This window comes from Panthera tigris, chromosome A1, assembly GCF_018350195.1.
Source record: "Panthera tigris isolate Pti1 chromosome A1, P.tigris_Pti1_mat1.1, whole genome shotgun sequence".
NCBI lineage: Eukaryota > Metazoa > Chordata > Mammalia > Carnivora > Felidae > Panthera > Panthera tigris.
Genome location: NC_056660.1, coordinates 2,922,434 through 3,066,612, shown reverse-complemented (window position 1 = coordinate 3,066,612; position 144,179 = coordinate 2,922,434). Strand labels below are relative to the sequence as shown.

At 43.0% G+C, this 144,179-nt stretch overlaps 2 long non-coding RNA genes across 2 annotated transcripts; both read right to left on the bottom strand.

The window, feature by feature from the left end:
* Nucleotides 1–32,030: 32,030 nt before the first annotated feature.
* Nucleotides 32,031–38,956, bottom strand: LOC122230764. Its single transcript, XR_006207838.1, has 4 exons — nucleotides 38,894–38,956; nucleotides 38,224–38,350; nucleotides 35,590–35,698; nucleotides 32,031–32,127 (listed from the first exon to the last, which is right to left on the bottom strand). It is a non-coding gene; the product is annotated as an uncharacterized LOC122230764 (long non-coding RNA).
* A 13,211-nt stretch (nucleotides 38,957–52,167) lies between these two features.
* LOC122230765 lies at nucleotides 52,168–85,630 on the bottom strand. The gene is made up of 3 exons (XR_006207839.1): nucleotides 85,496–85,630; nucleotides 84,753–84,857; nucleotides 52,168–52,236 (listed from the first exon to the last, which is right to left on the bottom strand). It is a non-coding gene; the product is annotated as an uncharacterized LOC122230765 (long non-coding RNA).
* Between the last annotated feature and the right edge of the window lie 58,549 nt (nucleotides 85,631–144,179).

The window sequence follows — 144,179 nt, the reverse complement described above, 5'->3', positions numbered from 1 at the left end:
CCATCATTACAAAGACTTCCTTTGTGCCGGTTTGCAGTCAATTCCCATTTCCGTCTAGGTTCCAAGCAACTTTGGATCTGTTCTCTGTCTCCGTACATGCGCGTTTACGGACATACATGCGTTTTTGCATATACGTACATTTCTTATGACTAGAACCATACAGTATGTTGTCTTTTTTTCTGGCTTCTTTCACTTAGCGTAATATTTCTGATAATTACCTGTATTGTTGCAGGTACCAATCGTGTATCCTTCTTTATTGCTGAGTAGTATTCCATTATATGGAAATATCAGTTTCTTCCCATCCACAAGTTGATGGATATTTGGATTATTCTGTCTTTGGCTCTTACGAAAAGTACTGTTATAAACTTTTGCATACAACTCTTTGTCTAGGCATAAGCCTTTGTTTCTTTCGGGTAGACTCTTGGAATGAAATTTGTGAACTATATGGAAAATAATATTTGTTTTAAAATCTGCCAAACTGTGTTCCATAGTTCTTATACCATTGTATTTTCCCATCGGCAATTTAGGAGGGTTCCAATTTCTCCACATCTCCACTTGCTATTGTCATATTTTTGGATAAACTGGTGTGTATGTATGGAATTTTGGGTACAATCCGCATTTCACTAATGACAATGTTAACCATCTTTGCATTTTCGTATTAGTTATTCAGAAATAAATTTTATTAGCTATTCATATTCCTTGGTAAAACGTCTATTCAAATCTTTGGTTGATTTTTTAACTGGGTTTTTTTTTTCTTGTTAATGAGCTGCAGGAGTTTTTTATATGCCTGTACACAAGTTCTTGATAAGATAATATTTCCAACTATTTTCTCATGGGTGATTTGTCTTTTCATTTTGTTAATGGCGTCTTTAGAGGAAAAAAAAAGTTTTAAATATTCATGAAGTTCAATGTGTTATTTGTAATGTGTTATGCTTTTAGTGTCATGTCTAAAAAATCTTAAGCCAATATTACAAAGATTTTCTCCAATGTTTACTTCTAGATGTGTTGTAGCTTTAGCACTTAAATATAGAAAAATGACACAATTTAATGAAATTTTAGCTTATGGCTTGAAGGGTCTAATTCATATTTCTGCACATAGAATATCCAAATTTCAGCAGCATTTATTGAAGAGTATCTTTTTTCCATTGAATTGAAGTTGACACTTTTTAAAAATCAATTGCCCATAAAATTAAGAGTTTATTTCTCAACCCCCTAATCTGTTAAACACACACACACACACACACACACACACACACAAACTGTTATATTTAAAAGTTTTGTGATTCAAAAGACATCATCAAGAAAGTGGAAAGACAATCACAGAATTGGAGAAAATACTTGCAAACTATATAACTGATAAAAGACTTGAGTCCAGAATACAAATATATAAAGAACACTCCCAACTCAATAATAAAAGACAACTTATTTAAAATATGGGGGAAGGGTTTGAATAAATTTTTCTCCAAATGAGATATACAAATGGCCAATAAGTTATAAGATGTTCATCATCATTAACCACTAGAGAAACACAAATCAAAACCACTTCATACCTAGTAGGATAAACAACGTAAAAAGACAGGAATGAACAAGGGTTGATGAGTATATGGAGAAATTGGAACCTTAATAAATTGCTAGTGAGGATTTAAAGTGGCAGCCGTGTGGTGCCTGGGTGACTAAGCTGGTTAAGCATCGGACTCTTAGTTTTTAGCTCAGGTCATGATCTCATGGTTTCAGGAGTTCGAGCCCTGCATAGGGTTCCACGCTGACAGTGCGGAGCCTGCTTGGGATTCTCTGTCTCCCTCTCTCTGTGCTCCTCCCCCACTCTCACTGTTTCTGTCTCTCATAAGAAATAAATAAATAAAACGTAAAATAAAATAAAATAATAAAATAAAATAAGATGGTAGCCACATTGGAAAACAGTAGGATTGGTCCTCAAAATGTTCAACATAGAGTTTCAACATAGAGTTTCCATAAGACCCAGAAATTCCACTCCTAGGTAAATAGCCAAGAAAAAATAAAAAATGTGTGAAAAATATACGTCCACATTAAAATTTGCACGTGAATATTCATAGCGACATTTTTCATAGTAGCCCCAAAGTAGAAACAACCCAAATTTCCATCGACAGAGTCACTGAAGGATATGTTTTACAACTCCATTGTATTAAGTATCCAGAATAAGGCAATTTATAGAAACAAGAAGATTAATGGTTGCTAGAGTTGGGAGTTTGGGGAGGAATGGAAGTAGCTGTTAATGAACATAGGTTTTACTTATTTCTGATGAATTCATTTGTATTTTCTCCCTTTTTATCCTAAGAAATTTGTCTGTCAGCTTGTTAATTTCAGTTTCATTGATTTCTTTTGTAGTTGCTCCGTTTTCTATTTGCTTTCACTCTGATCTATTTTATTTTCCTTCTTCTACATCACTTAGGATTACTGTGTTTTACTTTTTTCTACTTTTTTAAGGTCACTTAGTAGAAACTTGAGTCATTTGGTAGAGAAATTTCTCCTTCTGAAAACTTAAGTTTTCAGTACTATGAATTTCTAAGTTCTTCCTTAATATCATTCCACAAAATTCTATACTTCATGCTTTCATTTTCATTCATTTCATTTCATTTCTTTCTAGTTTTCCCTTTTGAGATCTCCTTTGAACCATTGGTTACGTATCAGTTAGTGATTTAGGGTCAAAATATTTGTGAATTTTCCAGACACCTTATTGAGTTCTAATCAATTCCATTGCCAGAGAATGTGTTTTCTATGAGTTGAGGCCTTTCAGATTTATTCAGACTTATGTTTTGAGTGAGAATACAGTCCATCAGGTAAATATTTCATGTTCACTTGAAAGGAACATGTATTCTGTTTGTTAGGGGGCATGTTTTATAAATGTGAATTAGGTCAAATGTGTTTAGAATGTATTTATGGTCTTCCATGTCTTTGCTAAGTTCTGTCAATTATTATACCCATATTCGGGAGACAGCCATTGACATTTTCACCTGCGGTTGTGGACTTTTTTGCTTCTCTCTTCAGTTCTATCAGATTTAGCTTCATGTATTTGAGCCTGTTTTTACATACATCCATTTTGCAATTGTTATGTCCTTTTGATCAGTTGACCCTATTGCTATTATGAAATAGTGTTCTTTATCCGTGGTGATATTCTCAGGTATTTGCTCAGAAAACTAATCTGAGAAATTAGAGTAAATTAAAACAAGTAAAAGTAAACTTAAACAAGTAATAACAGAGCACGGATTAATAGGAAACAGACATAGAGTAGAGAACATCAACACAGCTAGAAGTTAGTGCTGTGAAAGGGCAGTAACACTGATAAACCCTATTATACTGACCAAATGAAAAAGAGAGAAAACACAAATTACCAAGATCAGGAATGAAAAAATAAGAGACATCCTTATTATAATAAGAGTAGCCTCCAGATAGTAGAAGGATAATGTAACTTTATGTCAAATATATTTGAAACTTTGGATGAAATGGAAATGTTCCTTAAAAACCTCAATTTACTAACACTAACACAAAAAATATAAAATGTTAATAACTCTACATCTAGTAGAGAAATTAAATTGGTAATTCAAATCTTTTTCATCCGTACAACAGCAGGCCCTGGTGACTTCACTGAGAGATTCTTTCGAAAATGTAATAGAAAAAGCATCTCAGTGTTCCACAAAATCTTTCACAACTCCAAGAGCGAGCAACATTTATCAACTCATTGTAATAGGTTAGGATAGCCTCGATTCCAAAACTTAGAAAGAGACTTAGAAGAAAGGAAATTTACAGGGCAACATCTTTAATAAACATACATACAAAAATATTAACACATTATTAGCAAACATAACCTAGTAGTATGTGAGTTAATATATCATAGGGGTGCCTGGCTGGCTCAGTCGGTTCAGTGTCTGACTCTTGGTTTCAGCTCAAGTCATGATCTCACGGTTTGTGAGTTCAAGCCCCACATTGGGCTCCATGCTGTCAGTAGGGATCCTGCTTGGGATTCTCTCTCTCTCCCTCTCTCTGCCCTTCTCATGTTCTCTCTCTCTCTCTCAAAATAAGTAAATTAAACTTTAAAAACATTATTTAAAAAAACAGTTAATATATCATAAATTGGATAGATATTTGCAGAGCACGAGATTCTTTTAATGTTAGAAAAGTCATGGATCTCTGTGTCTTTGCACCTATTCTGAGCTGTGACACTTCATGCCTTTTTTGTAGATTACATTTTCAAAGATTTCTATGTAGCAAACTGTCTTATAAGCTCAATCATGTGTCTATGCACAGTGAATGGCAGATATCATGACTTCCTACTATAAAACCCTGGGGTTCTTCTGAACACAGCCCATTGCATGTGTAGACATCATGTGGTTCTCTTTGCACTGCCCTGTGAGAACTGGGTCTAAGAGACCTGATAAGGAAGCTGCTACTCTAGCTCCTGCTATTGCTGGGAGCAATAAAAATCCCTTTTCTCTGATCCAGCAATTTCGTGTCTTTGGCCAGGATCCGGGAAACGGGGTGGGGGGGGGGCTAATTTGTTAATGTGTAAATAACATAAAATCTGAATCTTCGTTGTTTTGAGTTTGTGGTGATACTGACAGAAATACAGCTTTTTGTAAGAGGAAGCATGGGGGCCTAGAGGATCTACTAACAAAATTTGGGAGAAGTTCATAGGAATAGGTAGCAAAAATGTTGACCAAATTGTATGGTTGCAATGGTTAATTTTATGCATCAACTAGGCTAGGCTATAGTGCCTATAAGTTAAGCTGTAGTAGGTTTCGTCAAACACCAGCCTAGATGTCGCTGTGAAATATAGTTTTTAGGTATAATTAACATTTACAACCAGTAGACTTTAAGCAGATTATCCTCCATAATGTGTATGGACTTCATCCAATCTTTTGAAGGCCTTGAGAGCAGACTCAGGTTCCCAGGGAAGGAGAATTCTGTTTCCAGACTGCATATCTCAGTCTTCCGTGTGTATTTCAGACTTCCTAGCGTCAGCTCCTATAATCAAATCAATCAAACCTTTCACTTTCTCATACATACATACATATGTACATACTTATGTATATACACACACACATCTCATATACATATATATATGGGGGAGAGGGAGAGAGAAATGATACGGAGATATGGGTAGATGATAGATAGGTAGATAGATAGATAGATCTACTGGTTCAATTTCTCTGGAGAACTCTGACTGATATAGTGGTTAACTGGGCAGTACGTAGCCTATACATTATTGTCCGTAGGGGGGATCAGAGTGGTGATTGCAGGCTAAACACCAGGAATTAGGTGAAAAGACAGCTGTCTGAATGGTGCCCTTTTGCTACTAATTTTCCTCGCTGTAGAGGAAATTCACCACCAATGGGGCAGGCAGGCTCAGATCCACGCCAATATAATAGCTATAACTAAGATTTGCACTTAGGGGAAAAGAGCTTAAGGCTTTGCCCCATTTCAAACAATAGTTACAGAGATGCAAAGAGTGAAAGAGGGAAATTCACAAATACTGTGTGCATAGAACAGGCAAGACATTAGAATTTGGGCTGGTTCACTTGGACTGAGGTGTTTGTTAAAGACTGTAAACACGCAGGCCATCTTCCAGCTCGGTCTCTTCTGCTATCTATCACGCCAAACTTAGATTCACTAGGAGATGGGGACATCTCTGGGTCCTGACCGCTATTCAGGGCTTTGGCCCCAAAGCAGACAAACTACCGTGGAAAACAATAAATAAGGCACTGCCTGGGACTTTCCTGCCGTGGGTTTACGATGCTGATGAACGTGACCCCCTAGAGAATGAGAAAATGACCCCCCAAATTCTAGCTAAAGTCTTGTGGTCAGCCCACCATCTTGGAAAACTCCCCTGGCCTTATGTGGAAGCTGGGTGATGGTGTTCGGGCATGGTTGGGGAAGGGACGATACAATAACCTTGTGTGTGGGACGCTTGGGGCAAATATAACAAGCGATTGCTTCGATTTCTGTTGCTGAATGTGTAATTAGTATTGACATTCTTCGTGCCTCTACTGTGAGTGTTTGCCAGTGCTAGGGGTAATTCTTCTGACTGGAGGGTCCTCATTTAGAAACGTGCTAGTACCTTTGGGGTTGCACGGCCCTAATGAGTACTTGGAGCCACAAGTCTACGTGGCTGCTGATATCGTCAATTGGTACCTGTGGCCAATTGGCAGGCACCTTTTGGGGTTTGGGGCTCAACACCCTCCTGATGTGGCTCTCAGGTACACTCCTTTGGAAAAATAAATATTTGCTTGCTACCAGACCTTTGTTGAAACTGAGCACCTGCCCATGGAGGCCATGTAACCCTCCAGTCTGAGATCACCATTTTGGGTCAAGCCCATTCAGATTCGTTGACTAACAAAGTGGAAAGAGCCCGACAAGCCTTGCTTGATAAGCAGAAATGGTATTGTTAAGAACACAGCTAGCCTGATCCCAGCAGCACCTTGGCTTTACATGATAAAAGCAGCAGTTCGCCCGTTTTTCCTTCCTCCCTTTCTTCCTTCTTTCCCTCCTTCTTTCCTTCCTTCCTTCCTTTGTTCCTTCCCTCCTTCCTTCCCTCCTTCCTTCCTTCTTCCCTTCCTTCCTTCTCTCCTTCCTTCCTTCCCTCCTTCCTTCCTTCCCTCCTCCTTCCTTCTTTCCCTCCATCCCTCCCTCCCTCCTTCCTTCTTTACTTCCCTTTAGGTAAATATTTCATTCCTCTCTCTGCCTTGTGAGGCAAAGCTGCTGGTGCAGCAGGGCCATCGATTTTGACTCGGTTTCCCCTAAATGCCTGGGACCCTGCACCGAATGCTTGTCTATACTGAAACTTGGTGGTGTCCACAGCGCTGCCTTGGCTTTTCCATGTTAGCATCAGCTACGCTTCGTGTCAACCAAGCTCTTCAGGGTCAGTCTAGAGCAGTCTTTATTTCAGGGGTTTTTTTTAGTCTCACTTCTAAGGTATTCCCTTTCTGTGGTCTCATCCTAATACTTTGGGTATTCAGGGCAGCGTCTCCTCTAGCTGGCGAGGATACACATCGTCTGCCCTGGGAGAGCTCCAAGGCTTGCTCACCGTGTTGCTTCCTGGCAGTTCTTTCTGTGGAAGTGGTTTTTTGGTCTGGCTTATGACTTTTCACCCTATGCAAACAATGGTTGATATTCAAAGACTAATGATGACCTTGTAGAGATTTCTCAACTGCTTTTTCTTTAGAACTCTTCTGTCAGCTATTCTCCTCACATACTCTACCTTCCTTGGCCTCCCCTTACTCCTATCTCTGTCTTCTCAGCTCAGCAAGATCCTGGGCATGGTCTGGGGATGCTTCTTCTAGACTGTAGTCTGGAAATTGCTCGCCTTGGTTGATACGCTTCTCAGGGATTACAGGTGCACGCTACCTCTTGGCTGATGTCTCAAAATAGTTTCTTCCTATATTTTGTGCAATTTTCTAGATTTTTAAAATTTGTCTTATAGCAAGAGATTAATTACAGATGTCTGTTACTCCTTGATGGCCTGAAGTGAAAGTCTACAGTTATTTTCAAATATGAATAATTATCAATGTACCATATAGTGAACGACCTCCTTTTCCCCTACGGATTCGTGATGTCAGTTCTGCCATACGTTAAATTTCCTTCTACAACTGTGTCTTTTTCCAGGTTCTCTGTTGTGGTTGGATTAATCTTTACGTCTTTCTTGGGACATTACCATATTATACTAATTGTTATGGTTTCATAAGAAGTCCTCATAAACATAAGCCTCCCCCACCAAAATTCTTCAGTTTTATTTTTGGCCATTTAATTCTCCAGGAATCGATTGTCAAGTTCCATAAAAATTCCACTGGTGTTTAGAACAGAATTACATTAAATTCATGAATTATTGTGGGGATAATTAAAATCTTTAAGATACTGATCCTCTCATCCATGAGTATGGCATATCACTTATTTATTTCCAGATGATTTTCTCTTTCCTTACTTAAGGGATTGCAAATTTCCCCATGGAGTTCTCATTCACATTTTGTTACATCTTTCTGTAATGGTCTTACATATTTTTTGAATGGTATGCTTTTTTAAAATTTCATTCTAATTATTATTAATGTATAGAAAGACATTTAATCATTTTCATATCGCAACTTTTCCTCTCTTTTTACCTTAATTTTGTACAGATTCTTTTCGATTTCCTGACATTTCCAGTGACATCCGTGGCTTCATATTCCTCCTTTCTTTTGTAATTCTTGTATCTTTTTTTTTCCTTTTCTTACTGCATTGAATAAAATATTGAGTATAATGTTGAATAGATGCCCTGATAAAAAGCTGGTTATATCCTTCCTGAGTTTTACAATATTGCTTCTAAAGTTTTATAATAATGTAAAAGGCTCAGTATGGGTTTTTAGTATAAGTCAAAGAAATTTTAAACTCCCTTCTTTTTCTAGTTTGCTACATTTTCAGAAAAAATTCTTGATGTGCTCCTGAATTGCATCACATAATTTATTTTGTATTGTTGTATTATGCATACCTTATCTTTTTTAACATTTATGTATTTATGTATTTATGTATGTATGTACATGTATGTACACCCAAGTGCTGCTATCTTTTGGTCTTTTAATGGGGTATATTATCATAACAAATTTTCTGATTTTACCTTTTTAGAATAAACCCTGCACGACCAAAGTTTATTGATTGTTTAGTCCCGCAATGAGTTTATTACACTAAGAAGTTTATTTGGAATTTTGCATTTAAGTTTAGAAGTGATATTGGTCTACGCATTACTTTTCTGCACTTTTTCTCCATTGTTTTTTTTTTTTAATTTTTTCCGGGATCCAGAATAGAAAGAGTTTGAACATAGTGTAAGTTGATTTCTCTCACTGGTAGTCTAAGCCTATGCCACCAGGACTAATATGGTTGCTCCATGCTGCAGGGGACTGAGGTGTGTGTTTCGTTTCTTGGACCTCTTTATCAAGTACCCTCCATTTCAAGGTCTAAGTACTTTTCCCAGGTCCAGTTTCAGGTCGACATTCCAGACATTGGCAAATGGAAGAGGAAAAGGAGGGGGGAAGACATCCTTTCCTTGCAAGGCACAACCTTTCACTCCGTGCATCACTCCTGTTCATCTATTAATGGTCAGAAGTAGTGACATGGCCTGCCCAGATGTCAGAAAAATAAGAAAGGCAACCTTATCTGGGAGCTTGTGAGTTCAACTAGCTAAAACCTGTTTGGACATAGAAAACAAGAAATTCTGTGGATCAACTGTCGGTCTTTCCAGATTCCATAATTCTGGACATGCAAATATCCATATGCATCCTTCTTTCTATCCCTAGAATACACTCAACTGACCTCAGGGGAGTCAACCGCAGCCTCTCATTCACATGCTGCATTGAACCCAGATGTCAGGATCTCTTGGGAACACTCAATCTTCTTCAACAGACACAGATGTAGTTCTTCATATAGCTCCTGTGATGTAAAAGACAAATGATCTGCCCTTCTAATAGTCAGAATACAATGGTAGAGTAAATAGTAAGCACAATAAGACACCCCAATGGGCAGAGGAAAGGATGGGAAACGCACAGATCTACAGTGATCATCATATCACTCTGGGAAGGAATTGAGAAAAATATCCACTACAAAATGGGATACACTCCTTGTAACATATTGCAGAATTTCCATTCTTCTTAAGAAATGAATAATATCCCATTGTAAGTGTGTACCACTTTTTGCTTATCCATTCATCCATCGATGGACACTTGGGTTACTTCCATGTTTTAGCCATTACGAATAACGCTGCTACAAACATGGACGTACAAATATCATCTGGGGACTCTACTTTCAGTTCTTTTGGGTATATACCCTGAATTTGGTTTGCCAGTATTTTGTTAAGGAATTTTGCATCAGTGTTTATAAAAGACATCAGTCTGTTGTTTTATTTTCTTGTGTCTCTTTCTGGTTTTGGTATCAGTGCGATGCTGACTTCATAGAATGAATTAGAATGTGCTCCTTCCTCTTTGTTCTTTTAGAAAAGATTGAGAATAATTGGTATTAATTCATCTTTCAATATTTGGTATAATTTACCAAAACACCTGCTTCAGGGTTGTTCTTTGTCAGGAGATTTTTGATTAATGATTCAATCAATGTCTCTACTAGTAATAGGTCTATGCAAATATTCTATGTCTTTGTGATTTAGTAGGTTTTGTGTCTCTATGAATTTGTATATTTTATTTAGGTTGCCCAATTTGTTGATGTATAATCATTCATAGTACTCGTAATATTTTTCATTTCTACAGAATCAGTAGTAATGTTCACACTGTTATTTCTGATTTTGGTGATTTCAGTATTTACTCTTTTTTTTTTTCTTTTTTTGTAGTTTATCTAGTGGGCCTTCCTTTAGTCCTGTCTCTTCTGGAGGGAGCATGAAGGGCTCAGGCTCACCCATGCATCAACACAGGGCTCACAGTGCTCTGACAGCCTCAGGGTGAGGAAGAAAGCAGACCACAGCCGAAGCCTCACTAAGTACGTCACACTTGAATTCCCTTCCTTATTTTCCTATGCCACCCAGTTCACGAAGATCATTTTCCATGTATTAAATGAGGCTAGGTCTTTTTAGATAATACATTTTCTTTTTATATATTTTGGATCCCTCTTTTCTACATGTGTTGGAGTGGAAGGGTAGTTTCAAAAGTATGTACATTTACCTATGCACCTTCAAATTCCATTCCTTTATTTGATTTTAGAAATCAACCCAAAATGGAACAGCTCCAGACTGCCCCTTTTGTAGGGGCATAGCTTGGTTTTATTGATTTCACATCTCATGTTTTCACTCCTGACTTTTTCCAGTTGCCCTTGGTGCATAGACACAGAGTGTAGCTTCTATGAATTTGCAATACATATCCTTCCAGATAAATATATAGATATAGCTGATGTTGATGATGATGACGATAGATAGATAGATAGGTAGATACATAGATATACTTTTCTTGTTGGTCTGTACTTCTAGTATGCCAAGATTCCGTTCATGCTTCGCTTTCTTCAGACATCTTCCCTGACCTTCAAGGCTGATGAAAACGTTCTCATCATACTTCTTCAAAACTATTGATCACAATATGAGCTATAAAGTTTGGTGTACGTCCCAATCTAGACAACGAATTTCCTAAAGGCAAGGATCACGTCTTATGTTCTTTAGTTTCTCCAACGCTTAGTCTGGTTTCAAGAATATAATAAAAATAAAATGTGTCCGAATGAACTAACAAATGAAGTTAATTCCTCACTAAAGTGCAATCTCAGATGTAGCAGTTGGACTTCCGAGTCCCTCATCACTTTACTTCATGACCTTGGGTAAATAAAGTATACTTACAGAGATAAAGTATTTGTTTCGTTATGTTCTGTTTCTAATGTATAAACATGAGGAAGTCATATTCTGTATGCTGCTAATGCTACTGTCAGATCTAAAACTGTACGTAAAATTTTAACAAACTGCTTTTAGCATCATCTCATATACAATGTAAAAACTGCCTTAGCAAGTGGAATATTTGTGTCTGAACACACTTGTCGTTAATTTTAATATTGTCAAAGTATAGCGTTTTTAAAAGTGAAAAATATGACTTACGTGAGTATAAAGCAAGGACATGTCAAAAAGCTATGTAACTCCTTATCACCGAGGGAATCAACCACCAGTCGGCTAAAGCTGGTTGAATGAAAAACTAGAGAAACTAAATATCTATTGTCACTGAAAGAAAAGTATGTTGGGACAAAATTGCTAAATTAGATACAAAACTGGTAAGTAATGTACAGGACAATAAAATTGTACCATTTAGCTTTATATTTCTTGTACTAGACAGAAATTATTTACATCTTTATTGAAAACAATTTACAAGGTGCCATGTACCTTTACAGAGTCCAGGACTTAATCAATAGTAAATGGTAATTTAATCAAAGGCACATTCTCCTAAAGAATTAAATAATCTTTGGGTAAGATGTTAGACATAAATTCAAGACACGTTCCCAATCTTTCGCCTTAAATTCAAGTTTTCTGTATTTTTAACACAATTTTCCTCAGATCTTTAAAGGGGAAACGCCACCATTGCCTATGAATGAATGTCTATCTCACTTCCCTAGTTATTGAATAACAAATCATTGATCCAACAGCTGTCTTGATCCTTAGAGGTAATATAATTCCTAGTCTTTGGTACATGAGATTTTCAAATCACATCACAGTATTGCTATGGAGCAAACTTATAATTTGTCACTGTATATAGGTTTCATTTCAACTGTTATAATATTTTAACATATTTATTTACCATGTTTATTATAATATTTAACATAATATTTATATATTTAATATAATATTTAATAATATTAAATATTTAATGGATGCTGGTTTCTTTGGCAGTGTATATAACATATTTCACCTTGGATTAAAACTAGACAACTCTGAACCCCAATTGAGATACTTTGCTTAAGTGATACAAATCTCTGAATATTTGAAAGACCTTGCAACTAAATAAAATTTAAGCACTTATTCTAGGATGTTTTTCATAACCACTTTGATTCATGTAGTGACTGGTTCATTATTTGAAAAATACATTATTTATTTTTTTTTCAATATATGAAATTTATTGTCAAATTGGTTTCCATACAACACCCAGTGCTCATCCCAAAAGGTGCCCTCAATACCCATCACCCACCCTCCCCTCCCTCCCACCCCCATCAGCCCTCAGTTTGTTCTCAGTTTTTAAGAGTCTCTTATGCTTTGGCTCTCTCCCACTCTAACCTCCTTTTTTTTTTCTTCCCCTTCCCCATGGGTGTCTGTTAAGTTTCTCAGAATCCACATAAGAGTGAAAACATACGGTATCTGTCTTTCTCTGTATGGCTTATTTCACTTAGCATAACACTCTCCAGTTCCATCCACATTGCTACAAAGGGCCAGATTTCATTCTTTCTCATTGCCACGTAGTACTCCATTGTGTATATAAACCACAATTTCTTTATCCATTCATCAGTTGATGGACATTTAGGCTCTTTCCATAATTTGGCTATTGTTGAGAGTGCTGCTATAAACATTGGGGTACAAGTGCCCTGATGCATCAGCACTCCTGTATCCCTTGAGTAAATTCCTAGCAGTGCTATTGCTGGGTCATAGGGTAGGTCTATTTTTAATTTTTTGAAAAATGCATTATTTATAAAAAAACCTAAAATCTGCATTCTTACTATATATTTTTTGAAATATTCTCACAGAAATAGGTCTTCAGTGGTGGCATTTAATTCCCCAAGCTATTCTGTTTAGGAAAGGTCAATAGACATAATGTGTTATATTAGGATGTCATCACTCTTCTCAAGATTTATGGTTTTTGTTCTGGCCAGCATGATAAAAACTGTCATTTGGGAAAATTGATTTTTTTTTTTTTTTGGATGGGGAACAATTGGCTTAAAGGTAATATAGTTAAAACTTAGAATGAATCAATAGAGTTGAAAAAATAGTCACATATTAACATTTCTGTGACAGGTACATATATTCACTATATTTGTATATTTAGGAATAAAAGACACTGAGTGAGTACTCTCCATAAATTTAAACGAATGGAAGAAAATCCTTTTTTTCCAAGGAGAGTACAAAAATAGCATATGTTGCAGGAAAGAATGCTAAGGACAGCTTAATTTAATAGGTGATCAGAAACAGTGTCCATAGGGAAGGACACCAAAAAGAGGCTAGAGGGCCAGGAAAGGAAATGAGATGGGGGCTCAGACTCAGAAACCACACCAGATTTTAAGGAGGGGTTCTTCAATATGGTAAAAAGCTTCCTATGCATCTGACAGTATGAGAACTGATAGGAGACCGCTGGGGACTTTTAATAAAGCAGTGAAGGAAACCAGGGCTTGTGGTGAAGAGGCAAATGTATGTGAAGAGCGGCCCAGTGAATATATGATTTCAAGAAGCATAACAGCAAATTGAAGCAAAAGAAATACATGTGTGGCTTAAAGGAGAAACATGAGAGAGAGGTCATTTTTTGAAGTTTTGTTTCTCAGTAGAAATTGTGTTCACTGATGAAAAGACAATGAGGAGAGAGAAGGCATAGAGCCAAGAAATGAATGATGCTTGAGAGAAGGCCCTGGAAGGTACAGGAATGAGAATTATCTTTTCAGTGTCTGTTATTGGCCAGCACATTTTATCCCCATATCTATCCCAGATGGAGAAACAAAGACTCCGATAGATGAAGCAAGTGTTCCAACAGAAGGCAACTAGTAAATAACCGTAGAGTTCAAGGGGAAAATAAGATGGGTCCATGCCCAAGCTCTTCCATGACCAAAATTATAGAGGAGGGATTCCCTATAAAAAGAAATGGTGCTACGGTTTCATTCTGAGAAGCAGGAGGTAAATAGATGAAGCGTGAATAATAGAGATATGCATGAAATGCTAACTGAAAGGGTAAGAATTGAGAGAGCTTTCACCTAACGGCCTCTAGCTTCAGGCTCCAGTTGAAGGCAAAATAATGTTTGGAGAGTGTATTGGGACAAATGGCGGTATGATGAGGTGAAGAACTTCAGGGAGCAATACGAGCCTGGAATAGCGTTGGGAACTATTCGATTCATCCGCAGTTCTGGAAGGAAACCTATAAGAACATAGTTTACCATTCCGTTGGTTTTCATTGTACCGCAGGTGAAATAATATGTCCCAAATATGGGCAGTTTCTAGGAATTGTGTTCAGCCATGAATTTTACAAAGGGTTCACACTACGTAAGGAAAAAAAATATGAAATATATAGGGCAGGTCTATCTCTCAAGCCTTAGATTGAGGGATCAAAATAACCTACACTATAGGATTTCATTTTCCAGGGGAGAAAATTTTTTATTTCTGAAGGTCTTGCTAACATAACAAGGGACATAGTTTAATTCATAGAAAACACAATTTTATTGCATTCACCTTTCTAGAAAAAAAAGTACTGTTGGAAGGGTGTTTCAATTATTCACTGAATATCTGTTAATCCGGTAAAGGTAGAAACTGTGTCACCAACTGGCTTCCGGTTTGGTCTGGAAAAAGCCTTAGTGAATAGCTTGAGTCTCTGGGGACCATTTACTAAACACCAGATAAAGTAGAGGGAAGGTCAAGCTGGCCTGATCTTTAATGAAGGTGTCAGAAGAAAAGCCACCTTTCCTCGGCATGCAGGACTTCGCGTGAGCAGATGTAGTGACTTAGAACCCAGGAGTCTAGAGCTCTCCTCTCCCTGTGTGTTGGGCTGGCAGAGGCATGGCTTGTCTCGGGTTTCCCAAGTGGGCCACGCCCACGAGAGACCAAGGAGTCAGGTGCATCTGAAGACTTTTGGCAATTCTCATCTCCAGCCGGCAAAAAGGGGTATGGGAAAAGCTAAAACAAAAATATTAAAGCAGAATTAAAAAAAAAATGACATAGAAATGAGAATATTCAAGCCAGAAAATGATAGTATGGAAATTATGGCATGTTGGTAGGGGAACAAATTCTAAAAATGTTCCCAGGCCCTTGTGCCCTCAAATGGAAAGCAAATGATGGAAAAAGTAAAGCACCTCCAGAACAGCTGGCCTTGAAAGTGTACCCCTTTTAGCCCCGAAGCAGTAGCAGATGGCGGAATCTGCTTGTTGTTGCTGGTATAAAACAATATTGTTTTCATGCGTTAATAATTAAATGCTGACAGCATACTTGGACCTGCTTTGAATATAGAAAACAGAGCTGCTTGGATCCCTTGGGCTTATCACCTAAATAAGACAAAGACTTAAAAACGTCAAGGGAAAGGAGACAAATATCACAGATCAAAAATTTACTGCCTAATCTGATTGCAGTTTTCCTTCACATTTTCTTTCATTTCTCCAGACTGATTGCCTTCAGTCCGGGGGGCAAGCCATCTTAACTGGATGGCCTGCTGAAGAAAGCCGCTCTCCCGAAATCACTGGGGAAACGAAAGAAGGTTACCTTTGTGGATTAATGAGAAGAGTAACTTCAGAGCAAAACAGAAAAATCAGAAAGAGTAGAGGAGTGGAAACTGAGGCTTGACCAATCACTGCCGAGCAATCAGGATTGTCCACAAGGAGGAGGCAGTGAAGAGCCCCCATGGCGTGGAAGGAGATCTCTCAGGAAATGAAGTCAAGATACAAGCAGAAGGATGTTTTTATTAATGTGACTAAAATCACCACTGGATTGAAACAGTATTTGTGATGCTCTGGATAGACAGTAGGAGACACTGGGTTATCAAGGTAAGGCAGGGATTATGCCGAAGGGGCTATAGACATGGAACTGAAACAAAGACTGTATATCATACCATGAGACAAATAAACCACGATATAATCATTTTTTAAGGTAGTCTTCATGCACACCGTGGAGCCCAACACAGGGCTTGAACTCATGACCCTGAGATCAAGAGCCAGATGCTTAACCAACTGAGCCACCCAGGTGCCCCAAACATTTCTTAATCTAACCATCAAAGTCACAGTGAGACATGAATTATCCTTATGTCATAATTCTATATGGAATAATAGAACAACAAAGAGGTTAGTTCATTCACACCTGACTCTGGCTGGCTCGAAGTCTGACTCTGGCTCAGACTGAGTGATCAGTCTTGGTTCAGCCACTCACCTTTTTAGAACTTCAGACTTTTTCAGCTGCAAACAAGGTATTATTACTTCAAAAGAGTAACCATTTACTCGGGACACAGTGTTAGACAACTGTGCTAAACATGTATTATCTTTTTTATTCTTTCTAAAGTCCCCACAAGGTAGATAATACTGTTCTCCCATTTATAAGTAAGGTAGATTGGGACCCCCCCCCCAAAAGAAAGGCAACTTGTATAGGCAAATAGAGTCTAGACCTTTTTTCAAGAGGCAATAAAGAATCACTGAAACCGAGAAATTTTTGTAGGTCAGGGAATAAGGCATTAGTGTGCTGGACATATTAAGGAAGAAATACGACAGCAGAAAGATCAGCTAGAATATCATCATACTCCAGGCTTTAAATAGTAATAAGAGAGAAAAAAAGTACTATTTGATAACTACTGAGGTGAGGAGGAGAAGAAGTTGCTTCAACTTCTCCACATTCTGCTGGTGAGGATGGGGAGAAGCTGGAGCCCTCGTACATGGCGTGTGGGAATGTAAAATGTTGTAGCTGCTCTGAAAAGCAGTTTTTCCTCAAAGTGCGAAACAGAATGTCATATGACCCAGCAATTCCACTCCTAAGTGTACGCCCAAAGGGACTGAAAGCAAGGGTTGAAGGGACGCTTGTCCACCGATGTTCCTTGCAGCATTATTCATGGTAGCCAAAAAGTGGAACGACCCACTTGCACTCAATGGATGGACAGATCAACACAATGTGTTAGTCCTATATACATAAGATGGAATATTCAGCCATAAAAGGAACGAAAGTCCGACACATGTTGCAACATGCACAAATCTTGAAAACATTACACTAAGTGAAACAAGTCAGACAAACAAGAACAAATACTGTCTTATTGTATTTGTATGAGGTACCTAGAGTAGGAAAATTTGTAGAGACAGAAAGTAGGTTGCAGTTGACCAGGGTCTAGGAAGACAGAAGAATGGGAGTGTCATCGCTCAATGGTCTCATAGCTTCTGTGTGAGATTTTGAAAATGTTTATAACTTGTTTTATTTTTTATTTTTTAAAATGTACATCCAAGTTAGTTAGCATATGGCGCAACAATGATTTCAGGAGGAGATTCCATAGTGCCCCTTACCCAGTTAGCCCATCCCCCCTCCCACAAGCCCTCCAGTAACCCTCAGAAAATGTTTTGGGAATAAATAGTGGCGACGGTCGCACAACATCACAAATGTAATTAACATCACGTAGTTACACACTTAAAAATGGTTAAAATGGGAAATTTTATGCTATATCTATCTTGGCACAATTTTGAAAATTGATGAGGTAATATATCAAAAGATATGGAATGGTACGCTTTCAATGGGAGAACTGTATGGTAGGTGAATTGTATCTCAGTAAAGCTACTTAAAGAGAGAGACAGAAAGAAAGAGAGAGAGATGCAGAGTAGGAGCCATGGAAATACAAAAAAGATTCAAAATACTTTTCCAGACCAGGAGTTGATGACTAATAAGAATTTAGATAATGAAGGGACTTTACAGATGTTTCCGCTCCATATTTCTAGGAATGGAACAGTGAAGAGAAGACACTGGTATGTCTGCGGAGGCAAAGGGGACAGTTTGGGACCCACTGCATTGAGCAGGAGGCCAAGCCTAAGGAAAGGGGAAGTGAGTTAAAACACAAGGGAAGGGTGAGATGGAGAGGAAGGACTGAGGTCATGCGCAGGAAGGTCTTCGCTAAAGGGGCGTGGATGAAACAGTGGACAGAGGCGCATAAACACGGCACACTGGATAGTTAAGATCGTTCACAATCTTAACTGAAAAGATGAAAAAGGAAGAAGACCCAAGATGAGGAAAAACAGATTCAGAGGCGGAGGGAGGAAAAAAATAGGAGAGAACTGGAAACACACCTCAAAGGGAATGGTTAAGTGTTCAGTGTAACAAAGAGGTTCTTGGTGATGTTTGTCGGAATGGTTTCGATTGCGTTGTAAGGCAGAGGTAAAAAAAAAAAAATACTGAAACAATTTGAGCAAATAAGGGTCAATCTCTTTGAAAATTTTAGAAGTTCATTGAAAAGACAAGATGTAATATTTAAGAGAAAAGTTGCACAAACAGCAACTTTCTATTTTATGCCCTTCTTTTGTTTGATTTCATTGAAGGAGGAGGTTTTGTTTTAGAATTTGGAAAACTTAGACAAACTTACGGCAAAAATCATCCAAAAGGAAGGAAGGAAGGAAGGAAGTCCCGAGCGTGAAGATTACTGAAAGGGCCATTCTCTGAAAGATATTGGAAACATTGGGATAAATTTCCAGATGGGAGGTAGGCATGACAAAGAGAATGGGTGCTTCTTCTCTAGAAGCAGGACATAGGGAGAGGTGAGAGGTGTTGTTTCCAGAAGTGGAGAAGTGGGCTAATAAAGAGCTCCTATAGGTGTGTGATCAAACTGGAGGAGAAGTTTGAGAGTAGAATATGTTCATGGTCATGGAAGCTTCCACAGGGATCAAAGAGAAATAGGTAAACATATCAGCAAACAACCCAACCGTAGCTAGATTGCATGTTGGTGTGGGATTCCCACCAAGGTAGAGTATATATCCACAGTAAAGAGATGTGTGGTTGTCGTACTCTGATCCCAAGGGCAAAGCTGAGCCGCTTGTTAAAAATCGACTTATTCAAGCTTATTTCCTGTCATTGCCCAGCATGAAGGTTGTACCTCGGCCACGCCATCATCCTCATTTTCCTCAGAATACCATATCCCTTTGATCACGCTATTCCTTAGGGCTGCTGTGTTCGTCATTCTATCCATACACAAGATGCAGTTTCAGGAAACACTTTCCATACGAAAGACCTTTACTCAAGCTATTCCCTCCTTTCCTCTCACTTCTTTCCTACATATTTTGTCTCGTCCTATCATTTTCTCTCTGAAAAATCCCCTTGTCTCCTCAATAGTACTCGCCACGTTTCTGAAAACAAGAACTCTATCTTGTCCTTGGTCCAGGTCGAATGTCAGGAGAAAGTACTTCTGCTCAGACAATGACACAGATGTCCCGGGGTTCTGATCCCCTGGAGCCTCTGGCAGGATACAACTCATACTGTAGATGCCCAGTAACCTTCCTCATGCCTGAATCAAACCGTCTTCTTCCACACTTCCTGGTTTCCTTTGCTGACAGGAGCGTTAAAATCTTGTAGTGTTGTTTGAGAGAAGTTTCATCCAGGGTGCCTTGAGAGCTTCTCAAATCCACGGCTTCTCAATCGCCTCTCCCTAGCTCGCATATGACCTATCTCTAAGTGAAAAGCAGAGGAGAAGCAGAACATGGAAGAAAAGTGGAAAGAAGGAATGAGGGAAGGAAGGGAGGGAGGGAGGGGTGGGGGGAGGGGGGAAGGAGGGAGGAAGGGGTGGAGGGAGGGGGGAAGGAGGGAGGGAAGAAGGGATGGAGGGAGGGGGGAAGGAGGGAAGAAGGGGTGGAGGGAGGGGGGAAGGAGGGAGGGAGGAAGGGATGGAGAGTGGGGGGAGGGAGGGTGGGGGGGAAGGAAGGAGGGGGAAGGAGGGAGGGGGAAGGAGGGAGGGGGAAGGAGGGAGGGGGAGGGAGGGAGGGAGACATGGAGGGAGGGGGAAGGAGGGAGTGAAGAAGGGCTGGAGGGACAGGGGAAGGAGGGAGGGGGAAAGGAGAGGGGGAGGAAGGGATGGAAGGAGGGGGGAAGGGATGGAGGGAGGGGGGAAGGAGGAAGGAAGAGGTGGAGGGAGGGAGGAAGGGATGGAGAGTGGGGGGGAAGGAGGGAGGGGGAAGGAGGGAGGGAGGGAGACATGGAGGGAGGGGGGAAGGAGGGAGTGAAGAAGGGCTGGAGGGGCAGGGGAGAGAAGGAGGGAGGGGTGAAGAAGGGAAGGAGGGGGGAAGGAGGGAGGGGGGAAGGAGGGAGGGAGGAAGGGATGAGGGGAAGGAAGGAAGGAGGAAGGTATGGAGGGAGGGGGGAAGGGATGGAGGGAGGGGAGAAGGAGGGAAGGGGGGAGGGCTGGAGAGTGGGGGGAAGGAGGGAGGGGAAGGAGGGAGGGGGAAGGAGGGAGTGAAGAAGGGCTGGAGGGGCAGGGGAAGGAGGGAGGGAGGGAAGGAGAAGAAAAAGACGTGGCAGCATTCGCCTACTCGGATACAAGGCCCGCGGTCCGAGGCGGCCCTGCAGCAGCCCGGGAAACCTCAGTTCCTGGGGAAACCAAGGCCAGAGAGCGAAGTGGGGGGACCGGCCACACCCACCGGCCGGGGGCGCTCGAGCAGGCCTCGCGCACGCGCGCAACGGCGGCCTGCGGTCCACACCGCAGGGCGGCGCCCTCCGTTGGGAGCTGACGTCGGGCTCGGGTCTTCCCGCCAAGAAGGCGGGCGAGCGGGGGGGGGGGGGGGGGGGGGGGCAAGCCTCTCCGGCAGGCGCGGGGTCCGCAGGGTGGACGGGCCTGCAGAGTCGGCTGCCTGTTCGCCGGCCACCGCCCACGTTCTCAGGACCGGGAGGCGTCGCGGCCAGAGCGCAGGCCCCGAGGGGGCGAAGTCTGTTGCGCCATGGAGCGACAGGGCCGCGGGGCGCCCCGGAACCGTCCCGCAGGCCTCGTCCCCCCCCCCCCCCGGGACGCCGTCGACGCCGTGCCCGGCTCCCCTGGCCACCTGCCCCCGGGTTCTGTACCGGTCCCACCAGTGCTAAAGGATCCCAAGCGAGAAATCTGGCAATTTCTCCGAAAATCTGTCGGGACAGCAGGACGCCCTTTGCCTTTCCGTCCGCCGGGCGGTCCTCTAGCCTCAGTCCTCCGTCTTTACTGCTGCGGGAAAGACACGGTTTCCAGTGCATCGAACACCGGGTCCGAGTACCTACCCGTGACCCGTGATGTGCCAGAGGTTTGCGGGCCTGCCTCTTTGCTCCTCCGCCCCTCTGGAATCTCTCTAGAAGTCAACGCGAGACGTCCTAGAGTCTGCAAATACGGTGCCTTTCATTTCCCCACGTCCTAGTGTCTCAGCACCGCCCTAACCCACCGCCACGAACTTGGTGGCTTCAGAGGACACAAATGCATTCTTACACAGGGCTGGAGCCGAGTCCTAAATCAAGGTGTTGGCGGGGCTCCGCTTTCCCTGAAGGGTCCGGATGTAGATCCTTCCCTGCCTCTTCCAGCTTTTGCTGGCTCCAGGCTTTGCTCGGCAGACGTCCCGCAAAACCCTGCCTCTCTCTGCACGTGGCCTTTCCTCCGCGCACCTGTCTCTTCTTTTCTCTCTCTTTTCAGGACATTCGTCATGGGTTTTAGGGCCCACCTTACTCCAAGATGGCCTCATCCCGAGATATTTACCTTAATTACCTCTGCAAAAGAACTTTCTCCAAACAAACTCCCATTTTGATGTTCTGGATGGACATACGTTTTAGGGACACCAAACTACCAGAACCCCTTATTGCCTGTGACCCCAGATAAATCATGAGATGACAAAGAAACAGAGCACTTTTAGCTAGGAATGTAAGTATTTGAAACACGTATTTCAAATATCAAGAAAATATTGTATCACACACTTGTATGCCCACCATCCCAGGTAAAGAAATGTAGCTTTGGCCGTCTTCATGTATTCTATTTTCTTTTGAATGAGATGACATAAAAATAGCAATTCTCCACCTCGTGCCCTGTCTACCCTCTCCATTATTTCTGAAGTATGTTGGCGTTCATTGAGAGTTATGTGTCAGCTACTTGTTATTGGAATTCTATATGATGATACAAGTGAGGCTGGTTTACTTATTTTTCGTTGTTGTGTCAGAGATTTTAGAATTGCAGTGGACTCCTCTGAGCCTCGGGGATCTTCCTAATCATCCTTGCCCTCGCCACGTCACAGCATTGTGAGAACCGAATGAGCCAACTGTGTGAACGGTCCACACAGAGTACATACTCTACCTGACCATCAGGTAGGACGTCTCTCCTTTTCCTCGAACGTTCCCACCCCTTTAGTACTCTGCGGGAATTCCACATGCCTATTGTTATTGTTTCAAAATGACTGAAATTTTGTTTCAATAAATCATTATCACTCCTTCTTTGACAGCAGACCTTATATAAATCAGCCGTCATGAAAAGCTTTTGTAATAATATCGACAGGTCTAATTTTAGCTTGACATGCTACAGAAAGTCAAGTCAGCCATTCTACCATCATGCCCCACTAGCAATAATTAATCAATTAATCTTAAAAAGCGTGTAATCTCTGAGTGGTTTTACTGGACTGGAGATGGTCGCGCAGGATGATGGCTTTTGTCATGCTCCGGTAACTGTAAGTGTCATTTCCACAAAGCCCTTTTATCCAATCCCATGATACAACAGAACTGAGGAAAAATAGCTAAGCCCTTTAAAAATGGCTTCACTGTTGAGGAGTTTCAGTCTGTAGCGCCCAGATATTCTAGTTTCCATTTGACATTGAGGTCATTTAAGGCCAGAAATTCTTGAGGTATTTTACCATGATCTTTAAGGCTTTAAATAACGTCCTAGACTTCTGGTTGATAAATAATAAAGGTGCTGTGCCACGGCACCACCATTTATTATATATAGCCCTGTCTATATTTAGGTCACTAAGCATAAATGTTTAAAACTAAATAAAACCACATGAACCAAGGTAAAATAATAAAAGCCAAGAAAGTGAGTGGAGGCGGGGAGGACATGTGAAAAGTGGAGTAGAGAGAATTGCACGAGAAATGCTAGGTTAGAGAAAATCACTGCAGGTGATCTCCAAAATTGTTTCTAAGCTTTCTGGCAGCAAAAGTAATGGAGGAAGTTCAACGCACAACGTAGCTGAGTTATCCAATAAATCATACCCACTAGTTCCAGAAAAGACACACTTGTCTTGGCACAATAAGTGCTCGATAAACATCACCTGAAGTAGGAAGCAATCTATTGCATAAGTTTAGAATAAACTCTGGCATCAACTACAACAAATTCTCCGTGTTCATTTCTTATACTGACCTTCAATAAGAAGCAAATAGATGTTGAACACTAGTTCTGTAAAGGTTTTTCTAGCAACACCCAAGGTAATAAACTCCAGGCAAGTGACTTTCTGATACTCTAACGTGATACAGACATAGAGACCCGGGATTCTAAAAGAACGAATAGTTAATATGGCCCATACTTTTCCCTTTGAATGTCCGTTTTCGTAGTTGGGTTTTTGGCAAAGGATGAAAAGGGAAAAGGTGACTTTAGTAGGAGTGTTTTGGATTATCAAAACAATGGACAAAGCTTGAGATGCCAGAGTTGTGGGTGGCAACCTAATGTAAATCAAGGACACTTGTCTATATTCTGACCACACTTTAAAGATTGTAAGGATTTGGGCAGCCAGAGCACCAAAAGGTAAAATATACAGTTCCCCAAAATAACAATTTTAGTTCTGCTCAATTGCATCCGCAGGCCACCTCCCTGTGCTAGAGAAGTGGAAGGAAAGTCAAGGTCAGGGAAGCTTTGAGGAGTTCCTAATAGTTCATTTCTACTGACATTAACTTTGGCTTTTGGAAAGAACTGCTTGCAGACAAATGCACTGGGATGACTAAACTTCACATTCCATCACCCCCACATAACTGGATGATTGGGTTTGTTGAAAACATTGTTTAGTATTACCCACTTCAGTAATACTGAAAAGTCTCTGCCAACTGCCGTGGTTTGACCAGTAATTTGTTTTTAACTCTTCCTGATGACAGGAATTGGTTAATATGTTCAATTATTCTTTATAATTAGGCCTGAAATGTGATGCTAAGATCAAGTCGTCAGCAGAGGGGAGCATTATATGTTTATTTTTATTAATTTTGAAGTGTACTTATTCACTTATTCAACAAAGATTTATTACATGTATGGTATGTGTCAAAAACCACGCTCAGCCCTGAGGTTACAAAGATGGGAAAGATACAGTGCCTTCTCTTAGGAAGGTTTCAGATGATTGAAATAGAGTGTCAGAACTGCTAAGAAAAAGATAATGCACCAGCCTGAAGTCATCTTAACCAATCTGAGACTAGGGCTGGTAGGTCAGAAAAAGCATTCCCAAGATGATTCCCTAGACTTGGAAAAGAGAAAGCAGAATTTATGCAAAATCAATGTGATAAGAGAGGGCATGGTTAATTAGGAAAACTGTAAGTAATATCCATTAATATTTACATTCAAAAGGTAGCCATATCTGTGTTTGGGGATAGAACACATGGTTTCTGTGTTCCAAAAACTCAAGGAGAATATTTACTTGTAGATCGTCCCAGGTTGGTGATGTTCCCAGCTAAATGACAGAAAACACTGTACAAAACCCAGACCTAAAATAATTTTCACAGATAAAGTTTCAAGAATCACACACTGATAATATTTTTCTAAATCACAAAACAAATTAGGAAAAAAAATCTGGTATGAGTGAGAGCCAGCAAAAACAATATAAAATTGAATTAGACTAACATAGACTGCCAATATCCAAATTATGAGATATACATAAAAAGTATATTTAAGGATATACGAGAGAGACCAGGAAAACTGACCAAGGAGTTAGATAATATTAACATAATTACACCTGAAACAAATACAGCTTGCAGAAAAAAAAATTCACAATTGAAATGAAAAATTCAAATGTATCATGTCTTATCAACAGATTAGACAAGAGCTGAAGAAATAGTGAACTGAAAACTAGTTCTGAAAACACTTCCCAGAATGTGATACCAGAAGATGTAAAAAATAATAGAAAAGTGTATAGATATGGAAGACAAAGTGACCTCGTCAGAATTCCAGAAGAATTAATAGAAAACAGGAAATGAATTATTTAAGAGTCATTACCCGAGAATGTTCCAGAGCATAAACAATAAAAACAAACAACATGATGAAAGAAAAAAGGAAGGAAGGAAGGAAGGAAGGAAAGAAGGAAGGAAGGAAGGAAGGAAGGTAGGAAGGAAGGAAGGACAGACTTACTTCACTATAAGAAAACAACACCATAATGAAGCATTGTAACACCATAGAAAAAGGAAACACCTCAAAAGCACCAGAAAGACGTACACCCTACAAATGGATGATCATTGGACTAGCAGCAAATTCCCTAAAAGCAAAAATGTAAATCAAGGACAGCAAGATATCTTTAATATACTTAGAGAAAATAATGTCCAGCATCAAATGGCCAGCAATTTTATGATTGGTAAAACTATATTTTAAGAAAAGAAGATAGAATGTAAATTTCTAGGGAGAAAAAATTGTTGTACCAATGAATCATCACCACAAAAACCTTAAGGATATATTTCAGGAAGGAAGAAAATAAGCTTCAAATCATAGTCTGAAATTTAAAAAACAAGTCACAAAATGTTAAACATATCAGTTAACATATAACTCAATATTGGGTTATATAATTAAATCTTTGTCCAATTTGGGTATTTTATTTTCTAATAATGAAATCTTAAGTTGTAGACAAAAATAGTATATGACTCTAAAGTGATATAATTTAATTTAAGGCATTGTTAAGTATTTTATTACCTGATATGAACTATAGCATTTACCTTCAGTTTTGTTAACTATGCATGGTGAGATTGCTAACATTTAAAACTTATAAAAAATAAAAATAGAAAGGATATGATGGAATGAGTATAAAAACCTTTTCAATCAATTCAAATTAAGACAAGAGAAAAAATACAGAAAAACATATTAAATTGAAAGCAAAATATTAAGTTAATAAAAATTAATCCAAATATAATAGTAACCATAAAAATATAAAAAGACTAAATTCTTTAAGGGAGAGATAAATATAGACAAAATGGACATAAAATGCATCATTATATGCTGGAGAGAGTTAAAATCTAGGTATGCAGAAAGTTTGAAAGTTAAAGAGTGGATAAATATATGCCAGCAAATACTAATCTAAAGAAAAGTTGTATAACTGTATTGAAATTAGGCAAATAGCTTTTTAAATTAAAAAAAAAATAATCCAAGATGAAAAAGATCACTTTATTATGATAAAAGTTTTTATCCAGCCAGAAGACCTATAGTTTTAAACCTGAAGACACCAAATACATTAGCTTAAAAATATATAAAGCAGATATTTCCTATTTCCAGTCCAACATAGAAGAAGCTAAGACATTTTCACTCCAGCCTAATAACAGGTAAGAAACTGAGTAAATTGGAAACTCAACAATGCTTATTAGATCTGTAAGATAAGTCACAGGGCAAACCACTGTTCCAAAAAGAGAAGAGGACACAAGTAGATACAGAAAAGCACAACTCACGCAAGCATAAATTCAGAGAAGAAAATCCTGCGGGAACAAGTATCAGGGTGGGAAAAATTAAACTGTAATTGCTGACATTCTAGAGGCTCAGTGTGAACAACCTAGAAAAATAAAATCTATGACCCAGCAATATAGCACTGCTAGTAATTTACCCAAGGGATACAGGAGTGCTGATGCATCAGGGCACTTGTACCCCAATGTTTATAGCAGCACTCTCAACAATAGCCGAATTATGGAAAGAGCCTAAATGTCCATCAACTGATGAATGGATAAAGAAGATGTGGTTTATATACACAATGGAATACTATGCAGCAATGAGAAAGAATGAAATATGGCCTTTTGTAGCAACGTGGTTGGAAGTGGAGAGTCTTATGCTAAAGTGAAATAAGTCATACAGAGAAAGACAGATACCATATGTTTTCACTCTTATGTGGATCCTGAGAAACTTAACAGAAGACCATGGGGGAGGGGAAGAAAAAAAAAAGAGGTTAGAGAGGGAGGGAGCCAAAACATAAGAGACTCTTAAAAACTGAGAATAAACTGAGGGTTGATGGGGGGTGAGAGGGAGGAGAGGGTGGGTGATGGGCACTGAGGAGGGCATCTGTTAGAATGAGCACTGGGTGTTGTATGGAAACCAATTTGACAATAAATTTCATAGAAAGAAAGAAAAAGAAAGAAAGAAAGAGAGAGAGAGAGAGAGGGAGGGAGGGAGGGAGAAAAATCAAATCTCCAGGGGAACCCCCACATTTTTGTTAGTTTTTACTTCTAGGAGCTCTATGAGATCTACACAGTGAGTAACTGGGAAAAATCCCCTCTTTTTGCAGCAGGAAGAGAGAAAAAGGAATGATTTTGAAATGCACAGAGCATTCAGTTCTTCTTAATGAAGTATTTCCCACAGGAGAAACCACTTTACTAGAGCTTAAAAAAACTGGGGTTGTACCAGAATCTAGCCTACATAGACAAAATAAAATACCCAACTCTGGCCCACTCTAATCTTCAATATGGGGTAAGGGAAACACCCAACTCCAGCTTCTTGTAACTATCCTGTCTCATCCAAGAGGGAGAAAACACAGAAAATTATGCATGAAGTTCACAGTCAAGGGGCTGTGGAGTTATAATCATAGGACTATAGAAGACTTCCTCTCCCCCCACACTTCATCCCCACGTTCCCAAGGGCCTGTTAACTTCAATTCATTCTAACAAGTGGATAATGTCCACTTCTACACAAAAATCACAAGACATACTAAAAGGCAAAACAAAAGAAAAGTACCTAGGCACAAAACTCATATCCTTCACAAAAATAAACTCAAAATAAGTCACAGACATAAACATAAAACACAAAAGTATAAAATCCCTAGAACATAATATAGGACAACCTTAATGACCTGAGTTACAGTTATGACTTTTTAGATACAACAACAAAGGCACAATCTACAAAAGACATAATTAATAGGCTGGATTTCATTAAAACTAAAAACTTCTGTACTGTGGAAGACAATATGAAGAGAATGAGAACACCAGCCACACACTCAGAGAATATACTTGCCAAAAATATATCTGGTAAAGGACTGTTATCTAAAATATAAAAAGAACTCTTGGGGCACCTGCGTGGCTCAGTCGGTCAAGCATTCAACTCTTGAAATCAACTTAGGTCATGATCTCACGCTTGTGAGATTCAGCCCCACATGGGGCTCCATGCTGGGTATGGAGCGTGTTTGGGATTCTCTGTCTCTCTCTCTCTCTCTCTCTCTCTCTCTCTCAAAAAAAGCATTATATATATATATGTATGTATATATGTATATATACGTATATACATATATGTATATACGTATATATATATATATATACACACACATATGTAAATATATACATATAAATACACACATACACACACACACACACACACACACACACACACAAAGAACTCTTAAAATTCAAAAATAATAAAAGCAACGTGGGGGCACCTGGCTGACTCAGTCAGCAGAGCATGCAATTCTTGATCTCCAGGTTGTGAGTTTGAGTGCCCATGTTGGCTGCAGAGATTACTTAAAAATAAAAAATAAAAAAATAAATCTTTAGAGAAAAAAAAAAACTTGATTTAAGAATGGGCCAATAAAGACCTTAACAGACACCTCACAAAAAAAGATCCATAGATGGTGCATGAGCATATGAGAAGATGATCCCCGTCATATGTCATCAGAGAAATGCAAATCAAAACAACAAAATACTACTACATATTATTATTAGAAGTGCCAAAATCTGGAATACTGATAACACCAAATACCAGCAAGGATGTGGAACCCCAGGAATGCCTGAATGCAAGTATTACAGATTCTTTGGAAGATAGTTTGGCAGTTTCTTTCTTTCTTTTTTTAAATGTTTATTTTTTTTGAGAGAGAGAGACAGAGTGTGAGCAGGGGAGGGGCAGAGAGAGAGGGACACAGAATCCGAAGCAGGCTCCAGGCTCCGAGCTGTCGGCACAGAGCCCGACGCGGGGCTCGAACACACAAACAGCGAGATCATGACCTGAGCCGAAGTCAGACGCTCAACCGACTGAGCCATCCAGGCGCCCCATGGCAGTTTCTTCCAACACTAATCACACTCTCCTCACATGATCCAGCAATTGTGCTTCTTGGTATTTACCCAAATGAATTGAAAACTTACGTCCATACAAAAACCTGCTCGTGGATGTTTCAGAGCAGCTGTCCTCATATTTTCAAAACTTAGAAGGGACCAAGATGTCCTTCAGTAGGTGAGTAGATAAAGAAACTGTGGTCTATCCATACAATGGAATATTATTCAGCACTAAAAGAAATGAGCTATCCAGCCTTGAAGTGACATAGAAGATTCTTAAATGCATATCACCCAGTAAAAGAAACAAACAATCTGGAAAGACTACCCACTGTATGATTCCAACTCTATGGCATTCTACTGGAAAAGGGAAACTATGGAGACAGTATAAAGATTACTACTTTCCACGGGTTAAGAGGGAAGGAGGATGGCTAGGTAAAACACAGGAGATTTGGGAGGCCGTGGACCTATTCTGTATAATTATTATAATGGTGAATACATGTCATTACACATTGAAACCCATAGAATGTACAACACCAAGGGTAAATCCTAATGTAAACTATAGACTCTGGGTGATTAAGATATGTCAATACAGGTTAATTGTAACAAAGTGCCACTCTTTTTGTAACAAAGTGCCACAGGTGCTGGCTGTTGATAGTGGGGGAGGTGGTTCCTGGGTGAGCAGGCAGATAGGTGGAGTTCTTAATATTTCCTAGTCAATTTTTCTGCCAACCTAAAACTTCCCTAAAAAAAAATAAAGTTTACTAATTTAAAAAATATCCATGAGCAAAAACGGAATCGAACATGCATTTCAGGTAACAAGGAAACAGACTTCAAAATGAGAGTATGGGGCACCTGAGTGGCTCAGTCGGTTGAGCAACCGACTTCGGCTCAGGTCATGATCTCACAGTTTGTGAGTTCAAGCCTCGCGTCGGGCTCTGTGCTGACAGCTCGGAGCCTGGAGCCTGCCTCTGATTCTGTGTCTCTGTCTCTCTCTGCTCTTCCTCTGCTCATTCTCTCTCTCTCTCTCTCTCTCTCTCTCTCTCTCTCAAAAATAATTAAACATTTAAATTTTGTTTTGAAAAATGAGAATATGGACCAGAGCTGAACATCTCATATCAAAATAATTCTGCATTGAATCACGTGGGATAAATATTGGTACAAAACATATGTCACTCATCATTCTTAAAGAGGATAATTTCAAAATGAAAAATAATTCCGTTGAAATGTTTCACCTAAAATTATAGATTTTAAATGACAAAAGATATTGCATTAAAATAGATAACGGCAGCAAAAGGGTGTTCATTTAGTTTTCTTTATTGACTGACAATACACAAGTTATTGAGAAAACTCTTGAAAAATCTACAGATGACTACTAGGAAAAATAAAAGCCAATCATGGACTTTGTACATGGAGATATAAGGAAACAAACTGTTTTCTACATATACAAAGACAGAAATTAAAGTTAAGAGAAAGCTAAGAAAGTAGCAACTATCTAATAACGTGCAAAATCTTTACAATATCTTTTACATAAAAAGTGAGATATAAAACAATACAGATAGCATGAATGCAAGTTTATAAGATATATGTATATAAAATGCATTATTATGTGACTAGAAAATGGTGAATAAGATATTTGTAAAAGTTCACAGCTGTTATCTCTGGATAATGGCTAATTCTAATTTTCTCCTATAATTCATTTCTGTGTTTTCTCAATTTTCCGTAATGTTCATATGTAATATAAATAAATGCAAAATATTCGTGTAAAAGCCTCAATTCAAGTATGAAATTCTATGGAGACTGTTTTTAATATGGGTGATGATACGCAATGTCTTCAGCAAGAAGAGAAAATAAGGAGACTGATAAAAATCTGAAATCACTATCTCAGCCGCACCTTCACAGAGCAGGAAGTGTTGGATTAATGGGAACCAGGAAGCCATCATGCCAAGGTAAAATACTAAAAATTTATTGAAGGCGTTTCTGCTCAGTTGGAAGCCATAAACACAATTCCAGTAACTGAACTTGATTCTTAGAAAGCGTTATTCTTCCCTCAATGATGAGTATAGAGCATCGCTTTCAAATCACCCAGAGCTTCGTGGAATGTCATCTCTCACGTAAAAAGATTCAGGAATTTGATGTTTCACACGACGCTGTAGGAAACCACAGCTAGCGTGGTAATTCGCTCTTCTCCCTTGATTTCTCTAACGGATTTCCGCAAAGAAGACCACAGCAGAGATGCCTTGAAAAGCTGGCAGCTGATGAATAGATGAGGTTCCCGGCATTTTTTCCCAGGTGGGCAGGTGGGCTTGAGGTGAACCTATGGCCATACCCAAGCCTTTTGTCTATAAATCACCATGGATGTGCAGAGAGTTAGGTATTTAAGCCTACGCATTAACTGAATTCACTTAAACATCTTACTACTAATTTTTTTTTTATGGTTAAAACCAGGTGTACTGTAAATGCAATGTAAGTTTTATGTTTAAATGGAAAGTCATCATTGATTAAGGAAAATCTAATGACAATCAGTAGCATTTAACTGTTATGTTCAGAAAACTCATCCAGTTTCTTCCTTTCTTTCTTTCTTGCTTTCTTGCTTTCTCTCTATTTTTTTCTTTCTTTCTTTCTTTCTTTCTTTCTTTCTTTCTTTCTTTCTTTCTTTCTTTCTTAATCCCCTTTCTTTTTCTTTCTCTCAGCTTCAGAAAGCATCTTGTTCGCAACATAGACCAAAAGGACTACGGAAGCCCAGCCCTCTGATTTGCCACAGTCAAAGATGGATTAAGATCATTTTAAGAACACGTTTTCCTCTGCAAAAAAAAAAACAAAAACAAAAACACAAACTTATTTGGTTCCCAAATAGTCACAAAAATAGAGGCAAAAATTATGTGGAAAAATAATGGCTAACTCAAATCACCCAGAATGTAACTGTATTTTGGATGATAGTTTTCAAAAAAAAAAATGCCTGATACGTGAGATATCAGGATAAGTCAGCTTATAATTATAATAAATATATTTTTTATTTTTTTTGAAGTCGAATTCATATAACATAATATTAGCCATCTTAAAGCGAACAATTTGGTGACAGTTAGTACATTCACAGTGTTGCTCAACCACCACCTCTATCTAGTTTGAAAGAATTTTCATTGTTCCAGAATAAAACCCTGTGCCGATTAAGCAATTACTTCTCTTTCCCCTAACTCCTAGCTCCCGGCAACCACCAATCTGCTTACGGTTTCTGTGAATTTACCTATTCTGGATATTTCATATAAATAGAATCGTACAGGGGACCCTGGGTGGCTCAATCAGTTGAGCACCCAAGTCTTGATTTCAGCTCAGGTCATGATTTCATGGATTGTGAGTGTGGGCCGGCATCGGACTCTGTGCCGACAGTGTGAAGTCTGCTTGTGATTCTTTGTCTCTCCCCCTCTCTCTGCCCCTCCCCTGCTAGTGCTGCCTCTTTCTCAAAATAAATAAGTAAACATTTAAATAAATAAATAAATAAATAAATAGAATCATACAATCTATACGCTTTTGTCTATGGTTTTTCACTTAGCATAATATTTTTGAACTCCATCATCCCATCATCATTGTAGCGTGTATCGATATTTAATTCCTCTGTAGGGCTGAGGAAATATCCCATTATTTGGATACTACACTACACGACACTTTGTACTACACTACAATTTGTTTATACACTCAACTACTCATGGACATTTGGGCTGTTTCCACCTTTTGGCTATTGTGAACAGTGCCGACACGAACATTCACGTACAAGTGTCTGTTTACGCTTTCAATTCTTTGGGGTCTCTTCGTAGAAATGAAATTGCTGAGTTCTATGGCAATTTCATGCTGCCACCTCTTTTAACATTATGTTTTTTAATGTTTATGTATTTTGAGAGACAGAGAACACACCCACACAAGAGTGAAGGGGGAAAGGGAGAGAGAGAATCCCAAGTAGACTCCACACTGTCAGTGCAGAGTCCGACGCGGGGCTTGAGCCCATAGACTGGGAGATAAACTGAGCTAAAATCAAGACTCAAAAGATTAACTGACTCAGGCAGCCCTGTGTTGAACTTTTTAAGAACCACCGCATGTTTCTCCACAGTGGCTTAATCATTTTATATTCCAAAGAGCAACATACAGTGGATCCATGTTTCCTACATCGTCTTCAACACTTGCTATTATTCTTTCTTTTTTTTTCCCCTAGCCATCCTCATGGCAAAAAGTGGTATCTCACTGAGTTTTTCATTTGCATTTCCTGGATGACTAATGCTGTTGAAGATCTTTTCAAGTGCTCGTTCTCTATAAACAAGTCTGTTGTATGTCTTCTGTGGAAAACCGTCTATTGTTGTTCTTTGCCCGTTTCTTAATTAGGTTGTTTATTTTGTTATTGAGTTGCAAGGGTCCCTTATATATTTTGGACACTAGACCCTTTTTAGATATATGATTTGAATATATTTTCTCCAATTCTATAAGTGGTCTTTCCACATTCCTCATAATGTCCTATAATGTACAAAACTTTGGAGGGCAAGTATGTTTCAACATAAGAAAAAAATCAGTCAATGTAATAAATAACATTAATAGAATGAAGGAAAATATCACATGATCATCTCATTCGACAGAAATGAAGAAAAAACATTTCACAAAATCAAACATGCTTCCATAATAGACACTCAGATAACCATGATAAAAGCATTCCTGATAAACCCGCAGCTAACATCGTACTCGATGGTGAAAGACTGGCAACTTTCCCCTAATGACAGGATCAAGACAAGAATCCCTGTTTTCATCATTGTTATTCAACATTGCAGCACAAGTTCTAGCGAAATAAATTAAGCAAGAAAATAATAATAAAAGGTACCCAAATGGGAAAGGAAGAAGTAAAATTACCTTTATTGCTGATGGTACGATCCCATATATAGAAAATCCCCAAGCCACACAAAATCTAGAATTAACAGATAATTCAGCAAAGAGCAGGGTATAGGATTCAACCACACAAATATCAGTGTTTGTATGCACCAGTGATAATCATCCACAAAGGAAATGAACAATTCCACTTACAATAACATTCAAAGGAAAAAGTGCCTCAAAATAAATTTAATTAAATAGATGAAAAATTGGGTACACTGAAAACTAAAAAAATTGCTGAAAGAAATTAAAGAAGATGTAAGTAAATGAAAAACATCCAATGTTCATAGAGTAGAACACTCAATATTGTTTGGATGGCAATACTGTCCAAAGTTACCTACAGATTTAATGCAAGACCCGTTGAAATTCCAGTGTTTGTTTGTTTGTTTAAGAAATGGTAAATCAGGGGCACCTGGGTGACTCAGTCAGTTAGGTGGCCGACTCTTGATTTCAGCTCAGGTCATGATCTCACAGTCACAAATTCAAGCCCCACATTGGGCTTTGTACTCACAGCAAGGAGCCTGCTTTGGATCCTCTGTCTCCCTCTCTCTGCCCCTTCCTGATCTCTCTCTCTCTCTCTCTCTCTCTCTAATGAGCATCTTCCTTCACTTAAAAAGAAATAAATAAATAAACTTGAGCAGACACTGTCAGAGCCCTGTGTGCATCCCTTGGCCAGTCAGTGTGGCTGTGGATTTTTAACCACCTCTGTCTACCTCTTTGTTCCAGGAGACATTTAGTTCCCGAACCATGGAAAGCCACTCTGGTCACAGCAACACAGGTGGGAAGTGAGGGGAACGAACGCCCCAGGGAGTAGCCCTTAATCAACTTCCACAACTTATTTAATTCCACCAGCTCTGCTGCATTTGGCGTGGGAAGGCTCGAAGGTGTATGTTTTGCAATATATCCCTGAGTTTCTCCGTGGGATTAAGTTCCAGTTGCCCACGCTTTCAGTAGACTGAATAATGCGCACTTTTATTGGCTGTCTTCCCTTCCCATGTCACTTCCCTGCTCCTCTTATCAACACCCGGCCCACCACCCCACCTCAAAAAGCAAAACAAAACAAACAAACAAACAAACAAACAAACAAACACAGCTACATGCATTCAAATCTCTGTCTCAGGGTCAAATTCTTGGCGAAGCTACTCTAAGTCAGACTGAACAACGGCAACCACGTCTTTTTATTGAGTTCTATCTAATACCAGGTTTCATCTTCAACATTAGGAATTCAGTAATGAGCGAAACACTCCCCTTGCTCTTGAGATCACAACATGTTTTATTATTATAGTTGTCAACCTCATTAAAACACTACAATTTTAGAGATCATTCTATAAAATATACATGCAAGAGTGTTAATAGCTTACCTCAAACAGCTAAATGTACAGGAAACCTATAGCAGCATCAACACCTAGAATTTGGAGGACGAGGTAAGTCTTAGTAACAGCTGCTCTCCTGTTCTAGACTCATGACAGCCTAAAACAAACAAACAGACGCAGAAACATACAAATTAGACACAAAGCCTTATGTTATTGGATCTTGAGTGCCGCTGTCACATGACTTGAACAAAAATAAACAAGGGTTTTATGCTTTTAAGTCATCCCCCATCAAACTAGGTCACATGCCCCCAAAGTAGCAACATAAACAGAGTTATAGATGTGTAAGAAGAGGTAGTCGTTTGACAGAATTAAATCCTGAACACAACGCTTGACCTTATAGGTACACTCCCACCTGCACCTTCAAGAGCCCAGGGTCAACCACAGATGCACGGTACCTGAGCCAGGGCCACACCAGCTCAAAAACAGTTCTCAGAGCCCCCCGCAGCTTCCCTCTTTCCAATCATGCGAAGATGCAGAAGATGGGAGCCCCAGGGAGTCACAGAACACTGTGGAAATCTCCAGGAGCCTCCATATGACCAGTCTGAAGACCCAGGTTCCTGTCCGGGGCCCAGTGCCCTTACGCTTTGACAATGCCCTTTCTCTTAGGAAGAACTCAGCAAATAAATAGCCTTTTTTTGTTGTTTTAGGCAAGAATTTGGCCAACAAAGAAAACTCTATAAAACAGAAAAAGATGTGATTTACCCAAATGGTAAGGAGCTGTCAAAGGCAGGGGAGGAAGTCGGACATTCTCTTCAAAACCATCCTTCTTGTTTTATTTCTTCATAGAAGCAGTTTCACAAGGAACAAGCTCTTTCTTGACCTCTCCCTCTCCCCAACAAAACCCGTATTTTTCTTCCCCTTAGAAAAGTACGCTCGCTTACGCAGACGAAATCACCATAAAGAGATAATAAAATGCTTACATATTTCTTTGGTTTCAAGCTCTGAAGAAACTACTCACAGAAAGTTTATATAATATTCTTCATGTGAATTCTCAGAGTATAAGAAAGCCCTGGGCCCAGGCCAAAATAAGAAGGGTTGAGCTACCCAAAAGTGACTTGGCTAGTCGGGAAGGTAAGAAAGTCTGGGATGAAAGCAGTTTTCATAAAGTGTTCATTGGCTCCCTTCGAATAGTTGCCTTCCTGTTGGCAGCATAACATAAGGAAGCCAAAATGTGAAGGCCCTGCTGTTTCTCCCACCAATAACTGTTTTCCTTCGATTCATTTATTATGTAAGAACAGCAGAAGTCTCCAGATGGGAGCAAGGGACAGAGTCTAGACATCATTTATTGGCCACTGACTGTGGAAACAAGTGTGCAGCATCTACACGTTCCTCCTCTTAGGCTCCCTCCACCCCCCGCCATTTACCACTTGTTCCACATCGTGCACTCTGAAATGTCAAATGAGTCTGACACTTGGAATTGCTCGAACACTGAAAAGAGATTCCCAACTGTGTCAGGGATGGCTGCTCCCTTTTCCTGAGAGTGTAACTCTGGCCATTTGCTCCACCAGAAAGGCCTGCAATTACTATCATTTCTGTGATGTGTTTTCCCGGCAGCCGCAGAAAGTTGCTTGCTAGCAAGTAGTAAATGAACTCGTTCATCACGAGACACCCGAGAGCAGCTATCCCCCCTGCCCCCACCCCGGCAATGTCCTGAAAGGTTCTTCTGGTCTTCAACCTCTTTGACTTCATCCATTTCACAACACTGCGCCCAATTTTTACTAAGTGCCCAGTGATACGGTAAAGCCATAGAAATATCGAGTCAAAATAAATTGACATTCGGGTTAGTAGGCCAGGAAATAGATCAATGATTTCAGGTCGCCTCTGTGTGAACTGGCCACCGCTTACTTCTCTGTCCTCAGTTCTCATCAATCCCCCCCCCACACTCTCTGCTCAACCATATGGGGCTTTTCTCAATCCTCCCTCCCCCCCTCCCCCAAATGCTCCGGAGCGTCCTGCTTCCAGCTCTGGGCACACACCGTTCTCCATGCTCGGTGGGATCTTCTGTAGATCTTCCTCTGGCGAATGTCTAGGCAAGATCCTACAGACCTTGGCTTAGATTCCCAGACCCCTAAGACTGAGTTAAGGGCTCCTTCAAACTACTCCTATGGAGCAAGGTGCTACTCACACCGTCATCTTATGTGCTCAGGCTTTAAGAGCAAACATTGTGACTGCCATGCCAATCATTGCGTTTCTGGAGCATTACATCATTACCATACGCAGTAAGCACTCAAGAAATGCTTGTTGAATGAGCGAATGGATAGGTAAGAGTTAGGAAGGAATTATCTATCATCCAATACCTTTCCTCTCAAGTCTTACATTGGTAACTCTGAAATAGCATCGAGTTCCTTTTGCATTAAAAAAATTCTCTAATTATCAAGGTTTACATGAAATTTCCAAAACGTGAGATGGTAATATGTTTCAAAAAAAAAAGCTTCTGTGGTTAAATACATTTATGAAACTCTTCAAGTGACACCGATTTCTTTATTTGAGAAAGTCTCAGAACCTTCAAAACACTAATATTCAGTGTGAATCTCCAAAAGGTTTCCGCGTGAAGAATTGTCCAAGTTTGACTGGGCTGAAGTATCCCTTCATCACATACACACTCGTTCAACAACTACTTACCGGCTGCCTATCTTGTCCCAGGCTTATGCATGGTCCTGAGGAGAATCAGTGAGTAGACGGGGTCCTTGTCTTCAAAAAACTGGCCGTCCAGCCAGGGTGACAGACGATTAACAGCAAAACACATAATCTAAGCAACAGATGAGTAAGAGAGGTTTAGAAGATATTCCATTAGTGTTATCCAAAGAATAAAATGTTTAATGAAATGATAGGAAGCCAATGGTTTGCTCAGAAAGAGTGACCAGGAAAAGTTCACTCAACAGATCCACAAAAATGAAAAAGAGTCTTCAACACAGAAATCTAAAGACAAAAGGTCCCAGGAATAGGAAAGAGCAGGTGTGCTACCAGGAATGTAGACAAAACTTAATACGTTCAAGGCCCCAAAGGGAGTTGAAGGGGCTGGAGCCTGAGGAACAGAGAGAAGGTGTGGTCAGAGGTGAGGCGAGAGGAAGGCAGGGCCATGTGCTTCCAACTTAATGCTAATTAAAATAGGAAGCATTAAAGGATCTTAAGCGGAGGACGTATAATCCGAATGGTGTTTTTTACAGATCCTTCTGGTACCTTCGTTTGTCATCTTTAAATTTATTATTAAAGAACTGAGAGAAATTCAGAAAAATTAACGAAATGAAAGCCAAAAGTGACACAAATTGGCAATGAAATCAACAGAAATTACCATGACGTTGAGAAGCAAGTTGTAGCAACAGCAATTCAGATCCTGCAAAAAGCTGTAGTTCACTGAAAGGATGAGAGATTTGAAAAATGAACCGATGAGTAGCTTTTTGAAAGGCGGTAGGATAATCTCACCTAATACAAGAGAGTAAATCCTATGAACATTTGGGAAGATTTCAATTTCTTGCTGACGTTGACAAATATGGTGAAAACTTCTAATATCCCACTTCCGTGGGTGTACAACTTGCACCCTGACGGCTCTGGCGGGAAAGAAAGTCCATAGCAGGTTACTCAAATTTGACAATAATCCAAAAAGTTTACGTGTGACCAGTGATGTGTTGGGAAACTAGAAATAACTATTCTAATTTATTTCAGTCAACCATGCTAGAAAAAAAGACTGAATTGCGTCTTTGTTTTCCTGTTTTCTCAATAGAACCTGTTTTTTCAAATTAGTTGCCACGTGACAAGTCAAAGAACAAGAAGTCAGAAAATTAGGAGGGAAATAAAATGGCATAAAGGTGTGTTTGGCAATTAATCAATCCTATTTCTCTGGTGTTTATGATGTTTGTAAAATTTTTGTCGGCTTTTTTAAATGTATATTTTAGGGTGCGATTTCTATCTTAACAAATATCTGCTTTTGTACTGACTCTCTATCTTTGTGTTCTTTTCCCTAAAGAGGGCACATTGCAACCTGGGTCTACCCCAGTACGGAGGTGTGAGACAGTCTTGTAGGGTCAAGGAAGCTGAAGAATTGCTTGTGGATGGGGGATGGAGAGATACGGGGGAACAGTGGATACAAAAGGAAACAGGATAAACAACAAATCACAACTCTTAAAATTTAAAAATATCCTTTTCATGGTTTAAAAGTTACATCTAAATTTGGGGAACAGGTCAAAGGAGAAAACAGAGCATCTGAGGGCTTAACAGGTTATTTGAAACCCACTTTTCCCTGATAATTGGGTGAAAACTTCAACAAATGTTTTAGGCATTGTGATATTAACTTTCCGTTGTAGATTTCACATACTGTATCATGAGAATAGTAGCGATCTTATTCATTAGAAGAATATATTGCATTCCAATGACATTTGGAAGAAATCACAGAAGAAAATAGCATATCAATCATAATTTTGAAAGAGCTAGTTTTGCCCTTAGAAATTCCATAACCAGAGGTGAAACACAGTGCAAGTGATACAGGGACAAGTTTTGAGATTTTGTGGGATTATACCATGAAAAGCAATTATATAAAAACTAACATGGTGCAAAATGTTTACAAACATACTTACCTAAGATTCACAGAGCAAGAGGACGAGGATGAGAATACGGAGCAGGAAGATGTGGGATTTACATTGACTTTGATTTTTTCAACCTGACAAACCCATTGGTGAGAGATGATATTTCTGATTAAGGACAAGGTGACACACAATTGCTCCCTTTGCTTTACTGCAAACTGATAAACTATGTGTTGCTCATTGTAAATATCACATGTGTGTATAACTCAGCTAAGGCAAAGCCAGAATCATTGTAAAATTTAATTTAGTAAAACGAAATGTAATGAAGTGCTGTGGAAAGTCATTGTTGGAGTGTTTCAGTGCTTGTGTCCTTTCCCCGGGGGTGGGGGCGGTGGAGGGGTAGGATGAGAGCAAACAGTATCTACAAGAAGCCTAATGAATTAAAAGTTTTTAATACAAAAAAAAAGTAGATTTAAAGGATTATTATGTAGAGACGATCATCATATTTCAAAGTTAAATTTACCTATTTTGGAATAAGTAACATATCTGTATGGTTTGTAAATCCAAAGAAACAGAGCTTTTTACAATAACAGGGACTTTCTCCTGTCCCTGTCTGCTAGTTTCCAGTCCCTTCCCCAGAGGAAGCCACGTTACCAGTTTGTTTGTTTGTTTGTTTTTCCAATCATTCCGGGGATACCCTATTCATTCTAAATATGTGTCTACACTTTATGCCTGCTTTTGCACAACTGCGCAAAACTTTCTGTGCCTTGTTTATTTCACTGGACATACAAGACATAATTTTACATCGTTACTTAAAAAAAACCCAAGGTGGTTTTTATGGATGAAGAGTAGTAGATGGCATAAAGAAAGCAAGTCTCCTATTGATGGAAATCTAGACAGGACCAGGTTTACCTAATTTTAAAATACGTTATTGGATCTAGAATGATTAAAAGTGGCACAAGTATTATTAAAGAAATCAATGAAACAGGCTAATGAAGTCCAGAAATAAAATCTTGCTGCTTTTAGCACATGTCTTATTAAATATACTGTAAGATGGTTTCTCTTTTGCAATGATATCATATATTTGGGCTTCTTTTCCTATATAGATTCTGTGTATATTCTATATATTAGTTCCAAATGCCCCTACTATTGTTCTAAAGTTTTTCAGTCAATTCTGTAGGATTTGTCTAGATATGGTATCATGCAATCTGCCAGTAAACAAAATTGTGCCTCCCCCTTTTCCAATTTTAATTTCTTTAACTTCATTCTCTTACCAGGCTGCATCAGCTTATATCTCTAGAAAAATGTTAAGTCACAGCAAACATTTTGATCCTGTTATTTTTTTATTGATATGTAATTGACATATAACATTGTACTTATTAGTTTCAGGCAAGCAACGTAATGATTTGATACTTGTACACATTGTGAAATGATAACCACAATAAATTCAGGTAACATCCATCACGCTTAGGTATAATTTTTTTCTTATGGAGAACTTTTAAGATTTACTCCCTCAGCAACTTTCAAACATACACTACAATATTATTATTTTTTTATTTAAAAAAAATTTTTTTTAATGTTTATTATTTTTGAGAGAGAGAGAGAGACAGACACCAAGCAGGGAAGGGGCAGAGAGAGAGGGAGACACAGAACCCGAAGCAGGCGCCAGGCTCCGAGCTGTCAGCACAGAGCCCGCCGCGGTGCTCGAACTCACAGACCCGAGATCTTGACCTGAGCCGCAGTCGGCCGCCCAATCGACTGAGCCACCCAGGTGCCCCTACACTACCATATTATTAACTGTAGTCATCATTGTACATGATATCCTCATGTCTTATTTTATAACTGGAATTTGTGCCTTTTGACTACCTTCGCCACTCACCCCCCACCCCCGCCAGTCCCTACCTCTAGATTATCACCAATCTGCCCTCTGTATCTGTGAGCTTGATTTTTGTTTCTATAGTTTGGTTTTTAAATTCCATATACTGATGACACCCTACTGTATTTGTCTTTCTCCGTCTGACTCATTTCATTTAGCATGATGTCCTCAAGGCCCATCCATGTTGTGGCAAAAGGCGAGATTTCACTCTTTTTTATGGCTGAATAAAATTTCATTGTATATGTGTGGCACATTTTCCTTGTCCATTCATCCATGCATAGACACTTAAGCTGCCCCCATGCCTTAGGTACTGCAATGAACATGGGGGTACATATATCTTTTTGAGTTAGTGTTTTCTTTTCAGGTAAATGCCCAGAAATAGAATTGCTGGAATGTATCTAATCGCTCAATCTGCTCAATTTAGTCTGTTCCAATAACTTACATACTTTTTAAACTAAACCCTCAGTGTTCAGTATATCTTCTTGCTCCTCTCCTAGACAACATCTGGGTATTTTGGGGGCAGACTTTCCATATTCTTGCTGTGGCATGAGCGGCCAGAGAGCAAGGCTGTACAAAACTATAACCTTTTCAAGTCTCTGCTCTGGGTAAGCGATCTGGTCTCGTCCCTCAGCCCACAGTCACTGTGATGTTATTGGTTCCATGACACTGGGCACTGTGATGGCTCTCCTTACTGAGACCGATGGTCGCAGCCACCTGTCGCACATCCTCCTTTGGTCTCAAGCCCAGGATCATTCCTTCCTTCACCACTTTCTAAAGGGATTTTAAAAATCTCTAGCACACCATACACAGGCAATGGGAACCAGAAGACTGTTTTGCCTCAGTGCTTCTGCTAAGAGTGCATTTTGCTGGATGCAAAAATGAGCATAGCTTCTCCTGGAGTCAAGCAGCCTCCCAGCTACAGCCACCACTTCCAGAAGGTTCCTAGATATTTGCCCTACCTCCGTCTGCCTCTCCCCACTGGGGTTCCCATTCAAGAATGGAAAAGAGAACACCCCTTTTGAACCTTTTGCTGTAACGCGTTCTCTTTTCCTTTTCTCATCAGCTGCTTGGTCAGAGAGAGAGGGGACTCTTTTTCCTGTGTTAGGGAGGTTATTTTCAATTTCATACTCCCTTTCTTCTTCAAGTGGAATTCATTCTTTGGGACTCTAATGGCACTCTGACTTTAATGGTAAGGCATAAGAGCCCAATCATTAAAGAGCACAAATCAAAAGAGATTTCCATGCCAGACAGTACATCATGGGAAATATAGTCAATAATATTGCATCAACTTTATATGGTGACCAGTGGTAACTAGACGTATTAGGGTGATCATTTTGCAATGCCTATAAACTTCAAATCACGATGCTGTATACCTGAAACTAATATGATATTGTATTGCAACTATACTTCAATGAAGAAAAGAAGAGATTTCCAAAGTCATGTGCCTGTTACACATAGATGTTCTTACTGGCTTGAGTTATTCTGTCTCTCCATTGGAAGCACTTTCTTCACCCACAACTGTGCACTACAGCCCATTATCAGTCAAAATCTTCAGCTTACATAATATCATTTGGGATGTGTGAGGTGCATGTATGCATTTCAACTCGGAAAGTAGTGAGAATAAAATTAGCAACGTTGGGTTTAATAATAATACATATCGCGTTGCCATTTTCCTGCCATAAGGATACTGGAGGCATGTTCAAACATTTATCACTATTTAGTACCCCGGTTTCATAAAGTATTTTACTGTCATCCCTAATTAATTCTACCTTTCAACAAGAAATTTAGGATTGGCTGCTATTGTTATCCCACTCTTACATGTCAGAGAACTGAAGCAGAGAGGTTAATTAAATGACTTACCCAGATACCCGTAGGCTATGTTGGCAAACGGTGTCTGAACAGGGCTTCTGGCACAGATGCCCCCAAAGATGCAAATTTAAGCAGCCCTATTCCAGCAGGGGGCACCAGCTACATTACAAATTTGGGTACACTCTAGCTTTCTGCTCATGGAAATCTTACAAGATGGTATACCCAAGAAGAAAATCGACTTCAAGTGTCATGGATATGGCAGCCTTTCCTTACATCTCTGACACAAAGTATAGTTCTTGGGTTTTAAACAGACTGTACAATTCAATCAACACCTTCCTAGGATGTTTTAAAAGAGTTCAAGACAAGGGTCCTTACCCCCAAAGCCCGATCCATTATGATGCCTAGAACCTCACAGTTTTGGGTTTTAAGACTTTGGGGACTTCATTTTTAAAAGGCTATAATAAAAATCTCTAACGAAGGCAACTCCCTTCGTTGATATGCTACTGTCATTGCTCAGGGAAGTCTCCAATAAGAATGAAACACAAGAAAGAAGAACATGGGGTTACAGGATGGGAAAGAGAGGGCACAAGAAGGTGATGTACGGGCACCATAAACCAACACCCTGCTCCACACTCTTGCTTAGCGGTATATCTTCCAGGTTTTGTGAATTCCAAACTCATGCCTCTTTATGTGCCTTAAGTAATATGAATTAATGAGAAGATCTTAGACCTGAGTTCAAATTTTAGGTCCATCGAGAGGCTGTAGGAAGTGCTCAATAATATTTGGGTTTTCTTTCCTTCCATTCAAAGGAAGACTCATTCAAACAGCCTCGGAAGATTCTCCTTAATTTATCACAAGTGGGCGAAATGACACGATGAGCTCACCCAGTGTCAAAAGAGAATGTCAGACAGAGCACTTCTTCAATTTTAACATGAGTACAAATCACTTGCGGAGTTTGTTAAAATGCAGATTCTGGTTTTGTAGGTTTGACGATGGGCCTAAGATTCTGCATTTTTGAACCACTCCCAGGTGTGACCCATATTGACGGTCCCTGTAGAACATGTACTGAGCAGCAAGATGGTCCATTATCCTAGGGTTTCAGAGACATGTGTTGTTTGAAAGCATTCTAAGAAGTCACCCGATAACCTCTCCCTTGTCCCATCCGAAAGCCATTTTCAAAAAGGGCTCTCATAGAAGCAAAGCGCATAAATGATCTAAGGTTTCAACTCCAACTGAAAGATGATGTCTGATGCATGAGTTAGTCCTGTTTATTCTACAAAATGAGAGTAAGACAAAAGTCCCCAGTTCCTGCCTTTTAAACCGTTTTATATTCTTTACAGTAATATCATGATGCCAAAAGTTGAGACCTCTACTTATATAGGACTGTTTTTAATCTAGAAAATCACTAAAGCAGATGTTCAGCCTTCATTTTCTTTTAAAGATATACTAATAGAAATATCCCTTAAAATTGCATTATAGCAAGCTGATTTAACATTGGGAAGTTTATTCTGGACTAACTCCTCATGTCAGTAGTATTGATATAGTGTGCTAGCTGTAGAGAAGGGGGGAAGAGGGGAGAAGAATATTCTAGATGGAGAAAGACGAAGAAGACATAGTTGTTGAGCAATACCTACTATGTGTTAGACACTGCATTAAATTTGGTCCTCCTAATATATCTATGAGGTAGAGAATATTAGCTCCATTTTACAGATAAGGAAACTGAGGCTCAGGGAACTTAAGCAAATTGCTCGAGTTTGCACACCTACTATAACCCACGAAGCTGGCTCAAGCCAAGCTCTTCAGATTCTAATTCCTGTGCTTTTCTCACTCTCCCAAAAGTACTTCTTTGGGGACCAACAGTCACAAACTCTCAAGGTGTTCCCATATATCAAGACTAGAAAAATCATAGGATACTGGTAATCTCAAGAGTTCTTCTAATGTTTGCTATGTATCTCCACACATTTCCAATTAAAACTGTCCTTTTTAGTATGGCTTTTTTGCTAAATGGAGTTTAAGAATGCATGTACACATACCTCTACAAAGGCCAAATTCGTTAAATACAATTAAGAGCTTATTTCAGCTCGGTACTATGTTGGGTCCACATAACAAGAAGCAGATGAGGAATGTTAAGTCTGATCATCATTCTGTATGGGGCAGAAGTTGATTCCCCATGGCCTGCGATGATGTCAAAGGAAATGGGTAACTTAGTTTTGATCCACCCCGAAATACGTGTTCTCTTCCTCCCCCATTTGACGTTACAGCCCAGGGATAAGCAAGAGGTTCACACTCTAGGAGCACCAGCTCAGTTAAGAAGCAGATTCCTAACACCAACAACATATTCCTGTACCAGCAGTCCTCAAACTTCAAGATACATCAGTATGCCCCCCGCCCACTTTTACAACATAAATTTCCAGGCCCACCCCTAGTTTCTGATTGAATGGTTCTGGGGTGGGACCCAAAAATATGCCTTCCTAACAAGCTCCCAAGTGATGCTGATGCTTCTAGACTGGGAACCAGACTGAGAACTACAGACCCAATCTAGGTTCTGGTTCTGTGGAGGAGATCCAGGTTTATAAATCCTGGTGAGCCAATTTTTCAGGTACGTGTACATACGTTTTTCTAGGAAGAGGGTCCATATAGTTGATCGGAATTTCAAAGAGCCTTTCACCCTCAGGAGTTAACAACTAATCCAGTTAGCAGAATAATGTCAAAACCTGGAACCGAAAGTGAGTGATCCAGGAAGAACCCGTCATTATCCATCACACATGCTATTGCATTTGAAAAAAAATTTTAAATGTGTTTCAATTAATCGCAAGTAAAGAAAAAGGCGGACAATTCTCTTTGGCACCATTTTCTCTATCTTTGTTATTGTGAAAGAAAGCCAAAACTATATGATACATACACACACACACACCCGTGTGCACACACATACAAAACCTATCTTTGCCAAAGAAGCGCACATGTATTTGGTAGAGGCTGGTAGTTTTAATTTTGCACGTGCAAAACAGGGTGTGTTCTCCTTCTCCAGTTTGATCTTTAACCACCAACCACTTTCTAATTGTTCTTGCAGGGTGTAAAAATAACCTGGAGAATTTTTTTATAAAAGGCATAATTTAAACCAGAAGATTCTCTTCTCCACATTGTTAATGAGCTCCCAGTGGTGATGAAAACTCCGTTCTTATATTTCTGAGGCATATTTCAGAATTTGGAATCAGTCTGTCTGACAAGCTGATGGTCAGATCTCTACAACGGGGCCACAGTCTGTGTGTGTGTGCGCGCGCGCGTGTGCGTGTGTTCCAGCTGCCATAATAGCAGAAGCCAAAACATATGAATGGACTGTTGCCGAGTCAGTCGGATTCCTTTGTTAAGAGGGCTGGAAGAACCAAGCCATAGCACCATCCAATGCTATGATTTATGCTTTGAAAACACTCCAAGTGGATCAACCACAGGGCAATTCGAGAGATGATCCAGGAGTTGCCTCTGTGAGAAAAAGAAGAAGAGAAAACAGCAACACGTATGCGTGGAGTAGTGATAGGCATGCTCTATAAAGAGTGTCCTGTGGCTTAATAATCATTTCTATCTCGGCTAGACCCTATCTAGTCATTATCTTTCTAACATGTGATGATTTCTCCCTAGCAACAAGCAATATGTTTCCACACCAAAGGCTCCTTGATGATAGAAACCATTTATTATATACTTTCATCTCTCCCCACTTTCCAAACGGACTCTGATGCCCTTAACAGGCTGCAGAGACAGTATAGAAGTAAAACACATCCATGGAAGGCACCAACCACTCCTCACTCCTTCAACCCCTCTCAACCAGTGTCTCCTACTGTTCTTCTGTCCCTGCTCGTGATCTCTTTGCTAGAATCTGGTTTTAACTATTTACTCAGAATCTTTGGATTTGGACCGTGTGTTTGAGTCTTGACTCTGCTTTTGTGACTAGGCATTATCTTTGGTTCTCTGTTCATTCTTTGCCGAATTCTACGGCCAGGTCTGCCCACCGGGGTCCACGCGAGGCCCCCGGAAGCCTGGTACTGGTCTCACCACAGGCACCCTGCTGACCCAGTTGGAAGAGTGGGTGAGGAAGAATATGAGCCCTCATATAGCTCCTAATAAATATGTGCCCAGTAACAGCTTCGGACGGATGAAGGAAGAAAGGAAGGAAGGAAGGAAAGGGAGAATCAAAGATGCTATGAAGGAGAGACAGCCGTACCCTGGCACACCTGGGCATATTGCCTGCAAACGTTTCTAGAAAGTCTAGAAACACGTGCGGCCACCAGGCACCAGATCTGATGTTCACGTGTTTCCTTTATTCCCTTCCTGCCTCTGCTACTGAACCATGGTTTCTGTGCAAATATTTACTTTAATAAACTTTAAAAAGTGTAGTAGGAAGATGTTTGTGCTTCCGTGCTCCCCAATATGCCTCTCGTTCAATTCCAGCTCAAGAGTCATTATATTTTCATCTGTTTTACTCAGATAGAGCCTAATGAAAATCAGTACCTTTCTTAACAGAAGAGATTGCTGAAAGCTTCTTTCTCTTCCACCTCCATGCTCAGTGGAAACAGAAATGTCAGAGATGCGCCCAAGCATCCCACCTGCTCTTTCCGGCGACTGTGCTACAGCGTTGATCAGAGTTCCTCTTGTCATTTGTCAATCACAGGAGCGTCACTGAAAGGCTAGACTGCCACCGGCCGCCTCCTATGAATTATAGAGAAGCTCCCTCCGCAAAAAAAAAATAAAAAATGGACAATTTTGATTCATCATCTCGTCTGCAGGAAACGGCACAAGGGAAATGTGTGCGTGTGTCCATTAACCAAGGTATGGAATCCACAACCCCATTCTCAACACCCAAATCTGTCGATCCCTGTCAACTGTATGGAAAAAGATGGGATCATTGGAAATGCTACAAAGGGTTTTGGAAATAAAATTTTAACGGAGGCTTTGACACTTACCACACATGTACTTTGAAAAACCTGCATGGCAGGATGTTATAATTAAAAGGCAAACATCAAAACATGTTGTCACATGCAAATATAAAACAATGGGTCACGTCTTACAGCATCTGCTCCAAGTTAACTGCAGATGTGAAATGTGGATAGAAATTATTATCATGGGTGGGTGTTTGGTACTTTACATTATATCACAATTTACTTAATTGGTTCAGACATATTTTAATAAATTTGATCTTAATCCAATGAGGCAGAAATGTTCTGAAAAATTTACGTAGCTGTTATTACAATACCCGAATACTTGCAAGTAAATTGCTTTCAACGGTGTCTTTCTGTATGTAGGAATTTGGGATTTGGACTTCAGAGTATCTGTGAAAAATGTCATTGATGTTACAGTATCAGGTTCTGATTCCACTAGGAGAAAATTTCCCCTCTTGAGTGTAAAATCTCAAAAAGAAGCTTGGGACAAGACAAAACAAGAGGGGCAGAATGGTCCCTTTCGTAACTTATTTTCCACTGAGTTGCGGGTACGAGTTCCACTGACTGTGCACCTAGAGCTTGCCCACATCTGGTTGTGAAGGACACAAGTCATAGCTGCCACACCCCAGCTGCCAGGGGCATAGTGCTCAGAGAACCTTGGTGTTTCATGCGGAAGTTCCAAGAAAAGTCATCTGCAGTTCGCGCTGATGTCAAAACTCACTTCCTACAAGGCTCAGGACCCAATTCGAGTTCAGCAATAAATACAAATTATAAAAAATAAAAGAGTATCTGTGCTGAGGAACACTGCACAGTGCCTGGGACATAATAAGCCCTCAAGATGATGAAAATAAAATAACATAAATATTAAATAAAATAAAATAAATAATAAAATAAAATAAAATAATAAAATAAAAAATAAAATAAAATAAAATAAAATAAAAAATAGAATAGAATAGAATAGAATAGAATAGAATAGAATAAATGCAAAGGGAACGTAATAAATTTTATACTGAGAGGAACAATATATTTAAAATAAGCACATATTATCACTCGATTACCTAGACTGCACAATCCAATACAGTAGCCTCGTGCGACTATTTACATTTTAACTAAAATGTAGTGAGATGGAAAACGTCATTCTGGAGCTGCACCCGTCACGAGTGGTGACAAGAAGCTGCACATGACTAGTGGCCACAGTACCAGGCGGCACAGATGCGGACTATTTTTATCACCCAGAAAGTTCCGTGTGATAGCCCTGTTCTGAGCAATTGCCTGGAAGGTATCTCAAGAAACGAAACACAGAACTGAACAGTTTTTGTGCGGGGGTTGGGGGGTGGGGGGAAACAGACACAAAACGTACAGAGCAAAAGTCACTGTGTGGAAAAGCTAGTTAACGTTGGGGGCCAAAATGAGGAAAAAAGAATACATTTTTATGGAGACATTCAGGATGTCTGGAGATTCATTCTGGGGATCAAATCTTAGGGAAAACCCACTCAATCATTTAAACCCATCTGCTTATATCTTGTATCGTGAGGTACAAAGAGGGAAAGAGCATCTTTTGGAATCCTAGGTTGACAGGACACTGCTTGACTGTCGCCATCTTTGGGTGTTAAATACAGACTTACAGTCAACACGTCTCAGAGTGAATGAAATGATCTCCTGTGATACTTGGTGACAGGCAAAAGTACATAGACATAAAAATTTATGGTAGACGGTATTATTTGAAATTGGGTTTTTTGTATTTTTCTTTCAGGGAGAAGATAGCAAGTCTCATCACTCCCAGCTTTTTCACATGACTTACGATGACAACCCACCTCTGTGGTTCGATGCACCATTAAATTTTATCTCCAGTCTATTCCCCACATGAAACCTAAATCTCTATTAAGCCCCAGCAATATAATGCAGTAAATTTCTCCGGAGTAGGGATAACCATTACATCTCTGTAGAAGACATCATTTTTTCCACACATGAAAATGATTAAACTAAAAATTTAATGACTGAATCTAGAAAAGCTCCTTTAGGCCACAGAAAATGAGTTTAATCTGTGAATGTGATTTATGTCTGTCAGGAAACCAAACTTCATCATGCAGCCATAGCTCACAATAAAATGTGCCATGATACTTGCCCTTGTTAATGATGCCTGTCTTTGTCCTCTGGGTGGTACTTAGTACCTCGGTGATTCTCCCTGAGCTACGAGAATATCTCTATCCACTCCGCTAGATGAGGCAAATGTAACACCAGCTATCAAAATCATTGAACTGTGACTGAAAAATTGCGCACAAGTACTGTTTTTCTGCCCTTAGAATTAGAACATTCTATTTCATCCTGGAGGTAATTTAAAACATAGAGAGGGAGGTGAAAGTATTAAGGTAATGAATTAAACAAGACAGCTACTTAAATTAAGTCACATACAGACACAATTAGCTCGTGTACTGGGAACGGCAGCCATTCGCCATGTTGTGTGTAAAATTGTGACATAAATATTAATCAGAAGAGCCAATGGTGTGCGTTTCTCAAGGAATCGGGGGCATCTGTGTTGCACAGGAAATGTTAATACGCGGTAAGGTCAAGGGACATTGCTTTGATTTTTTTAGAGCTACGTACTGGTAATTGAGGTTTAATCTAATCACATATTCTAATTACTCTATGCTTCATCAAAATGCACATCATTTCTTGATGGTTTACATATGCAATTCCAATTCCCATATAGGTAAATATACCAGGGTTGAAAAAGCATATTTAAGAAAAATCTCATCAGCACATCCAATATGCCCAAAAAAGTTGAAATATACTTGAATACACTTATGTTAACACACCTGTATTGTCACTAAGAATGTCCCTCATCAAGAGTCACAAATTTCAAGGGCTCCAATTTAGAAACGCTAGCATAAAATGTTGGTCGTTTTCTTATTCCCTGTATTAGTTATTCACTACCGGGTAATAAATTAATAGCCCAAACAACAGACATTTCTCACCTCACGGCCACTGTCACCTCAGGGTTCAGCTGAGGCAGAATCAGTTTCAAAGCCGTCTCGGTGACTGTAGGCAGAATTCCCGCCCTTGCAGGCTGGTGGCCTGATGTCACCCTCAGTTCTACACCGGGGTTTTTCTTCACTAGAACAAGCAGACCCTCGATATCAGTTGCCGTCTTCTTTCAATCATGGCCCCAAGAGATCTCCCCGATCTGTTCCCCTTTTGCTGCCGCCGTCTCGTTTCCAATCCCAATTTCTACTTTGGACTTCTGACAGCCTTCTAAGTACAATTCCCACCATATTTTCCCCCCATACAATGGCAGGATAGTGCAGCAGTTAAGAGCAAAGCTCTAGAATCTGACTGCTTGGGTTCTAATCCTGGGATAATCACTTACCAGAGAGAGGATTGAGGCAATTAAAAAAAAAAAAAAAAAAAAACCCTCTCTGTGACTCAGTTTCTTCTACAAATACTGTCTTGTTGGTCAGCTGTGTGATGCTCATCATTATATTCTCTTTACCTCCCACAGTACCTGAAGGGAGAGATTACACTGATTAAATGACAGTAAAATTGACGGAACTGTTTCCACTTTCTCTTTACCCATGCGTTTCCTAATAGATTATTCTGGTTCAGGAACTAGGAAAAAACAGATTCACAAAACTTTATGAGAACTCTAATGGGAAGAAAGTTTTATGTATCAGAGTATTGGTCATCTCATCTTTCCTGAGTTAGCTTTTGCTATTTCAACAAATAGCGCATGCTGACTATATTCCAGAACCGTGCTATGTATTTCGGACACAAGTTCTTTGCTCAGAGTCTAGTGGGAGACACAAAACGACAAGCAGGTTTAAAGAAATAATAATACAGTGTTATGAAAGCAGTAATAGAAGCATCTTATGCACAGATACCGAAGTCATATAGACGGCAGTTCCGCGTCTCAGAAGACTTCACAGTGCAACTGACTAGTGAGTGAGTTGTTGAATAAGTCTGTTTGCAAAGCATAATAAATAATAGTAGTGATGATAATGGACTTATATCCAAAGGGAAAAAAAAAACGTATGCAATATTATGAAACATCACACGAACAGGGAACACTTAGTAACTTTATGTTCCTGGACAGTGTGTGCTATGGATTGTGGAGAAGAAGCTATAAAACTAGATAGGACCTTGTGTTGGCTAAAAATGTGGGGCGTTATCTTGTGTGCTAATGGTAGAGAACAGAACTTTATTAAGACGGGCAATGACGTTATCACGCTACGGTTTAGAAGGATCATTACTAGCTAATCAGAGAATGGTTACGTGTCATGGGACAACGTGGAGAACCCAAAGAAGCGGAAACCCAAAAGGAAGTTTATGTTCTAAGCGATGACTGCCTAATCTTGGGTCACATCATGTGAATGAATACTGGAAACTCATTGGAACTTGAATGTGAATATTTAAGATCGGATGACGCCAAAAGTTCAGGGGAATGCCTGAACAATGTGTCAAGCAAGTTACACAAGAAATAAAAAAGGGCATAGAGGGACGCCTGGGTGGCTCAGTCGGTTAAGCGTCCGACTTCGGCTCAGGTCATGATCTTGCTGTCTGTGAGTTCGAGCCCCGCGTCGGGCTCTGTGCTGACAGCTCAGAGCCCGGAGCCCGTTTCAGATTCTGTGTCTCCCTCTCTCTTGGACCCTCCTCCGTTCATACTCTGTCTCTGTCTCAAAAATAAATAAATCTTTAAAAAAAATTAAAAAACAAGGGCATAGATATGGAGGAGGAAGAGATCGTGAATTCGATTCTGTTTAGCTTGGAGTCCCAATGGGACATCCAGATGGGGAATATTCAGCGGCAGCCTGCTACAGGGTGTTTGACGGTTCCAGTTCACCACAGAGATATGAACGCCATTAGCATGTAAGAAGCAGATTTGGAAATATGGGCAGAGAGAGAAAATATGAAGCCAAAGAACAAGAAGAGAATACCAAACAACTCCGACGTGCACAGTCTAGGCAAAGAAAGATCCAGACAAGGAACTTAGAATGAACAGGCTCAGGTATTCACTCATCATCGTTATCACCGGCATCATCATCACAGAAATCATCGTCATCATGAAATGACAAAACCAGGAGCCGAGGAAAACCAGCAAACAAAACAAAAAAATAGGAGGGACAAGGGAGAAAAAGCATCTGTTCAATTTCGTCAAAGTGCCGCGAACAGTTAAAGACAAGGCGTTAAATACGCCCATTTGATTTGGTAACTAGGCAGTCATTGGAGACTATCAAAGGAGTGCATTTTCATTTGCTTGATGGGGCGGAAGTCGTATTGGAATCGGTCTGGAAGGTAAAGGGGAGCTGACGCAGCGATGAAATCACATCCAGGCTGCACTTCAAAAGTTTAGTCGAGACATGATGTGTTTTTTCTTCCGTCAGTTTGGCAAATTTTTGTAAAGTCGTTGTACAAATAGGGTACTATTGCACAGTTATGACAGAAATAATAAGCTGAAATATTCTTTCTGGAGAGCAACAGATATCGACAACCTCTCATAACCCCCTAAATTTCACCTTTAGGAACGTATCCTAAAGAAACAAGCAGGGTTAAATACAAAACATCACAGGTAAACATGATGTTAACCTTGGTCAACGTAAAAACATCTAAAAGGCCTAAGCATTGAGGATATTTCAGATAAATTGAGAGACGTCTCATGTGGAGGTTACGGTAAAAGGTTTCTATTGCCATTATAAACTCTGAAATATCAGCGGCTTAACAAAATACATTTCTTCCCCCATCCAGTTATGAAGGGATCCAGGCTGAGAGAGGCTTTTACTCTTTTTGAAATGTTAAACCCAAAGTCATCTTAAAGAGCCTGGAGCCCGCTTCGGATTCTGTGTCTCCCTCTCTCTCTGCCCCTCCCCCACTCATGCTCTGTCTCTCTCTGTCTCAGAAAAAAATAAATAAACATTAAAAGAAAGAAAGAAAGAAGGAAAGAAAGAAAGAAGGAAAGAAAGAAAGAAAGAAAGAAAGAAAGAAAGAAAGAGCCTAACCCCTCATTCACCAAGTAGAAGTAAAACACATCCCTTCCCTTCCTGCAGCTGGATTCCTTCCCAGCCACGGTTTTGTTTTATGAAAAGGGACGCTGGTTGGGTGGCTTGTCATCTGCTGAACCCACAAAATGGACATTGAAAAATTATAGGAGTTCAGACAAAATACTCTTGCTCGTAGGCAAAAATGAAAGGGGAATTTTTTGCCCTGGGGGGCAATTAGTCATCTCTGCCACGGCCCATCTTTCTGGACACACATCAGTGGGCATCTCTGTTCTTACATGTACAATCTGTTCTCCCCACCGTGGTGACCGTATGTTAAAGGTGACAGGTGGTAGATACTCCGACAGGTCTTGCTTTTCCAAATCACCTGATGGAACAAAATCTTCCTTTTCCAACGTGTAGGACTGCAGGCATCTAGACTATTTCCATCCCCTTTCGCTTTTGCCTACAAACAAGAGATATGTCGAAGCACAAACCTCTGGTACCTGTGCACGTGACTTTATTTGCGGCCAGGGTGTTGGCAGAGGTAGCTGGGTTCAGACGAAGAGAATACTGGATGACGGTGGCCCTATGTCCGACGACTGGAATGTTCATGAAGAGTGGTTCGGAGACACAGACACATGCACATGGGGAAGACGGCCATGTGGAGAAGCAGACAGAAAGTGGAGTGACACAGCTAGAAATCAAAGAAGGTGAAGGAGTGTTGACAAACACCAGAAGCCGGGAAGAGGCATAGAAGATTCTCTCCTAGAGCCTTGGAGGGAACATGGCCCTGGGAACACCTTGATTTTGGACTGCCAAGTTTAACCGCAAAAGAATACATTTCTGCTTTTTTAAGCGCTCAGTCTCTGGCAGCCCTAGGAAGCTAACACAATCTGAATTCAACCCACGTATCTCACCGATATTCTAGTTTTTAACCTCTTCTCTTAGAGCTACAGGCAAACTGATTGTCCTTAAACATTCTTGCAAACAATGTAACAAATGGCTCGTCACACATAACTTGGATCTCCATCTTCCCAACCATCAGTGTTAGGTTTTTTTTACTATCCCCTGCCTCGCCTTTAAAGGAATGTCACATATTGTCAGATTTTCATTACGGCAGCCTCGACTTCAAGGTACTAGTTTCTGTACCACAGTAATACTCATTAGCATAAGAGATAAACCCCATATCGCACTGGCTTACTCCTGTAAAACTGTATTTCTCATTATGTGAAATTTAGCGGCCAGTAGGAGGAGGTAGGAGGTGATCTACTCTGCGTGGTTATTTATGGCCCTAGTTTGGTAGAGGTTCTGGCAATCTGCAATGCGTAGCTTCGAAAGCGACTTTGGTCATTGATGTCCAGCCAACAAATGAGGGAGGTCATAGAGCTTGGAGAAGAAACAGCATCTTTACATGGCCCAGAAATAACACATACCATTGTTAATAAGAGCTAGCCACATGGTTCTCCCTTAACGAAGGCGGACTATGAAACATAATCTTGGCTGCACATCCCAGACTAACTTTACAGAATGGAATAAGGGTATGAATCTTTGGTCATCGGCTAGTTATCCAGGTCACGTGGGACACTGCGTCACAATCACAAATTGGGCGTTCAAAGACCATTGCATTACTTCCTCTGGGGGCGCCTGGGGGGGCTCAGTCGGTTGAGCATCTGACTTGGGCTCAGGTCATGATCTCGCGGTTTGTGAGTTCAAGCCCCGCGCCGGGCTCTGTGCGGACAGCTCAGAGCCTGGAGCCTGCTTCGGATTCTGTGTCTCCCTCTCTCTCTCTGCCCCTCCCCAGCTTGCACTCTGTCTCTCCCTCTCTCAAAAATAAACAAACATTAAAAAAAAAAATTTTAAAAAACACAAAGACTATTGCAGATCATGAAGAAAAAAATCCCATTATAGAAAGCTTTTATCAAAGGGCAGTATCTACAAATCTAAATCACACTCCATATTATTCTATTTCTATATCTGAAGTACATCGTTATCAATCTGCAGCTATATATAAATGGTTGGCTATATACGAAGTATTAGTGTTCCATGTTCAGTCTGTGAGTGGGATTACTTGTGATTTTGATTTTATTCTTTATTCATTTCTGTATTTCCCTAACTTAAAACATATGTGCTTTTTTTTAATCTGAAAAAGCTTATTTTTATTAGAGATTTAAAAAGCTTAGCATGGCACCTAGCACCTAATAGATGCTTAATAACTTCTGCTGAATAAATGAATGGCCCTGGATGAGAAAGAAAAGGAAGGAGGCAGTAATTAGAGTATGATTCAAGCCCAAGGAAGAGTTTCTCTAAGAATAGGCTGTTTGACCATATGCTTAGTTTGAGGGAAAAAAATTAGTGAAGAGGGCATAAATTTCAGGTATGCAATAATGAAACAAAAGAATTGGGGACAAAGGGCCCTGAGGAAAGATTGGTTTGGAGAAGAAACGTAGAGACTGAGAAGGTTTGCTGAGCAGTCAGAGTTGTAAGAAGGAAGGAAGGAAGTTGAATTGTTTCACTTTTTTTGTGTATAACTTCATCTCAGTAATCTAGGGAGGGTTATCTGCAGAATCAAGGAGTGAAGCCTAGGTAGAATGTTCTAATGGAGTTATGGGGGTAGAGCCTAATATTAGTAGTGACATTAGGTTTAAATTGGAAAGAGGGGCCCCTGGGTGCCTCCGCAGGTCAGGCGTCAGACTTCTGCTCAGGTGGTGATCTCGTCGTGATTTGTGGGTTAGAGCCCCGCATTGGACTCTGTGCTTGGAGCCTGCTTAGAATTCTGTGTCTCTGTCTCTCTCTCTCTCTCTGCCTCTCCCCCACTCCCGATCTGTCTGTCTGTCTCTCAAAAATAAATAAATATTAAAAATATTAGAAAGAAGGGAAAGATTTAATACAGTTACTAAAGGTTGCATAACAGCATTTTCAATACTTTGCCTCACGTTTTATGCTACTTTTTGTCATTGTCATGATCTACTGTTATTTTTTCTGACTGTAATCTGGATGTAGTCAGGGTGTCAACATCTTGGCTCTATGATAAATAAAATTTGTTCAGGTTTCGTGGTTAGCTGTATTCTCCCCGGAGAACTATCATCATTTAGGTCAGCTCCCAAGGACAGATTGATCCTCACATGTTTTTCCCTTAGCCTCCGGTGGATAAAGTGAAAAAACTAGTAGATTACTGGCACAAGGAGTGAAAAAAAATGTGTGAGAAATTGCAGCCCAGGCATTTAGGTTAAAGAAAAATTTGCTTCGATAGAAAACCTATCTTTATCTTCCTCATAAATTCAAATAAACCCCATACCATTTTGTATGCCCCCAAACGAATCTCGGTCTCAAGTATGCATACGTGATTGCTGATTGCTGCGGTCTGAATGTTTATGACTCCCCTCAATCTCAAATTCATCCAAAGATGATGGTGTTAGGAGTTGGAGCCTCTAGGAGGTGCTTAGGTCATAAGAGTGGAGTCCTCATGAAACGGTATCCGTGCTCTAGAGGGATCCCCTGCCCCTTCCGCCATGTGAAGGCATGGAGAGAAGGTGCTAGGTATGAACCAGGAAGGAAGGTCTCACAAGAATACGGCCATAATTGGGGCACCTGGGTGGCTCAATCGGTTAAGAGTCCGACTTCAACTCGGGTCATGATCTCGTGGTTCTGAGTTCGAGCCCCACGATGAACTCCGCATTGACAGCTCAGAGCCTGGAGCCTGCTTCCGATTCTGTGTCTCCCTCTCACTCTACCCCTCCCCTGCTCACTCTCTCTCTCTCTTAAAAATAAATAAACATAAAAAAGTAATTAAAAATAAAAGAACGTGACCATAACGGTGTCTCGATCTTGGACTTAGCCTCCAGAACTGCAGGAAATACTTTTGTGTTGTTTATAAGCTACCCAGTCTGTGGACTTTTATTATAGCACCTGGAACAGACCAAGTCAATGCCTTACCTACTTCTCTTCTGCGATTAGTCAGGAATCCCTGTGTTGGATGTACTCAAATTCACTAGTTTCCAGGCTAAGAGCCCCCCACACACATTTTTCTCTGAGGAGAAAGGACCACTACTCCTTGTACTTTCCTTTGAATACACAGCACCTGTCAATGCACCTGGCACACAAAGGAAGCACTCAGTAAGTATTGATACCAGGAATCCAAAATCCGCTTCCTAATCCCCTCTCGTGTCTAGAGCTTCCCTTCAGGTACCATTTAAGGTTAAGAAAGGCCTCAAGCCAATCAAGGCCTCCAACAAAATTTCTTTTGTTAAAGACATTAGAGAAACAGCTAACCCACTATTCCCGAGTAAATGTTCTTCTGGCTCTCAATCCAGGTCCTGGCCTGGTACGTAGAGTGAGCAAATTGGACAAATTCTCCAGGTAATCTGGTGCTATCGAAATTTGTGCTTGCAGAGTTAGTTATCAAGACCATAAGAAGGAAGAAGTCCAAGCTGTGCCACGGCTACTTTGAAGAGAATTATGATGGAAGCATTTATTAAGATGCCTGATAAATAAAATGTCATGCATGGCATGGATTATTGTGAATTTGAGCTGTTTCAGGCCAATTTTCTTTATAACCCCACTTAACGCTCGCCAGCTAACCCATGTTTTAATCTCATCTGCTGGACATTACTGAGATAGAAAGAACATTCTCCCGGGAAGGGAGTGGGGCTATAAATTGGTTTTCTCAAAGTATTGTCAGTATGTGTGAAATTTACTGTAACCAGGGGATTGTCAGATATATATTATTAGATAACTATTGACGAACTTTATTTTTATAATTAAGTACGCATGGGACGAAAAGGACTAGTGTATGCGTGATTACAACCGGGGGGAAAAACAGTAAAAATTATCTGTAAATACATTACTTATAATTAAATTTACAGAAAATAGAGCAATAAACTCTACAATTTTAGAACTATAGGGACTATATAAATCAGAGTCTAGATCATATAGGTAGGGTTACATCAACTAGGTCCAACTGATGACAATTGAGATTAATATGGAGGCCTGTTAAACAATAATGTCTTCTTTTTTTATTTTGCTGACTCATGTGCTGACATATTTTTATGTAAAAACAAAAGAGCCAGATCAATTCTGCAGGTAATCTAGACCCTATTCATATCCACCCGAGTTTTTCTCGTGCAATATTTAGGTAAAGATAAAGTCATGGACTTGAATTTTACAGATAAAAAAAATCAATGCTTTACTTCATTCTGCCTGGATGAACACAGACACTATACTAATGAAAAAATAGACATAATGTCCTGCTATTCATCTAAAGATAATTCAGACCTCATAGCGAAAGCAACTTTTTTTTTCTTACGCAATCATTTAACGAGCTAAATACTTCTTGAAACACATTATTGACTTCTTGTAATTGCCATAGGTTTTATTCTTTTCCTTATTTGAGTTGCGTGTATCAGTTTGGGTGCGACTCCATCCCGAACGCCTGTTTATGAGCAAAACCAGAGTTGAAGCGCTCCTTCACGTGCCATGGCTCTGAGCGGCCTATTAAAGGCAGCAGGCCTTGAAACCCAATAGGACCCGACTTACAAAGATAAGAAAACTCATACAGACAACGGCCACGAGCATCGATGCACCGTTTCTAGGTCAACAGCTGCTAGTCTGCTAGTCTCTCAGATTAAAGCATGGGAACACGATGACACATTCGTGAATGTATCGTGCACCGATCTGAACACCATCACTACTTTCAATGCCGCAGCTTGATTTTTAAAGGAAGAAACTCCTACCTTATTATTTGTTTGTCAGAGGATCCAGAAAGTTGTTTAATTTCACTGATAAAGCCCCACCTCAAAATGGCAATAAGACCAAGGCTGTACGATAAACAACCCGTTTGAATCGCTTATGAGACGTCTTTTCTCAGACTCCTTCCGTTGGCTACGGCAAAGGGTAAGGAGCAGCATACTTTGTAACAATCAAGGAAAGCACCATGATGAGTGACGCTTCATAAGAGAAGCCTCTGACGGAATCACAATATAGCATCACCAACGAAGTAATATTTCACTGCATTCGTTTGGCAAAGGTTCATTCATTCCTTTGGCAGCTGACAGTTTGTGCTGACTTCTTAATATGAGAAATGTATTAAGCTCATACTCACTGAAGGCACTGGCAGATTACTTGAGACACTGCTATTTTACTTGACAAATCCAAAGAATGTGTCGGTAAGTTGGGGGCCGTTATTCGTAAAAAATACCCTACTTTCAAATCAAACACGACACGTTAGTGACACCTCCCTTTGAAACTGGACCTCTTTAAAATGTGTGCACTTACACATGACTAGATGACTCTGTGTTTTAACAGCTACATAATTCACATCCCACCACACAATTAATCTTCTTAGGTGCTAGAATCACTCGATTATTTCTTTAAAAGCAGCATGGCTCAACTTGGAATTTTCTGTGACTGTTTGTTACTGACAGACAAGGTATCCTGTGTGTTTTTAATATCTCGCAGCCTAGATCCCATTCACTCCACTCAATATCTGCTTTCTTCACCGCCCATAGACACAGCTGTAAGCAAGTCTAACCACAGAAGGAAATTTTAATTTTTAAGCAGCTGATGAGATGGCAATCTGTCTTGGTTACTGCCATAATCTTCCATTTAGAGCTGACATGTTTATTCTTGGGCATTTAAACTGTGGCCCAGAAAGCCATGAAGGGAGGCCAGTTATAAATGTTAGATTTGATTGGAAATGACATTCCAAAATAAACATGCCAAAGCGCACTGGAGCATTGAATGCATCTACAGTGCATCTCAGTCAGCCCGAACCCACAGGCACGCAAACACACCGGCACACGCACAGAATTCTCGGCAACCACACTACACTCGGACACACAAACGCAGACAGACACACGCACAATTTCTATCTGACTCGGTGAGAGGAAAGAAAATGAAGCGAGCATTGGTCAAAACAAATGCCACTTTACTCGGCAGCCAAATGTGTAAGGAAGGCATTAAGCCCCATCTTCTAACATCATGAGAGAACATTTTTAAAGACACAGAAGGAAATATTCCCCTTAAGGATCAGCTGGGAGGTCCCTTTTACACATCACTCAAGTCTCTGATGAGAAAATAAATGGATGAGAATAATAATTCTAAAGGGAGGAATTGTTTTGAAAAGAATATAGACACAAAAAGAAATATAACCCAGACTGGGCTCACTGCCCAGAAAATCAGGCAAACAAAGACAAAAACTGGGGGGAAAAAGAAAAAAGAAAGAAAGAAGATATTTAAAAGGCATATTAAAAAAAATATATAAGCAAATATGGACAAAAAGAAAGCAACAGCAGCATGGACAAGAGTGTTTAGAAAATAAGGTGGCCAGGAGAAAGGCAGGTCAGAGGGAGAAGCAGTCAGAACACGAAAATACTAAAATATTAAAATACTATATCAAAACCCTGTCGAAGCAGGAGGAAACTGAGGGAGAGAACTTGAAACTGAAAATCATTAAACCGTACGCCCATTCTCGTCACTACTTTGTCTGGGTTGCTGGAAGGCCACACAGCTTGGGTTTAAGTTACTAGAAGACAGGTTTTCCTTTGAACCTTTGAGTGTGCATGCGTGCGTGTGTGTGTGCATGTGTGTGTGTGTGTTGCGCGATCACTAGAAGGCACGACAGTGAAACAGGAGTATTTGTTGCTAATTTACTAATAGAAACCAATTCTTCCAAAACCTTATTCCAGGCTGTCATTAGCTTCTCTCTGCTGTTCATGTTCTGCCTCTTTTCAGACAACAAACCCTCTGCCACTTTCAAGTCTCCCGCTGTTTGTCATTCTCTACAAAATATCCGCTAACCTTGCATCACGGTTCACTGACCGGCTATGTCGTCATGTCTTACCATTGTCATTGTGTCTGGTAATTAATATTAAATGTAATGTATGGAGACCCTAACTTAGGAGAGCCCAGTTACGGTTGTGTCACACACAGGTGAGGAATCCATCAACTTTTTCTAGAAAGTTCAGGTTTGGGAGGCAAAATAAAAATGTGTATAAAATAACAACAGTCATTGCCTTCGTTGTGTATAAAGTAATAACTTTCAAAGGAATGTGTTCCATTTTGATTTCACCTCATCTTTAAAAGCCATTTCCTGGATCTTCTCTCAAAAAGAAAGCTACTTATTTTCATACATTCTCCATTTATTTTTATTTTCACTCTTTGGCTTGACCAAAACAGCACATATCAACGTGTATCGACTAAAATTTTCTCCAAGGTAGTTAGATGGAGATAGCATTATAAAATAACAAGTCAATTGATGAATTGGGTCTATGTTTGGGCTGTAGGAATGGAATGATGGACTGGTAAAATGTTAAACTAGTATAATTAGAGAGAATTTCCAGTAATGTTACACAGGAAGAATCAGAAAGTTAAAAAAAAGAAAGGAAGAAAGAAAGAAAGAAAGAAAGAAAGAAAGAAAGAAAGAAAGTTCACGCTTCTAACTGATAAAAATAATTCTTTTCTGCCTGGACTCAATTTTAAACTTACTCTTCCTGAATAAAAATCAGAATTTCAATCCCCATCACCTAACTGTGTTTTAGCTCCCAGAAAACTCAGATTAGCAGGCAGGAATGGATCTGCGTCCCTGTCAAAACTAAAGGGTCTGGGATTTTACCACACCTCCCTGCAGTCTAGCAAGCTAGTTAGCCAGCCAGTTTCACTGATGCTCCGGAAGACACACAATTCCTGGGTCAGAGAAAAACAGTGTTACTACTCACAGCAAAGGCAGCAGCCAAAGCGTCAGCATAGCTGCATCAATTACCCGAGCCCAAGTCCCATAAGAACATGGAGAAACAAATGATACCGAGGCATTATAGGAAAGAAATCCTAACTCTGGGAAAGTCACTGTTTTTACAGCTAGCAGGAACAAGCATGCCCCCTTTTTAAGGAGAGATGGTATCTAATCCCTCAAGGTTGTTCTCAGTGCAAACAAAACCCTGAGAAATGGCCCAGGTAAAGAGCAGTCAAGGACTTGCATTCTTGGGATACACAGCAAGACATGTATGAGCATGAGAAACCCATGGAGGAGTGTCTCCCAACAGCATCATCGAAAGAGAGAAGCCATTTTTAGGATAATTAATCATTGGTGACAGATACTTTGAAGAAATCAAAGCCACTTTAGAAAGGCAGTCCGTGGTAAAGATTATGCTTCAAGTTTGAACTTGAAGTAATTGCCAATTGAATTAGTAAGGGTGTTCTGCAGTTTTTACTAAACTCTCTGAAACGGGAAAGTGACCATAACTGCCTTAGTTCAAATCCCAGCTATGCCACTTACTAACTGAGGAAGTGATTTCATCTCCCTGTTCATTCATTTCTTATCTGTATTAAGGGGATAATCATAGGAACTAACTATTGTTTTCTGTGATTAAAATTACTTAATTTATGTAGAAAGAACTATTGCCACTACTATCATCGGAATCATTGTTATTTATTACTAGCGTCTAGAGGGCAGGAATAATATGGAACACACATTTAATAGAGCCAGGACCATGAAAGAAGATAAAATTGAAATAAGAATACAGACGGTTTTCTTAAGAATTTCACCAACTTCTTGTGAGATTGAAGCACTAGTTAATATTAGAATCTAGTGTTTATCATATTTAGTACGATGCATATAAATATACTTCAGTTTCTACATAACACATGAAATATTTCTGATACCATGATATGTGATTCTTTTATTCTGATTACATACATGTTGCTGTCACAATAAAGTAAGTTAAATGCCCACTCATAGTCCCAGTACAGAGTGATATTCTGACCACATAGACCCTCTCCAGTTGTTGCATCAGGGTCTGAAGCCAATCACTGAGACACGCAGGACACATAGAATCTTGTCCTACCAATGTTGCCTTATCTGGTAGGTGTCTCATGTGTCACACCAATGCAGAATTGACTATTCATCAAAGAACTGTCCCCAGTGATTAAAAATCAAGCAGCCACTGGGCTGCCTGGGTGGCTCAGTCGGTTAAGCGTCCGACTTCAGCTCAGGTCACGATCTCGCGGTCCGTGAGTTCGAGCCCCGCGTCGGGCTCTGGGCTGATGGCTCAGAGCTTGGAGTCCGCTTCCGATTCTGTGTCTCCCTCTCTCTCTGCTCCTCCCCCGTTCATGCTTTGTCTCTCTCTGTCCCAAAAATAAATAAACATTAAAATAAATAAATAAATAAATAAATAAATAAATAAATAAATAAAAATAAAAATCAACCAGCCAGACTTCTACTTCTAGACAGATAAATAGTGATATTTCTCCTTGCTCTTCCTACTAAGTTCAATGAAAAACCTGGATATTCTATATAAAATAAATTTAAGAAGGCTATGAAAGGTGGTGAAGTCACACTGACCAGGGACTCTAGAACCAGAGGAATAGTATGTTAGTGAGTTTTTAGAATTTGGTTTTGGCGTGGTTTGTTTTTTTCTTTATATATCTGAAGCTAGAGCTAGAGAAGCTGGCAACCCCAAAATGCTAATGGGTACAGACAAAAATAAGACCCAAGGAAAGCCCTCTTTCTAGCCAAAGAACCAGTAAAGGAGCAGCTTAGCAAGACAGAAAACTTTTAGACAATAACTGCTTTACTCCAGCTAAAATAGAAACCATGGCCCTACCCTTACCCATGTCTGAAAAAAATGGGGTGCAGAACCTAGACTCCACTTAATCCAGGCTAAAATGAGGCACATTGATCCTCTCTATTGTTATGATACAAAGAAGGCTGAGTAGGAGGCTGGGACCTTCACAACTGCCAAATGGTAATAAGACCCTACTGCAGTGTCAGTGGAGATCTTGTGGTGAACGTGGACTTCCACTCTGACCCAGTATGAATGAGGAACTCCTTAGCTCCCAGCTGTGATGATGTCACAGGAAGCCTCATGAGAGTCAGGTCTTTCATGATTACTCAGTGATGATTAAGGCCACCTCCCTGATGGGGAGCACTAATGAGGCACTCTCATCTCTCCTTTCCAGGGAAGTATAAATTTGGGAACCAGAACTCCTATCATTTTCCAGCAGTAACAAGGAGCTCTCACCACCTTGGGTATCAATGGAGGCCAAGGGAATGGACTTCTATTTATACCTGATAATAATGAGATAATCCACCCCTCATTTTTCTGACAGAGATATCAGAAGAAGCCACCTAAAACAGGTTTAAATAAGATTCTGAGTCTCATAACATAATACCTAAATGTCCTGGTTTCGATAAAAAATTACTCATCCTACCAAGAACAAGGAAAATCTCAGCTGGTATAAAAAAGACAATCAAAAGTACTAACACAAAAATGACAAACATGTTACAATTGTAAAGAAGTCATCATAAAGGTGCTTCAATGAACTATTATGAATACATCTGAAAAGGTTTGAAAAAAATCTCATCAAATTAATAGAAGATATAAAGAACCAAATGGAAATTGTAGAACTGAAAAATACAATAACAGAAATAAAAACTCATTGGGTGAGCTCAATAACAGAATGAAGAAGGTAGAGGGAAAAAACTCAATGAACTGGAAGACAGAACAACATAAATTACCCAATCCTAAGAATAGAGACAAAACAGACTGAAGAAATTGAACAGAGCCTCAAGGACCTTTGGGACTATAACAAAATACTTAGTATCCTTGTTATTGGAAACTCAGAAGGAAGGGGGAAAGAAGGTGCAATTTAAAAACTACTCAATGAAATAATGGCTGCAGCTTCCCAAATTTGACAAAAGCCTATAGAAACCTATAGATTCAAGAATCTGAAAGAATCTGAACAGAATAAAGTCAGAGAATCCACCCCAAAACACAGTATAGTCAAAGTTCTGAAAATTGAAGGAAAATAAATCTTTAAAAAAGCAAAGGAGAGATAATTCATTACCTACAGGAAAAAATAATTTGGGGGACAGTAGATTTCTCATGAGAAATCATGGAGTCTAGAAGGAAGTAACACATTTTTTAAATGCTAAAAAGGGAGAAGAACTGCAAATTCTATATCCAGTGAAGATCTTTCAGGAATGAATGGGAAATCAAGACATTCTTAGATGAAGGAATATTAATAGAATTACCACCAGCAGATCTACTTTTAAGAAATGCCTAAAGGAAGTTCTCTAAAGAGAAAAGATATAATAAAAGGAGAAAAACCTTGGAACATCAGGGGGAAGGAAAAACAAAACAAGAGAAAGAATAAAAACATAAGCAAATACATTTTGTTACTCTTGGGTTTGTAAATTATGTTTGAACATTGAGGAAAAACTATAGCACTTCAGATTTGGTTCTAAACATAAGCAGAGAAAATATTTATGATAATTGCAGAGTAATACTAGAAAAGCTATACAAAGAGAAATACTCAAAAACTCTAAAGGCAACTCAAAATGAAATTCTAAAAAGTGTTCAGGTAACCCACAGAAAGAAGGCATGAAGAAGAAAACAGAGAAGCTAAAAACAGAGGGAACAAACAGATAACAAAAATAAAATAGCAGACTTAAGCCCTAATGTACCAATAATTACATTAAATGTAAATGATTCAGATGTACCAATTCAATGACAGAGATCGGCAGACTGAACTTGAAAACAGGACTACATTTTGTCTATGAGGAACTCAACTCAATACAATGATATGGGTAGGCTGAAAGTAAAATGATGAGAAAAATATGTTTGGCAACCGTTAATCAAAAGAAAGCAGGAGTCATGGGGCGCCTGGGTGGCTCAGTTGGTTAAGCATCCGACTTCAGCTCAGGTCATGATCTTACAGTTTGTGAGTTCAAGCCCCGTGTCAGGCTCTGTGCTGACAGCTCGGGGCCTGAAGCCTGGTTCAGATTCTCTATCTCTCTGCCCCTCCCCTACTCACTGTCTCTCTCTCTCTCAAATATAAAAAATAAAACATTATATATATATATATATATATATATATATATATATATATATATAAAAAGAAAGAAAGAAAGCAAGAGTCACATTTACCAGAGACAGAGAGGGACATTACATAATGAAAAAAGGGTTAATCCATCAAGTCACAACAATCCTAAATTTGTGTGTCCTAAACAACAGCAAAATAAATGAAGCAAACACTGATTGAACTAAAAGGAGAAATAGACAAACTCACAATTAGGGTTGGAGATTTCATCATCCTTCTCTCAACAACTGATAGAACAACTGGAGAGAAAATCAGCAAGGATCTATAAAAACTCAGCAACACATCAACCAATAGGATCTGATCAACATTTACAGAAAACTCTATGCAGACACATTCTTTGCATAGAACATACCTCAAAATAGACCATATCCTGGGCCATTAAACAAGCCTCAAAAAAATGTTAAAACCTGAAATCATACAGTGTGTTTTATGACCACAAGAAATCAAACCAAAAATCAGTAACAGAAAGATAACGGAAAAACCTCCAAATATTTAGGAATTAAACAACAAATTTCTAGTAATCTATGGATCACAGAGGAAGTCTCATGTGAAATTAAAAAATGCACTGAACTAAATGAAAATAAAAATTTGCGGAGCATAGCTAAAGCAGTGCTGAGAGGAAACTTTATAATATTAAATGTTTATATTAGTAAGAAGAGAAAGTTTCAAATAAATAATTAAGCCCCAATTTCAAGAACCTAGAAAATGAAGAGCAAAGTAAACCCAAAGAAAGCTGAAAATAATAAAGAACAGAAATCAGTGAAACTGAATATGGAAAACCAATCAAGATGAAATGTTGGGTAATACAGCTCCTAGAGTTGATGTGGATTCAGTAATCATAAGTAACGTGTCCAATCATGACCTTCCTTCTTCAGCTATATGAATGCTAAAGAGAGGCAAAAGAGAAGGATACGGTGTGCATTTCTAAATACTGTCTTCATGTGATCTGGAATTCTTATTTTTCACATAACTAGGAGAAGTTTCTGTCTCCTCCCATAAGAAAAAATGTGGGGGGCCTGGGTGGCTCAGTCAGTTAAGTGTCCAACTTCAGCTCAGGTCATGATCTCATGGTTCATGGGTTTGAGCCCCACATCAGGCTCCACACTGACAGTGTTGCTCCTGCTTGGGATTCTCTCTCTATCTCTCTGCCCCTCCCCCACTCATGCTTTTTCTCTCTCTCTCAAATAATAAATAAATTAAAAAAAAACCTGTAACACAGATTATTCATTCATTCATTCATTCATTCATTCTTTCCTTTAATTGATATTTGAATTATATTCACCCTTCCTCAGAGTATTCATGGATTGAGCTATCATGAAATTAATTGTAATAGTAATAATAATAATAATTATAAATAAACAGAAAAGAATGCTGAAAATTAATATACACCTTCACTCATGGAAGTAGGCTGTGGTGTCATGTGGCAAAATAGAAATCTGACTCCCTTCCCTAAAGCTTATCGGAAATTCTTAGTGCTTTAATGCTTTGGTTTGGTACTATAAGATTGGATATTAGAAAGAAAGAAGAGAATTCCAAGAAAAATGAAGCATGTGTGGCAGCAATTCCATTTTGTAAATTTTGTAAATTTTGCAGCATGAGGCGTGCCCCCTGTGGCTGTCAACCTTGCCATTCTACCTTGGTTGCCACGCCCTCTTTTATTAACATGTTCCTTTGAATGATGACATCAAAGAGAATAACAGAGAGACTTTTGGTTTTGGTTTTGGTAATGCTGTGTCAGCATTACTTAAATATTAGTTTCCCTATTTAGCTGTAATATCACATTCTCCAAAATGTTCCAAAACTAATAATCCTAAAGATAGCATCACTTATGCAGCTGTATGTCTGAGTAGATCAGTGTTTACACATCTCAGTAATAACATAAAGTTTTCCAAATCTAATCTGATATCAGCTAATGGGATGATTTAGACATGCCAAATTGTGATACCACCTAAAATTATGTCATTTAATTAAAGCTAAACTTATTAGACACACGAGAAGTACACGCAAATAAAGTTGTAATCTAAAATGAGGAAGTGACAAGTTGTAATCTAAAATAAGGAAGTGAAATCAACTTTCATTTGTGGATGTCACGGTGGTTGAGGTTGGAAGTTGTTAAGATTTATATGATATATAACTACATACATCATACAAATATAATGACTATTGTTAAAATATGTCCAACACAGAGTAAAAAGAATACTGGCTTGGAGTCTACAGATCTGGGGTGAATCTCAGCTCTGCTGCTAAACTTGCCTGTGGTATTTGGAAAGTTACATAAACTATCTAAATCAGGGTTTTTCCTATTTGTTAAAAAAAAAATAACACAGTGCTACGTAAATTAACTCAATTTTCTCATAACTACCCTCTGACTAAGTCATCAACGTTGTCCTCATTAGAAAACAAAACAAAAACAAAAACAAAAACAAAACAAAACAAAATAACACCACATAACAAAAAACCACAGACTTGGATTTAGGCAACTTGCGTATGGTCATGTGGGGAACTAGCGGATGCAGGATTTGAGCCGAGGAGGTCCGATCCCAGTCGTTTTAATGAGCCTCAGTGCTTTATTGTTTTCCTGACACATAGTTTTATTTCTAGGATCAAATGTGATACACCCATAAAACACCGTATAGGTATCTGGCACATAAGAAGCACTCACAATTAGTTTACTTCTTATTACTATTAGTATTAACATTATTAGTATGTGTAATGTCCCCAAAACTCCTGAAATAAGCTCATGCTTACACTTATTGTGAAATAAAAAGTTTCTGTAGCCCTTATCTAATATAGCTTTGCCATCATGACATACACATAAATCACAACTCACCTTGACATATTTTATACTCATTTTATTGCTAGTCGTAACCTTTGTTTTTATGTCTTCTTTTTCTCTACCTTGGTTTAGTCCTTATCATACTCCAGTTAGAGAGAGGACTTTCTCTCCATTAGACATTAAGGTCCTTAAAGGCAGCATTACTTTATTTATCCTTATTTCCTCAAAGCTGTGCACAACACTGCCCCAAAGTTAACATAAAATGAATATATAAAGAATGAAAGATGACTATTTCCTCATAATTTCCACTTTTTCATTTTGAGGCGATAAAAAAAAAAGTCTAATAAAAACACTAGCATTTGGGAAAATCAAGAATTCCTACCACATTTGATCTGCTTTAAAGGTAAAGATAGAGCTTGAGAAATATATGAAGGTAAGAAGGCAGTTATGTGCCTGGGATTCTTTTGACTTATTCATAGTCTTGGAGCAGCATAGAAGAATCAACACTTACCATAAGAAAGAAAGTGAAGGGGAGGCTGGGTGACTCAGTCGGTTAAGTGTCTGACTTCGGTTCAAGTCATGATCTCACAGTTCATGCGTTTGAGCCCCGCATCGGGCTCTGTGCTGACAGCTCGGAGCCTGGAGCCTGCTTTGGAATCTGTGTCTTCATCTCTCTGCCCCTCCCCTGCCCATGCCCTCTCTCTCTCTCTCTCAAAAATAAACATTAGGAAAAAAACACTTTAAAAAAATAAAAGAAAATGAAATGGTCTAAAAATGCCTGCTTGCTTCCACATGGAGAGTGATAAAATGATTCTAAAATCTTCCCAGGTGGCAAATCATGTCTACATGAAAGCGATGGGAATAAAAGCACCTACTCAACCTTGTGATCAGAGAAGTTCAAGTCTCTGAATCTTTAGCCTTAATTCATGGTATAAAAGACCAAGGCCAATAATCCTGACTGAAAGTGATGACTAGAATGGCCCATGGAACAATCCCACAGCTGCCCATGTCTTTAAGTGTTTTCAAGACATTGAAACCCATGTTAATTACATTACATATTTACGGATGTATATTATTTAGCAAGCCTAAGGCTATAATTCAAAGGTTAGAAGCTAATATAGGAAATAAAGTTCAAGTGTCATTTATAAGATTGTTTGCTTTATGTGAGTGGGACTTAGATTTCAACTTCACAGTAAATTTTTAATTCAGAAGTTAGTGATGTTCTGTGATTATAGGTTCTAGTATGACATAATGAAAGAAATGAAATTCCGAGACCATAAAGATCTTTGGTTACATTTTTTTGGCATATACTATAGGGAGCATTGTAAAGATCAGGGATAGAGATTAAGAATTCTGCACATATGACATAAGCCATAGAGAATAAAATGTGCCCTTCATTTCTACTTTGTAAGGTACAAGAAAGAGCTACAGTAATGTAAACAATTGTGCAGATTCAAACCAATGCATTCTAGCCACAGATCTCAGATTGGGTCAGCTCCATCCCAGGTTGTTAATGAGTCAAAAGGAATATACATGCCGTCACAAAATTAGTTGCAAACTACAAAATCAGTACATAAAAATCTGTGGTTTCTATACACCAACATCAAACTAAAAGAAAAAAAATGCTTGAATCTCATTTATAATTGCATCAAAAAAATAAAATACATATGAACAGATTTAACCAAGGAGGTGAAAACTATAAGACATTAATGAAAGAAATTGAAGAAAACATAAATAAATGGAAAAATATTCTGTACTTATGATTGGGTGAATCAGTATCATTAAAATCAATACCCAAAGCAATCTACAGATTCAATGTAATACCTATAAATATTTCAAAGGCATTTTTCAAAGAAATACAACAAATAATCCTAACATTAGTATGGAACCATACACACACACGCACACACACACACACACACACACACAAACAATGGAGTAGCCAAAGCTATCTTGGGAAAGAAAAATCCAGAAGCATCATGCTCCTTGATTTCAAACTATATTACAGAGCTACAGTGATTAAGTATTGGCATAAAAAACAGATACATAGATCAATGGAACAGAATAGAGTCCAGAAATAAAACCACATACATATGGTCAACTAATTTATCATAAAGGAGCCAAGGGTATGCAATGAGATAAGGATAGTCTTTTCAATAAGTGGTGTTAGAAAAACTGGACAACCACATGCAAAAAAATAAAACTTGACCATTATTTTACACCATAAACAAAAATTAACTCAAAATGGACTAAAGACTTGAACATAAGACTGGAACCATAGAACTCCTAAAACAAAACAAAACAAGACAAAAAAAAAAAAAAAAAAAACCTTGGCAGTAAGCTCTTTGACATAGGTCATGGAATTATTTTTCTTAATCTAACTTCAAAAGCAAGAGCAACAAAACCAAAAATAAATAAATGGAATTACACCATACTAAAAAAGCCTCTGCACAGCAAAGGAAACCCTCAACAAAATGAAAAAGCAACATACTGGATGGGAGAAAATATTTGCAAATTGTGTATCCAACAAGGCACTAATATCCAAAATACATAAAAAACTCGCAACTCAATAGCAAAAAAAAAAGGGGGGGGGCAAATAATTTGATTCCAACATTGGCAGAAGATCTGAATAGATAATTGTCCAAAGAAGACATGCAGATGGCCCATAGGTACATGAGAAGATGTTTGACATCATTAATCATTAGGAAAATGTAAATCAAAACCACACCGAGGCGCCCCCTACACTTATCGGAATGGCAATCACCAAAAAGATAGGAAATAATAACTGTAGGTGTGGAGGTAGAGAAAAGGGAACCCTTGTGCACTGTTGGTGGGGATGGAAACCAGTGCAGCCACTGTGGAAAACATAATGGGGATTCCTCAAAAAATTTAAAAAAAAATTACCATATTGTCTAGCAACTCCACTTCTGAGTATTTATCTGAAGGAAATGACAACACTCTTGAAAAGATATATGCACCTCATGTTCATTAGAGCGCGATTTACAATAGCCAGACGTGAAAACAACATAAAGGTCCAGCGATGAGTCATTGGAGAAAGAGGAAATGGTATATACACACAATGGAATATTAGTCAGCCGTATAAAAGAATGAAATCTACCATTTGTGACAACGTGAATGGACCTTGAGAGCATTATGCTGAGTGTAATAAGTCAGAGAAAACAAATACTGTGTGATCTCTTACATGTTCCATCTTAAAAACAAAACAACACAGAACCAAAACGAACAACAAACTCATCGATACAGAGAACAGATTGGTGGTTGCCACAGGCAGAGGAGGGAGTGGGGGGAGGTTGGAGAAATGGGTAAAGGAAGCCAGAAGATAAAAATAATGAATAAATAAGCAAATACTGTGCACTACTGAGCATCACCAGAAAAAAAAATTGTGACAGAAATGAAAAAAAAAACTCTTTCAAAGAAGAAAAACAACCTCAAATTATATACAAATTGCAGATACATTGAAAGTAAACAGTGGCAACATGGCCATAGTTCAAACACTCGGGTTTATCTGCTAGATAATATACAGTTTATACCTAGATGAAATACTCCACAATTAAACAAATATTTTTTAAAAAACATTTTATTCAGGAGTGTCTGGGTGGCTCAGTCAGTTAAGCATCCAACTTCAGCTCAGGTCATGATCTCATGGTTCGTGAGTTTGAGTCCCGAGTCAGGCTCTGTGCTGACAGCTCAGAGCCTGGAGTCTGCTTCCGATTCTGAGTCTCCCTCTCACTCTGCCCCTCCCCTGCTGGCATTGTCTCTCTCTCTCTCTCTGTCTCTGTCTCTCTCTCTCTCTCTCTCTCTCAAAAATAAATAAACATTAAAAAAAAACAACCGGGCACCTGGGTGGCTCAGTCGGTTGATCATCCGACTTCGGCTTGGGTCATGATCTGGCAGTTTGTTTGTTCGGGACCCACGTCGGGCTCTGTGCTGACAGCTCAGAGCCTGGAGCCTGCTTCGGATTCTGTGTCTCCCTCTGTCTCTGCCCTTCCCCCGTTCATGCTCTGTCTCTCTCTCTCTCAAAAATAAATAAACGTTAAAAAAAATTTTTTTTAATAAAAAACAACCTTTTATTCAAATCAATTACCACATGGCTAATACAACCAAAATGAAAAGACTTAGTGATGGACAAATATCTTTACAAGCAAACGGACATAAAGCTCAAAGATCTCCCAGTGACTGACGGCCTGAACAGCACAGTTCCTCCATTTCTCTTATTCAGTTTGCTCCATGGTAACCCCCCTCACCTTCCCTATACCCCCGATTGTTCGGGGAGTGAGTGTTCATGACAGTAGGACCTTGTATTTCCACAGCACTGGATGGTTTTCAAGTTGCTTTCTTCGGGACTATCTCATTTGACGCCTCCCCCTCCTCCAATATCCACTGAAGTGTTAAGGGCAATTATTCTTATTTTTGTTTTAATGAAAAAAAGAACATGGAGGTTCAAGGAGAGTAAAAGGCTTGATCTGGCGCTATTGGTAGGACTGAGAGTAGACTCAGACCTTCCCTTCCTCAGCTCTGCCCTCTTCTCCCCTCAAAGGCAATCTACTGACCCACGGGGCGACACGTCTCTGAAAGGATCTTTGGAAACCAAGAGCGCTAACATGTAGGAGGGGAAGGGGAATAAAAGATGGAAGAACGTGGCTAACAAAACCCCTCCATTACGGAGAGAGCCACGAGAGTACAAGGTAAGTGAGAAGTGGTACAGATTTTACAAACAGTCCCGCAATGTATTTATTGAATGGCTGGTTATTAACATCCATTTTGTCTACTCTGAATTTCTTGAAATAAACACCAAAACCAAGGATAGAATAGCCTTAAATCAAGCAAAACTGGAGGCACTGACTTAGAGAGAAATTTCCTGTTTTTAAAAAAATAAATGTTAATGTTTATTTATTTTGAGAGAGACAGACAGAGCATAAGTGGGGGAGGGGCAGAGAGAAAAGGAGACACAGAATCGGAACCAGGCTCGGGGCTCTGAGCTGTCAGCACAGAATCCAACACAGGGCTTGAACCCATGAACTGTGAGATCATGACCTGAGCTGAAGTCAGACGCTTAACCGACTGAGCCACCCAGGCACTCCTGATTTTGCATATTTTAAGCAACCATTTACCTTCGGCAAAGAATTGTTCAGATGTACTGCTCGGGTGAGAAACTGATACCGTTGCCTGAGTCAGGTGTTTTGTGAGGGAGAGCCAAGCCCCATTTCTTAAATAATGCTCTCAGGCAAGGTGAGAGCTCCCTCCATAGCAGGCGATTTCTTCATCCTTCTTGAAGGAACAATGATTAAACCCAAAGAGCATTAAGCTAGAAAACACAGAGGCAACATTCCAGAGCATGCCCCAGTATTCTGGAAGAAAGACTTTAAACACAAAGGCTTGCCAATAGTTGGCCCAGTTCAGTATAAAATCTGGCTGTTAACAGTGCAACTCAAACAGGTAGCTCCACAGTATGGAGCCCAGATACGTTGTATCCAGTGTCAAAGAGTCCACAGAGGTTGGTGGGAGGAAAATATAAAACCAACTAAATTTTATATATTAACCCAATTTTTTACATTAGCAAAAATGTCCACTATTATTTGTTGGCAAATATCACCAAGAAGAGCCATTCTTAACAGTTATATGTTATGTACCAAAAAACTAAATTTAGTGCATGACTTTGAGCTAGGTGGTATATTAGGAAAAAAATATTATTAAAAGACACTATCAGGACAACTGATGACATTACAATATGAGCCGCAGATTAGGTTAACAATATTATATCAATCTTAAATGTCCTAAATTTGGTAATATCCTTGCCCTCGTTCTTAGAAAGAAAAGGAACACGGATGTATTAAGGGGTCAAGAGGCATAATATATTGTGCAGGACCCAGGGACAGTGACGGTGGGAAGCACTATCACCTAGGTCTGTGAGGTCTGGACTGTCATAAGACAGCAGCTCTGGGAAGAGGACTGCCCCACAGGAGAAGGGGAAGCAGAGGGGACTGGAGTTTACGGGATGGATAAGAACTGTCGGATGGAAGAAGGAGAGCCTAGGTACCCGAAAGAAAAAGGGTCCTCCACATGTAAACACAAGAAAGTCTTTGAGGGCATGGCAGAGGGGGACCAAGAGGATGAAGGTAAGGCAGGCAGGCGTCGTGTGTGTCCTACAATGGACAGAGTACCCAAAACAGCCAGTGAGGCGGGGAATTGTCCCCCACATATATTGTCCCCATGTGTCATCCCCGTATGGGTCATTGGCCTTCCTCCTCAGATAGGTCTTAACAAAATGTTACTACCTGACAGTGAAATCCAGAAAAGTCGTAGCAGTGTCTGAACTTAAAGATCTGCCCCACGCATTTGTTGGTACCAAGAGAGAGAATTTTGAGGATCTGAGGCTGACTTTTTAACAACATCACCATTATTTGACTCAACAGCTATTTACAAAAGAGGATGGTGTATTATCTAGGTAGGTAGGTAGGTAGGTACGAAGGTGATAGACATATAGATAGATGCTTGCAGATATATATTCACTAACCCCTGTGTTTATTTTTCAAATGGCAGGGCTCTAAATACAGCATAATAAAATTATCAGTGAATTCTCATTTTAAGTGTTCAAACGTTTATGAGGAAACCATCTTTTTTCAGTTTCACAGTGTGACCTCTGAACTTAGAATTGCTCTATAAGAAGAGATCCTAGCTCCTCACCATACACACCTATTGATCGGAATCCCTGGAACATGGTCCCCAGCCCTGCATTTTGGAGAATCTGTTCCGAAGCCTTGAAATCCTTTGAGAAGGCACTGAGAGGGTGAGCCACCCTGAGGGTCCTCAATAAGGCACAGCACATGTTGTGCTGGCCGCATCCACTCACTCCCTCGCTGGGGGCTCCTACTTCTGCTGGGAATAGAATGAACTACAGATGGGGGGGGGGGGTGGCATGGCTTGGGCTCTGAGCTGGCAGGAAGGCCCACAAGGTAGCCTTCCAGATTTCCTCTAACCTGAAGGCATTAAGTCTTTCTTTGATTGTTTGAAAATATTTCAAAGCTTTGGCCCCCAGGCAGGGGCAGATAATGGAGGGCCACAGAAGTATAAGGAAATTGAAATCACAGATGTATCAAACCAGAAGAGCCTGTACTCGCGCCCCCCCCCCCCTCATTTTTTCTTGAGCTCTTGTCTCAGAAACAGAGAAAACCCGAAATCACCATTTTGCTTTCTGAAACGTATCAAGTTTCTCGTATTCAAAGATAAAAGCAACCGGGCCTACCTCAGCTATCACGATCCGAGATCAGTGCTCATTAAAACTCTAGTAGATTAAGGCTAAATCATTTGCCAACCCAATTTTTTTTTTTTTTATACACATTCAAATGCCTAAATTGGAGATCTTGCCATGAAGCCGACTCCCGGTGCAGAGAATGTGCCTTCTAGAAAAAAGCAGAGAAAGGTGTCCAGACTATGTTAAGAGCCGAAGAATGAGGAAGAACAGCAAATGAAAAACAGAGCAACCTACTGCTCAAGGCCGTCTGACCAGGAACAGGGGCCGCCCTGAGGAGCCCGGGCTGGGAACAGGGGCCGCCCTGAGGAGCCCGGGCTGGGGGCATGGTGTCCGTGGGGAGGTCAGGCAGGCCCTAGCCGGCCTCACCTGGTTGCTTCTCTCAGCTAGGCCTCTCCGGGCCCCTTTGTCCCCGCTGAGGGCACTCACTTGGACACGACAGAGGGCCCACCTGGGAGACAATGTGGGCAAGGAAGGAAATGGAAGGTGTAAATGAAGGAGTGTTGGGAGGCATGGGGTGGTGGGGGGGACCAGCCTTCGGAAAGTTAGAAATTCCTGCAGCAGCTTTCAAATCCTCCCTTTAAAAACTGTTGAACAACTTCACACAGAAACATAGCCTCAGGGGAAAACAATGTTAGAGCTGAAGGTGTAAGAATAAGACAGAGCTGCCTAATTAAGCAGATCACAATCTATCCTTTCTGCCCAGCCTCCCTCGCCTGGGGTCACCAGTAGGCCACTTAAGACCTTCCTTTGAAAGGAGGCCGGGGAGCTGTGGAGGGGGAGGGAAGGCAGGAACTCAAAACTTTAAATACCCCACGTCCGCTCTACTTCTCAATTAACACATTAATTAGGAAACTACTGGAATTGTAGGCTCCCCGGTCTCCTCGTACTTAAACGTCTCTCCAGGTCGGCACCCTAACACGGAAGGCCTCTCAGCCCGGCTGGCCGCCCGAGGGTTCCAACGGGGGGCCGCCGTCCAGCGCCCAAGATTTATATAAATGAGGGCATTGTGTGTTCAAAAGGAGATTGGTATGTTTGATGTCAGCCACTCTTGATTTACCTTTTCCACGTGATAACATTCATCAAGTCAGATAAGTGAATGTTGATGTGTCCGTTCTCTTTCAGTCCGCGACAGGCGAACCTCCCCCCATTACCAATGGGCTGAGACAAAAACCATTTTCCTACCACACCATTACCTGAGATGACCTATGACGCCCGAGGCACAAAAACGCTTTGAGTTTCGCTGACTCTGTTTGCGTGTGTGGATTCGGGTGGGTCGTAGTTCAGAGAGCCTAAAGTAAGCCAGGAAGTAAGCTATTCAGTGACAATTTCTCGAGACGTTTAATGCTCGACTCTGCCATCTGATTAAAAATCCACACTTGACCCCCAGCCAGGTTGCCAACCCTCACCCCTTTAAAGCCCCGGGCCTGCAGACCCTCAATAAGTTGTAAAACCAGTAACTTTACAACGACTCCACACATAAAGTAAATTTCTTTGCGACCGAAGGGTTTTGCTGATTCAGTCAGTGGAATCTCCATCCAGTATTTTATTGTATTTTTTAATTAAGCTAAGATGCTTTAATGAGTCATTGCCATTTTCCATTGAGGACACAACCAAGGAGTCATTGCGGGAGTTAAATCAGAGCCACTGTCTCTTGAAGCAGTCATAGGACGTGCCTACAAATCACCGAGTGGACCCGATGTTCAGGGGGATATGGTCCACAGTCTGACTACGCTATCCGGAAGAGGGATACGATGACAAAGCATCCCTACAGAGCCTCGCGCTTTTGCTTTCGTAGAGACCTTCATTTTCGGGAACGTGACTCATTCTGGAGACGAGAAAACTCCTAAGCAGTTGGTTCATGATGACCCACATTAGTCTTTTTAAAGGGCCTCCGGTCACTCTCTGCGTGGAGTCGCCCGCCTGTGGGTTCCCATGTCTTGGAACTTTCCTCTGTCATTACACTTGCCCACAGCATGTCGTTATGAACCCTTGATCAGTCCCCCCAGAAGAACGTGCGCTCCTAAAGATCAGGGGCCTTGGGTTACTCATCTCGAAAGCTCCAGCACTTAAAATAGTACCTGATACCAATATTTGCTGATATCAACACGGGGCTGGACCAAAAAGCAGGTCTTCTGATAATGATGAGACCTACAGACAATGGTCCTTGGAATAGAAATAATACAAATGGGGGCGCCTGGGGGGGCTCAGTCAGTTGAGCATCCGACTCTTGATTTTGGCTCCGGTCACGATCTCACGGTTCATGGGTTGGAGCCTCGCACTGGGCTCTGCAGTGACAGTGCGGGGATTCCCCCTCCCTCCCTCTTTCTCTGCCCCTCCCCCGCTCACTCTCTGGGCCTCTCAAAATAAATAAATAAACTTAAAAAAATTTTTTTAATAAAATAAAATGATATAAATGCCCCCAGGGTTCCACTTCCATGGAGATATATACAGACCATAAGTTAACCTGATCCCGTAAAGCAAGCCAACGTCACCCACCTTTCCTGAAGAGGATAGGATTCAAAGGGGGAAGAGTGTGATGTGAAGGTATGAGAGTAGGCAGAGCAGAACAAGTAGACCACAGCTTTGTTTATTCCACTAATCCCTGCGGGTTGTAATTTGCAATCTGGAAATACATGTGTCCTTTTTAGACCTTAGACTCTGTAAGATGAGCCAAAGAAGGATTTAGGGAAGGGACCTGAACTGCAAGCTTTTACATGAAGTTCTGCCACAGATTGCTGTGTGACTTCAGGAAAATCATTCCTTAAAGCTTCTGTCAACGTATAAGGAAGAGTTTGGATGACGTCGTAAGGAGGAGTTTGGCTTAGGTCATTTAGCACGCACCTGCCGAGAGCCAGGCGTTTTTGCACATGCTGGGGTACAGCAGTGAGCCAAACACACATCCTGCCCTCAGGAGCTCAGCTTCTAAGGAAAACACACAATAACAAGTCAATACTTAGGAGTTAAGAGGTGTTGAAGGCTCTGAAGACAAATACAGGAGAGCCTAGACACCATTAAGAATACAGCAAACTCCCTGGGTTGAGCCAGGAATGAAATGTTCCTGTACGATAACATATCGTGAATACAATCACCAAAAAATAGAATCGTAAAGTGTCTTATTGATCATCTGGTTCCACACTGAATTTTACAACCAGGCGCGATGAGGTAGGTAGGTGAGTAGGAAGATGATAGATAGACAGACAGATAGATAGATAGACAGACAGATGGAGTTCAAGTTACACTATGTGTGCAGGTCGATGACCTATTTTGGCCTCTCTGCAAGGACATGTGAGAATTTTCCTGGCGTTCTCAGATGGTCCATGGTGAAGCCAGTACCTGGCCCAAGAGTTGATCATTAGTTCTCCTTCCCGACCGGACAATCAGCAGACTAGTAACTTCATGTTCATAGCTTCAAACCAGCCGTGGTGGAGTATTTCCACCATGGAAACTGGGTAAATACTACACATCGGGGCCTTTTCACTTCTTTGCATCTGAGGGGGAAAGCCAGTTGTTTAACCTTGACCAGCTGATCTTCCGGCACGTCCCAGCCCTGTATTGCTGGCATGTGACATCATTTGATCCTACTTAGTGGGTTACCTTCTCTGCGGACTCTCACCATGATAGTAACTAGAGAAGCAACCACGAAAATGGAGGCCAGCTCTCACCCCAAAAGGTATGCCCACAAAGGCTGCTTCTGTTAGTCTCGGGCCAAAGTGAGGGTTTGTTCACGTCAACAAAAGCCTCCTTTGGTCTCTGGAGCTTGTCTGGTAGTTTGAGTGTGAGAATCCTTTTTTAGTTTTATTTAATTGCCTCCAGCTGTAGGAATCCCTTTTGCCTCCAATCTATTGAAACCAGCCTGTTGGTTAACCTCCCTGTTTATTTAAATTCCAAACCCACAGACTGTTTTTCCTTCTTTTGTTTTATCTCCTGCTTCAGACACTGGGAAGCTTGGATGGAGGAGGCAGCCCAGAGGCCGCGGGGGCAGCCATGGCACTCGGGAGGCCCCCGCTAATGAGCGCCCAGACTCGTTCTCCCGGGGACGAGGAGGCAAAGGGTTTTTGGATCCAAGGCTTATGGGAACTTGCTGAGTTAGCAGTTCTGGTGAGGCAGAAAAGCCCGGAAAAGGAAGGTCATGGTCACCTTGGCACGAGGATGCTGTGTGACCTTAAATATGTTGCCTGCCCCTCTTTTAACCTTGGGCCTGTCGTATGTGGGTGAAGGGCATGGAATTAGATTCCTCCCGGCTACATTTGGCCCTAAGATTCTAGGATTCTCAAAAGGCAGACGCAAACTTTCCTAAATCAAGACTCTCCTTATTTAGTTAGAGGCGTTAACCAATCCCGCTGGAGTCCTTTACGTGCCACAAAGCACTGGAACAATACTGTTCCAATTAATTATGTGACAGTCATTATTGCAGATACATCAAAACCCAAGAGACGGGCCATAAGTACGTGAAGAGCATTCCTTTTTTTTTTTTTTTTTTAAGTTTATTTGATTATTTTGAGAGAGACGGAGACAGCGTGAGTGGGGGAGGGGTAGAAGAGGGAGCGAGAGAGAGGATCCCAAGCAGGCTCTGCTCTGCTAATGCGGAGCCCGATGCGGGGCTTGAACCCATGAAACCGTGAGGTCATGACCTGGGCCGGAACCAAGAGTCGTTGGCTTAGCCGACTGAGCCACCGGGCGCCCCCAGCCAACAGTGTTTCTTAGAGATTTAGGTGCAGAGGATCCAAGGAGGCGTGTTGTAGTCCGTTAGCCTCACCCTCAGAGCCTCCTGATGTTGCCTCCCGTCCAAATACAAATGCAGTTACATGTTTGCTCAGCTCTCAGCAGATTAAAAATCAGGATATTAGAAGGGCTCTAGGCTGCTGCAGTCAGGTATATCAAGGGATGCCAAAAACAGAAAGACAGCTAAGAGCGTGACCATGTGAGCAGAGAGAGAAAAGGACAAACTTAAGATAATCAGCTCATAAAGCCAAAATCCTGGGGCCATTTAGTTTGGGGAACAAGAAGCTCTCCAAATCTGACTGGTATCATCGCGCAACAGACGATTTTAAGGACGTAGTTAATGGCTGAAAACGACCCATATGACATTTATTTTGATATGAAAACTCGTTTTTAAAAATTTTAGCTCTGTTTTAATATTACGGGTAAGCTTTCTATAAATGTAAAGGAAAATCCTCTTACGTGGAAAAAGCCTTCTCAAGTGGGTCTCTTCTTCACTGGACACTTTGTGCACACTCTTCTGATTCCCTGCGATATCCCTTCCCTCCACCTGTCACGTGGCCATCTGCTTCTCACCCTGAGACCCCCCTTAGCTAACATGCATGCAGCCTTCACTGCGTGCCAAGCACCGTTACAAGAACTATACATATTAATTCATTTAATTCATGAAACAACTCTATGAATTCATGAGTATCTTTAGCCCCATTTTATAGCAGAAGAAACTGAGGCACAAAGACATGAAGGAACTTTTCCAAGATCCCATAATAAGGAATTGGCAGAGCTCAGATATTCAAACAGGTACGCTCACTTCAGAATGCATCCTCTATGGCGACACTCTAATGACCCTCTGTCTCACACACACACATACACACATGCACACACACACACACACACAGAGACGCGTCCATTTTCCTGGGCACCAAGGTGTCTTATCACGGGTTTTTTTAAGTTACTTGTTCAGGGCCTGGTCCCTCCTCCTAGAATGTAAATTCTGTAAGGGCAGGGACCAGACTGGGCTCATTTGCAGGCATATCCTGGAGATTTTTCTACCTCTGTAGGTATACACACAACTGCTCCCGACGGGAGCCAGGGGTCTGGAGGATTAGTTAGCAACCGAGAGGAATAAGCGACACCAGGCACATTCTGTTTAGCTTCCTGAATTGCAGATTACCATTTCTGCAACCGGCAAAAATTAGCCGGACAGATGCGATTCTTACTTTCCTTTAATTCCATATGGCTCAACGTTAATCTTAGCTCTGTTTGTACATTGAGAAAAAGGGAGTGAAAAGAATGTTCTTACATATATTGTCTAGAAAGGTCAATGCTTTTCTTCAGTGTGATCAACGTTTAGATTTGCAATGTCTGCATGTTTTAGACATTAATTCTCAGCCAGGCAACATAGCACGTACGAACACCAGCCTGGGAGGCAGGCAAGAATATACTGGCATCCTGGCTTTAACGCTGAGGAGCTCTGAAAGTCATCTATATAATGGGACTGATGGTCTTGACCTGACAGAGTTATGGTGATGTTCCTCATCTATATAATGGGACTGATGGTCTTGTCCTGACAGAGTTATGGTGATGTTCCTCATCTATATAATGGGACTGATGGTCTTGACCTGACAGAGTTATGGTGATGATTAGATTAATCGAAATACGATTTGTTGCATACTCGAGACGTAAGGGGACTTTGGTAAATGTGGTTTCACCTTCTGTCAGCTGCAGTAAATTTCGTCGCTAACGATAAATCTTTCAAAAACACTTGCTTTTATGGGTAAGCTTTTAGGTAGATAAGTCGTTAAAGTTCAAAACGGGTTGTTCATGTGGTGAACAACATGGGGGTTAGGGGTGCTGACCCCCCATGCAGTTGAAAATCCACATGCAACTTTTGACGCCTTCAAAATTTAACTACTAATAGTCCGTTGCCGACCGGGAGCCTTGCCAATAACATAAACAGCCGATTAACACATATTTTGTATGTTATATGTATTCCATACTCCATTCCTTTCATAAAGTAAGCCAGAGGAAAGAACATGTTATTAAGAAAATCAGAAGGAAGAGAAAACGCATTTACAGCGCTGTGCTGTATTCATCGAAAACAATCTGTGTGTAAGAGGACCCACACACATCACACCTGTGTTGTTCAAAGGTCAACTGTAGTTTTAAAAAACCACGTTTAGGGGCGCCTGGGTGACCCAGTTGGTTGAGCGACCGACTGGGGCTCAGGTCACGATCTTGCGGTTCATGGGTTCGAGCCCCGCGTAGAGGCTGCTGCTGTCAGCGTGGAGCCCCCTTCGGATCGTCTGTCCACCGCCTCTCTCTGCCCCTCCCCAGCTCACGCTCGGTCTCTCAAAAATAAAGAAAACACTTTAAAAAGCACAAGTGCAGAAGTCCACAAATCTTACCGCGGGAGAACGCCGGAGTCCAGCGTTTGAACAAGTTACTTCTGTCAGGAGAATCGCCAAGTGGTCCTCGAGGCCTGGGGTGCCCTGGTTCTGCTGGGGTCCTTCCTGGACACAGGGGACACACTGCTGGAGGGGGGCCCTGGTCACTTCAGCGACTCTGTAGAGAATCCCGTCAGTTCCAGGCCACTCGACCGTGGTTCTGAGCGGTTGAAGGCCCCACTCGAGGCCCCTTTCCCACCCGCCGGGCAGGTATCGCCCTCCTGTGCCAGCCGCCAGTCTGGGCATCATACCTGGGCCTCCTTGTCCATATCCTGGGCTGCCCAGTACAGAAGCAACGTATTTCCTCAGGATCCCCCTATTTCACTCTCACACCCCTGATTGCAGCTCCCCCCACCCCGCTTCTTTTCCCCAGAGACCTTATCCTTATCCCAACCCCCACCTGGATGTTTTAAAAACTAGCCTCCCTTATTTTCTCCACTAAGCTGACATTTTAGCTTGCTATTATACAGAAATCTCTCCATTAGACTAATTGATCCTAAGATATCAATGGCTTGTCGACATTTAAGAGGAATGCCTGCCTGTTGAAAGAGACTCTTATCATCTGTAAAAGTAAACCGTAAATGACAGGAATTCGGTCAGCGAACGCGAAATGCAGATTTTTGGGGGGACCCTCTGGAGTGGATTGTTCTGCGAGAGAGACTGCTGGGAACCTCTTAACGCACTCCACATGGGGGACCACCTACCCCTCTGCCGACCTCGGCTCTAGTTTCTTCTCCGCTCCCCACTTAGGGCTCCCCGCGACAGAGCCACGCGTGCCCGCGCACAAGTCCGCGTACACACGCGTTTACGCGTGTGTGCAGACCCAGACGCACACGTGCGCGGGCACGCAGCTCTGTGCACAGTCAGGGGGCACCACCGAGGAGTGCGTTGACTTTCTAAGCGTAGTGTGACAGGTGACGCCACGCAACATCACTTTACTCTTCCGTGGGATTCGACTTCTTCAATAAAGCGTGGCATCTCCTTCCACCCCTTGACCGGCCAAGAAAATGAGTCCGGTTGCCAAGAGTGCTGCAATTGTTGCCTCACCTCCGGGCGCGGCTCGTCTTTCTGTTCTCTCAAGATCAAACGCAAGAAGACCGGTCCTGAAAACACTCTGCGGCTGGGGCTATTTTTAGCCACATCTTCCTTCCCTGGCACCTCTCTCCGCCAAGCCTGCGGGTTGAGCGGGGAGGGGGGCGCTGCTCATCCCTGCCCCCCGCAGAGACCCAAAACCCAATGGCATCCGTGCCCCGGGGAGTCCCAGTCTGTGGCCTTTGCACAACCTGGCCTGGTGTTCATCACTCTGCGGTGACATCCTGTCTACCAGCAATGCCCGGAAACTGCCCTCTGTGCAGCGCCCAGCTCGGTGAGGGCTCCCCGCGGGGCCTGCCCTCCCCAGGGCTGGGGCGGCAGGGCCCCCCTGGGCAAGCTTGGGTTTAGGAAGCCGCCAGCCAGCTCAGTAAGTAAAAATAAATATATAAATAAATAAAAGCATCTGTTGTTGTTGGTTTTCTGTCTCTCTCGCACTCTCTCTCTCTGTCTCTTTTTAATATGAAATTTATTGTCAAATTGGTTTCAGAGCTGGGTAATGTGATCTTTTCCACCCTCCCCCGCCCCCACCCCCTGCTCTGAGTGTAATCAGGTAATATCCATTACACAAAGAATTTCAAAGGTTCCTTTTCTGTGACTCTCAGCCACAATGCTGCCCATTGTTTACACTTTAATTAACTTCTGTTTTACTGATTTATTAAAAAAAAAAAAAAAGATGAATTAGCCTTATGCTTGGAGTTGAATTATTGCAATTTGAAACCCCTCATACCTTTCCTGAGAACTTCAAAGCCCAGCAAAGGTTGTTTATGTGCAGGAAATCAAATTAGCAAAACTATTACAGTGGCTTAATGGCTTAGGGTGGTCAGGTTGATGAGAAACACTAATTGGAAAGCGCCCCCCCCTCCACGCCCCCAGCCCAGAGCTGACTCTTTTAAAGCGATTCTCAACTGCGAGGGGGTTTGCCAGCCCAGGCCCAGTGGTTCAAAGGATACGGCTGCCCTGGTGCCCGATCCTGTAAGATCCCTCCTATTTCAAATGAGAGAGAGGGAAGGAGAAAGTAGAGAGAGAATTTGGGAGCGGGAACGGAGACAATGTGTTGTGAATGAGGACAATAAGCTGGAAAATAGGAAACATACTCGAATGTGTGATGAAAATGAATTGCATAATGCAACAAAAACAAAGGCTGGTCCATTCAGAAATAAAATACCGCAGCCTGCGGGATACACGCCGGGCATCTAAAGAAGGCTGGCCGACCACATTTTAGGCAGCCCAGGGGAGGAATAATTACATTCTAATGTCGGCACATCCTTTTCCCACGCGGACCGTCCACAGAGAAAAGAAAAGCAGTGGTTATTTCAGACCGTCCTCCGGCGGCAAGGAAAGGCGGCCGTGCCCTCGTGGAAATGATCCACCCTGATTAATAGCCTCGCGCCAAGGTTTGGGTGAGCAGGGATTTAACAAAAACATGTGTTCCTACGAACCTTCATGATGCCCGGTGAAGATTCTGAGGTCAGGGAATAAACACAACCAAGCCCTCGAAGGTCTTTAGCTTGTTATGACCAGAAAACACCTGCCCTGACTCTGCAGGGAATAATGTGCTGGCTACAGTCAGCCTTGTGTCTATGCGGTGACACGGCCAACCTTGAAACGTCAAAATACCCACACGGCTCCCCTAAGCGCTCCAGTGGCCAGCAGTAAGAGGGAGTAACCCGGGACAGAAAATAAACTTTCTAAGTACCAAAGCATAAATTACCACACTCTAATCCTTAGTTGTTAAAAGGAACAGAACCTCCGGAACAAACCTTTTCCTGTACCGCTAAAATACGTAATTCAGTGTCTTAAGCTTCTATAAAGAGTGGCCCAAACTAAGCCTTCGTAGAAGCAGTCAGACAGAGTTAGCCCAGGATCTGATGCAGACCTTAAAAAGATTAAGCCATAATAGGCTGGTCTCTGTATAATGTAAAATAACTCAACTTATGCCTAGAAATCCAGCTGAATCTGAACAATTCCAGGTAGTGGCCTATAGAGAAGGTTTATAAGACATTTCTCTTTGGGGCTATGATAAAAGGAAGATTAGAACTGAAGGTAGATCTTTGGGTTCTAGTCCCGAGTTCCCTCCACTTAGCCATGTGACCTTGAGTGAGTTGGTACAAACCTCAGTATTCTCATCTATAAAATGGGAATGAAAAAACCAAACTAGCTTCCTCATGGCTCTTGGGAAGATCAAGCCAAAGGACCCCCACTGAACCCCCCGCGTTCATGGGGAATTTGGGTTTGTAAAGATGTTTTTGAATTGTTCTGCCTTTGAAAGTTGTATTTCTAAAGCTTGGAGAATAAAGGAAATTATATATTTTTTCAATCAGGAAATCTTTTGTCAGGCCCAAGTTTTGGGGGGCCTACCTTGTAGCTGTTTTAAAGACTACACTTTTCATTTTTCAACAGAGGTATTTCGGTAACAGTTAGGAGCAGGCACCAAGAGCGTGTGATGGGAAGTGACAGCGATCAGGGAGATTGATTTGTTCGCCGTTGCTCTTTTTCTATGTTTGAACCTGAATAAGGTCATGCCCTGCAGGTAATTTTAGGAGGAAAAAAAAATAGAAACTAGGAAAGCATGTTGGAATTGGCCACTTCATTCTGAATAAAATGGTTTTAATTCATTCAAAAATGGCACATATATGTTTTTAGATGAAGCATTTGTCTCAATAACGCACAGGTAGTAAAATAGACAACTACTTTCAAAGTTTAGCATGCAGGTTGTGAGCAATCCCAGAGGGAAAAAAATGGAATGGCGTGCTTTAACAAATAACATTTAGAATGGGCTCACCTTTTTAAACAGTATGAAAGTGTTTTTTAGCCCAACAGCACCTCATTAAAAGGGAGAAAGTGGTGTTGCCTCCACTTACCACGTGGGCAACAGAGGTCTGGCAAGCTTGAGGACTTTGCCCTGAGTCCCACAGCTAGCTTTTGAGTTCAGACTGGTTGTTGTTGTTGTTGTTTTTAAACCTATGTGGACTATCAATTTTCAAATAGAAGGGAATGGGCCCATTTGATACATTTGAACATGATTATGTGTTTTGGATTTTCCCATAGTTCAATAAGAGAGCGTTTTGAGAAATCTATCAAATCGTAATGAAACCATCATATATGAAACACCTGGAGAAATTAGGGTCCAGTTCCCATCCACGTCTCTTTTGAATCCCAGAGTTTTGGTCCACAGGGAACAATCTCTAGGCAAGAGAAAGACAACGGGAGAGGGATTTCAGCTGGGAGCCAAATGGGCTAACGGGTAACTATTCACGGACGCCATTGGACACAGCCTGGCCGGAGTGCAGAAACCAGCCAAAGCTAGAAGGAGTGCACTTCCGGAAGCAGAGCCAAGGGCCTATGCCAACAGCAGGTAGGACTCCAGAGAACTGAGAGGACTTTGCAAGATTACCCTTAAACAGATTTGCAAGATTACTCTTACTCTTAAAATCACTTTTAAACCGAATAAATTCTGAACCACGGGACCCAGGGAACGAAATCCCAAATAATGGCCATCCAACTAGTGTTATCTCCAAGGCTGTTTGAGAATACAACACGGGAGTGTCAGTGTTTGCTTTCAAAGGAGGATTAGACGCCATTCCGGAAGCGGCTGTTCAGATCAAAAAGTGTCTGAAGAAAGGGAGAGACATAATCCTTCTCCTGCCTCTTAGAACAACAAAGACACCGAGAGCAAAATGCAGAGAGGGGGGAGCGGGCAAGGCTGCTTACACCAAACATGGAGCTGGAAGGGGAAGCCGGCAACAAGGAGCAGATAAGACCCCATGGCCAGGTAATAAATAATCAACATCAGGTATTTACCAGCATGTGTTAGAGGGCATATCCACTTCCAAAGGTACAATATAGATGAAGATTTGGAATTCGAGTGAACCTAGAGAAATTAAAGATCTCCCCCAAAGAGCGATAGCGGCTTTGAAATAAGAAGGTAACAGGCTAGTGGGGAGGAAAACAACATTTGAGCAGGAATTTGACGGCCCAAGAAGTGGAGCCTCGACCAAATTAGAAGGAAGTCTAATTCTTTAACCAAATCTGGGTGAAGGGTTTTCACAAATTATTTGGTGAGGCTAAGCAAACCAATATTAATATCAAAACTCCCTGTTTATACCCAAGTTAACAGTACAGTCATGCTGTTTTGTTTTCTTGGACAATCCTTTGGTCAGCTAATAAGGGTGTGTCACACAGGGTCTAGCAAAAGAACCTGTCCAGTTATTGTTACAGATCAATATGGAGACCATTTCAATCGTGATCTGGCAAAACAGTAACACCTGAGGCTACAGGGCATATTACGTATCCCAAAACCCAACTCTGTCCTACTCTTTGGACCCGTTTATACAGATAGATGGGCCGACAGTATATAATAAAAGATGGACAGAGGGACGGATGGACAGATGGATGGATGGAGATTGAAGGACACACAGAAGAGCGGAAAAATAGATACGAGAGGGTGGAAAAGAGGAGAGGCAAGGAGAGGAGTACCATTTCTGCCTGCGAGTCAAGCCTTAATTTATCCTCCATTGTTTATTTAGCTCACAAACATGTTTAATGATAGTTTGATTGTTTCCTATCACTTTCTAACTCTAAGCTCCCAAGTGGCAGGGCCAGATCTCTGTGAATCCTCTCATAAAGGAACTAGTCTACAGAGTAAAAGGCGTACTTAATGTGGGTTTGATAGGATGATAAATCTAATATAGATTAAGCCACTGAGAGACAATTTGGCACTGAGTTTTATCACGCAGGGCAGAGATGTAAATTTCAAAATTGAATGTCAGTGTACAATTACTACGAAAAGCAAATGCAAATATCAGGCAGTACGAACTATAGAAATAAAGAATCCTCGAAAATTAAATCAGAACACCGTGATAGGAGCTTACCTCTGTATTCCTTCAAACAGCCCCTCTTGAAATGAAACCATGTAAAATAAGAAATTCAGCACAACCAAAATAATAACAGATGTACTTTAAGTGTTCCCAGACCTAAACACCTTGGAAAGCTGAGGTCGCATTCATTAAAACTGATCCCTATCTTAAACAACTTTGACACATCGTGTTGGCTTTAGTGGTAAGCAAAAGAGGCCTTTGAAGAAATCTATACCGGGCCAGCTAAGCTCTGTCATACAGGGCTTTTCTGACCTTTTATTTTTATATCACTTGTTCCAATTTTGTCAAAATCATGGAGATTTTCAAGTGATGGTTCATCGTAATGACATTTTAAAGCACAGTCTGTCTGTGTGTGAGCGTGCACTCTGGAAAGGCCATATCGGAGGTATAAACAGGCCTCTGCAGCTTACCTGAGATTCCTGTCCCGGTGGTGGGTGCATCAGATGGCTGGCACGTTCCTCCGGCACTAGGACCCTCTGCCGGTCCCCTGATGGCACCGCGGGCTACTTCTCCACCGTGGCGGCCATTCTACCTGTTCTCGCAATCCCAACCCTGCACGTGGTGGATGCTCAATGCACATTATTTACCGACTTTGGAGGACTTGAGGGCTCCGGCAATGTCTCCCAATTGACTTGAGAACTGATTGCAATGCTGGGACGGGAAAAAACAGGACATCCGCGCCTGGACAGGGCAGAGACGAGCAGGCCACTCGTTCTCGCCAAGTGGGAACAGGCTCTGGCCAGCGGGTTGCTTTTGTCTAGAAACGTTTCCTTGGGCTTCTTGTGAACCTCCGGCTGTCCATGTTCATAAGACAGCATTCAGTTGAAGCTCCTGGTAAACCCGTCCTTCAGCGCCTACAAGGAACACCGTCCTCAAACTGCTGATGGCTGATGACTTGCAGTGAGTGGAATCTACCGTGTTTTTGTTTATTTCATTGCTTACCTGTTGGCGGTTATTCTTTTCCCCCAACGCTTTCCATCGGGAATAATGTCAAAATAATTTCACCAGTCCGAAATTTACCTAGACAAAGATACCGTGTGTATTTCTTAAAGAAACTGGATATTCGTATGTTACATTGGCAAGAGGATTAACAGCCTTGTAAACTGCTAGGCTTTGTCAAAGGAGACATTATTCTTCAACAAGGGGGGGCAGCCCTGTGACTGTGGGGCCTAGCTGCACAGGTGTGTGCTGTGCGAGTAATCAGTGAAGTCAGTCCACGGTCATGGAACCTGTTGCTGGTTGCCGTGTGTGTGTGTGTGTGTGTGTGTGTGTGTGTCAATTGCAGTGGCAGGCCTGGTCAAGGTAATCAGACGGTATATCATCTACCAATGTGTAAGTTTCGCTGAGAAGCCAGCACCCTCAAAGGGCCACATTCCGGGCAGTTACAATGGGTGTCGATAGCAAAGTCCTCCACTGGTACCACCAAGCCGCAGGACGAATCCTTGCCATGTGATGGGGCTGCGATCAGGCATCAGAACTACAACAGAGGCTGGCTTTGTCCTCCAGCACCTTCCATTTGCTCCAGTTCCAGTGTGGCCCGAGGTCCAGCAGCATCGGCATCACCTGCGGGAGCTGTTAGACACGCAGACCCAGGCCTCCGCCTCAGACTTCCTGGAATAGAACCTGCATGTGAACAAGATCCCCACGTGTCGCACGCGTGCGTTAAATCTGAGACGCGCTGCTCTCAAGCAGAGGGTAGGGCTCGGAATTTGGGAACCACGTGGTACAGGCTGGAGAGCGTTGCACCTGTCATCCTTGGAGCTGAGAACCAACCGGGAGCTGCAGGGGTGGGGCAGCACCCTCTGCACCCTCTCCCTGCCTCCAGCCATAGTCCGTTCAGGCTCTATTCGAATGCCATAGACGCGGTGGCTCAAACAGCAGGTATTTCTGCCCCACGGTCTCAGAGGCTGACTTCCGACGGCAAGGTGCTGGCAGATTTGGTGTCTGTTGAGGATCCCTGCCTGGATCGCAGACGGCCACCTTCTTGCTGTGGGGTCAGATGGCAGAGAGGGAGCTCCTGTCTCTTCCTTTTCTTCCCAGGGTATGAATTCCATCATGAAGGCCCCGCTCTCATGACCTCATCTAAGCCTCATTACTTCCCAAAGCCCCCGTCACATGCATCACGTTCAAGTTAGGACTTCATGTGAATTCTCTTGGGGGGAGAAAAACATCCTTCTGCTCGGTCTGCAGCACCTCCATCTGGGCTAGCCCTAAGTCTTGCAACACAAATACTCCTCCGGGGCTCCAGAAATGTTCTGAGACGTAATGACTTCAGCTGGAGCGGGAGTGGAATGAGAGAGCTTTGCAAAATCTCTTCTCAGGCCAAGAAAGAAGGCCTTTGTGTCTTATGTCTTCCCGGGATCCTACACAAACCTCACGTACAGGTAAGAAGCTTAAGAAATAGGGCAGAACGGGGGAGGATGTTGAAACAGGCCTCCTGGTGTAGCCAGTCGGACGCGCGGTCAGGTTTCTGGGTAGAGGCCCAGGTCAAAAAGGAGTTTGAGGCACCTGAACAGCATTCCTTAAGTCATTCACTCATCCGCCAATATTCACCGAGCGTTTGCTCCCTGCCGGACCATGTTTCAGGAGGTGTTGCGATGGCACCGTCTCTGAGATAGCAGTTGGAGCCACCCCAGGGAATCTGGGTCCCCAGAACCACCTGCTGCCCGATGCGGTTTGCGTCTAGGTCAGAATCCCCCCACAGCACGGTACGCTGAATAGGACTGACCGCTCCCTCCGGCAAGGTCAAGGAGACATTCAGGGTGATTGGGTTCAAAGGGGAGTCCGACGCATCTGTTGGTGTCTATGGCCATCTATGCAGAAGGCGGCTCTCAAAGGGTTAACCTCAACCCTAATGCTCCTCCCAGCTCCTGAGCAGAGAGCACACTTAAAGCCCGTCTCCAATCAATTGCTGTTTCCCCCACCCCGATCGAATCGAATCGTGTCCTACCTCGGCCTGTTAATAACATTAGATTGGCGTGACAGGCGGAGATTTAGTTGCTCCTTCGTGTGCGGTTGCCTTTCTGTTCTTCAGACTCCTTTGAAAGAGGCACCTGTCCGAGCCCCACTCACCCTGCCAGCCGCTCCCCTGCTCGTTATTTCTTGATTCGGGGGAATTAGCTTATTTCGGGAGGCAAGAAAAACCCCTGGCACTCTCTCTCATTAGGAGAACGAATCCTTTTAGGCCTTAATCCCGGGGCCCAAATGCCCAGTTGGCAGCCGCACGGGATAATGCGCGTGTGTGCATACCTGAGATAAGGACCGGTCTTCTTGGCCTTTTCATTTGCACACTATTTTCGATGCTCTCCTCCCTTCAGTGCTTCAGTGCAATTTCATTTCATGCTAATGGGAGCGGTTCTCCAGGCAGCACGGTGCTAGTGAGAGACGTATTCCCGGCCTATGGAGTGCCTTCTCTCTCTATTTCCCAGGTCCATATAGACCCCGAAGACCACAATGGTGTTCACAGTGGGGTTTCCCCCCAGTGCTACTAGTCATGTGCGTATATATTTGTAATTCTCTTCCAAACGGCCCTGTGGGCATTCTGTGGTTCCCAGGTAACCCGTATTTCGTTTGGTTGCACTCACTCGAATCCCCTAAAATCATTCCTGTAAGAATATCTAATGGAAAGTTCCTACGTGGATATGAGAACTTGTCGTTCATTTTTGTTCTCTTGAGACTTTCCAAACGAAAGGTGTTTTTTTCTTTCCCATATAAGTGATTTTTGTGATCATTTTCATGCAAACAATTTGTATAACAAGAGCCAACATTTAAACACTGTGTCTGTGCGGCTGTCTCCAGGCATAGATTAAGAATGTGTGACAAGGGCCTTAAAAATGTTTGCCATTCTGTCATTCTATGATGGGAGTCGACAGGGTTGGGTGGAGTCTAGAAGTGGCATTTTCCAGAAGGTGCTGCATATAGATGCACAAAGTGTATATATATCCTCATTATAACTTGTGGATTTCATAGCTGTGTCTACATGTGCAAATTAGCTTATTTTAAAATGCTACACTATTATCAACATAAGGCGGTTGGAGTAGAGATGGGTCCCGAGATTAATTAGAAAGAATCGGCTATTCAAGAAAGTAAAATAAATGTGTCTAACTTGGCTAAACATTAGTTTGGAAGCAGACAGGAGCGTGAAACGAGAGGCAAGAGGCTCTGTGCTCTCTGCCTACAACAAGGCTTTCGAGGGTGGGGGCACCCCTGGGGGAGAGGGACTGTTTCACGTGGCACCAGCAGCAAAGAATGAGTTTAAAACTTTAAACGCAAAGGTAAACTTTGAGCTCCCGAAGAACGTTTCTGAGAGATCCCTAGACGCCAAAGAAAGCCATCCCAAACAGGTATATTCACGGAGGTGCGGAAGGAAACCCACAGACGTCCCGGCACAGACCTGTGTTGCTCTGAGCTCCTGCTTTCTGTCTAACATGAGGCTTCTGGACACAGGACAGAATCTTGTGCTGCCTCGTCTCCTGCTCCAGGGTGCTATAAAATGCCCCACATATCACCTCCAGGACCCTCCGCCCCCTGCCGCGCAGCTCAGAGCAACCGCCCCCCTGAGCATAAGCATTCTGCACTGTCTAGCGGGCTCCACCCCTTGCTGGGCTTTTCTTAGGGTGTGCGCCCCCCTAAGAGGCCCTATCAAAAAGTGATTTCCTAAGCCTCTTGAGTAACTCCCCCCATCCCATCTATCTGTGTGGCGGGAACGTTCCCCAACTCCCGTATCTTGTGTGGGGACGGTAGATGTGATGAGCTCTGTGACAGTGAAAATACAGCAAAGAAACACAGCCTCACAAGATGGTACTTTCTGGAAGTAAGAGCAGAATCATGACTCTTTTTTTTTTTTTTTTTTTTTTTTTTTTTTTTTTGAGAGAGAGAGAGGGACACAGAGAGAGGGAGACAGAGGATCTGAAGCGGGCCTCGCGCTGAAGTAATATATAGTATGTAACACAACGAATAATTAATAGGTTAGCCTAATGTGGATCAAATTGGCTGATGAGGAAGGGTCAGATAGTCTGAAGGTCTAGTCTTTGCACTTGTAGTTTCATTCAGCTCATTTGTTCCCCACGTGTGAGGTCTCAAGGTCAGGCAGTGCTGAACTGGGCTCCCGGTTCCATCGCTGGTGGTTGTAGCAAATTCCAGCCTCATCAGGGCAATGAGTGGGGCTTGTTTTGTTCAAGTAGTCGGGACGATGCGTGGACCATCGTAGACACTCAACAAATATTTTGTTAGCAAATTAATATGTTGTGAGGAAAGTTGCTCCACTCTTGCACAACTCGGGAGCCTCGTCAGTGTCACAGGCAATAAAAGTACCATCCCTGCATCATGTGTGAAGGACATCGACCACGGGGAGGCGTGTGATAGGAGAGCACTGTGCCAGCGAATAGAAAACCCTAAAGCAATGGCCTCAACAGCACCTCCCGAGGCTGAAAGTCCTTTGGAGCTCCTAGAGTCGTCTGCTGCCATGACTTAGAGAGAGACTACCAAACAAAGAACTCTTCCTTTTCTTCTATTAGTCTTCTACAGGGTCAAACTTAGAATAAGATTAGTTTCAATATTTTTGAATGGCTCTCATCACACAGACTAAGTGCCTTCAGAGCCTGCCATGGTACTACAGGGAAGTTGTTTCCAGCCTTGTCATCACTTTGGGGGAAGCTTTAATGGGACAAGTTATTTGCCAATGTGCCCTTCAAATGGTGGCCCAGGATTCTAGGTAAGACCTGACGTGAGCAGAGAAATCACGGTGTACAGACAGTCTTTAAGAGTTTTCCATAAAATAACTTATTCAAATGAAGCTGGACCATAGTCTTAAACCAAACACAAAAATTAACTCAAAATGGGTTAAAGCCTTGATGTAAAACCTGACCCCATAAAATCTAGAAGAAAACATACAGGGTAAGTTCCTTGACGTTGGTCTTTGTGATGATTTTTCAAATTTGACACCAAAAGCAAGGGCGACAAAAGCAAAAGTCAACAGGTGGGACCGCGTCAAGCTAAACATCTTCTGCGCAGCAAAGGAGACCATTCAAAAATGTTAAGGCAGCCCGCAGAATGGGAGAAAACATTTGCAAATCACATGTCCGATAAAGCGTTAATATCCAAAATACACGAAGAACTCCTACAACTCAATAGAAACAAAAGAAAACTAAACAAAGCACGATCCAACTAATACAAAAGGGACAGAGGATCTGAATAGACATTTTTCATACAGAAAGTCAATAGGCATATGAAAAAATGCTCAACAGCACTCAACATCAAATCATTGTTATCAAATCAAAACCACAATGAGACATCATTTCGTACCAGTCAGAATGGCTTAGTCCTCAAAAACACAAGTGTTGGTGATGCCGTGGAAAAAAGGGAACCCTCGTGCACTGTTGATGGCAATGTAAATTGGTGCAGCTGCTGTGGAAAACAGTATGTAGGTTCCTCAAGAAATTAAAAATAGAGCTGCCATATGACCCAGCTGGGCCTGGATGTCTGTCTAAAGAAAACAAAAACACTGACTTGAATGTTCAGCCTTGTAATATCCAAGGTATGGAAACAACCTAAGTGTCTATTGATGGATGAATAGATGAAGAAGATATGACATAATATACACAGGTGTATGTACATATACGTATATACACAGGTGTATGTATATATGTATATGTATATATACGCATATATATATATATACACACACACACGTATATATGTATATATATACTCAGTGTGTGTATATATATATATATATATATATATATATATACACACACATATATATAGGTATATATACGTGTGTGTAATACGTGTGTGTGTGTGTATATATATATATACATATATATATGTGTGTGTATATAAATATATATATATGTATATATAATTCAGCCATAAAAGAAAATAAAATCTTACAATAATAAGTCAGACAGAGAAAGACAAATACTGTGTGATCTCACTTATATGTGGAATCGAAAAGAAGAAACTGAACTCACAGATACAGACAACAGACTGGTGGTTGCCAGAGGCAGGGATAAGGGGCAGGCGAAAGGGTGAAAGCACAAACTTCCAGTTCTAAAACAAGTAAGCCACAGTGATACGACGTGCAGCATGGGGACTATGGTTAATAACACTGCTGCACATCTGAAAGTTGCTAAGAAGGTAAATCTTTCGCGTTTGCCTCACAAGAAAAAAATCGGTAGCTGTGTGCGGTGAAGGATGTTAACTGGACTTATTGAGGTGGTCACTTGACAATATGAACAAAGGTCAAATCATTACGTTCTACCCTTGATACTGGGGTAATATTATATGTCAAATACATCTCAGTAAAAACACATTTCAAAAAACAATAACTTACTGAGTTGTCTCAACCAACCACAGAGCAGTTAGGTACCACACTTATCCTCACCTTAGAGATGGGAAAACTGAGGCTCACAGATTTTTGTTGTTGTTGTTATTTTGATACGTTGTCCAATGCCACCCAGCTCGTAAGTGGCAGAGCTTCAGAGGAAGCCCAGGCCATCTGGTAGCACAATCCATGCACTTAGTACTCTGACAAAGCCTTCTTCTAACAGAACAGAACTGCTCTCTTCTTTATTCTGGGTACTACATGCCTCTCAATGAAGTCATGTTGCCTGCTGGAAAGACAGACGGTATGGGAAAAATGAAATGAAATGAAATAAAGTGAAGTGAAATGAAACGAAACGAAACGAAACAAAACGAAACGAAGAATAAATACAGAGGCTTCATGGCGAGTCCCATTTTTCATCCTAAGTTGCTCCCTGGTCATCCTTGGCCAAGCGACTTCACCTCTCTGAGCCTTAGTTATCTCCTCTGTAAAATGAAGGTGGCATCCACCCTGCGAGATGCTCGTGAAAATCAAACAGAAGGTGCATATAAAATGCTCACCCGATGCAAGATGCTTAAGATGCCAACATTGCTGTGAAGACTGAGAAAACCTGGGAAAAGCACCTACCACAGTGGCTGGGACACAGTAGCTGCTTAATAAGTATTGGTCCTCGTCTCCTTCACTCTCAACTCCTTTATCCTTTTCTAAGGGTGCTGTAAAATATTTCCCCCACTCAGTAATTCAGTATTTGTATTTGGGGATATCAGCTGAGGTCTTTATTTTTGTTCCCATTAAATTTTGCTCTATTAAAATCATTATTCCAACTTGTCATTTTGCCCTTAGATACTTATTCATTCTTCCACCACATAACTACATCTGAAATTTCAGGACTTTTCGAATTTGATGAATATGTTGCTCATAGCTTTATTTATTTACGAATTGTTTTAAAACCTTGATGAGGACTGGCCATGGCCATATCAAACGGTACGCAACACGGCCCCCATTTCCAATACGTATACTGTTGGCTATTCTGAACAATCGGTTATATTTTCATGTTTAAGTGTCTGGCTCCCCATTAGATTATAAGTCCCTGGAAGCCACGGATAAGTAAGCCTATGTCTGTACCCCTTCTTTTCTTTGGTTCTGCAAATTTTCACTAAGCCAAGTGTACATTTTGCCAGCTGATTTGCCGTTGAGGTATCGCTGATTTGCTCATGATGCCGGAACTGTCCAACGTAGAACATCTTTGCAAAAGCAAATCGCCATTTTCACAAAATGTTAACCAAATATAAATTTTATAACACTCGCTTTACAGGACAGTTTCAAAATCTAATTCTTCCTGGTCAAAAGGGCATCGGTAACTCATAAGGAGGTGAATGGTGGTTATCCAACAATTCCCACTTCTGCCATGGCTATATAGGTTGGCAAACTCTTTTGGGGAGGTTGGGAAAACTATTTAATCACTCGGTTCCTCCCACATAAAACAAATTGGTTCCAGGGTTCTTGGGACGTGGCTGCGGGATAGATAGAATGACATGAGAAATACTTTGGTCCCCGAAATACCAAGGAAAATAAGGGTAGTCTCTGTTAGTACCTATCTTGCTGATAGACGCAGAGTGTTCCTTTTCTTCTCCGGGAAGGTAAGGATCCTTTGTGCTTTCTGCTCTGATAAGGCCTGATTTCAACACGCGGTGGATGCTTTTCAATGAGTCATTGCCTGATGAAAACAGAGCTTCAAACATGGAAACCTTGACACCCCTTCAATCCTATCGACTCAGACAACGTCGCTCTAATTTTTGTCCTAAAACTCCTCCTTTTGGATGCGGTGATGACAAGAGCATTTTTTCACACGCTGAGTTCCAGCAAGGACTACTGATCAGATGCTTCCAGGGAGGGAACGCGGGAGGGTCTGGTTGCGCTCATTTTAATATGTCTTTTTATTCAAAGTGACCGCACGGTCCCCGGCCCGTGTAGCAGTTCTCTTACTGGTTTCTCCTTTTAATTAATAGACTTGTGAATAACCACAACTGCCTTATGGGACATGCCAAACACTAAACAGATCGCTAGCTTGCAGTGAGCAATCTGCTCAACACAGGGCGCCTTAATTTAAGCCATACGTGGTGAAAAACAAAGGCATGGCGAGCATGCGGCTCGATGTATAGTTTTTGGTCTGTTTCAAGTTAAATAAGTCCCTGGCGTGCGGAAAGTAACATTCATAAAAGTGAAGGCAACGGTTCTGATTTATTGCCACCTGTTAGCACGAGTCTGACCCGCTCGGACGCGGTGGGCACCACCGTCCAGAAGGAGAAGGGCACTCAGGGTGGGGCAGACCCTGACGGCCGCGACCCGAGAAGGCTCAGCTGGCCAGGAGCCCGGGCGGAGGCTTCCTGCCGGGTGCGGGCAAGCAGGTAACCACGCCCCCTGCCGCAGGGTGGGGAGCCCCGAAAGTACCGCCACTGTCATCTGGCCCAGTTTATGGACAAAACCCATCTCCTGGGGGCTGCGGGGAGGGGCTGGGGTGGCGGGTCCTTCATTAGAACCTGGCCGGAGGGCAGCTCCGATCTGTAAAGGACAGCTGTCTAATTGGATTTGCTTGTGCGTACTGTCTTAGCTTTTACAATGGGAATAGGCTACCCGCCTTTCTAATTAGATTGTTAAACATAATAGCCGAGTGGCACAGCAGTAAAGAATTTGCCCTTCTCTTTGTAGGCGCAAAATAGGGCTCAGAAAAGATTCAGGATTTTTCCAGCCCATTTCCCCCATCATTGTATCTGATGGTAATGAGACGAAGTTTATTTCTTTTTAAAAGCTCCCGAAGGAGCACAGGCCAGGTTGAAGTTCAAACTAAATGTCAAAACACACACATGCAATACAGTAGCAAACTTCTATTTTCCTTTGGCCTCTTGTCTCCCCTAATTGGTGCCTTGTGGGCAGTCTCTACTCGGAGACCAAGAACGAAATGGGATTGGAAATTGAATTACCCTGTCACCCCTCAAGGTGGTCTCCAGACCCGTGTTGAGAAAAATCAGTACCCCAGGGTGGGGAAGAAATCGCTCGCCGGGGTTCTGTGATCATCTCCTGGTCTCCAAGGCACCGGCAGGAGGTGGAAGGAACAGCGGGGGACAAAGGAAAGGAAAGAGGGGAGAACCGAGAGAGCCAGGTGAGGGCGTGTGGAGCTCCGTGAGGCCGTCTACCAAGCTGGCTGGGCCTGCAGCTTTGAAACCATCGGTAGTCCCATCACAAGTGACGTTTTCATCCGAGGGTCTGTGGTTCTCTAAGAGTCCGTTCTGCACCCCGTTCCCTGACTGATTGCCAGCATACTGCTACCTTTGTCCCCTAGGGAACATTTATCAAACACTTGGCATAATCCAGGTTTGACTAACTTTTTCTTTTATTGTTTTTAACGTCAGAAGAAATGTACCTTCCCCCGTGTCTTCTAAGCTCGTTGTAAAGCACCAGCAGGTTGTGAATATTTTGTCCATTGCCTTGTAGAAGTCGCCCCAGGCCACCTGCTGTCGGAAAGCCGCCAGGGCGTCAGATGCCCCCTCAGGTGCCCTTCTCGAACGTCGGGAACGAGGCTTTCCTCTCCTGTGAGGCAACCTTGTCAGCTCAGCGTCCCCGGGGGCCCACGGGGCCATAGACGCAGGGGCCGCAGCAAGAAACAGAATTTTCTTCTTAAACACTCCCCAAAGCAAGGAGCGAGTCCAGCATAACAAAGTACGGATTGTCACCCCGAGATCACTTTTGCCATTTTGATTCTATCTCGACATCGTCCCAGAGAGGCGATCCCCTGATGTTCGGGAGCATCACTGGTAAAAGCAGGCAGCATCTGACTCCAAACCACGATCTATTCTTTCGTGGGGTGAATAAGTGAATGGACGGTGAGTCACCACCCACCCTCCCGCGGCGTTTAAAGTGTTACTTTGTCCCTCCTCCCCTGGCAGGTTGGGTGCCCCCCGCGCTCCGATTGTGATCTTGAGATGTCTTTGCCAAGATCCAGCGGTGACTCCAGGATCTGACTCTATTTATAGCCCCCGGTTGGCTCCACGGAGTTCTCGCATTCCGTCTGTGCCTTTGTGCTCCTTTGCGAGCCCCACCCTGCTCCGAGCCAGCGCTGGGCTGTGGGGTTGCACGCTCAGGGTCCACGACAGTTGCTGTTGGGGCTGTGCATTAACTGTTTAACCCCTTGGATTGGGGCACAGATGCTCTCTGGACGGCTGCGAGACTCCCTGCTACCTTGTATTTTGTGTCTGGCCGCTTCCCACAGCCAGTCTACCTGGTCCGGATTCTGAAAGCACTGAGAGTGAGGACCCCGCTTTTTCTCACGTATTTCGTGCTTCCGTCTGCCCGTGTCTTCGACAGTGTCGCCGTCAGGCTTTGTGTGACTGTAGCCCCGGCATCCAAGAACATTTGCCCGGCAGGCCTTACCAGAAATGTTCGCTTCGTCGGGCCGGGTAGCTGTTTTCTTACTCTTTCTCAAAACTCACTTCTTTGAAGTGTCGCTTAGATTCTGTTGGACGGACTAACTCTCCATTGAGAGGGGTGTCCCAGGGGGAAACTTGCGGGGGAGAGTCATTAACGTGGAGACAGACGCAGTTCTGTCACAGCAGGATGAGCCGCCCTCGGTCCCCCTGAATGCTTATGTGTCTTATTTAGATTATGGGTGCGTGGATTGAGTGGGCCTGGACCCATTTACCCAATTCTGTGTGATGCCCACGTAGAACAAATCACCGTGAAGTACATTTTTCTCCAGTGATGGTAACCCTGTATGGAAACTGTTTGGAGAAGTTAGAGTGAACTCGTCCTTATGGCTTACAAATTTTTGAAAATTGAACCGTAAAATCAGAACAGACCCTGGCCCCTACTCTTAACCTTTGAATAAAAGAACCATGTGCCCGAAACCAAGACATTTGTGCAAAAGTACAGTTGTGCGGGCAAGGCAAACCCAAATATTGGTTTTGTTTTGAAATGAGAGCCCCTTCTGCATTTTGATGCTATGTGATGTTTCTCATTCCATTCTTCGTTCTGCACACATGGGTGACTTTAAGTCGGCCTTCGTGGAAACAGTTTAAAAAGGTCTTGAAACTGAGAAGTGGATTATGTCAAGGACTAAAATTACTTGAGAACTTTTTGATCATAGAGATTTTGGAGTGTGATCAATTTGACACATGTGTCCATAATGATATGAGTATGTTGGCATTCTGTAGTTCTGTGATAACAGAAAAGATGTGGGCGGGATGAAGTTGCTTTTTCCAAATGCTTCCATAGAATGTTCTATTTAGTTTAGAACAGGTGTTGCAAATAGTGTCTCAAATATTGCTAGAAATGCTCTATCACGCTCACATTCTTAGCAAATCCTTTGCCTTCCTTCCAAAAGCTTATTGACAGCTGATTTTGCTCCTTGAGTTTCTAAGAAAATACCTTTCCGTCTCTATGTGAATGTATCATTTTTTATTTGCAAGAAAAAGTATCAGATAATGTGGCTCTATGTGACAAATGGGAGTTGGAACACAAGACTTACTGAAAAAGAAAAAAAGATGTACATAAATCTTTCCTCAGCCTTACTCCATTTCTTTGTCTATCTCTGGAATGAGCTCCAGAAAAAAATATTCCTGGAATTAAAATATCCCAGGGTGAGTTTGATTTCTGATGATTCCAAATCCTATTGTCTCTATGTCTCATTTCATTTCACGTCACAGGTAAGTTTACAAAAGTAATTAAGGGACATAATATTGAAGAAAAAGAACAGAGTCGGAAGACTGATGCTACCCAACTTCGAGAGTTATTATAAATTTACAGTAATGGAGACAGTGTGGTAGTGGTGATGATGAAAACAGATTGATGGAACAGAATAGAGAGCCCAGAAATAGACCCACACAAATACATTCGGTCAGTCTTTGTCAAAGGAGCAAAGGCCGTGCATTGGAGCAAAGAGAGTCTTGCAACAAATGGTGGGGAACAAGGGGACATCCACATACAAACAAGTGAATCTAGACACAGGCAATATGCTCTTCACACAAATGAACTCAAAATGGGGGCGCCTGGGTGGCTCAGTCGGTTCAGCGTCCAACTTCGGCTCAGGTCACGATGTTGAGGTTCGTTGGTTCAAGCCCCGCGTCGGGCTCTGTGCTGACAGCTGGGAGCCTGGAGCCTGCTTCGGATTCTGTGTCTCCCTCTCTCTCTCTCTGTCCCTCCCCGACTCATGCTCTCTCAAAAACAAACATTAAAAAAAATCTTAATGAACTCGAAATGGATCATAGACCTAACTGTAAAAGTCAAAACTATAAATAGCCTAGAAGATCGCATAGGAGAAAACCTACATGATCCCTAAAAGACCGAATTCACATGTCGGACATCATTAAAATTACTTCTGCTCTGCAAAAGACATCAAGAGAATGAGAAGACAAACCACAGACTAGGAGAAAATATTGGCAAAAGACACATCTGACATAGGGCCATTATCCAAAATATACAAAGACCTCTAAAAAGTCAACCTGAAAACAAACCGGTTTTAAAAATGGGCCACAGACCCTTAACACATGCCTCACCAAAGGAGATATATAAATGGCAAGTAAGCACATGGAAAGATGCTCCACGTTATGTGTCAAGAAAATGCCAATCAAAACAACAATGAGATACCACTATATGCCAGTTAAAATAGCTAAAATCCAGGACACTGATGACACCAAATGCTGGTGAGGCTATGGAGCAACAGGAACTCTCATTAGTTGCTGTTGAGAGTGAAAAATGGCGCAGCCATGTTGGAAGACAGTTCGGCAGATTTGTACAAAACTCAACATACTCGTAACCGTATGAGCCAGCAATTGCACTCCTTGGTACTTACCCAAAGGACTGAAATCTCTCCCCCACAGAACGCTCCACGTGACTTTTATAGGAGCTTTATTTATTATTGCCCAGAATTGGAAATGATTAAGGTTTCCTTTAGTAGTAGCTGAATGCATAAATAAACTGTAGTACCTCCATAGAATGGAGTATTACTCAACACTAATAAGACATGAGCTATCAGGTCATGAAAAGACACAAAGGAATCTTAAATGCCTCTTACTGAATGAAAGAAGCCGATCTGAAAAGGCTACATACTGTATGATTTCAACCATATGCCATTCTGGAAAAGGCAAAACTATGGAGACAGTATAAAGATTAATGGTTGCCAGGGTTCAGCAGGGAGTGAAGAATGAATCGGTGAAGGAGAGAGGATTTTTATGGCAGGAAAAGTATTCTGCATGATACTATAATGATGGACACCTGTCATTATGCATTTGTCTAAACCCAGAGAATATTCAACACCAGGAATGAACCCTAAGTAGCCTTTGGAACTGGGTGAGAATGTTATGTCAATGTAGGTTCATCAGTTGTAACGAACGTACTCCCTTGGTGGGGACTATTGGGGTGGGGTGGGGTATGTGTGTGAATAGAGGCTATGTGGGAAATCTCCGTACCTCTCCTCAATTTTGCTGTGAATCTACAATTGCTCTAAAAGTTAAAAGCTTAAAAAAAAGAAAAAAGAAAAAAATTGGGGGCTAAATTTTAGGAGTGGTCTTTTAGAAATCTCCAGCTGCCGTAACATCTAGACTTTTATGTAGACTAAGGGTAAAGGCCTCAGGATGTGTGAATTGCTAAATTCACTCACTTATAGTTAGAAAAATGCTGTTCGGGGAAGAAAGAAGAACCTCTCTTTATGCTTCCCCTTTCCCTTATTACTAAGAATAGGACACCTAAGACCTCACACAGACTGCAGAAACCCGGGTGTGCAGAGAAATCCAAGGAGGCCAAAGAGAATCTTGTCCAGACCGGCGGATTGTCCTCTCCAACAGCTCTGGTTCACCTCTCAGGGCTATAGACGCCTTAGGAATCTTCTTTCTCCCTCCAAAAGTCTTCTCCTCCCTGCAGCCAAAGCAACAGGCACAGCAGTCATGATGTTCTCAACACAGAAGAGAAGGCACTGGCAGAAATACATCTTGTGCGGACAGAACACTGGCACCTCCTAGTTGAGGCTCGAGCCTGTGCGAGACCCCAAGGGACTCAGGGCAACACAGAGCACATGCAGAATGCTAAAGCCCGGAGCAGCCATAAGAACCAACAAAAGTTTATCGGAAGCCAATTGAAAGGAAGTTCACAGTGAATCATCGTGTTGTCCTTTCGGGAAAAATGGTTTCCTCCATTCATGGTGCTTGCTGCCTTCATTCTGACCCACGTAGGCTGCACGTTGGTTCCATATTACACACTTTCCATGGATAAAAGGGGTGAGCAAACTATAGCCCGCAAGCTCAGAGTGGTTTTTACATTTGTACATATTGGGGGGGAAAAATCAAAAGAACGCTAATATCTAGTGATATGGAGATGGCAAGAAATTCAAAGCTCAGATTTATTGTCACACAGCCTTCCCCATTTGTTAGGTACTGTCCATGTTGGCTTTTGAGCTACAACGGCAGAGTCGAGCAATTGTGGTAGAGCCCCACAAAGCCCAAATTATTTATTACCTGGCTCTTCACAGAAAACATCTAGCGACCCCAGATGTGAGAGATCGCCGATCCAATGACAAGAATTAGAGCAGAGCGTGCATCAGGGGTGTGCGAACTGGCCGGGTCAGAATTTAGTGGAGGCTCTCACAACCCGGGACAGTCCTCTAAGGCACAGAGGTACACAGGTATTAAACAAAACACACGGACAACCTGTCATGCTAATAAACACCTCTGCTAGCAAACGGCCATAGTTCAGAACCTGAGACAAATACCTCCAGCGTATGTAAACGAAAGTGAGACATTACTAAGGAACATGTAAATTCTGGGCTTTGGCCTCTTAAACTATCCTCCACGGCAAAAAGTGTGAAGTGCCTTGGTCAGTTACAGAACATTGGGCTATGCTGCGGAGACCCAGGAGGGAAATGTTCACGCGAAAATATTTTTGCGGCAATTAAGAAAAAGATGCGGGTTTTCTTCTGCATTTCTCACTCGGAGGCCGCAGGATTTACACTTCTGCCATTGGCTAAGTCGTCAAAGACAAACATCATTTAACACGCACCCATCCAATCACGACACTGTTGACTTGCTCGTTCATTCATTCATTCGCTCAGGGCGTCTTTACTAAGCACGGGTGATACGTAGCTAAGCAAGTAAAGGCCTACCAGTAAGCAGCTTAGAGTCAGTTGAAGGAAACAGACATGTGAACGAAACAAAAGAAAATGTGAATGTTCCTCAAGAGAAATGATGGGCACGGTATGTAGCAGAAAACGGCAGAATCCACTCTTTGTCTGTCTAGGGTGACCTTTCTCCCTTCCCGAGGCCAGGAAACTCTTGTCAGCCAGTGTGAACCTGATCAGGCTGCTTGAGAATGGGACAGCTTCAAGAGTCATTCAGAACCAGCAGGAAATGTATCAGCAGAAGTCTGGAGCGGAGAGGCCTCCCCTCCCCCCCGCCCCCCAAGTTCTTCTGCAGCGGAGCGCAGGAAATAAACATTTTTTTCGCCATCGCTGCTGTTAGCGTTCAGAATACGCAGCCTCAACCAGGCCCCGGGAGAAAAGTCAGGCTGGATCTTTATTCATGGTATGTGGTTAAACATGTTTTCATGTTGTCAAAGATTAAATAATTAGGAGAACATGGTCAAGATCAAAAGGCAGCCCCATGTCACAAGCAATTAGGAGCCTACTCACAGCTGTGACAGCTAGGGATCCCCGCTGGTATGGTACCTGCTTTAGCGAGCCATGTGGGCTCAATATGACGCCTGGACCGGGCACGTCAGGATTTTTCATTTAAATCTCATTAAGACAGTTGCAATCCAATAAATGCAGAAATAACAGAGGCAAGATGGATACTAAATTGGGCACAAAATAAGAGGCACATCAGGAGGAAGAGCGAGTCTCTAGCTTATACGTTGGAAATCCTTGCTGGAAGAAGTTACATAGAGATGTTTTACATATCTTAAAAAAGATCTCAACTTGATATATTTGTAAAATCACTTTTTCAGCATGTCTGTACATTTTCATTAAGAAAAAAAAAACGGCATGTTGACGATTCGAATGGGTTTCCGAAGGGCCCCCTGAATTATTATAGCACAATTTAACATCTTTTTAGTGATCCTATCTGTTGCCTGATTTTAGGGATCGGAATGTCAAAGAATAAACCAGAAAAATCTCACCTGAGAGTCCTCTCTAACTGATACGCTTACAAAAGCTGAGTTAAGCAGTTTGGAAACGACACGACTGAATCTCAAAGTAAACACGTGAAAATGGCCTGATTCTCAAACCCTTAAGATTTAAGCGAGGAATCCGGTCTTCTACACAAGCGTCCCTCTGTGGTTCTGGCCTGGCCACCAAGCAATTCAGTCCCACGAGCCTTCAGGAGACCCTTTCTCCTCCCAGGTGTTGGGGGTTCCGGGCTGTGCCGCCAGCGTAGGTCCAGCGTCAGCTGAGAGCAGGTCGGTGAGCAAAACCACTGAGAGGTCCGCACGCGCGGACCATCCTGGACGCGACGGGGCTGGAGAAGTCACAGCCACAAACGGCTATCTGACTCAATTCTTTCTTACCACCAATCTTCCATTAAAACTAACGTCCGAACGGTGAGTTGAAAACGTTTCGGTGTAAGGAAATGCCTCGGCCACCCCAGGCCTGATTGTCTTATGCACCACGGCTGAAGTCGCACCTGCCGAGCCAACGGCTCTCATCTGCCATTTGCAGGACTCTGTGTGTGCCCGGTCTGAGGTCCCTTCATCCTTCAGGCGCCTTCCTGGAAGTCAGAGGCACTTCTATCTGCCTCCGACATCCCCGTGGACCGTCCCCTGCGCCCCCAACATCCACGTGTCCCAGGCTGATGCTGCGGGTCCTATCAGGCCACCATCCCTAACCCACCAAAGTGCTGGGCTCTGCCCGGGGCCCTGGGGACGGCCACCGCTGCCCCCACCCGTTGGGTCGCTGCCCTACACCTGCAACCTGCCTTCTCCAGACTTCTTCCCAAGCCCACTCTACCTCTCCAGACAGCTGTTCTGTCGCTGCCACTCTCCCATACCCGCCTGTTCTGTGCCCCACTGTGGCTCAGCCGCAGCCCCACCGCACCGAGTCCCGCAAAACCGCCTTGCCCTGCAGGACAAGCCTGTGACCGCTGTGTTCTCTGGGTTTGCAGCGCCTGCTGCAGGCACCCTGGAGTCCTGGATGTAGATCCCTTAGTCTTCTTTGTTAAGTTTGTTTACTCATTTTTTTGAGAGAGGCAGAGACAGCACAAGTGGAGGCGGGGCAGAGAGCAAGGGAGACGGAGAAGCCCAAACAGGCCCCCCCCCGACGTCAGGGCAGAGCCTGAGGCGGGGCTTGAACCCACGAAACCTCGAGATCATGACCTGAGCTGAAACCAAGAGTCGGACACTTAACCGACTGGGCCCCCCAGGCCCCCCGGAGCCCTTAGATTTCATCCAGCTCTTTCCTTCCCCAGAGCACACACCCAGCCAAAGGGGAGTCTGCGTCCGAAAGGGGTTTCATAACGCTGCAGCTGGAGGTCCACTTCCCTCCTCTTAGGGGACCCTCCTCCCTGCTGGTCCTCTCCCGGGACCAAATCTCCGATGTTAGCTGCCCTGATTTTACCTGACACGCTGCACGTCTGGATCTCCGGCACAGACACAATGCAAGCTTTTTTATCCCCCCCTGCAATCCTGACTCCCCCATCTGATGAGTGTCATATTCAAGCAGGGGTTGGAGACGACCACAAATTCGATATAAGTTCATAGTGTGACGTAACCACTAGAAATGCTAATGCCATCTTGAGCTGAAGACCCCCACGTATGGCGTCCAGATGGAGGGAAGGATTCGTGCTGTCACACAGTGCATCGCCCACACCCACTCCGGGGCACCAGGCGCAATTCGGGAAATGCACTTGTAAAGAAAACGTTAACTACAGTTCCCCTAGGAGAAAGGAATTCGAACGGTGAGTGGCTGAAAGCCTTTAATGAATACTTGAAGACCTTAGGAGGTTTAGGGTAGAAAAACAAAAGGGAAGGTGAGACGCCTACGAAGGTGCCAACTGGTTCTGTGCTGCTCAGATGGGAAAGCAGGTGAAAGATCTAAATATTACAGAAAGCTGAATTCAACTAGTTATCAACGTTTTCTATCCTCCCCCCCACTTCCTTCCCTTCTTTCCTTGACCCACTTTGACTCTTTCTTTTTCTTCTAACGATCGAGCTGCCCAATATGGGAATCTGCGGCCCGGGAGGGTAGTGATGTCCCCCCTTAACTGGGAGCATTCCAGCAGGGACTGAATGACCCTGTCCAGTGATTCACAGGAAAACATGGGCTTGGATTAGTTGGGATCCTGGACTGGAAAACCTGTAACATTTGCTGCAAAGCCAAGGTTCTGCTACCAGAGCAGTCCTGGCAGAGTAGACCCTCCAGGCTACCATGGGCCAATGCATTTTAATATGGCTTCTTTTCAAATGGTCAAAATGTACTTTCCTCACGGAAGATTTAGAGAACCAGGAGAAAGCAAAGCACTAATAGACGTACTAAACAAGAGAAGCACCTGACGCCTGGGAGGCTAGGTGGGTTGAACATCTGACTCTTGATTTTTGGCTCTCGTCATGATCTCACGGTTCTGTGGGTTCGAGCCCCATAGCAGGCTCTGCACTGACAGTGTGGAGACTGCTTGGGATCTTGGGATTCGCTCCCTCCCTCACTTTGCCCCTCCCTCTCTCTCTCTCTCAGAATAAATAAATAAATAGAAACTTAAAAAAAAAAAAAAAAAGAATAGTGGCGTCCGGGTGACTCAGTTGGTTGAACGTCTGACTCTTGATTTCGGCTCAGGTCATGATCTCACGGTTGGTGGGATTGAGCCCCGAACTGAGGAACTTGGGTTCCTCTCTCCCCCTCACTCTCTGCCCCTCTTCCTCCTTTCCTCAAAAGAAAGAAACTTTAAAAGAAAAGAAAAGAATAAACACTTCTGATGCCCTTCCTTAGTTTTCCACTCCGTGAAAATGTCACTGAGGGTGTTTTTCTGTGTGTCGATCTTCTTTGTGCCTTGTGTGTGTTGTGAATTTATTGAGCTGAGCGTTTTCTGCCGACGCAGGTGTCCCTTGGAAGTTTCCAAGGAGAAACTGGGGATCCGCTGGCAGGGAGGCGGCGTGGGGAATCTCTCGAGGGAAACGAGACTGGCAGGCTTCTTCCAGCTGTCATTTTCTGCACGGTACCACCGTGCAGTCCAAGCACGCGAAGGAGCCGCAGGACGCGCGCCGTCCGGCCCCCCACCTCCCTCGGTGTCTCTAGTGGGTGACAGTATTCAAGGGGACGGCTGTTTTCCCATGAATCATAGATCTTAAACTTCGGTTGATGAATGCTGGTGGGGGGCGAGGGGGTGGGGTCAACACCAACAGGACAGAAAGAAGGAAATTACCTCTCAGGAGGTCGTGCGGAGGGCACAGGAAGTTCACTTGGCTTGACGAGTTCTGCCGTGGGCAGGCCCGACTTTGAAGCAGGTTTCCAGGTGTCTCAGGGAAGAGCCCTTTAATAGTCCATAATGGGAAGGCCACCTTGTCGAAGGCCCTGCCAGCACCTCCTGTCATCTCCTGCTCAGAGGAGTGTGACGTGAAGAGAAAGGAGTAAACAAAGCTCTAAGCCTTGGGGACAGCGAGAGAGGGGAGCCACCCTCTCCCTTCACCCTCTGTTGCTCCCTCCAGACCCCCCCAACCCCCCCCCCCCCAGGTCTTTCTGTTGACAGCAGTATCGAAGGTCAGCATCCTAAGGTCACAAAAAGGTACCAGGGGCCTCTCCGACCTCTAGAGATTTCTCTGGGGAAGAACGATACATATAAACTCCTTCTGAGGATCTTCGCTAAATCCTTAGACGCCACGATTCTTGGTGACACAAAGAAAGTTCAATGAGATTCAAAGGTTCAGTGGGAGAATCACAGAGGCCCTGGCTGGCGGAGGGTTTTCTCTTTCAGGCGGGAGACAGGCCCGGCCCGCCCAGTCCCTGGGGAATTTTCTGGGGGCTTGCTCGGGCGCCTGCTTTCAACTCGGCTTCTGAAGTTAGTCTGAACAATGGAAACAATTCCTTTCCATGATTAAAATCTTCCACCCTCTAAAATTAGTCCCAGGAAATTAGAACACCAGTAATTGTAGGAGGCCACACAATCCCAGCAATTTAAAGTCGAGTCATTTACGGAAATCAGCAAGGCAAAGTCCTTAGAAGGTATTTCCTCACTAGTTTTTGTCCTATAACTTGAGGCCACTGAAGGGTCATCAAATCTCAATGGCTCTCAGTCTCCCAGTTATTAAATCCATCCCAGCTAAGAGATAACGCGGAATTGTTAGCAAAGAGAATCTGTGACATTCTGGCCTTTCTTCGTACCGAGCATGGTGGATTGAAGTTTACCGTTTGTGCGCGTGTGTGTGTGTGCATGTGTTTAATTAGGGACTTGAGGGCTCAAGACTCTGCCCTTTGTTTTCTTTGTCATTATTTTTTTTTTAAATCGCAAATAGAAGAATCAGGATCACATCCTCTCCTTCTTACAGTGTAAAACGCGTAAAACCTAATAACGTGAGAACTTTATATAGCACCATGCGTGCATATGATGGATTCTATTAAAAGAGTCTGACAATTTAGCCTTGCAAATGAGCCATCATAAAAAAATGGCTCTACATTTTGCTTGTATGTGTTTTTCTTGAATGTGCTGCACTTTTCTTGGAAAGCAGTAGCTTTTTCTTCTCTGGCTAAAAAAGAAAAAAAAAAAAACCAAAAAACAAAAGAGAGAGGGCTAGGGAGAAACGGCTGCGAGCTGGAAAGGGGCAGGTGACAGAATGCTGAGATGAGGCTGCCCATCCCCGGACCCGAGGAAGCTCCTGGCCAGTCATGGCCGAGGAGTTGAGGCCGGGAAAGAAGGGCCGGGCAGAGATCCTGCAGGGTTTCAACCTCAGCTTCCTGCCACGCAGTCTGAGTTATTCAAACTCCCCCCTATACAGACCCCCTCCTGGATATTCAACCCCCACCCCCACCCCGGACATGTTACCCTGTTTCCAGGGTGCTCCCACCTCTGCCCCCTGGTTCATTTTCACCCTGACTGATGGTCTCAGCTTCTGTCTAGAGAATGGTTGGTTCTGAACCACGGCTATATGACTGAAAACCCTGAGCAGCTGCCCCCGCAGGGCCAGGCTACGTCCTCGCGTGTCCCGCTTCATTCCCCCTGCTTCAGCCGTGCAGGGCTCTCTCCTTCCGGGACTCACCCATGCTTGCCTCCAGCCAACACCTATTTACTGAAGCTTTACTAAAAGCATCCGTTCGTTAAGGATGGAGATACCAGAGTTAGCGGAGTCAGAGCCCTTCTCCTCACGGGGCTCACAGTCTAGTGGAGACGTGCACACCAGCCATCAAATTACACAAGGAAATGGGAAGGCGCGCCTTGTTCTCGGTCCTGAGAAGGGAGTGACACGGTGTTGTGAAAATCCACGTAGCTGGGCGCTTTTAGGTCAGGGGAGCCCCCCCGGGGAGGTGACTGGAAGGCGAGGCGTCAAGGACACATAGGCCGCCGAGGGAGGTGGGACAGCTCTGAACCCTGCTGCAATGTTCCGCCCCTTTCCCCTCCCCCTAGGGAAATCCCGCTTCTCCCTCAAGCCCCGCTCGCATGACACCACTTAGGAAGTCCTTCCTGGATTCCCCCAGACCGATCTGGTCACTCCGCCTTCCTTAGCCCATCTTAAGAAGCCAGTGTGGAACACCCGGTCTTTGGCCAGCACGGCACGGGCATCAGTTACATGGTGGCTGAGATAAAGCCCTCTCCCGGTTTGCACTGCAGGTTTTATTATCATGCAGGCACAGTGTGGTCAACAGACCTACAGACGACTCTACCGCTGATAAGACAACGTCCCCCTCACAGGTCCCAGCAGAGGGGGCATGCCGTGGCACGCAGGGCCGTCCAGGGAGGCACTAGGTTTTGCTCAGGAGGCAGGGGATGTGGGGGAAACGGGGGCAAGAGACTTCATCGCTGTCTCTGTGGCAAGGAACAGGTAACCCGGCTAGGGGTGGCGAGTCTGCATCATTCCGGTGGATTCTGGGGCACAGGAGCTGTCCTGAGTTACCTGACCCGGGGTGACGAGGGCAGGAAAATAGTGGCCTGGAATGTGACGTCGCAATAACAAAGGTGCGGGGGTTTGATGGGCTAATCTGAGCGTGAAGGGTGTGCTCACGGGCCAGTCTTCTCCGTTGAGAGGAATTGGCCCACCCTGGGAAGGACAGGCCCTGCAGGGTCGGCAAGGTCCCGGATGTCAAGGCAGCAGGATAAAAAGACACGTTTAACACGTCCCCCTCGAGGTTCAGCTGTTTGGCCGGGGAGACAAAACAACAGACGCGACAACAACAAACACGAGACAGGGCTGAGCACTCAGGGCGCCTAGCCAGGCTCTGCTGGGTCGGGGGCTCCCCCGAGGGGGCAAAGTCCGGACGGAGCTCTGAAGGACGAACAGGGGCCAGTCGAGGAAGAGGCAGTAAGGACAGGAGGCAGAGGGAGCGCAACAGTCAGGTCGATGGACGTCTCCCCAACCGGCTGGGAACCCCAGAGGGAGAAAACGGCCGGTAAGACTGAAGGCCAATGAGCTCCGGCGGTGGAGGGCTGCATCTGCCACCGAAGCTGGGCGGATCCCCGAGGCAAGAGGAGCCTCGGAGGGTTTTTCAGGACGTGAGCGACACGCCTGGATTGGCATTCTACAAGATCATCGGGAAGGGAGTTGAGAACAGTGGAGAAGCGGGGCACCCGGGGGGCTCCGTGGGTCGAGCCCCCAACTTGGGCTCAGGTCCTGATCTCACGGTCCGTGGGTTCCAGCCCCGCGTCGGGCTCTGCGCTGACAGCCCGGAGCCTGGAGCCTGCTTCGGATCCTGTGTCTCCCTCTCTCTCTGCCCCACTCCCACTCGCACTCTATCTCCGTCTCTCTCAAAAATAAATAAACATTAAGAGAATAGTGGAGAAGCCTGTCAACCTGGCGGCTGCGGTAACAGTCAAAGAGAGGGCGCACGGACCCCAGGAGTAAGACTGGAGGGTAATCGTGCGGCCGGTGAAGCTTGCACAGGGGAGGCTGAGCCAAAGGGTCCGGTCCAGGATGGCCCCCGGGGTGCTGGGGTACAGTTAGGCACGTCGAAGCCGCCTGGCCAGGCAGACAGCACACGGAGTTTCAAGTCAGATCCTGGAATAGGAGCCTCATGTGTGCCGGGCTGCACTGTGTTGGACACTTTACAAAAGAATTAGGAGTATCCAGGTCACTGGGATCGTGTTCAGCGCAGAGCATCGCCCTGAGGACTGCGATAAGGGCTGCGGAGATGGTTTTGCAAGATAGCAAAGCTCACGCGTTTTCCGAAGGGATTGCTACGGGGACCGCTCTTGTGCGGCCCGGGCCCTGCACCCGGTGGCTCCTGAGGAGCCACGGGCACGTGCACGGTGCGCCAGGGCCCGGAGCCTCCTTCCTCCCCATCCTCCTTAGCAACCGAGCTCTGAATGGATCCTGAACGGCACTGTGCCCGGCGAAGCAAATGCCCTCTCCAGGCTCCCAGCAAGCGAGCTGCACGTTCTGGCCGGTGACATTCCCCTGGAAGCGGGTGGAATTTCCAGAAGTGCTCCTGAAAGGAGGAGAAGATTCATCTCTTCACTGATACTTCTGTCCGGAACTTAGACGCGATGGCTGGGGTCCTTGCAGCCACCTTAGACTCCAAGAGGGTTGTTTTTCGTTATTTTTCCTTGTTTATTTTTTTGTTTGTTTGTTTGTTTGTTTGTTTTAATCAGGGCAGAAACCTGGAAAAAGCCTGGGTTCCCTCTGGCTGGAGCAGCACCTCACAGTCCCGGACACCCTTTTTCTGGGCTGATGAACCTGAGGAAATGACAATTTTCCTATCCAGTTTTACCTACTTTATTTTTTCCAGGTTTTTGTGACTCAACCAAACCTAATCTGAAGTGATACATCCGGTATCCTAATAAGCTCTCAGTAGTTTTATCTATGAATATAAAGAGTAGAGTGGGTTATATATGATAGATATTCATAAAGTCATAATAAGGTCAGAAAGTTTAAAGAGGGAAGAATTGGGGGGAAAACAAATCTAACCTTTAAAAACCTCTCTGCATTTACTTCCATCAAGAAGTCAATATTTTGCAAATTTCCTCAGAAAACTAGTTCTGAAACTATTTCACTTAGAGTAAAAAAAAAAAAAATCAATATTTCCTTTTCTTTTTTTAACCTATATTTACTGCAAGACTGGTTGTTGTAAACATTTTTAACTCAGCTCATCTGAAAAGCATTTTACAGCAAACTTGCTCCAGAAAATTCTTAGGGAAGCAGGAAAAACAATGTCATTTCTCTGGATGTACTTGAAAAAGAATGGGATGAATTCCACTTGCCTTGTCTTCCCACAAACTTCTTTTTGGACTAGGACAAAGTATGGAAAATTTCTATGAAGCATCTGCTATTATATGTGGGGAAGAAAGAAAGGTGTAACTAAAGTGCAAAGGGACCAAACTATGGGACAAAACTATGATAAAACATTAAAAACAAAACGAAACAGAACAAGCACTCACCTGGAACCTATACGGAAAATTTTGATGATAGCAAGGAAAGCACTGCCAGTTTCTGAAGAAAATTCATCTTTATCTACCTGTTATGGGCTGAATTGTGTTCCCAGGAGTCACACGTCAAAGCTCTAGCCCCTAATGTGACCATATTCGGAGATCTGGCCTTTAGGGAGGTCATTAGGGTTAACTGAGGTCCTACAGGTGGACCAAGATGGCGGGTGTCCTTCTGAGAAGAGGGAGAGAGCCCAGGGATGGGCACCCCAGTTAGAAAGGCCACGCGAGGACACGGCAAGATGGCATCCCTCTGCAAGTCAAGGAGACGCTTCGCGAAACCCAACCCTGCCCACATCTCGATCTTGGACCTCCAGCCTCCAGAACTGTGAGAGGTGAGTGCCTCTTGTATGAGCCACCCAGGCTGCTGAATCTTGTTATGGCCGCTCTAGCCAGCGAATACAGTGCCTTCTCCTGTAGCCGCAAAGGAACGCTTGCTTCGTATCAACACAGACAAGATTCTGAAGCAGAGAGAAGAACAGTCTGCCATCTTGAGCCGATTTTCTGCTCTGACGTTTGTCCAGTCAGTAGCCCCACCGTCCACTCCGCACGAGGGTCTTTCCATCCACCCACCTCTCCTCTGGCTCTTCCCTGCTTATTAGCAACAGCCACTCCTACGTAACGGAGGAAACTTGGAGCCGTCGCATGGGAACCCCCACTGTCTCCAGATGCCAAGCCGAGAATTCTATCTCCGTCTACACCCTGCTCCAGTCTGCTTTCCCTCCTGTCACTCAAGAAAAGCCATTTCTCTTCCAGGCTGTCTATGCCCAGGCCCTCCTCTGTCTGAACTTCCTTCCATTGATCTACTCTGCCGAGTCTGGTCCCCGTTCCCCCTCTGTCTCTCTCTCTCTCTCTTTCTCTCCCCTCTCCCCCCTCCCTCCTCTCTCTTTCTCTGTCTGTCCCCCCTCCTCCTCCCTCTCCCTCCTCTCTCTCTCTTCCCCCTTCACAGCCCAACTTCTTTAAAGATCTCTCTCTGTTTGTCGCCTTTATTTCCTAACTTCCCCTCACTTTGCAGCACTCTGCCCGCCACCGTGCCCTTGTCGCTATAATGAGACAATTCTGGCTAAGGTCTCCCGTCAGCTTGGTGTCACTGAGCCCAGCTGACACCGCAGCCGGGTTCAGCAGCGGCCCACGCCCTTGACTTAGAAAGCTCGCGCTCTCTCCCCTGTGGGACGCAGTCACCTCTCACTTTCCTCCTGGCCCCCTGGCCCTCCCTTTATTGAGCTTCTTCCAAATCCATCATCTTCCACCTGGATATCGAATCCTGAAGTCCCCAAGCGTGAGGTCCTAGGTCCTTGGCCCCTTTCTCTACCCGTGCCCCGGAGTCCACCTGCGGCCGGATAAGCATCCATCTCTACCTGCAGCCCGGCCCTCCCTGTGGCCACACCAGGGGAGCATCGGGTAGCTCCTGAGTGGGCGGGAAACGAGCACACCGAACTCGTGATTCCCACCTCCCACCCCAGCGACCGCCCACTCTTTCCCGGCACCCGTTGCTGGTGGTGATGAGGCAGGCGGCCCGCAATGCTGAAGTCAGCCAGATAGAGGCCCAGGGGTCGGCCCTGCACCTCCTCCCCCCCTCCCCCCTGTATCCAAACCACCGTCAAGTCTGCCGACGTTTCTTCCTAAAGATTCGTGCATTCCGATAACTGTCTTTCAGTGCCACAAGCTCCAGGCTTTTTCCAGCTACCGCTGTCTTTTTTTTTTCTAGGTTTATTTCTTTATTTAGAAAGAGAGAGAGACCGTGTGCACGAGCAGGGGAGAGGCAGAGAGAGAGAGAGAGAATCCCAGGCATGGCCTGTGCAGTCAGTGCAGAGCCCGATGCGGGGCTCGATCTCACAAACCGTGTGAGCTGACATCAGGAGCTGATGCTTAACCCACTGGGCCACCCAGGCGCCCTCTACCCCTGCCTTGCCTTGGGCCCTTCTGATGTTGCCGACACAGGCTGTGATCCCAGCCTCTCCCACCTGCTCTCTGGCCAGCAGGGGACTTTGGAAATGCGGCTACAACCCGTCCCATTCCCTCCACCCGCTCGCTGAGCCTCTTTGCTGCACGAGACTGATGTCAGAACCCCAAACGCGCCCCACAGGATGCTGCACAAACAGTCCCCAGTGCCTCTTCCCCAACCCACGGGGCTCGGCAATGTGGGCCCCAGACACACCTTTATTTCGCTCTCAGCTGTATTTATATCTTCCCGATTTTAAGAGCATCCCTTGAGGGGGTAACAGCATTAACTTTGTTTCACGCACACTGTAGATATTTCCCGGAGTTTGGCTTTTGGGACTGCCATAGCCACGTCGGCCGTGCCCTCCCAGAAGGTCACAAACGACGCCCACAAATGATTCCCGACGCCTCGTCAGCAAGGCACGAGCAGGCTCTCTGCTGTACCTGGTGAGCCCGCCTGGGTGGGTCGTGCCTCAGACTGAAGGCTACAGGTTGCAGGACCAACCTCAAAGCCCGCAACCTACAAAGTGAAGTTTTAGAAATAACCCCCTTTGAGAGACAGGAAATAGCAGACATCCTTTTTGACGAAGGTACTGAAATTTCAGGAAAGCGGCCCTACGGGGTTTCTTTCTGAACGTCTGTGAGTTTTATTCAAAGCAGACTACAGCAATATGGTTAGGACTGATTGCCTCCAATCCTAATTTTAGCTCAGATGCATTCAATGCAGCTGAATAGGCACATTTCGCATTATTGTGTTTCCCCCACGAGCATTTTTGTCCACACAGCCACGGCCATGTCATTTCTCTCTTTCCTACAGAGCGCGGGCCTGGAGGAACCAGCCATTGTTCTGCTGTGTCACATGCCCCCCGCCCCCTCCATTGCTTCCTTCCCAGGTGTCGCAAGTGGACAGGTAAGGGTCCAGGGGGAGAAGGAGTGAAGAAGAGAGAGAGAGATGAGCACACTGCCGCCCCCTCATCCCTGCAGGACCAGCTACGGGCTGATGGCAGGTGAGGTTAAACGGCTTGCGGTCTCAGCCTTTTCACTAGAGATGCCCCGGGAGCTGAGACCAGCCCCTGTCATCCGTCCTCCTAGGCCCCCGCCACCAAGTGACAGGGGCGCAGTAGACATCCCGAAACCTCAGACCAAAGGGGCGACTCCGGAGGATGCCAAAGCCTTCTACCAGGTGAATATCCACCTTCCGAGACAGCCATCTTCGCGCTTCAGACCGAATATTGAGGCCGTTTTGCAGCGCTGCGTCCCTTCTGCTCAGCCAGTGCCCTGGTACCCACTGTTCAAGGCAGTCTGGGGGCTGCGTTTTACTGCCCTGGGTCCCAAGTGCGCTGACTGCTGTCGGGGCCCAGTGGCCCAGTGACGCGTCTGTTCTGACAGCTCTTGCCAGGGAATAGGGAAGATGGGTAGAGCTGGAGATCGGTCGGTTCTGCGCTTGAAGTGACATCACAGCTGAGGGAGCGCAGGGGAGCGGCGCTTTTGGCCGTGCCCTGTACGGCGCGTTCCCACGGGGGCATTTGCATCGCGTGGCCAAGCAGCAGCTTTCGAGTCAACCAGACGTGGGTCTAAACGTGAGCTCCGCCCCTTCGTGGCACTGTGACCTTCACGGGGCGTGTGGCACTTCACGCGGAGCACACTGCCATCTCCCCGTCCTCTCTGAGGAATGAGAAGAATCCCCACCTTGCGGAAGAGACTCTGTACGGAGCCCAAAAGAAGCAGAGGGGGAAAAGCAGCTTAAACACAGCCTAGGAAACAATAAGGGAAACCTGGTCATACGGTTAAGGAACTTCAAGGTAACATCCTGGATTTAGATACCTTGAGGATATTATTTGTTTTCCTGGAGTGACGTTTTCTTCCTTGACTCCCTCGACAAGCATTTACTGCCGGCCAGGTGCGGGCGAGCACCGTTCCAGGTACGTGGGGTAGGTGAACAGGTGTGCTGGTGAACGAGGGGCAACAGGGACCCTCCGGCAGGGTGGGGGGAAGCTCCCGTGCATAGCATTTGCCTCGTATAGCGACGTCCAGATCCGCACCGTGGCCAGTTTCAAACTACCAGTGACAGAGAGCAGGGAGGAGACACCCGTGGTCAGCACGGAACCCGTCGATCAACAAATCGACAGCCCATCCCTGCCCCCGTGGGCCTTCCTTTCCGACATTGTCCCTGGCGGACAAGACGTGACCTACCGCCTTTCCCTGACCAAATCTCCCCGAAGGCAATTTTCAGAGACCCGGCAACTAAAAACAAGTGAGATGGACTTCAGTCCTCTGATTACCATTTACACTGCTTCGTTTCGTTTTCCTCCACGAAGTCTCACGTAGAACTTCGGCTACCGCTCCAACTAGACTTACGCGTTTAAGGGCCAACGCTCATTAAAAGCGAACACAAATAGAAAAACCCCAGCTCCCCTCAAAGCCACACTTGTCCCGAATTATGGGCGACGTGCTGTCTTTACCGTGGGCGTTGCCTAAAGCAAAGAATGAGGGAGAACGTTCCCTGCTTTCTCTTTCGGGGGTGCAAGCGTGGCCTCAGCTGGCCCAGCTCAGGGCAGGAGGCGACCCGCAGAGAACTTTCCTTGGTTTTGCTGGTCCTTGAACCCTGGCAGTTAGCGTGCACATCCACGGCACGGCCGCACAGGTGCCACCCCGGGAACGATCTCCCCGGTTTCGGGGGGGGGGGGGTGACAATGTGAGAGAGCAGGAGGCCAAAGCTGGGGGAGTTTTATGGCTCCTGGGGCACAGCTCTATGACTGCACTAAATATTTCCTGGACTGTCTTTTTTAATACGAAGCAGTAAAACCAGGGGAGAAAATGAACAGGACAGAGGCCACACTCCACTTGCAAAACTGGGCCTGGTCCCCTGGGGATGAAGAGTCCAGGCGGCACCTGGGGGGGGTGGTGAGATGCCAAGCACCTGCCCTCGTGCGGGAGCGGTGCTCGCAGGCGGCCTCGTCCGGGGCCTTTCTCACCGAAGGGGCCCGGAGCACGTGGCAGGGTATGTCCCGAAGCGAACATAGCTGGCCCGCCCTTGACTCAAACTCCCTGGCTCCTTGAATTTGTGATAGACCGTTAGCTGGCTGCAATTCCTCGATGCCACTCACCCTGCTGTGAAGCTCTTTCGCCCCGGTTACCGCGAAGGGCATGCAAAGTCTATGGACGCGCAAATCACCCGGAGAAGAAATGGCCGTGCGGTTGCCCGTTTGATGAGCGAGTGAGCAAAGGGACACCATGCACCGCGATGCACTCGTTTCTGCACCAAAGGTCCACAGAGAATCCGGGAGAGCCTCGGGTGCGCTGATGTCCTCACCCCCACACGCTGGGCCGCGTGAATCCAAGAGGCTGGCTCATCCCCTGGACCACATCCAGCCTCGGGCAGGTCTGCACTCTCGGGAAGAGCCTGGCGCCGTGGCGGTGGCATTGGACAGCCGGGTCCAAGTCCTGGCCCCTTACTTACTTGCTCTGTAACTTTGGGCCCATCTCTTGCTTTGTCTCCGCTTCTTCCACCGTAAAATGGGGTTGCTGAAAGGGCCTGCGTCGCACAGCCGTCCCGAAGTCGAGACACAGTATTGCGCAAAGCCTCTAACCCACAACGGTGTCCGCACATAGATGCCATGAACTTTGGCTGCTCTGGGGAGGGAATTTGAAGTGAGCCCGGGGGACTGTCGGTAGCCTTCAAGTGAGCGTTGCGACCACAAGGGTTGTTTGATTCCACGGGACGCACACGTGTGTCTTCCGGAGACGAGGCTATTTCGCAGCTCTGTGGCGATACAAGTTAGTTTGTAGGAAAGTGACAGCTAGGCAACTACTTCTGCGTGGAAATGTGTACTGTGTCCCGTGGAAGGACAAATGATCGTCGCCCTCCGGGCCACTTTGGCCAGTTTCTGTCCATCAGGACGTTCACTTCCGCATTCCCAGTCGGCTACAAATGCGTGGCCTTTGAGGTCTCTTCCGAACCGGTCGTAACATCGTACTGCCTCCTTCATTAGTCAGTATATTAAGTACAACGTCGCCATGGGTTGATTTTATGTTTGTGTGAGAGTCACGATCTGACTCTTTTTTCTACAGTCCTTTCTTTCATCCCAGCTTCGTCTTCCTCCCCTCCCATCCACCCACCCAGTTCATTCCGAAACTGTCGAGCGATCAGCGCGTACCAGGCACAGCACAAGGCTCCCGCCGCGTAGGAGCTGGAATCTGGTACTTTGAAACCACTAATTGTCTTCTAGTATTTGAGCCGTGACTGTTTTCCCAAGGGTTTGGCGCTGACCACCTCGTTCAGATACCGGCATGGCCCCTTGGTGTTCTGACAATCAGAAGAGCCTCTTCGCTGTTTCATTTTCAAAAGCTACAAAGCGTTCAGAAGTGCAAAATGCGGTCCGTCATCATAAGCTTCGATTCTGTCCTCAACTCACATTTCACAGCTGAGCTGAAATTAGCCCAAACTTGCCCTTGCCACCCCAGATCACCAAAATGGGGAGACCGGGGAAGCCTGGGGAGGGGCAGCGGCTTGAGGTGAGTCTTTCCACCCGTCACACGAAACAGCCCTGCTCTCAGGCCGCCTTTATGCTTGGCCGTCATCTAGGAGAAATCAGCTGGTGTGTCAGTTCCCAGACTGAAAGACCCCGGAGCACAGAGGAGGTCAGAGGGCCTCGGATGCAGGCAGCACAGCCTGAGAGAGCCCGCTTTCAGACGTCGCCCTGAACGCATCCTGACCTCCCGGGGGACTGTAAATGCTCATGTTGGTGGGGTTACTTGAAATCCAAGGCTGCCATCCCACAACTGCACCAGTAAGGCACCGCCTAAGAAAATAAATACTAGTTCGAGGGCGATTTAATGCAGTTAACTGCAGTGGGTGGGGGCTGGAGGGCAGTAGCTTTTAACAAGTTTTATTTGAAAGACTAACTCGGTGTGGTTGTCACGACAGTTGTGTTTGTGGCTGGGCATGTATTGCTAACAGATGGGCTCCTGGCACCCTTTTCTAATGCATTCAGACGCCACCGGAGGGGTAACCAGGCTCAGGGATCCCCGCATTAACCTTACACAAACCGTTGTCCCCCCGTGTCCATAAACAGAACATTTTAGGATGCTTCTGGTCAAGACAGAAATATTCAGCCACTCTTCCCTTTTCCACCTCTGTTCACCCTCTGAGAATTCATAAAAACAAACAAACAAAAAACCTTTTGCAGAGAATCACTGCCTTAAAAAAAAAAAAGACAAAAAAGAACAGGGAAAATTTTTCAAAAAACCCCATCTGCAAATACCCTCTCCAGCCGTCAAGTCACCTGCCGTATTAGGATCTCCATGAAAGGACACTAAGGCTAGAGAACGCCTGCGGTCGCAATGTGGCTTTTAGGGACACCAGTGTCAGACAGGCGCTTAACAGCCTACCCTTGGTTGGGATAGATCAGTTTTAGAGAACTGCTGTGTGCTTTCAAAGCCAAAGGAAACCAAAAGGCCCTACAGAAAGCAGCTCAGTATATCATCTCTAGGCACCAAGCTTGCCTTTAAGGAAGCAAAACTTCTTGAACTTTTGGGGTATTTTAAAAACAGAACATCATGACACATGCAGACATACACCCAAACAGCACCAGCCAGCCAGCCTTGGAAATAGAGGAGGGAACACCCGGGAACGCAGTTCTGGGAACTCCGGGTACAACCACATGCAAATCATTTCACAGCAGCTCAGGCTGAGTTCCCAGAGCAAGTGCTTTCCATTTCGGTGGCAGCTACCTTCACAGGTAACTGACCACACGCCTCTCTGCCTGGACCATCGCCTCCGGGGCGGATCCTCCTTACTGCTCTGTGATCACAAAAGGAAAAACCTTTTCCTTTTCACGGAACACTGGGTGTACGTTTTCAACGAATCTCCCTGGGCTGATAATAATCACTCCCTTTTTTTTTTCTTTTCCTTTTTAGAGAGTCTTGTGCAATTTGTAGAATGACAATACAAACCCTTGGAGCAAATGACTTTTCAAATGGTTCCCAAGTACTGCACCTACGTTTGCAGAGCCCAAATAGCTGCTCCCAAAGAATTCGATGAATTTAACCGTTTCTCAAGATGAAGCTTGTAAAGGATTTCTCCTTCGGCACAGACAGATGACGTCCTGAGCCAGCTAACCTGCAAATAATGAGATTTCCTGAGAAATCTATCAGTGAGGGTTGTTTTTTACATCAATCACAAAAGAAAAATTATTGTAGCAAAAAGAGCGGGGGGAGAGGATCAATTACTCTAACGCCACATATGGTTTAAAGTATTTTTAAATATTCGCCAACAAAAATAAAGACCGGGTTATGACAAATGAACATCTTACCAATGTCCTCTGTGCGTGGTAATTTACCTGCTCCCACATGCTACCTTTTCATGATGCTCCTGATTGTAGAACACGAGACACAGGATAAGGGCCAAGTGGAAGGTGACAGACCTGGGGTCTCTCCCTCCAGGAAAGACAGGAGAAATGTTGAGGCCTAAATCGATTTAGGCTTTTTAAGTCGGCTTAATATACAGCATCTCTGGGGAACCCCGGCTGGGGATTAAGAGGAATGAGGTCAGGTACACGTGCTCCTGGCTCCACTCCTATAAGGGTCACCCGTGGTGGCCCATTCCCAAGACTGAGTCACTCCTCTCACTACACGCTTCTCCCCCACCTCCCTTTGTCTCTGCTGTTAATAATAGCCCTGCAGTTTCTGGAACCATGTACTTCTCAACCCGGCATGGTTCCCCACACCCTGCCTATGATTTGTAAAGATCATTTTATTAAACACCCTTCAAATCATCTTAACTTGAACATTCCCCTACTTCCTGCAGGGACCCTGACTTAGGCACAACCGTATTTAACCCTGATTCTTGACCTGGGCCCCATAGACGCCCCTAGAGATCCATTGGTAGGAGTCTTTTTCAATATAATAGATGTCCTTGGTAATCCTCTGTAACTTATTTTATGTATTTAAAAGCGTTGTTCTTTGAAAGGGTCCTTAGGCTTTACAGGATTGACAAAGAAGTCTATGGAATTAAAAAAAGGGGGGAGGAGGAGGGGCTACAAAGTGAAGGGACAACTACCTTGTTCTCTAAGCAACTCTATACTGACAGCAGTTCGGAATGGAATTCACAGGAAACTACAGGGAGGGAACAGAAGATTCCTCTCCTTGACATTGCCATCTTCTCGGTTTGCCTCTCAGTCACCCCCATCCCACCCCAAGATGAGGTTTTCAAGCAGGTTGAAGAGACGAAGACGCGAGGATTGTTCTCCCAGCTATCGTGAAAAGCAGAGAAGTCAGTTCTACTTCCCTTGAAAGAGGGCCTAGCCCTCTGTCTGTACTTAAATCTGTCTCCCTTCCCCCTCCCCCTCCTCCTTGCTTCCTCCTCCTACTTCCCCCCTCCTCCCTCCTTCCCCCTCCTCCTTCCTTCCCCCCTCCTTCCTTCCTCCTCCTTCCTCCTTCCCCCTCTTCCCTCCCCCTCCTTCTTAACCCCCAATCTTTCTCCTCCTCCTCCTCCTCCTTCCCCCTCTCCCCTCCCCCCTCCCGCTCCTCCCTCCTCCCTCCCTTTCCTTCTTCCCCTCCCTTCTTCTTCTTCTTCTTCTTCTTCTTCTTCTTCTTCCTTCTTCTTCTTCTCTCTCTCTCTCTCTCTCTCTGTCTCTCCCTCTCTGTCTCAGGAGTGGGCACACATGTGTATTTAGACAAAGATGAACAAAGCCTGGGCTGAACCTTTCCCACAAGGAAACAAGAAGCCTGGCTAGTCTTCAGTTAAAATCTGCACTTACCATGACCTACTTGATTCTGTTCGTCCAAGGAGCCTAGATACTTCAGGCGGTGTGGATCTCCTCCTTGGAGAGGCCCAGCCTCTCTCCCTGCTTTTTCAAAGTTCTCTTCCCTAATGTGGCTGAGGAGGACGAGGAAGATAGGCCTGGGAAGCAATACCCCGGTTTCCCAAATCCCTCCTCAGCTAGGAAGGATCTTAACAAGTCTTCTAAGCCATTTGCATTTTTCCATGAAGGCCAAACTGTCATGCTCACTGCTCTCCTCTGGCTTTTCTCACGGGGAAGTCTACACTGGCCTTTCCATGCACTGGCTTAGAAGAAGGGGAGATGAGGCTGGGTCCTGGGGTGGCTGCGGACAGATGAGCACGTGTTCACTGTTCTCGTTCATTCAGAGTGACTGCTAAAGACAGCACTCCATGGAATTGTACCGGGTCGGCGAGGATTTACAATGTTGCTGGGCAGCAGAAGCCATTGCTAATATGAAAGATGGAATGTCTGTGCTTTCTTCTCTGTACAGGGACCTGGTCAGATGGGTGTCTGATTAAAGGAAGTGTTCAGTGTCTCAGGCGCCTGGGCGGCTCTGTCGGTTGAGCGTCCGACTTCGGCTCAGGTCATGATCTCACGGTTCATGAGTTCGAGCCCCGCGTCGGGCTCTGTGCTGACAGCCCGGGAACCTGGAGCTGGCCTCAGATTCTGCGTCTCCTTCTCTCTCTGCCCCACCCCACTTGTGCTCTCTGTCTCTCAAAAATGAATAAATGATAAAAAAAATTTTTTAAAGGAAGTGTTCAATATCTCAGCGCTTTCTTGTCAAATATCAGTAACATTTTATACTCCTGATTTTCACCTTTATAAGCATCTAGTTCAGGATGGTTTCCTTCTATATGGTTAATAATTGATCATTAAATTGATCAAGTAATTAGCACCAGATAGGAAGATGAGCTAAAATTGACAGCACATAAATATAATTGGAAATCAGAGCAAGAGTTTTCACCGACAAGCCACCTTTGATGTGGAAACAAAGTAATACCTCAAGTGTCAGAACAAGATTGTGCAGAGCTGTGAGCAAAGTCAGCTCTTGTCTTTTTCGTAGAAACCAAAGAACAAGAGGAGTAATATACAGGGTGATGACCTGTCGATTACAGAGCAGTATACGACTAAAATCGGAATTTATGGCTACTGTGGGTTTTAAGGAAAAAAATATCCGGAAAGTACCAAAGATCCAGGTGAATTGCATGCAATCTACAATTAACCCAAAGGCCATAGAAAGACTAAGCATACAACATACAGGACAGGATAAGGGTAAATTTGACAGTTGAAGACCAACCAGGAGGAGGAAGAGAAGATATCTAACTGTGTCAAAATATGAAACACCCCAGAGAGCACAGAAAGAACCCCACAACCCAGTATTTTCAGACTTAGTCTGCACAAAGCAAGCAAGCAAATTTAATTTGCACACACACACACACACACACACAAACCCTACTCTTCCTCCTTATCTTTTGCTTACATAGTGCTAACGTAGTTGTTAAAGGTTGAGGATTTTCTAAGAACTCACTTATTGCCAATTATAAGAAGTTTTGTGGAAAATGTCCCCTCCTAGCTGGGAAGGAAAGACTATAATTGAGCCCATATTTTACTACGGTTGTTATTAAAAGAAACAGGTTTCCAGCCTGATAAACGAGTGCTCCCATCATCGTGCCTTGGAGACTTCTTTTTGAAATAGGAGTTTGTGACTTTGAAATCGGAGTTGGTGAGGAAAGGACCCTATGGGAGTCTCTGTGTCTCCTTTCTGTGACCCGAAGACAGCACAAACCTGCACGGTTGGCATTTTCCTTGTGTTTCTATCACCCATCCACCCTCTAAATGACAACGAGGCCACATAGTAACTATTTTAGCCTGGGTAACTAACTAACCTCTCGGTACAGCTCAAATCTATAAAAGCAAAGCAAAGCAAAACCAATCCCAAACCCAAAACCAAAAACAAACTGCCTATTACAAAGTGCATAATCCTAGATAAATTTTGACTTGCCTGCTTTAGTTTGCTGGACACCTATGCCCTGGTGTCATCTAAACTTGTTTGGGTTAGAAGCTAACAAAACCTCTTCAAGGGACACCTGGGTGGCTCCGTCGGTTGAGCGTCTGACTTCAGCTCAGGTCATGATCTCACAGTTTGTGGGTTCGAGCCCCGTGTCGGGCTCTGTGCTGACGGCTTGGAGCCCAGAACCTGCTTCGGATTCTGTGTCTCCCTCTCTCTCTGCCCCTCCCCACTCGTGCTGTGTCTCTCTCTCTCTCTCTCTCAAAAATAAATAAACGTTCTCAAAAAAATTGTTTAATAACAAAACAAAACAAAAACTCTTCAGGCTTCTTGCCTGAGGCATTCTTAGGCAATCATTAGAGCTGGGGTGACAACCAATTCCTTTAACCCTGGGTATGGGTTCTTACGCCATTCCCTCCTCATTTGAGATACCCACCATTGAGATACCCATCCCTGGTCCTCTCTAATAATGTGGAATATATATATATATATATATATATATATATAGTCCTTGGCAATGCCCCTCTCTCTGAAAAGCTAACTGCTGAATTGAAGAAACAAATTAAAACAAACAAACAAACAATGGGAATGCAAACTGGTGCAGCCACTCTGGAAAACAGTATGGAGGTTCCTTAAATAACTAAAAATAGAACTACCCTACGACCCAGCAATTGCACTGTTAGGTATTTATCCAAGGGATACAGGTGTGCTGTTTCGAAGGGGCACATGCACCCCATGTTTATAGCAGCACTATCCACAATAGCCAAAGCGTGGAAAGAGCCCAAATGCCCATCGATGGATGAATGGATAAAGAAGATGTGGTATATATATACAATGGAGTATTACTCGGCGATCAAAAACAATGACATCTTGCCATTTGCAACTACATGGATGGAACCGGAGGGTATTATGCGAAGTGAAATTAGTCAGAGAAAGACGAAAATCATATGACTTCACTCATATGAGAACTTTAAGAGACAAAACAGACGAACATAAGGGAAGGGAACCAAAAATAGTATAAAAACAGGGAGGGGGACAAAACAGAAGAGACTCATAAATACGGAGAACAAACTGAGGGTTACGGGAGGGGTTGTGGGAGGGCGGATGGGCTAAACGGGTAAGGGGCATTAAGGAATCTACTCCTGAAATCATTGTTGCACTATATGCTAACTAATTTGGATGTAAACTTAAAAAAAAATAAAAAATAAAACAAGTTAAAAAACAAAACAAAACAAAACAACAAAAAAAAACAAATGCAGTAGAGTAATGGCTTTTAATCCCCTGACTGCATATTTGAATCTCCCAGGGGCACTTTGAAAAGCATGCAGTGAGCAAGTTCAACTTCAAATTTACAAATTTAGAATCTGTAGTCATAAGAGCTCTCCCAGTGCCGTCAATGTGCAGGCACATGGGGACTGACCACGAAGGCGTGTAATCCATGCGGAAGACGGGTAATTAGGCCAATAAAAACTTTGCCTACTGGATGCCATTCAAAATACAGTTGCATATTTGGGGAAGGTGTCTGAACTATTAAGAGCCTGTTGTCAACTCCATTGTTTAATAACTCAAGTATTTTCTTTTGTTAATGTTTACTTGAACAATCATCGAAGTGATCGATGCAATTCAGTGGTTCAATTTATGTGGTTGATTCTGGTCCCTCTCAATCTGGCATTTACTGAATATCTAATTCATGAAGAGGCCTTCTGTACAGAACCATGACTTGATGTCTACGATGCCAGCTTCCCACTGGACTGCAGAATCAGTACATCCAACGTCACTCACTGACAAGAAGCTAAGGTAAATGTTACACAATTACACAGAGTTCTTCATAGACCTGTTTGGTATGTGTTGCAAATGTTTAAAAAATTTCTCTATTTGTATGTGTATATAAGTCTATTTGTATGTGTATATATTTGTATGTGTATATATTTGTATGTGTACTTTCCCCAAGCAAGCATTCGTTTTGTGTCAATTTTCTAAAGCCATTTAAAACATCGTTTCTATCATATTTAATGGAAATAATTACATTTGCACAGAAGGGATTTCAAAAAACAACACAGTGAAATATCCTACTAATAAAAAGCCTGAATCCATATCTAAAATCAATCTGAAAAGTTACTGAAGAGTTGAACCCACAACAAGCTTTACATCAGGGCAACGCAAACCACTTATGTATTTTCATATCAGACATACTTATTCTTAGAAATGCACTTAGTTCTTTTTCTTCTTGTTTCAGCTTTCTAGAAGGCTTTCATGTCCCCTCTTTCTGTAGACTGTTCGGGAGCCTGATTAGTCTCTCCAAACGACTACATTAAGGTATTTTTCTTAAAAGACCACCTCTTTCAGGCACATGCATATATGAATGTGAATATATAAATGCTTTTAGCATTATACATATGACTTTAGCTATGTATATGTAAAGTTCTTAGATTTATGGAATTTTTAAATATCTATATAGCATACAATTTTTAAATAAGCCATTGTCAGCCTAATTCTCCCCACTAATTATGGGCAGAGAAATGCTTGTACTCTCAGGAACATATCCAGAACATAATCCAGACCTGGGAATTATTGTTTTTTTTTTCCATCTTCAAAGATATGAATTTTTATGAGCGTTCTCAGCAAAGAAAAATTAGAAATACAGTCTCAGCCAACCCTTCCATATTGTGGCTCCTGTAACATACAAGATCTAACTTAAACCAACAAAGATTTTACTCTGATAATGGAAATGCCTGCAGAACCTTAATTCGTGGGTTCATTAATGCTCCCTGGTGGACATCAGCTTCAATTAGGTATCTGGCTGAAATGGGATAGGGAGGTGTAGGTACGAAACGCCCAGGCGCGAAGACTTTAGCAAGTCAGAAAACGCTTTTAGAAAGAAAACGTACATTAAAACACCTTCATGGAAACTTCTTTTAATTTCAAACAATGAACAAAATAGTCATCTTGTATAAAAACATGTGAATAACCAATCAACTTGATAGACACTAGATGAGTTCCCCTTAAAATCTATTCCTTTTGGTACCACTTACAGATCAAAGGTGATCCAAAAATGGACTCTGTTTTATATGTATTTTTATTTAAAGTAAGTGTTTAAACTGTACCTTTCAGACCAACAGGCAGTAACCCAATATCTACTGCTCTTGGGAGAACAGAGATATTTTGATGCTTACAGCAGCTTTTACCCCTATTTTAAGAGACTACAGTGTGTCCAATAAATGTGTGCTCTATGTAATGCATTCCTTGACACATACTACATACTAGGAGGGTTAACAATGCAGTCTGTCAAGTAGGATAAAATAATTTCGCATGATTTTATCCAGAGAGAAATACAAATGTATCAAATTGCTTTTTAGAGAAATGAAAGAACAAAATCAAATAAACATGGCTGTATGTCCTCAATATTCCCAAACGCCTTAAAAGAGCCTTCTTGGAAAACACGTCTCGAGCTCACAGGGTCAGGATTCAAGAGTCGCTGGACCCCTCAGCCCCCTTCAGGTGAGTAATTAGCCCATTTGAAAAAGCAAAGTGGCGGAAAGAAGGATCCCCTCCGCCTGGAGCTTGCTAGCGAACCGGCTGAAATTTCCCCATCTCTGCAGACTCCTTTCTCTAAAGGTCAGTAATCAGACTGCTGGCTGTGAACGCAGACTGAGGAAGTGTCGAGCACTGAGGAACAAGCTAGAATTTGCAGACACATACTCCCACCCGGATCACTTTACCAAATACAGCTTACAAACATCTCAGCTCTGCCCCTACTTTTTTCTAGCCCTTTACTTTTGGTTTGGCTTTTCAAGACAAAGGGCAACCAGCTATGTCCTTGGATTTTCTGGCGCTCTTTTGGACCGAATACCTGTAAGGAAATGAATAAGCATTTTATGCTTCTCTGAAAGGTTTTCACTGGCACTCTTCGCGCCTCCCCTGATGGGCACATCTGCACACACACACACACACACACACACACACAGGATTTGCTTGTCTCTGCTCCCATGGAAGTAACTCGAATCAATATGCAGTCCTGGTCCATCTCCTGTGTTTGCTGTTCAGGCTCCGTGTTCCCGTGCACCACCGCTCCTGGCCATTTTCCTCGTCTCTTCCATTCCCTCCGACAGCTGGGCAGACGTCCAAGATCTTTGCCATTTTCGTGGCTCAAGGAGTGTACCAGATAGTGTTCAGACGAGAGGGATGACCTCACAAGGAATTTATTTTTCCTTCTGGGTCTAACTTTTGTGAGTTGGACACAGGGCTGGTGTATTTTCTGATTCAGGCCAATGGAAATCAAGCGACTGAACCAGAGGTAAAGGAGCTGACAGCTGTCTGTAGCTCCAGAGAACCTGTTCGAGGGAAAAGAAGAAGTTTAAAGTGGAATAGGTCTCCACCTGAAAATGTGACATGATTTCTACTCTGCATACCCCCACTGAACATGCTAACACAACACGTAAAACCTTAAACGCACCAAAGTCAATAAACTCAAAGTTATGGTTTTCACAGCAACCATAACTCATGTGTCAGTAGCATTTTCCATTCCTGCAATAGGCGTTAAGTTGACCAGTCCAATGCAAATGCACAGCATAGCCAACTGAGCTACTGAGTTCCCTGACTTTTCTTGACATCTAGCCGTCAGACCCATCATTAGACTCTGTGTAAACGGCGCTTGTCAAGTTACTGGCCAAAAACCTCCTCCGTTCGTATTACTTTGACTGAAAAGAAGCACAAGCTCACCAGGTTAACCTCTCCTGGGTAATCCGGGGACTCGATGATTCTACATGCCCGTTAGCTCAGAATTCCCCAACTCGCATACCCACGTGGCTTCAAACCCCCGCGTGTGGTTTGAGTTTTATGTCTCAGTAAACATGTGGAAAAGCTGAAGTTCAAGTGGCATGTTAGGATATTTGAGGTAGTTAAGTTGACTTGTTTATAGATCTTTGAAGTTTTATGGACTTCCCAAGTATCATCTCGGGCACTGAATTGAGTTTCACCAGGAACATTGGATATCAGTATTAGGCAAGTTCACAGTTTGTAGCCTGATACTTTAACTGCTTAGTAAATATTATAGTCTTTTTTTTTTTATCAGTAGTGAGTTGGTAACTGATAACATTTTCAATGAGCTCTGACGTTTCTTTATAAAAGTACACAATCTCAAACCTAGATATTGAGTTCTGCCCGACGGCAGTAAAGAGGTAGCACGATTTCCACTGAATATCGCTTTTGTTTTTCCCTCATGAAGTAGCTACAAAGTTATAAACTAACTTTGGAATTCCTGGCTATATCCCAGGCCCATTTTACAGGTGGGTTGGCTAAGACGGCAAGAGGAATGATCCCAATGTGAGGGATCCTGGCAGGCGCACAGCCAGCCCATATGGCTTCTCTGAACGGAGCAGAAAAGGCACCCCTCCAACGAACCAAGTAGAAAAAAAAGTGTCCCCGTTGGGTATTCCTTTTTAAAAAAATTTTTTTAACGTTTTTTTTTTTTATTTTTGAGAGAGAGACAGAGTACGGACGGCGGAGGGGCAGAGAGAGGTGGAGACACAGACTCCGAAGCAGGCTCCAGGCTCTGAGCCGTCCACACAGAGCCCGACATGGGCCTCGAACTCGTGAACCGTGAGATCCTGACCTGAGCCAGAGTCAGACACGTAACCACCCCATCCGTTGGATATTCCAATTTAAGACACTCCTCCCTGATGACGCTGCCTCTTGCCATGGTGCAAGGCTAGGTAAGTGCAGCCGGTAAACCTTGGAGTGATTCCCAAAAGTCAGGCACTTTTGCACAGGGCATTACCTGAACAGCCAAATACGGTGACACTGGTGATAGAAAATCCGCTCTGGCCAGGCTACACAGGTGTTATCATATAGCTCGAAGTTGGGACGCAATCATGTCCGGGGAACAACTTGTTCTACAGCTTATGACTACATCACCTGGAGAACATCGCCTTATCTCTCCAGGACTCGGTCCCCTCGATTTGTAAAATTGACATCGTGATATCACCTCGCAGTTAGAAATGAATATGTGAAAACCCCTTAGCCCGTATTGTGTTCAATTCTCTGCAGTCTCCCGGCACGGTCCCGGTGTAGGAGTCAGGGAGCTGAGGTTCTAACTCTCACTGTAGTCCTAACAAATGTGTGACCTTAAAAATTGTCTTAGTATACTTTAATTCCTTAACCTTAACCTCATGGGAATATTGAAATAAGGGTAAGTGACAATGCTTGCAAAATAATTTCTTCTATACGACCGCGCTGTCTTTGAAAGTAATTACGTATATCTGAAGCCCTAAGGTGAGAAAAACAATAAATAGGATTACAAAATGGGTTTACTCAACGAAAGCGGGAAACAACCGGGGAAGATGATGATGGTAATTGCTCAAAAAGGAATAGTCTAGCTCATGTAGGCCAGGGTAGTGGTTTCTCAAGACAAAAATAACACTGCTCAGGCAATTCACTGCCGTTAGCTGGCTGCTTTTCATGTCTATTCCACTACACTGGAGAGAAAGTTCTCACTAAAATAGCTGATAAGTATCGCTGACATCCTAGGTGTGTTTTCTGCTTGGCTCCGTAAGGATTTTCCCAGGATTCTCTCGTGGATGCTATAAAGCATTCCCGATGAAAACAACAAGATCGCAGGGCGCCTGGGTGGCTCCGTCGGTTGAGCATCCGACTTCAGCTCAGGTCATGATCTCACAGTCTGTGAGTTCGAGCCCCGCGTCGGGCCCTGGGCTGACAGCTCGGAGCCTGAAGCTTGCTTCGGATTCTGTGTCTCCCTCTCTCTCTGCCCCTCCCCTGCTCATGCTCTGTCTCTCTCGGTCTCAAAAATAAATAAAAACATTAAAAAAAAAAGAAAACAAAAAAGAAAACAAGATCGCAAAGGGTCTCACATGCAGTGAAGAATGTTCTAGAAACATGGCCACGATCCTTGGTTGGGATACACATTTTACAGCTGGCGTCTTGATTTGAGAGTAGGAATAGTCAAGGGTCTCCAAAATTTCTGACTTACAAGAAAGGAGAATAAAACAGGCCTAAAATTCCCCTTCTTTCCTGTTATGATTTCATAGGAACTTCAAAAGAGAGAGAGAGATGGCTTTTGTTCGTGACCCCCTCCCCCGATCCATTCCACAGGCTGGAGACGGTGCTACTTATTTTAGGCCTCTCCAGTCAATAACAATTATACGAAACACCTTCTCCTGTTTTCTCCTCCACCTTGAGATAGAAGAAGACAGATTGGAAATGGGATGAGAGTGGCTGACTTCAGAGACAAGACAGGGTCACCGAAGCAACCCGAGCGTCTTATGCAATGTCGTCAGCACGTTCACAGAGCAATATATACACCCCGTGCCTATCTCTGGGGGCCCAGACGAGCGATAAAGTCCCAATGCCACCTTCTCTGCTCCTCCCAGCCCTGAGGGGTTCAAAGGTCAGAAATCTGTAGCTGCCTTGCTGATAAAGTCGGCCAGCTTATTAATTTAAAATGTCACTAAAAATAAATGGGATTCTTTTCTATATGTCACCCTCCGCATGAGGTTTGTATCACTAAAATATTGCAGCATTTTACTGCCTGGCTTTGGAACATGTTTCATGTTTGGAACTGAATTTTTTTTTTTTTTTTTTTTTTTTGCCTTCAACAAACTTTTGACTACTCAGATATGTCTGGCAGAGCACTAAGTATTAGGGAAGGAGACACTAATAAGGATTATGATTGTTACACAGTCACGCTCTGAGGGCTACAGGTACAAAGAGAAAGAACTTTTAAAAAACAGCTCTGTTCTCAGATGTTCACAGCATTGCTACGGAACGTAAAACGTATAAACACAATCCTCTATGCTAAGGCCTATAATAAAGGCAGAAGAGCAGAGTTTTGTGTGAGTCCCACAGTAGAAAACAGTAAACTCCCGAGGGGTTCAGGCAGGACGCTACATTAGAAGTGACATGTGACTATGTTCATTTGTAGGTACAGAAAAGGAATTGTTGTGATGTTCTCATGTATTACAAACATATGTATTTGGTCTTTCAGATGATTCAGATGTATTTCTCACCTGTATTTGGTCTTCATGGTACCTGGCAAACAGCTCCCCAAACCCTTGGAAGTTTCTAAGGGTTGACAGTGACAAAGGTGTCTCTCGTTATAAGGTGACTTTTGTCCCCCATCTAAGGATGGAGGCAGATTGCCAGGAGGATCGACCGAGTGATTACGGGGTTGGAATTTTCAGTCCCATCCCCTCAACCTCGAGGAAGGGGAGTGGGGCAGGTAGGTTGAATAAATCACCAACGGCCAATAATTTAACCCATCGAGACTGTGTAATGAAGCCTCCATAAAAACCCAAGAGGTCAGGCTTCAGAGAACTTTCATGCTGGCGAACACCCAGGCCCTTCCCCACGCCGTGCCCTGCACAGCTCTTCGATCAGGCTGTTCCTGAGTTATATCCTTTTATAAAAACAGGCAACGTGGTAAGTAAAATGTCTCTCTGAGTTCTGTGAGCTGCTCTTAGCAAATGAACCAAACCTGAGGAGGGGGTCATGGGAACTTCTGATTCACAGCCAACCGGTAACAGCCCGGATTTGCGGCTGGTGCCTGAAGTCCACGGAGGGGCATCGTGGCTGCCTCCAAAGGACAGCTGATTGGTCAGAAGTGTAGACTGCCACCCTGAAACAAGAGGTAAACTGAGGCAAAATCGAGTCACCAAAAGTTGACTCTCTTCAGGAATGGCAGTGGACTTGCAATAGGAGAACCGTGTCCTGGGCAAGCCGCAGGCAGATCCTCTCAGGGTTTGGGGTGCATTGTATTTACGGGCAAAGAGACCACAGAGGGAGACGGCCAGCCCAATTCCAAGCAGTAAGCTCATTGGCTGGCAGATGGGGGGGAATTCTTGGCAGATGTTCATTGGTCAAGAGATACGTCTTGATCTATCGTTCAGGCACTTAGGAAAAATCAGTGTCTCCCTTCTTAAGGTCGGTTCTTCTGAGGGTGCAGGCACGATACTCTCCACTCATGTCCTCTGGCTCCCTTTCAGATTGGCGGGCTTGTGAGTGGCATTTGAAAGAGGCATGGGGCTGTCTGATGGGACTCTGCCCCCAACGTGGGGAATCTGATGCTGTCTCCAGGTAGCTAGTGTCAGAATTGAATTGAATTGTAGGACACCCCGCTGAGGTCACAGAGAATTGCTTCTTGTGGGGAAAAACTCACACGCATTTGGTGACCAGAGCGTGAGAAGTCAAAGCATTCTTCTGCGAGTCGCGCGGGAGACTCACGGGTGAAAAACACAACAGGGAAGAACAGGGTTTTTTTCCTACTCAGGAAAGAAAAGGCTGAGGTTTTTTCTGTACAATGACACACCGTGACCACGTGGGTTCCCCCCACCCAGGTATTGGAAGGCTGGTTCAACATTCAAGAAACAAGAATTGATTCAACAATCAATTAACATAATGGACGACTAAAGAAGAAAAATCGTGTGACTGTATAGATAGGTGCAGAAAAATCATTTGATGAAATCAAACCTGACGGTGATTCGTGACAAAATTTCTCAGCAAACTAGGAATAAAGAGTGACTTCCCCAACTTGCTCAAGAACAATTACAAAAGACTCAGCTGACCCAACATCATACTTAGTTGTGAAAAAATATGAATGTTTTGCCCTTCAAAACAGGAATAAGGCAAAGATGCCCCCTCTCTCCACTCTTATTCAACATAGTACTTGGCGCCTGGGTGGCTCAGTTGGTTAAGCGTCCGACTTCGGCTCGGGTCATGATGTCACTGGTTCGTGAGTTCGAGCCCTGCGTCAGGTTCTGTGCTGCAGCTCGGAGCCTGGAGCCCGCTTCGGATTCTGTGTCTCCCTCTCTCTCTGCACCCTCACTCCCCGCTTGCACTCTGTCTCTCTCTCTCAGAAACAAATAAACATTAAAAAATTAAAAAACAACAGCAACAACATTGTACTGGAAATCCTAGCTGATGCAGTAATACAAACAAAAGGAAATAAGAGGTATACAGATTGAGAAAGAAGAAATAAATCTTCCTTTGGCCACAGAAGAGATGACTGTCTATGTACAAAATCACAAAGATCTGACAAAAAATAAAGAAATAGCTCCTAGATTTTAGCAGGGTCATAGGATACAAGGCTAACATACAAAAGCACATTGTTTTCCATACCCCAGAGATAAACCGTTGGAATTTGAAATTAAAAACACAGTATCAAACAAAACAAACAAACAAACAAACAAACAACAACAACAACAAAAACACCCTGAAATGCTTAGCTATCCATCTAACAAAATACATCCAGGATCTAGATGCGGAAAACTACAGAAGTCTGATGCAAGAAATTAAAGAAGTTCTAAATAAAGAGATAGTCGATGTACGCATATAGGAAAACTCAAGGTTGTCAAAGTGCCGTTCTTCCCAACTCAAGCTATCAATGCAATGCAACCCCCCTCAAAATATCAGCAAGCTATTTTGTGGAAAGTAACAAAGGGACTCTAAGTTTTACAGGCAAGGCAAAAACCCAGGGTAGCAAACAAAATCCCAAAGACGAACAAAGTTGAGGATTGATGCTACCCTTAGTAGGACTACCGTAGGAGGACTACCCTTATCAAGACTTAGTATAAAGCTATAATAAGCAAGACCAAGTGGCACTGGCGATAGAATAGATATAGCTCCCTTCACAAAGGAGCAAAGACAGGTCAATGGCAAAAGATTGTCTTCTCAGTAAACAGTGTTGAAACAATTGGACATTCACATGTGACAAAATGTATATCTACGCACAGACCGGTTCCTTGAACAAAAACTAACTTAAGATGGATCATACTCTTAAAGGTAAAATGCAAAACAACAAAACTGCTAGAAGATGGCATAAGGAGAAAAATCTAGGTGATCTGGGATCTAGCAGTGAGCTTTTAGAGACTCTAAAAGCACGACGCATGATAGGAAAACATAGACAACCTAGACTATTAAAATTAAAGCCTTCTCGGGGCACCCGGGTGGCTCAGTTGGTTGAATGTCTGACTTGTGCTCAGGTCATGATCTCACAGCTCATGGGTCTGAGCCCCGCATCAGGCTCTAGGCCGACAGCTCCGAGCCTAGAGCCTGCTTCCGATTCTGTGTCTCCTTCTCTCTCTGCCCCTTCCCTGCTCGTGTTCTGTCTCTCTCTTTCTCTCTCAAAAATGAATAAACATTAAAAAAAAATTCAAGACTTCTCTGCAAGAGACGCCGCTAAGAGAATAAAACGAAAAGCCACAGACAGGGGGAAGATATTTGAAAAACATGTACCTGTAAAAAATTTGTGTCCAAAACACAGTCTTAAGATCTGACTAGAAGAAAACAAACAAACCCATTAAAGATTGGGCAAAAGATTGGACCCACCACCTCAACAGAAAAGACAGGTGAATGTCACATAGGCACATGGGAAGATGCTCCACGTCATTTGCCAGCAGAGAACTGTGAATTGAAACAATAATGAAACAGCACTACGCACCCACCAGAATGGCTAAGATGCCAAAAAATTGACACTCTCGGATGCTGGCGGGGGAGCAGGGCCACAGGAGCTCCTACTCACTGCGGGTGGGAATGTGCCTCCCACCACTTTGGAAGACAACCTTTCCGTCACTTACAAAGCTTAAGCTAGTCATAGTATACCATGAAGCATCTGTTTGGATAAACAAATGGTAGTACATCTGTCCGATGGACCATTATTCACCGATAAGAGGAAAAGGGCTATCAAGCCACAAGAAGACATGAAGGAACCTTCCCTGCATTTGCGAGTGAAAGAAGGCAGGCTTGAAAGATCATCTGTAGTGTGTGATTCCAGTTATATAACGTCCTGAGAGGAGGCAGGACTGTAGAAAGAGTGAAGAGGTCAGGGAGTATAAAGAGAGTGGGGAGGGAGGGATAAGAGAAGCGCAGGGTGTTTTTAGGAAAGTGAACTGTATGATACCATCATGGTGGACATACGACATTAGGCAGCTGTCCAAACCTGCAGAACTTTACAACACAAGGAGTGAACCTTAATGTAGGCAAGTCTAAAAGTCACCTAGGAGGTTGGGGGATTCAGGAAAAGACTGGAGACTGACAAGAGAACCTAGCTATATTGCAGACGTAGGAAATAATCTCAGGGAAGGCAACAGGAAATGGCGCCGATCCAAATGACTCTGGAAACAAATGGTAGGACTGAGGGCAGAAGGAGCTGCATGTATTAACATAAATACATGCATTTCTTTGCTCTGTCTGCTGAGATTGATGAAAAGAAATGCCACCCTAGTAGCGACAAGCATACCTAGCACCCAAATCCTGGTTTCTAAGATCATTTTTTACTAAAAAAAAAAAAAAAAAAAAAAAAAAAAAAATATATATATATATATATATATATATATATATATATGGGGTCCTTAGAGAAATGGCTGATTCTAGGACTGGGGCACGAAGTACACAAAGTAAGCCTGAGGCATCTTAGAGTGCCAGAAAGTAAGTGCTCAAAAACATAAAAAAAAAAAGAATCCGCAGCGATGGAGGTATATCAAAAGGGCATAGGAGCCACGGTAGGAGTTCCTAATGACCACAGCTAGAACAACTTAACACACAAAATAAATAAATTAGTACTGAATCACAACCCAAGGAATAACATAAATGTCCTTTCGTCCAGAGTGATATAAGTAAATGAATGAAAGAATTAATAAATGAGGATGAGACACATCTCCGGGGCAGAAGGACTCCAAATAAATTATGTAACTCCTCCACTCAAAAAGAGGATAAGTCTAACCTCCTACCCTCTGCCAGGGTATGCAGTGCATAGCCACTTCTTTCCAAAGAGTACAGTACAGGAAGGGGAAATAAAAGAGTGACTTTATTTATTGTATATAACAGTGGAGAAGCCCGACAAACACTACTGCAACCAGATGGTCAAGGTCAATATTAACTCTCTTACATCGTGCTGACGGTGCGGACTCTTGATACGATACGATGGCAATGGCTCCTTATCCCTCTGATCTTCCTCCTAAAAACACAGAGCCGTAGTCTAAACATGAGAAAAATATCAAACAAATTCCAGTAGGGGGGATATCCTATAATATACTGACCATTACTTCTCAAAACTGTCAAGGTCCTTAAAAACAAAGAAAGTCTGAGGAACGTGACAAATAAGCGGAGCTTAAGGAAACATCATAACTAAATGCTTTGTAGTATTCTGGTGAGATCGTGAAACAGAAAAAGGATATGAGATAAAATCTGAAATCCAAATAAACCTCGGACTTCAATTAATAAGAATATACGTCATCATGGTATATTATACAAATATTGCTTTTTTAATTTTTTTTTAATGTTTATTTATTTTTGAGACAGAGAGAGACAGAGCATGAATGGGGGAGGGCCAGAGAGAGAGGGAGACACAGAATCTGAAGCAGGCTCCAGGCTCTGAGCTGCCAGCACAGAGCCTGACGTGGGGCCTGAACTCACCAGCCGTGAGATCATGACCTGAGCCGAAGTCGGACGCTCAACCGACTGAGCCACCCAGGCGCCCCCAGATATTGCTTTTTTAATCATAATAAGTGTACCATACTAATGTAAGATGTTAAGTAATAGAATAAACCGCATATGGCTGGTGAGTATACGGGAATATTTGAGTATATCTGAAATATTTGTTCAATTTTTCGGTACACCTAAAACTGTTCCCAAAATAAAGCCTATTAATAAAAAGGCACTATTATTAACAATAGTGTCAAAATACTTTTACAATGTTCTATTTACATAAAAATATCTGTACAGAAAATATGAAATGCTCAGGAATAAATTTGACACAAGATGTGTAAGACTTGCTCACTGAAAACTACACAACAGTGATGAGAGAAATTAAAGACCTAAAGAAAGAAAGAAATACCATTTTCAAGGGTTGTAAGACCCAATTACTAAAACCCAAGCTCCCATAAATTAACCCACAGGGGCAAGGCTTCTCCAATCAAAATTTCGGTAGGATTTTGTAGAAATAGAATCAATCTGATTCTAAAACTTATATGGAAATGCAACAATCTACATTAGTCAAAACTGCTTTGAAAAGAACAAAGTTGGAGCACTTACACTACATGATATGAAGATTTATTTTATATCTACATATTATCAAGTCAACATGGTCCTGCCATACAGGTAGACACAGGTAGGGCAGATATATAAATGGCAAAGCATTCAGAGCCCAGAAGTAGACCCCCATATATATATGATCAATTGATTTTCCATAAAGGTCTCAAAGCAATCCAATAAGGAAAGAATAATCTTTTCCACAAATTGTGCTACAAAGTGGACAGCCATATGCAAAATAAAACAACAGCTTACTGTTTACCTCACATATATCTGTGAATGAATATATAAATGAATCCTAGACCCTCTGTAAGCGCTAAAACAACAAATCCTCTAGAAGAAAATGTAGGAGAAAAATCTTAATGTCCTTGGGCTTAAGATTTCCTAAATAGGACCAAAAAAATCACAGACCATAAAATAAAAATCCATAAATTGGACTTCATCCAAATTACATACTTTTCTTCTTGCAAAGACATTGTTAAGAATATGAAGAAACAAACCACAGACTGGGTGAAATGTTTGCAAACATATAGCTGACAAAGGACTTGTAAAAAGAACATTTCTAAAAGACTCATACTTAAGAAGAAGAAAACAGCTCAATAAAAAAATGGCAAAAAAGTGTCTGGACACTTCACAAAAAAGACGTATCGTTAGAAAAAAAGCATATGAAAAAATGCTCCACATCTTTAGGCACCAGGGAAATACTAAATTAAGCCATGAGATGTCATTGCGCACCAACTAGAAAGGATGAAATCAAAGATTGTCCATACCAAGTGTTAGTGAGGATATAGGGCGCCTGGAACTTTCATACGCTGCTGGCGGGAAGGTAAAACGGTCCAACCCATTCTGACTTTGAAAGCCAATTTGATAGTTTCTTATTAAGTGAATCATTCACCTACCATATGACTCAGCAATTCAATTCCTTGGTATTTATCCGAGAGAAATGAAAGCATATATCCACGCAAAGACTTGTACGTAGACATTTACAGCAACTTTATTTGTAATCACCAAAAACTGGAACAATCCTCATGTCTATCAAAAGATATTCACCTGGGGGCACCTGGGTGGCTCAATCGGTTCAGCATCCAACTTCGGCTCAGGTCACCATCTCATGGTTTGTGAGTTGAAGCCCCGTGTCGGGCTCTGTGCCGTGCTGACAGCTCGGAGCCTGGAGCCTGCTTCGGATTCTGTGTCTCCCCTCCCCTGCTCACGCTCTGTCTCTTTCTCTCTCTCAAAAGTAAATAAACATTAAAAACATGTTTAAAGATATTCATCTATTATTCACCTGATAAAACGCTGAGGTATGACCATGCAATGGAATACTATCCTGCAATAAAAGTGAATTAACACTGACCCTTGCAAAAACATCAATATTTTTTACAATAATTATGCTGAGTGAAAGAAACCAAACAACAACAACAACAACAACAACAACAACAGAGTACACATTGTGGGGTGCCTGGGTGGCTCAGTCAGTTGAGCATAGCACTTCGGCTCAGGTCACGATCTCACACTTCATGAGTTCAAGCCCTGCACGGGGTTCCCTACTGTGAGCGTGGAGCCTGCTTCAGATCCTCTGTCCCCTTCTCTCTCTGCCCCTCCCTCGCTGGCTCTCTCTCTCTCTCTCTCTCTCTCTCTCTCGCTTTCAAAAGTAAAAATAAACATTGAGAAAAAGGATACACGTCGTATGATTCCATTTATGTAAAACTCTAGGAACATACAAAATTAATCTGTA